This window comes from Pseudophryne corroboree, chromosome 11 (assembly GCF_028390025.1).
Source record: "Pseudophryne corroboree isolate aPseCor3 chromosome 11, aPseCor3.hap2, whole genome shotgun sequence".
Taxonomy (NCBI): Eukaryota; Metazoa; Chordata; class Amphibia; order Anura; family Myobatrachidae; genus Pseudophryne; species Pseudophryne corroboree.
The window spans coordinates 253,439,584-253,583,762 of NC_086454.1; positions in this window are offsets into that span (position 1 = coordinate 253,439,584).

Genomic DNA, 144,179 nt, shown 5'->3' on the forward strand with positions numbered 1-144,179 from the left:
GAGGCACCAGGGGATAGGGACAGAGGCACTAGGGGGTAGGGATAGAGAGGCAGGAGAGTGTGCAGCCAGAAACAACACCAAATAACTCCCTCCAGGGACCAGGCCCCCACCGCTTACCATGGACACTGTGAGCAGCAGCGCTGTCAGGCCGGGGGGTATAGTCTGACCCGTATGAGGCCACAACGCCGCCAGCATGGAGTCACAGGATGCGGCCAGGGGGGAGCGGAAAACACGGAGGGGGCGGCCGCATGGTTGAGGTGGAAGAAGAGGGGAATCAGAGGGGAGTGCGGCGGCATCCAGCCGGGGGACCAGGGACCGAACTGCCCCCACCTCAGGTACAGCAGCGGAGTTCATCGTAGGGGGGAAAGAGTGTGGAGCAGAGGAGGAGGGGAGGGCGGGAGATCACACTCTTCATGGTCTCCGCCTCTTCCAAGTTCCTCCCTCCGTTCCGTCCCTACCACCGGACTGATTGACAGGACAGGACAGCGCTGCGGCTCACAGTGCGTCCTGAGTGAGTCGGGACCCGGCTTTTTTTATGTTTTGTGTCCCCATATCAATTCCTGGGTAACGACAGGGGGGGCACGGGCCCGAGTACCCCCCCCCCCCCCTGGATCCGCCAATGCTGCAAACACATAGAAACACAAAATTTAAAATGATTATCTTATCACACAGGTTCTTCTTCGGCAAATCCTCCTACACTAAGGCGCCCATCACAGGGCTCGGTTACTGTGGCAACGAGGCCACCCAAGAGACGCCGTCTTGAGGCTCCAGCTCCAGCACCAGCATCACCACCCCAACGGCGCATCTCCGCAGTGTCGGCCGTGCCACCACTAGCTCTATTGGCCAGCCCCCAAAGTAAGGATCCACAATCTCCTCAGTTGTCTGGTGAGTAAACATAACAATTACGTGTAAATAAGTAAACAAACAGTGTTGTTGATTTATTAACCTGGAGAAGGCATAAGGAAGTGAAAAAACACTGATATGTGCAAGGTGATAAAGGCAGCAGTACAAAACAAACACAACTGTTAATGTACATATTGGATATGTTTGCCTTGTGCCTTTCTCACCTTGCACATATCACTGGTTTTTCACTTCCTTATGCCTTCTCCAGGTTTATACATCTGCCCCACTGTTAGTACATCGAAAATTATAATACACTAATGACCAGTCATCCTTGCAATAATCAACAACAACAAGCAGATGGTGTTAAGGTATTTTTAGATGGATAATTGTCAGATGGGATGTTGGCCATAGCAACACATTTTTGACACATAATTTTTGAAGAAAAAAAACAACAGAAATGTTAAGTCTCAGCCAACTGTTTGGCATGGCCAACAACACCACTTCTAAACATAGGGCACCTTAATACTTTTTCAGCCATTGTTAATGTGTACATTTTAGGCCACTATTTTTTTTTTTCGATTTTGGCAGACCACTGACTGCCTTGAACAATGTATGAGTGTATTGACCAACACATTTATTGTATTGTGTGTGTTGTTCCAAAGGAAGCTTCATACCCAATATGTAAATGTAGTACTTTGTATTTGTTAGAGTTCTTCGTGTTTAAAAAGTAATTATGGCTCAGAATCCTACTATTCCCCCCCAAAAAAAACAAATGAGTAGTGAACGTTAGAAGCCACATGTTTGTAAAAAAAAGGTGAGCAACATAGTTAAGTTTATACCACAATCTTTTCAGCAATTACAACATTAATATTAAGAAGTAATGCATGTTGAGGTAAAGCTATAGTTTGACCAATGCTACATATTTACTAAATAGTCGCTATCTTCAACCCCATACAGACCCAGGCATCCTCACCGAGGATGCCCAGCAGGAAAGTGACCAGGAGACCTTCACACTCCACCTGCAGCCCATCGATCAGACTCAGACAACCACGCCGCAGGACATACCCCAACCACCCCAAACATCCCACAGCTCCTAATTGAGCACAACACAAGTTGACACACAAATGGGCCCTGAGTTTTGGAGCCGTTGGTCGTCACATCAGGCGCAATACTGCGCAAGCCTCAACACCCACAGCCACTACCTGTCCAGTCTGCCCCATCATTTGCCTAGACTGAGTCGCAACTCAGGCAGACTTATAGTGCAGGTGGGCCGAATCGCTAACTCCATGGAACAGATGAGGGCAGACAACACCCAAATGCAGTCAAACCTCCAACGCATCTTGGATGATCAGCAGCGGCAGCAACAATCACTTATACAGATCATACAACACAACCAAATGATCAACGACAACCTCTCACGCATGTTAGCTAACAACACTGCCGCTAACACTCAGCTCACAGCAAGCTTGAACAATCTAAGCCAAAGCCTTAGTGTGTTGGCATCACACCTTGCCACATCTAGTTCTGGGACAACGACACCAAGCCACACCCCAGTTCATTCCCCAGTCCGACGCTCAAGTCGAACCCGCACCAACGAGCCAGCACAATCCTCGGCACCCAGCACACAAAAAAAAAACATTAATAATGTTCAGTCAGAATATATTGACCATTACAGTGTTTTTTCTTTAAGATTGGTCTCAAAAGTTGTGTGTTAAAATTAATAAATTGTGAACACGCAATATGTGTATTGTTTAATTAGCTCCACAAACCACATGCACATTAGTGTCTTGGGCCTGATGTGGATTGTTAGAAATATATTGCCTGCCCCTAGGTGTCCTCAACTCAACATGTGTGTAAGCTATGTCACCCAGCACATTGTCCATGGCCGCAAGATCAGATAAAGCTACCCTGACCGCATACCACTGCGACTCCTGGGTAGGGAAGCAGAGAGAGGCATCTATGTAGCCATCCAAGACATCCAAAACCTGAGTGGCCCTTCAAAAATTAAAGGTGAGTGTCATGACCTGTAATCAATACAATACTGTTTTCTACTACATTACAGAAGCACCACTTAGACATAGACATGTATGTATGTTTTAACTCACCTGAATTAAATATTTTGAAAAGGTGGCCTGTGAGATACTAATTACATTGCCAGTCACAGGCTGGAAGCTGCCGGTAGCCATAAAGTGCAACACAGGCAGGAGTTTGTGCAGGCCTGAGACAGAGCGAGAGCGTACTGTCTCAGGGTCTAGGGTCAGTTTGACAAGGTCATACAGAGGGCAAAAATTAATTACATTTAGTCTGAGCATCTGTATAACATGGTCATCAGCAATTTTGTTATCGTTTAAAGTCCCAATAAAAAAACAAGCCATGGCCAGCCTACGCGGAACATGTACAACCTGCTTACCCTGTTGATTTTCCTGGCCAGGGTTTATTGTAGCCTCATGGAGCAGTGTCAGGTATCCCCCAGCAAACAAGACAGCAGTACTACACACAGTAGCAGCCATTTCAGATTGAGAGTGGTGAAAAATGTGCTTGGGCCCCTTTTAAAGGTCCAAAAAGTCAGGTGTGACTAATGTATAATTGACAACACATGTAAACACGCTTCTCAAAAGCAGGTCTACTTTTTTTTAGGCTTTTTGTACGATTAGTAATTTTTTCCGGCCGCAAATCCATTTTCACGGTAGAGATTTCAAATACGAATGCTTAGTAAATGACCGAGTTCTAGATCTAAACAGCCGCGTTTGACCGATGGTGTATTCATTCGTATTTTTACTACACAGCCGTAATAAAAATACGAATGCCCTCATCACTGCCGTGATTTGAGTTTAGTAAATTCCCGAGATGACACTTTGAAGAAAAAACACCATCTCGGGCAAAATCGAGAGCTTAGTAAATTTCCCCCTTATTTTGTGAAAATCTTGTGGGTTTCTTTTTTTCCATTTTATAGTGTATTTTTAATTACATATTTTGTGGCGATTCCTTATTTTTGTTTTTCACAGCTCCCAGTTACACGTATTTGAGCATACCTGTGTGTCCCAGTTACACGCATGTGAGCATACCTGTGTGTCTTGTTTATTTTCTTCATATTTAATTTTTAAATAAAGCATACCTTTTGATGTTTTAGCAGCCCCTCCTGAGATCCTACAGCAGCCCCGGATGGGGAAAGATGAGTTTGGGTGGGTTTAGTACAGTGCTAAGCAGGACTGTGAAGTGAATTTTTGTTATTGAGCCCCTGCCCTAGTGGAGCTTATCACTCTAAAATCGAAACTCATTTCATACTATAAGTAGGACTGTGGAAGGGAGCAATGCTAACCTCTGTGCCCACAGCATGCCTCAGCCTGGCAAGCCAGACATCTTCCTGGCTGTAAGCCACCATGAGACTCCATACTGGGCCTTATGCAAGATCACTGAAACTGTTCTTCTAACACCGCGAGGTCTTGCGATAACCTTATGCAGCCCTTAGGAATGAACCCTGTACAACAAATGAGCATCTTCTAAATACATAATCCCAAAATGTGGAACATCAATAATAAATCAAAATTAAGGTTGACTAATTGGAGCCATTCATTTGAGTGAGTCCCTAACATTAAAAAATTGAGAAGAACCTCTTTCTAATGCTCCGGTAGAAAATGTCACTTTTACCTGTCTGGCAGTTGCACTGGATTATGATTCAGTATCTTCTGAGTCATGCTGACTTTGGCCACAAATGTGGTCTGTCCCCACTTTATTAAAAAACACTTAGTCAAAATAGCAATTTCCATTTCCACCTTTGCTGCTATGTTTTCACAAATCTGTTTGTGATGTGGAAGCTTGTTTCATATCTGCTCTAGGCTTTCATGTACACCTAGGATCAAGTACAGCAGCACTCCTGGAATTATACGGCAGCACCCCTGGACTTATACAGCATAGACTGCACCCCTGGAGAATTACACAGCACAGCAGACAGGCAACAGCACCCCTGGACTTAAACAGAAGTGGGGCAGCACCCTTAGACTGATAGGGCAGATGGGCAGCACCCCATATAGGGCAGCAACCCTGGAATGATGTGGCAAAGAAAAGACATGCAAGATGGAATTGTCCTCCCACTCACCCTTATTTTGTATAAACAGGACATGCACACTTTAACAAACCAATCATTTCAGCGGCAGGGTCTGCCACACGACTGTGGCTGAAATTATTCGTTTATTGGGCCCACACCAAAAAAGAAGCAATTCATTTTTCCTTGAACAAACTGGCTCTAAAGAGGCAAGATGTTGTCCTCATCCTCAGATTCCCACCCCCACTTCAGTGTTTACATCCTCATCCTCACAGAGAAATAATATTCAAACAAACCACATCATTTAGGTGTCAGTGGGCTGCTTACGATATTACCCAAATTTTCCAAACTTCACAATGACATGATGAATGCACTGCAGGTGACCTATAAGGGAGGATGTTCCTAGGTGGTTAACGTCCTTACCCCTACTTATTATGGATTGACAAAGGCAACGGGCTTTTTCATCCCATGGCCAACAACTGTCTCCACTGGTGCCTTCTTTAAACAAACCACATCACCATCAGGATCCTTATTGTCAACATCCTCCTCAGTGACAGCTACACCAATATCCTCCTCATCCTGTTGTACTTCTACAGTGACATCCTCAATCTCAATATCAGCAACTGGATTGGCGGTGCTCCTCCCAGCACTTGCAGAGGGTGTGAAAATGGGGGTAGGAGCGTCATCTTCCCCTACAGTGTTCTAAAGGTCAGGCCTACACATCGCAACCGTGGACAGTGCCAGCACCCCTGTATTTTCAAAACATCCCTGTAATTTTCCAGTATACAAGACAGGGCCAGTGTACATTTATTTCACAGCACCCCTGTATTTTTACAGCATACAGGACCAGTGTACTTTTATGTTAACAGCAGCACCCCTGTATTTTTACAGCAAACAGGACCAGTGTACTTTTATTTTAACAGCAGTACCCCTGTATTTTTACAGCATATAGGACCAGTGTACATTTAGTTTAACAGCAGCACCCCTGTATTTTTACAGCATTCAGGACCAGTGTACATTTATTTTAATAACAGCACACCTGTATTTTTACAGCAAATAAGATAGGACCAGTGTACTTTTATTTTAACAGGACCCCTATATTTTTACAGCATTCAGGACCAGTGTACATTTATTTTAATAACAGCACCCCTGTATTTTTACAGCATGCAAGACAGGGCCAGTGTACGTTTATTTTAACAAAAGCACCCCGGAATTTTTACAGCATACAAGACAGGGCCAGTGTGCATTAATTTTCACTGCACCCTAGATTTTTTACAGCATATAAAACATGGCCAGTGTACATTTTGTTTTGCTGCTCCCCAGATTTTTTACAGCATATAAAACATACATACAAGACAGGGCCAGTGTACATTGATTTTCACTGCTCACCAGATTTTTTTACAGCATAAAAGACAGGGCCAGTGTACATTTATTTTCACTGCTCCCCAGGTTTTTTACAGCATACAAGGCAGGGCCAGTGTACATTTATTTTCACTGCCCCCAGATTTTTTTTTACAGCCAGCACCAATGTATTTTCACAGCATGCAGGAGGACAGTGCCCCTGCAACAACACAGTGACTGCAACACCCATGTACAGCTGCAGAACCCCTAACAGCACATGAAACACCAGTGAAAGCCAGGACACCACCCCTATCAGCACAGGTACACCCCAGTGACAGGAACAGTACCCCTACAGAGCACACACTGACCCCACCCGACGCCACCACCCACAGAGAGACAGAGGTCTGTATCCCTCACTCTCCAAGTCTGGAGTGAAAATGGCGGTGACGTGCGGCTGTTTATATGGAATCCAAAACCCGCAAGATTCCGACAGTGGGATGATGATGTTTTGTATCATTCTGGTTTCCAAGTCTGGCGGGAAGTCCCAATCCGGACTCGGATCTGTGCTCGGAGCATGATGTTCGGGGGGTTTGGTTCTCTGAGAACTAAACCCTCTAATCTTTACCTATTACCAGTATAAATGATAGATTTCCCAGATCAAAGGGATATTATGGCAAGCATATATACAGTACTGCACTGTATATATATATATATATATATATATATATAATATAAAAAGATATAGATAGATAGAAAATATCTCTATCTATCTATCTATCTATCTATCTATCTATCTATCTATCTATCTATCTATCTATCTATCTATCTATATATATACAATAAATATATTTTTATTTATCCAGCAGACTGAATGCTGAAAGCAGCAAAACCTCTCCTGAATTGTATTTTGATGAACGAAGAGTAAACTTCACAATCAAAGAGAAAAATGATTAGTTTCCTTTCTTCTAATTGGGTATGTGATTCCACACTGGGAAACTGTATTATGTATATGCCACGTGGTGTAAACCTATTGACAACATGAAGGCAGAACAAGTGAACCCTGATGATCGTTACAATAATGTCACCAGCTGATCCCACATTAGGCAAGAGCCCGAGGTGTCTTCCATTCCTACTCTTTGCCCTGAAATGAGACTTACATGTCAATCAAGCATGATGTATAGCGAATGCCAATCTGACCCTTAATTTGTAGGCCTGCTCATCTGACAATAAGGCTGACATATCCTGGTTGTGACTCTTCTCTGTTGTGACATTTGTTGGAGTTTGCAATAAAAAACAGTCAAAGCTCCACTGGGCATACAAACTTTGTAGCCTTGATTAAGGTTTGGCATTTTCATCTATTGATCAATGGCTGAGTGAGTTACAAGGATAAAAATGTAGTGCAATATTTATTTGTCATAACAAAATATACATCTCATATATTTCAGAGTCATTGTTTTTTGACCTTACATCAAGGTGTACACATTTTTTCCATTTGTAAAGTTGAATAGAGCCAAGACAATTTAACTTCAAATTAATTTATGGGTGATTGATTTACACCAATTTGTAAAGATATTAATTTTATCCTTTCATCTGTGGCTGAATGGGTGCAGCTATGATACAACTTTATAGTGATATTAATGCTTTCTGCCAATTCATGCCTAGAAAATCATGGCAAAAGAGGTGAAACAATATGTTTCTTTAACATTGAGTACTGCTAGTCAGTGCCGTAATTAGACATTTTAGCGCTGTGTGCAAGAACCAGCATCGACGCCCCCCCATATTTAAAATAGGGCCAGTGCGCACCATAGACCTGCGTCAAAAATATAGGGGCATGGCTTCATGGGGAAGAGGCGTGGCCAGAAAATAATACCAATTCATATTTTGCTGCACAGTAGTCTCCATTATTCAAATTACGCCGCACAGTAGCGCCACTTACACACATTACACCAGGTAGAGCCCGTCACACATTACGCCATGTAGAGCCCCATTTTACACATTACGTCAGGCAGAGCTCCTTTTTACACATTACAGCAGGTAGAGTCTCCCTTTTTACTCATTACGGCAGCAGAGTCCCCCTTTTTACACATTATGGCAGCAGAGTCCCCCTTTTGACACATTATAGCAGCAGAGTCCCCCTTTTTACACATTACAGCAGTAAGAGACTCCTTTTTACACATTATGGCAGATATAAGTATTTTGGGAACAATATCACTTACAAGTGCCTCCAGGATGAGGACCAGGCAATGGACTGTAGTAATAGGATGCAGCAGCCAGTGGAGGGACTGTGGTAGTTGAAGGGTACAGCAGCTGCCAAGTGCCAAGACACACAGCACAAGTGCACAACTAGTGACTCGCGGTTCTCTGAATGGGGCAAAGCCAAATCCAGGATGGGTGGGGCTTAAATTGCGGACCGCTGCTCTGGCTTCTTTGAAGGGCAGTGCTGCAGCGGTGGGAGGTGGGAGGTAAGGAATGAGAATGGGCAGCGGCAGCACAGGTTCGGCGCACCATCTGGCAGCCCCAGTGCAGTTGCGCTGTGTGCAAGACACCACTGGCACACATCTAGTTACGGCCCTGCTGCTAGTAGCACTTTATTTAATGATCCAAGTCATCAACTAAGTGAGATTTTTTCTCATACATATGGTAATGTGAATCAAGCAACTTCTGAATTAGTTCCTGAATTAGAAAAGATCCATGCTTGCAATTTAAAAGCAAGCCCTTTACCGTCTAGAAAAATGGTACATTTTATAGGCCTCAATTGCGTTTGTACTAGTGCACGTCATCAACAAAGAGAAACTATCTTAACTATATTTGCCCGCTATTTGAAGAGCAGATTTGTTTTCATTATTTAACAGAGGACTTATGTAAATTTACTGTGTATCACTTAAAAATAAATTCTTCTGTCAAACCTGTAGCACATTATAGTGCTGTTTTATGTTCCTTTGTGTTTTACCTGACAGACTGAAGGACTGCTTTATGTTCTTCTTGTGTTGTACAGTACATAACAGATTCATCTGTTACTTAAGTGGATAGATAGATAGATAGATAGATAGATAGATAGATAGATAGATAGATAGATAGATAGATAGATAGATAGATAGCGAATAGCAGGCACTCTCCTTCCCAAATCACATTGCCGCAGTGCACATTGCAATAAATCAATACACACTGGCCCTCATTCCGAGTTGTTCGCTCGCAAGGCGAATGTAGCAGAGTTACACACGCTAAGCCGCCGCCTACTGGGAGTGAATCTTAGCTTCTTAAAATTGCGACCGACGTAGGCGCAATATTGCGATTACAAACGAGATAGCAGTTTCTGAGTAGCTTCAGACTTACTCTGCCTGTGCGATCAGTTCAGTGCTTTTCGTTCCTGGCTGACGTCATAAACACACCCAGCGTTCGCCCAGGCACTCCCACCGTTTCTCCGGCCACTCCTGCGTTTTTTCCGGAAACGGTAGCGTTTTCAGCCTCACGCCCATAAAACGCCTTGCTTCCGCCCAGTAACACCCATTTCCTGTCAATCACAATGCGAACGTCGGAGCGAAGAAAAAGCCGTGAGTAAAATTACTTTCTTCATAGTAAAGTTACTTGGCGCAGTCGCAGTGCGAACATTGCGCATGCGCACTAAGAGAATTCTCACTGCGATGCGATGAAAATCTCCGAGCGAACAACTCGGAATGAGGGCCACTGTCCAGTGTACGGCACTCAGTGGTCTCTTAAAATAATTCAAACACCTGGCTTCATTTGCAACATTTCGGGTTTAATCACCCTTTCTCAAACAGCACAAGTATCACTTGTGCTGCTTGAAAATTGTGATTGAACCCAAAACGCCGCAAATACAGCCAGCTGTTTGAATTATTTTAAAAGACCACTGAGTGCCGTACACTGGACAGTCTATATATATATATATATATATATACAGTATATATATATATATATTAGAGATGTGCGGCGGACACTTTTCGGGTTTTGTGCTTTAGTTTTGGATCTGTATCCCCGCTCGTGTTTTGGATCTGGATTGGTTTTGCCAAAACCACCCTCTCGGGTTTTGGTTTTGGATCTGGATGTTTTTTGAAAAAAAAACCCCATAAAAACAGCTAAAATCACAGAATTTGGGGGTAATTTTGATCCTACTGTATTGTTAACCTCAATAACATTAATTTCCACTCATTTCCAGACTATTCTGAACACCTCACACCTCACAATATTGCTTTTAGGCCAAAAGGTTGCACAGAGGTCGCTGGATGACTAAACTAAGCGACACAAGTGGGCGGCACAAACACCTGGCCCATCTAGGAGAGGCACTGCCGTGGCAGACAGGATGGCAGTTTTAAAAAATAGGCCCCAAAGAGCACTTAATGCACAGAAAAAAAGAGGTGCAAGATGGAATTGCCTCGGGTCCTCCCACCCACTCTTATGTTGTTTAAACAGGAAATGCACAGTTTAATAAACCAATCATTTCAGCGTCAGGTGGTCCCCCTGGAAAAAGCTCGCCAAGTTCTCAGAATCATAGCTAGCTACAAACATACCAACTCCTTCTTTGATGAATTTTCACATTATGAGAAGCGGCAAGAGGACAGTGTCAAGTAGGTAATTAAAAATTAGAAAGGCACACACAATCAGGTACATTTATTTTCACTGCATCCCAGAATTTTTACAGCATACAAGACAGGGCAAGTGTACATTTATTTACACTGCACCCCTGAAGTTTACAGCCAGCACCCCTGTATTTTCACTGCATACAGGAGGACAGATCCCCTGCCCCCTGTACAACACAGTGACAGCAAGGACAGCAACACCCCTGTACTGCTGCAGCACCCCTAACAGCTCTGAAACACCCCTGAAACACCAGTGACATCCAGGACAGCACCCCTACAGGGCACACACTGACCCCACCCAACACCACCACCCACAGAAAGAGACTGAGGTCTCTCCCCCTCACTTTCCAAGTCCAGAGTGAAAATGGCAGTGACGTGCCGCTGTTTATATGGAATCCAAAATCCGCAATAATCTGACAGTGGTTTCCGAGTCTTGCAGGAAGTCCTGAGCCGGACTCGGATCCGGGCTTGGAGCATGAAGTTTGGGGGGTTCGGTACAGTATATCTATTGGGTATACATTTAAAATACTGACTATTGGGATCCTGGCAGTCAAAATGCTGTCACCAGAATCTCATCATCCATCAGAACACCGACATCGGAATTCAGAACTGGTGATGATTCCGATGCCGGAATTCTTACAGCTGGTACTTCGAAGATAAGTATAGCCTGCAGTGTTAGATTTTGGTTGTAGGGGGGTTGTGGTAGGGTGATAGGGATAAGTGCCTCCCAGGAGGGGGGTTAAAGTTAGGCTGCGGGGAGGGGAGGTTTGGGAACAACCCAGCATGGGGGGGGGGTGTTAGGTTTAGAAAATAAGGGAGGGGTTTAGTGTTAGGGTGCGAAAATAGGGGGTTAGGCTTAGGCACTAAGTGGGGTTAGGCTGAGGTAGGAGGTAGGGGGTAACTTAAATACTTACCTCGCCCCTGTCGGGATCCTAACCATCAGAATGCCGGCATCAGTATTATCACCGTCGGCATCCCATCTGCCAGGCTCGCATATCGATCCCATCTATTGCACTATTTTAGTCATACCTCATTTTTCAAAAGAGCTTCTAAATAACTTATTTTTTTCAACACCAGTACTATACTGGAGGTTTGCAGAGTTCAACATAATAGGTGGTACCAATTGGACACAAACATAACCTGTGTCCGCATTGGGGGCCTAATTCAGACCTGATCGCTCGCTAGGTTTTTTTTGCAGTCCTGCGTTCGCATAGTTGCTGCCCATAGGGGAGTGTATTTTAACTTTGCAAGTGTGCTAACGCATGTGTAGCGGAGCTGTACAAACAGATCTTGTGCAGTCTCTGAGTAGCCCAGGACTTACTCAGCCGCTGCGAACACTTCAGCCTGTCCGGGACCGGAATTGACGTCAGACACCATCTCTGCAAACGCTTGGACACGCCTGCGTTTTTCCAACCACTCCCTGAAAGCGGTCAGTTGACACCCACAAATGGCTTCTTCCTGTCAATCTCCTTGCGAACGCCCGTGCGAATGGATTCTTCGCACAAACCCATTGCTGAGCGGTGATCCGCTTTGTGAGGCACCTGCGCATTGTGGTGCATATGCATGCGCAGTTTAGACCTGATCCCAGGCTGTACAAAAACGCAGCCTAACAATCAGGTTTGAATTAGGCCCTGAGGGGGTCATTCCGAGTTGATCGCTTGCTAGCTATTTTTTGCAGCGCTACGAACAGATAGTCACCGCCTATAGGGGAGTTTATGTTTGCTTTGCAAGTGTGCAAATGCATGTGCAGCCGAGCGGCACAAAGAAGTTTTGTGCAGTTTCTGAGTAGTTCAGAACTTACTCAGCCGCTGCGATCACTTCAGCCTGTTCTTGTCCGGAATTAACGTTAGACACCCGCCCCGCAAACGCTTGAACACACCTGCGTTTTTCCAAACACTCCCAGTTGACACCCAAAAATGCCTTCTTCCTGTCAATCTCCTTGCAATCGGCTGTGCGAATGGATTCTTCATTAAATTCTTCGCTCAGCAATGATACGCTTTGTACCCGTATGATGCACCTGCACATTGCGGTGCATACGCATGTTCAGTTGTGACCTGATCGCAGTGCAGCAAAAAATCATAGCGTGCGATCAGGTCGGAATGACTCCCTGAGATATAACCATTTTCAGTAAATCTACAATAAAGTATACGTGCACATTATTTTCTCATTGACTATTCACTTTGAATAGTATATAGCAGATATCAGCAGTGTGGCACATATTAAGACTGATTCTGAGTTAGGAGCAAAGCAAATTAAAGCAAGAAACTTTGCACTTGGACAAACCATGGTGCAATGTAATGGGAGCATATATATATATATATATATATATATATATATAGAGAGAGAGAGAGAGAGAAAGAGAGATACTGTAGATAGATAGATAGATAGATAGATAGATAGATAGATAGATAGATAGATAGATAGATAGATAGATAGATAGATAGATAGATAGATAGATAGAAAATAATAGTTTTCTTTTGGGGCGCCTGTTCTTATAATATTCTGTAGGTTAATTCCTTTTACGTTTTGCAAAACATAATTTTCCAATAAATTGTTGAGTACAACCAAAAAACTTAAAAATAGAAATACATATATACTACTTAAAAATATGTATAAACACAATGTGTAGTTTAAAAAACAGTTGTATCCTTTTGTTATTGGATCTGAGTGATGGATTGATCACTCAAATCCAATATTAAAAGGATAGGACCGTTTTCAGGGAGTGCTTAGAAAAACGCAGGCATGTCGGGGAAAATGCAGGCATGGCAGGGCGTTCGCTGGGCGGGTGTGTGACGTCAAAAGCCGTCCCTCCATTGTTAGAATCAACGCACAGGATAAGTAACTACAGTGCTGGTCTTGTTTTGCACAAAAAGATTTTGCAGGCGCTCTGCTGCACAGGCGTTCGCACTTCAGCAAAGCGAAAATACACTCCCCGATGGGTGGCAACAATGTGTTTTCACAGCTGCTAGCGAGCAATCAACTAGGAATGACCCCCTATATCACAATACAAACAATACCCAATATAAAGAATTATTTACATTAAATTTAAAGCGCAGTACTAGTCATTAAATACTTTCCAAATATAGATAGATAGATAGATAGATAGATAGATAGATAGATAGATAGATAGATAGATAGATAGAGAGAAATATGGATATATATAGATAGATATATAGATAGATAGATAGATAGATAGATAGATAGATAGATAGATAGATAGATAGATAGATACACAGTGGTCGAAGTGGAAATTTTGAAGTGGGGGTATGGAAAAGTGAAGGCTTTTATTAAGTGTACACCTCTGGAAAAGGGAGCGTGGTCACTCAAAAGGGTGCATGCATTTAAGTGTAGTGTACCACACCACATACCCCTTATACACATTATGCACCACAATAGTAGGACCCCTTATACTTTCTAGTACTCTAGTACTATCTAATGCTCCTTACATTATGCCACATGGAATGAGCCAAAGTTCACATGGAATGAACCAGAATTCACATTATGCCACATGGAATGAGCCAAAATTCACACAGAATGAGACAGAATTTACATTATGCCACATGAAATGTGCCAAAATTCACACACAATGAGCCAAAATCCACATTATGCCTCATGGAATGAGCCAAAATTCACACAGAATGACACGAAGTTCACATTTTTCCACACAGTATGAACCAAAATTCACATGGAATGAGCCAAAATTCACATTATGCTACATGGAATAAGCCAAAATTCACATTATGCCACACAGTATAGGCTACAATTCAGGGACAGGGAGAGTGACAGAAAGGACATAGGGACTGGGAGAGTGACAGCAGGGACATAGGGACAGGGAGAGTGACAGCAGGGACAGGGAGAGTGACAGTAGGGACATAGGGACAGGGAGGCTGACAGCAGGTATAGGGAGCATGACAGTGGGACAGGGAGAGTGACAGTAGGGACATAAGGACAGGGAGAATGACAGAAGGGACAGGGAGAGTGACAGCAGGGGCATAGGGACAGCGAGCGTGACAGCGGGAAATAGGGACAGGGACATTGACAGTAGGGACAGGGAGAGTGACAGCAGGAATATAGAGATAGGGAGAGTGACAGCAGGGACAGTGAGAGAGACAGCAGGAACATAGGGACAGGGAGAGTGACAGCAGGGCCATAGGAACAGGGAGAGTGACATTATGGATAGGGAGAATGACAGCATGGACATATAAACAGGGAGAGTGACAGTGGTACATAGGGACAGGGAGAGTGACAGCAGGAACATAGGTACAGGGAGAGTCACAGCAGGACATAGGGACAGGGAGAGAGACAGCAGGAACATAGACAGGGAGAGTGACAGCAGGAACATAGGAACAGGGAAAGTGACAGCAGGGACATAAGGACAGAGAGAGTGACAGCAAGGACTTAGGGACAGGGAGAGTGACAGCAGGGACATAGGTACATGGAGAGTGACAGAGAGAGGGACAGCAACAACATACAGAATGGAGAGAGAAAGGCAGCAGTGTAAAATTACCTAATCAGCAGCGGCGGTGTGGAGGAGGCTGTGATTGGCAGTGTGTAGGATGAGGAGGTTGTGGTCAGCAGCGGTGCAGAGCTGGCTGTGGTCGGTGGCAAATGAGGAGGCTGTGGTCAGTGGTGTGGAGGATGTGGGCGGCAATGCGGAGGAGGCAGTGGTGCAGAGCATGAGCTATGGGTGCAGGAGGCTGTGGGCGGCAGCTCATGGGAGGCGGTGCTGCGGTGCAGGAGCCTGTGGGTATGAAGTAAACAGAAGGCGGCGGTGCACTTTGGCGCGGCTCTGGTCTGCCTGTGACCGCCACTCCTGATTGGCTACTGGTTCAATAGCACTGAATTTGAATACTGCAGCAGCGGGGGTCTCAGTCTGTCCTCGAAGTGGCGGTATACCAGCCCACTTCAAGCACTGTATGTATAAATAAATATATATATATATATATATATATATATATATACATATCTCCATATAGGTCCTGCACTTGCATAGATCGCTTCATCAGCATTCAGGGTGCTCCCAATTGATCCATAAAGATGGTCCACCAAATATACACAGTTCCACCGTGGGGGAGGAGGGTGCACTCTCTCAGAGCCGGCCCTACCCAATATGATGCCCTAGGCAAGATTTTGGCTGGTGCCCCCTAGCACCAACGCTAGTTCCGCCTCTGACCCTGCACCCCTTTCCCAGCACCATCACCCCTCACCTATACCAGTCCTTATTTTGGTTTTCCTACCCCCTGAAATTTAAATAAGAACAGTGTGCACATTCGGCACACAGCCCAAAAAGGTATGTGTTCTTGCTGGGAAGGGGCATGGCCACACAATAGTACCCCCAATTCAAATTATGCCACACAGTACTGCAACATTGTTCACAATTTATCATGCGATAGTGTCCCTTAATCACATTACATCACACAGTAGTACCACTTTACCTTATATACACTACTAATCACAGTAGTTCCCCTCATTCACATAACATCATACTGAATTGCTCCTTATTCACATTACACCACACCATATTGCTCTTTATTCTCATTACACCACACCATATTGCTCCTTATTCACATTACACCATACCATATTGCTCTTTATTCACATTAGACCACACAGTAGTGCCCTTTCTATACACATTTGCTGCACATTATTAACGCATTATACACATGAAACGTATAATGACCCTTACACATATGCTGAACACTATTGCACAACCAACCCACTCACACACACAGCACTCACACAGCCGCTAACACTGGGACCTCTTCCTCTGCTTGGATACATAAATCTTACACCATGCAGCAGGATATGCCTGGCGCGAGTCAACTGGTAGCTCTGCTAACGTCGGGTGCCTGTGTTTGATGAAAATGCATCTTATTTGCATTGCTATGTGGCTAGGATGCACAAGCAGATTCTCCTGATTAAAATTATATGCGGCATGCCTATAGTCTGTGTGTGACTGCGGCTGTATCTGCATACGAAATGCTACACACACAATATAGGCATGCCGCATATCAATTTAATCAGCAGAAGCTGCTTGTGCCCCTAGGCATACCAGATGCCCTAGGCAATTGCCTAGTTTGCCTATACCTAAGGCTGGCTCTGCTCTCTCTAATAAAAATCGAATACAGTTTACTTAAGACGTCATCGGTTTATTCAAAGAAGCCTCACAATCTCGACATTTTAAATAAAAAACATGAATCTTCATCAGGAGAAGGCTTACACAATTTAGACATAATCAGATGTGCAGACTCAAATTATTCAAGTAGAATTCAATGTCTAAACAAAGAAAAAACACATAAACCAATAAGACAAAGCCTGCCAGGCCACCTCGGCGCATGTAATTTCAGTATACTGTAGCTATATTCCTTCACCGCTGAAGTGTTATTACATCACATATCATCACCACTATCCAGATTTTACCACATAATGGTGATGATATATGATGTAATAACACTTCAACGGTGGAGGAATATAGCTATACTGAAATTACATGCACTGAGGTGGCCTGGCAGGCTTAGTCTTATCTGGCCATTCCAAGTGACAGCATTATCTGGCAAGTGACACGTAAGGGAGCCAGCCTTTGGACCTGAGCATTGCCAGATCACTCTGTGGGATACCTTGTGGCCACTGAAAGCTTTGGGAAGCTCCAGCTACAGCACATGTGGACAAACAATAAAGAGAGATCCACTATCCTTCTTGCGTAGGACCTACGTTTTTTTGATCCCTCGCTAAGTTGAATACCCAGCTGCAAACACAAGAAATTGGCAACTATTTACCTAAAGACTGGATGCTGTATTCCTATTGCCCAAAGGATCTCAAATGACAGATTTGAACTGTTTACCTATAATACTGGAGGATCTATGTGCCCTAACAAGTGACTGATTGTGATCTAGAGACTGGCATTAAGGCTATTTTAGAATTTCATATTTGTGAACTTATGTTATACACATTTACAATTTTAGACATTATTTGTTTTTATTAAATTATGTGATTTTTCATTTAAGCACCTGTTTCTATTTTTGAACGCTGTTTATTTGTTTTTGTGTACTATATTTATCTTGTGTTCGGGTGATTGACTATCTCCTGATTAACAGCAGCTTAGAGAACCAGTCAAAGCATCTGCATTTATATTAAGCGATTAGTATTTGCTTCAACAGAGAGAGACAGTGTAAGGGGGAGTGAGAGGGAGAAAGACAGTGCAAAGGAGAGAGAGAGAGAGAGAGAGAGAGAGACACAGTGTCAGGGAGAGAGAGAGAGACAGTGTCAGGGAGAGAGACAGTGTCAGAGGGAGGGAGGGAGGGAGGGAGAGAGAGAGAGATAGATATAATTTCAGGGAAAGAGAGAAAGAGAGTAAGGGAGACAGTCAGGGAGAGATAGAGAGAGGAAGAGAGAGACAGTTACAGGGAGAGAGAGATAGGGAGAAAGACAGTGTCAGAGAGAGGGTGAGAGACAGTGTCAGGGAGAGAAGGAGAGTAACAGTGTCAGGAACAGAGAAAGATAGCAAGATAGACAGTGTCAGGGAGTGAAAATGGGAGAGACAGTGTCAGAGATATAGTGTGTCTGGAAGAGAGAGAGAGAGGGACAGTGTCAGGGAGAGAGACACTGTCAAAGAGTAAGAGAGAGACAGTGTAAGGGAGATAGTGAGGGTGAGACAGTGATAGAGAAAGGGAGATACAGTGTCAGAGAGAGAGAGACAGTGTCAGGGAGAGAGATGGAGTGTGAAAGGAAGAGAGTGAGGGATAGAGACAATGTCATCAGGGAGAGAGAGACAGTGTCAGGGAAAGAGAAAATAATAGAGAGAAGCAAGAGGGATAGGGCGAGAGAGAGGGAGGGGGAGCAAGCACTACTTGACTCCAACAGGGGTCTCTGATAGGGGCGGGATCTACCCAGCATTAGGCCCTGCTCCCTAAATACGCATGAATCTCATCTCTTGGAGCCAGCCAGGTAGCCCCCCGATGCATCCTACATAAAACCAAAGGTTTGCAAGTACAAGTAATGCAGAGGCAAACTCATTTCAGAGGCATCTCCACTTGCATCTGAGTCAGTGTAACTTGGCTGTAATGGTTTGTTCTCATGCAGGCATTGATCAGTGAGGGTGTGTTAGTGGAACAGCAAGCTACGCATCGATGGACGAAAGCATACAGTAAATACCTGTTTCCAGATGATCTTTGAAATCAAAGCTACAAATGATATATTACCCCAGTGACATAACAGAGGAAAATGACCGTTTATACAGCACAAGAAACATCTCCATTCAAAAAAAGAAATCCTCATCTTAGTTCAGGGCTGGCTAAATCGTTCCTCAAGATCTACTAACTGTTCCTGTTTTCCAGGCCTCCTGGAGCTCTGTAGAATTGTCAGTTAGGAATGAATGCAGCACATCTTAATTAGTAATGACTACACCTGTGCACCAGCTAGGTGGTCTGAAAAATATGAACTGTTGGTAGATCTCAAGGACTTGTTTGGCCAGCTCTGTCTTAAGGTGTGTACACACGGTAAGATATTTTCTTCCGATTCTGACTATATAGTCAGAATCGGAAGAAAATATAGTGCAGATCGCAAGGTGACAGTCACCTTGCGATCCCGATCCGATGCCGATGCGTGGCCCCGCGCGGTCGGCATCGGAAGAAAAAATAGGCTGTGCAGGCAAGTCAATCCTGACTATCTCTATAGAAGAGATAGTCAGGATTGAAATCGCACATAGCCAGCATCGCAAGCACAGTTATTATGTGCTTGCGATACTGGCTAAGTGCCGACCCGGCCCCCTGTCGCACGGTGAGAATCGGATAAGTCCGAATCTCACCGTGTGTATGCACCCTTAGTTTGTGTTCCCATCTACTAACTTTTATTGACAAAAATGTAATCCATTCATACAATGGTCATGTAGACAATAGATTTAGATCTGCTACTAGTTACAACATTGTAATAATAAAATTGCCATTCTAGTTTTAAATTCTGTACAAACTGTACAATACAAGGACTACGCCATTGCCAGATTAAGGGGGTGTGGGGGGGCATGGGAACTCTGTAACCCAGGCCCCTTTCTCAGAGGACCCCCCAGTCAAAGCGCAGCTCACTGCTGCACTATAGTCCTGACTCCCGAGTACGTGTGCCTTAATTGTCTCCACCAATCTCTGGCCCTGTAAGCCTCCCAGACTTGTCTCCTGCAATGCACACTGAGCTCTTTTCTTTTTCACCTTTCATTAGCTGTCATCTCCCAGAACTCCAATTCCCAGGATCTCCCGAATCTGGCTTCCTTATCTTGACTGTGATTGGCTGCTAGTTGCAGAATGAATGTCAGCAGCACCATGAATACAGCCCTGCACAGCACATCTCTGCTGAAACCATACTGTACATGTTTGTCACAACTAGTCTCAACGCCATTTAATGCGTATGTGAGAACACGTGTGCAGGCCTGACTTTAATTTGTGCATTCAGTTGTATGTATGTGTGTCTGTGTGTATGTATGCACAGTCAGTAATGTCACAACTAGTCTCAACCCCATTTAATGCGTATGTGAGTGCATGTCACCTGGTTTTAGTTAGCCACTGAAACTGTTTAATCCATGAGAGTCCTGGTTTAAAGGGATGGCATGGTAAGCCTAAGTATTCTGAAAGTGTATTTTTCCTCTCATATATATGCACACATGTATAACATATAGACACTTGACTTCTATTAAGCAGCAGTTCTCTGTGTCTGTTTATCTGCATACACTGCATTATTTTTATTTTATTGTTTTCTATTGAAAGGTCACAGCAGTCTATGTGCAGACATGAGCTATCACTGCCTCTTCTGTATATTCTGCAGTCACCTGACTGTATAGGAATGTGGGATATCTGTATGTATTGTGAGCACATACTGTACTTTCATTAATTCCTTCTGTACATGTGGAGAGACTGAACCACGTTACTTACTGTTGTGCGCCTCTTTTCTGCTGTACTGCATGCCATTCACTCAGTGTGGCTGTGAACGGATTAATCCTTGTAACATTTCACTCTATATTCTGTCATATTATTAGTATTGTATGTATGATATAACGGGATGCAGTTAAGATGCCAGCTGTCGAGATTCCAGCTGTCAGAATTCTGATGCCGGAATCGCGACACCAGTCAAAATGCCAACACCGGAATCCCAACTGGTTCACGAGAATCCCAACAACCAGAACCCCTTTGATTAGACTGTAAGTATAGCAGGCTGGTTACGGCCAGGGGAAGTTAGGTTTAGGCACCAATGGGGGGGAGGTGGGGGATAGGCATAGGCTGCAAAGGGGGGGAGGTTAGGGTTAGGAACCACAAGGGGGAAGTTAGGTTTAGGCACTAAGGAGGAAGGTTAGCATTAGGCTGTGTTGCAGGGGGGGTTAGCTTTATCCACCACCACCAAGGGGACGTTAGGGTTAGGCACTAAGGGGGAGGTTAGGGTTAGGCTGCGGGAGGGAAGGGTTAGGGGACAGAGGGGAACATATTTACCTCCTCCCTGTCAGGATTTCAAATATTGGAATTCCAGCATCAGTATTGTGACCGCCGACATCCCTTCCACCGAGAAATCATACTGAACCCAATATAACATGGACCCACATACACAGCTCTATGAAGCACGTCAGTTTAACAGTCGACTGACTGAGTCCATGAGATGTGCTGCACATTCCATCATCCATGTGTGCTTCCTGCTCCTTGTATTGTTTCTTATTAATATTAGTATTACTATATTTCTTCTAACATATTTTAGCACCCTTTATAGAGGAGGGACCGGAGTGTGGGCGAAGGATCAAGGTATTTAAAGAGTAGATGAGACTGGTATGTGAGAGAAGGAGCAGGGAGATGGAGAAGAGGATGTGGCTAGGATGTGAGGGAAGGAGAATGGTGATGGAATAAAGGTCAAAGTGTGAAGGAAGGAGCAGGATAATGGAGGAGAGAAGGGGCTGGAGTGTGACCTCTGTCATGTGCTTTTTGCAAATGAGTGGCATCCTTTCACATCCTCCTCCATCTGGCATATTCGGACATGCAAATGACTAGTCCCATTAATGAGACACCAATACCCAAAAAGCATGACTGAATAAGGCGGTGCTGACAAGAGAGGGGCGGGCCAGAGGTGTGGGAGCGGGCCTTCTGTCTTAAGTGCACCGGACCCCCGAAAGCTAAATCCAGCCCTGCACTACACAATTCTTATAACTGCATAAACAGACACTACATGATTTTCCAGTGCTAGTATGGGATGAATATCTTCCCATCTTCATATATAGGGGCTGCAGGTATTACATGGGTGAAGTTCAGTAAGGGTGTGTTTATACAAATGCAGACCAGCACGAAAACATATGATTGAAAACAAAAAAGGATGTCTCACAACCCAGTGACCACCAAAATGATGAAGGCATGGAGGGTGGGAAGCTAAAGAGATCTCAAACAGAATGCAGTACCTCTCTATTAATCAGAGGCCTCAATGCCTCCCCCTATGATTAGATTAGAAGACATTAGTCAATACTAATTAAAAAAATGCTGTGGGAATGACCTGGAAACAAACCCCTCAGAGTTTAAACTCCTTCCAATCTTATAGGGCCTTATGTCATCTGCCTTTTCAACCAATTACTGTACTGTCAAAAAATTGTCATGAAATGCTATGAAAATGTGCTGATACATTTTCTTTTACAATCCATTGTCTTTGCAGTACATTATTTTGGATACATGTAACACCCAGGGGTTGACAGGTGTGTATGTGGTTGGAAGATGTATCACAGGTGTTCGATGGCTATGTGATGGACCCTTTCCCTAAGATGTTTTCCCTGTACCTTATTCGCTGTATGTGGTTCAGAGAGGTACAGTAGGACAGATTGATACACAAGCAGAGAGTTAAAGGACAGCAATAAATCTAATCACAGAGACTTGTATATTCTGAAAGATAATGTTTCAAAAAAGACAGTGAAGAAGGTGATTAAGAATATAATTTGCACAAAGAATAATTATAATCTCTCTAAATGCCCCGCAATGAATAGTTCCAATCTTCACCGGCATTATATATGTTGGAGCTCAAAGATTCTACAGCGCAACAGTATTGCAATGGGGGTCTGTGGTTTGCACTGTACTTGTTGCACAAGGGGTTATACCAGGGGTAGCCAACCCTTATCCTCGAGAGCTACCAACAGTTAATGTTTTTTAGGTCTCCTCACAGAATCACAGAAGCTCCACCTGTGAATCTCTTACAATGTGTCAGTGAATAATGAATACACCTGTGCACCAGCTAGGTGGTCTGGAAAATGTGAACTGTTGGTAGCTCACTGGGTTAGACAATTGCCTAAAGAACTGTAAATCCTGGGCCTAAACACCTGACCTGCTGTGTCAGGATGGACAGTGACTCTGTATTCCAACTTCTGAACAGAGATTTATCTGGCAAATGTGTACTTAGTTTCCAAACAACTAGACTGTCTCTGAAGCAACTAACTCAAAGAACAAATGTTTCTGTGTCTCTTATTCCAGGCAATAAATGTATATTGTCCAAGGCAATAAATGTCTCTGTATTGATCATCAAATGGTATTATTAGTCTTTGTACTGATCATCAAAAGAATAAGGGTCACTCTATATAATTATTGGTATTAGGCTGGAAGCCTTCCCTCTTCATATGATTGTGAGGCATTGTGTACGTGAAAAATAAAGTAGGGCTCAGCTCTCACCCTCATGCAGTTTATCATAAACACAGTCTATGTAACTCACTCAGGTTCTCCCGGTTACTCTGTGCTGACACTTGTCACCAAGTGTGCCCGTGACTAAGACATGCATGTGTGTCTAAGTATGCGTGCCCATAGGAATAAATGGGTGGAGTACTAAGGTGCAGCTTGGCGTACTAAGGTACAGGTGCGCCTTGACGCAGCTCGTGTGTAGGTGTGGCCATGCTGGATGATACATCTGTATATCTAATATATCTAATAGTCCAATGGTACAGGGTCTCACCAAATACTTATTAAAGCCATAAGTTAGGCAATGGCCAGGTTCTCAAAAATCTGGGTGATAGAGTAGGAATTGCAGAGAAATGGGGTCCCTTGATGTTGGGCTGCATTCTTAAATGCATTGATCAATCCATGAACCAAAAACCCCATTATTTATGTATTGAGGTGAATGAGTTTACCATGCTAAGTGCTAAGCTTTCTGTTTTTAATGTATTTAAGCAATGTGGTCACAGGCCACTGCACTCCAACCTGGGAATGGTGAGTGCAAGTGTGCACCCCATTCCTAGGAATCGCGAGTTTGGTGGATTTCTGTATGTGTATATATGGGATAATTTACAATTATCCTTATTGTGATCACAGCTTTCTCATGCACCCGTGTAAACTCATTTATTTTAAACCTATGTCAGCTGTTTCCTTAGTGGTAATTGAGAAGTTATGTCGGTAGCTGTCTAACCTTTAAAAGCCATAACTTAGTTGTCAGGTGAGTTTTAAACCAGGTTGCATATATTCAGTTTGACTCTGATGTGATAGCAGTTGCTAGGTTCCCAAAAATCTGTGTAACACAATAGGACTTGCAGTAAAATTGGGTCCATTGACATTGGGCTACAAGCTTAAATAAATTGATCAATCCATGAACCAAAACCCCATTTTTCATATATAAGGAGAGCGAAATGACTGCATAGGAATGGAGAGAGTTAAACATCCTGTGAGGGGTTGACCTAGCTGTGAGGAAAGTACAGCCCATGGAAAAAGGGGAGGGTTAATATATATAGGGAATGCTAGGCCAGCTCGGTCTCTCTTGCTGCTGAATTGCCTTTGGTGAGTGCTGCATAGCAGAGTTTCCACATTGGTAGCCTTGTTTGCTAGAGCTTATTTTTACCACTTCCCCTCAAAGTTATTCTGTCTGTGATGGCCGCATCTCGACCTCGCCGTACCACAGGGGCCCCAGCCCATTACCGCTCATCTGGCGGTGGGTCTGGGCCCGAGGACAGGCTGGCTGGCGTTGCTGACAGCTTCCCGGCTTCTGGGGCCTACGCGAGCGCGGGTGCGGGCGGGGCATGGCTGACCCAGTCCTCATTGCTGCTGGATGCCGGGCCGGTCTTGCCGGCCGGGCGCGGGCGGCAGGGAGGGCTGGGGGCACAAGCAGGACGCCCGGTGGTAGTCGGGCATTGGCCCTCACCTCCGGGTGCAGTGTTGGCGGCTTTGGTGCTGTGTTCGGAGGCTGCAGTTGCGGTCCCCTTCTCGAGAGGCGGTGCCGGGCGAGGGGGGCAGAGCGGGCGGGCGGCGGTCGCGAGGCGGACAAGGCCTGTAGCGGGGTCTCGTCCGGCTGTTATCCGGGCGCAGGCTGTCAACGGTAGTGGCGGCATTAGGTCCGCTGGCCGCTGCCGCATGCCCGGGGGGGGCAAGGAGTTCCGGCACGCACGCAGTAGCAGCGCGGCCAGGGTCAGCGGCGCAGTGTGTTGCTCGCACTTTCCGCGAGCTGGGGGCGGCCGCGGCGCAGCTAGGTCGTCGTTGCATGCGGGACGAGCAAGGGCGCGTGGTGGAGACGCCTTCGCCCCGGGGTGCTAGGCATGCGCCTCGTTTGGTTGCTGGGTCCTCTGCTCCGTTTTCTACTTCAGGTGACCGCGGCGAAGTTGAGATGGTGGGGAGCGAGGACGGCAGGGAGGGCTGGGGGCACAAGCAGGACGCCCGGAGGTAGTCGGGCATTGGCCCTCACCTCCGGGTGCAGTGTTGGCGGCTTTGGTGCTGTGTTCGGAGGCTGCAGTTGCGGTCCCCTTCTCGAGAGGCGGTGCCGGGCGAGGGGGGCAGAGCGGGCGGGCGGCGGTCGCGAGGCGGACAAGGCCTGTAGCGGGGTCTCGTCCGGCTGTTATCCGGGCGCAGGCTGTCAACGGTAGTGGCGGCATTAGGTCCGCTGGCCGCTGCCGCATGCCCGGGGGGGGCAAGGAGTTCCGGCACGCACGCAGTAGCAGCGCGGCCAGGGTCGGCGGCACAGTGTGTTGCTCGCACTTTCCGCGAGCTGGGGGCGGCCGCGGCGCAGCTAGGTCGTCGTTGCATGCGGGACGAGCAAGGGCGCGTGGTGGAGACGCCTTCGCCCCGGGGTGCTAGGCATGCGCCTCGTTTGGTTGCTGGGTCCTCTGCTCCGTTTTCTACTTCAGGTGACCGCGGCGAAGTTGAGATGGTGGGGAGCGAGGACGAGGATGTTGCAGTGGCCACACCGGAAGATTCCCGGTCCGAGCAGTCGACAGCATCAGGTGAGGTTGAGCAGTCGGTGTCGGGCTCCATCACGCGCTCTAGTTCTCGCAGCTCTTCCTCTTCTTCTCTGTCGTCACCAGCGTCCGAAGTTAGTAGCACGACTAGGGTGAAAAAGCGCGCGACGAAATACGCCAAGAGGGCGGCGGGTCAGCAGGAGAGGCGGAAGAGACGTAAGCGGCTTAGCGAGGACGCTCGCAGGGCCAAGAAGCGCCGCGATTTGCCTGGAGTAGTCCACTGCGATTACACTGCAGTGATGCGGGGACTGCGGGATAGCTGACGTAGGAAAATCTGAAGGGGCGATTACGTTGATATGTTCGTCTTGACGAAGGATACAAAGAAGGACTATAAGTCGGCGTCAGCAAAGAAGGGCATCGGGGCCGAGGCTTTCCGTACCTTCGACAACTGGCTGGCCGGTTTTTGTGTCTTCGCGGCTTGTTACCTCGAAGATAGGCCTGACGAACATATGAACGTCATTATATACCTGCATTTAATACACGATATGCAGCGCACATCGTCGGGCATCGAATGGCGGATGTATGACGAGAAATTCCGGGAAAAACAGGACTGCTTGCAGGTGATTGACTTTGGTTGCAAGGACGTGGAAGTCTGGCTCCAAGTCACCTGGGCTTCTCAACCTGCTAGGGAGCCCCCGGAATCCGGGGGCAGACGGGCACCGCGCAGGGTCGTCCGCCCAAGGGACCGGCGCGGACGGCGGATCGGGCAAGACAGGTAGGTTGGCCGTCCGTGGGGGGGGGGGCAGGCCGCCGCAAAAGGGAAGTGCTTCGCATTTAACAATGCGTCCTGTTCCTTCGGCAAGCAGTGTCGGTTTCGACATTTGTGCTTGCAATGTGGCGGCTCCCACCCAGCCTCTACCTGTTTTAAAGGCAGTCGCCAGGGCGCCCGGAATAAGCAAAGTTACCCAAGACCTGGCGCGAGCGGGAGCGCTCCGCAGGGCACCAACGCCAATTAATTTGGATACAATGGCCAAGTGGTTGGATTGGTATCCAAATAAGGCGGACGCTCAGTTTTCGTTTTACGGTTTTCAGTTTTGTTTTCGCTTGCCTGTTGCAAGCAAGGTTTCGGTCCAGGCCCAACGGAATCTCCAGTCTGCTCGTGCCTTGCCGTCGGTTCTGCGGGAGAAAGTGGATAAGGAGATAAGGCTGGGTAGGATGGAGGGACCGTTTATCTCACCCCCGGTGGATGACTTGGTCATCTCCCCAGTGGGGGTAGTTCCCAAGAAGACTCCAGGTGCTTTTAGGCTCATTCAGCATCTTTCTTACCCGTCGGGGTCGTCGGTCAACGACGCGATACCGCCGGCTCATTGCTCGGTGGTGTATCAGTCGTTTGACGAGGCACTAGAGTTGGTCCGTAGTTACGGCCGTGGGGCCCTGATGGCTAAGATAGATGTGGAATCCGCGTTTCGGTTGCTGCCGTTGCATCTGGACTCATTCCGTTTTATGGGTTTTCGGATTGGAGTGGAGTATTTCATCGACAAATGTTTGCCGATGGGATGTTCCGTTTCCTGCTCGTTTTTCGAACGGTTTAGCACATTCCTACATTGGTGCGTGGAGTCTTCATCAGGGGGTCACGGAGTCGCCCATTACCTTGATGACTTCCTGTGTGTGGGTCCGGCGGATTCGCCACGCTGCGGCGACTTGCTGTTCAGCATCCGAGCTCTGTTTTTTCACTTTGGCGTTCCTGTGGCCGAGGATAAAACGGAGGGGCCGGTCTCCTATTTGTCATTTTTGGGGATATAAATCGACACGGTGGCGGGATCGTGTCGACTGCCTCCGGACAAGGTTGCGAAGCTCCGCGAGGCTATCTACCGGTTCGTAAGGTCAGGCGCAGTCCTTGCTGGGCCTTTTGAACTTTGCTTGTCGGGTAATCCCGGAAGCTGGAGAGGGCGACTGCGGGGTGTGCCAGACCGCATCATTTCGTACGCTTGTCCTCCGAGATTAAGAGGGATTTGGCCGTATGGGCCTCGTTCCTGGAGGACTTCAACGGGGTGTGTATATGGCAGGCCCCAACAGTCGACAGTGCTGGGCTGCAGCTGTTTACCGACGCGGTGGGTTCCTCTGGGTTTGGTTGCTATCTGGAGGGATCTTGGTGCGCGGCCTCGTGGCCGGCAGAATGGCATCGCGAGGGTTTAACTAAGGACTTGCTGCTGGAGCTTTTCCCCATTATGGTGGCGCTGAAGGTTTGGGGCGCTCGTCTGGCGCATCGCAGCATCTTGTTTAGATGTGACAATCTGGGCGTGGTGCATGCGATAAATAACCAGAGGGCGAAATCGCTGGTGGTCCTGAGGGTGCTGGGGCAGTTGCTGTTGACATGCTTGCATAAGAATGTGTGGTTCCGCGCGCAGCATGTGCCTGGTCTGGAGAACGGAATTGCCGACGCGTTGTCAGTGGGAGAGGTTTTGTTTGTTGGCACCCGAGGCCGATGAGCAAGGGTTTCAATGTCCCGGTTATGTCTGGCAGGTGATCGGGCCGGACTGTAGGGTCTAGCGATGCGGTCAGTCGCTCCAAACACGCTCAAGGCTTACGGACAAGCTTGGAGTGAGTGGGAGGAGTTTGTCCGAGGACGAAGTCAACAAGGTAAGAGCGGGCATCGGATGATGCTTTCTTTTATTTGGCAGCTGTTTGTTATGGGTAGGTCCAGAGCGGTGGTATCCCGGTACTTAGCTGGTATTTCGTTTTTTAACAAAATCAAGGGTGTCCCTGACGTGACAAAGAGCGGGATTCTGCTTAAAGCGATGAAGGGGTGGGCGCACGTGGCGCCGACGCCGCCTGATAGGAGGCGGCCCATTGATGTGGCCTTGCTTCCGGCTGTCATCATGGCGGTTGGCAGTATCGCGTCGTCTATTTTTGAGTCGCTGCTGTTCCGTTTGGCGTTCTCAATGGCTTATCACGGTGCCTTTCGGGTTTCGGAGCTGGTGGCGCCATCTAAGCGAGCAGATTCGCGCATGCTTCTCGAGGACGTGGTGGTGGGTGAGAGGTCCTTGCTGTGCAGATTGCGTCGCTCTAAGATGGACCAAGTAGGTAGAGGTCGATGGGTCACCTTGGTTTCGGCGCTGGAGGAGAGCATTTGCCCAGTGAGGTTGGCAGTACAATATGCGGCAGTACGGCCCGATGGTCGGGGGTCGTGGTTGCTGCATTATGACGGTCTGCCAGTGACGAAATATCAGTTTTGTTGGATGCTGGGTCGCTGTCTGGCGAGCTTGGGCCTTCCACCCGCTGCTTTCGGGATGCATTCCTTCCGCATCGGGGCTGCGACGTCGGCTGCGTCGGCAGGGTTTTCCGTGGCTGAAATCCAGGCGGTGGGGCGATGGAAGTCGTCGAGTTACAGACGATATATTCGCCCCGTTGCATGATATGTTTGCTTGAATATGGTTTTGTTTATTTGTAGTTGTATAAGTCCTGTTGTAAAGTTCGGTACGTCCTTGTGTGGTGTATCTGTTTGTCTGCCCTGTTTATCCTACTCAGGGATTAGCCACTCGCTGCTGCTGGCAGCAGGGGTCTGGAGTTCTTTTGCGATTTTTTGCCTGACTTGACGGACTGATTTCTAATCTACAATTCTGCTGATCAGTTCTAATCAAAGTCCCTCAGCAGGTTTTTACACTTTCACCTCCAGCTGAGTTCTTACATGTTTTTCCCATTTTATACCCCCCTTCCCACCCCACCCCCCCTGTTTATTTTCTTATTTTAATTTTGATTTTCCCATTGTGTGTTTATGTTCTGTTCAAATTGGCTGGAAGCTTGTGCAGATCGGCTAGGCCGTTACTTCTGCAAGACACGAAAATCCATTTTTTCTTTTGGCAGATCCTTCAGGTTAATGCATTTAATAAACTCTGCTTTAGATTCTTATTAACCGAATTTTTACCCCTTTCCTTCTCTTCAGGTTGGGTAGATGATGATTTGGCAGTCTGCGTAGTTGGCCACTCTTATGTGTACTGGGCAGCCAGGTTTTTTGCCTCGGAGGGGGTGCAGATGTTTCCTAGGGCTCATGGCGTTCGTTGGCTTGGTTGGCGGGGGATGATGTGGAAAGATCTGAAGAGTAGATTAGTCAGTCAGGCCAGCGAGCATGGAGTCCCTAGGGTACTGGTTGTCCATTTAGGTGGCAACGACCTGGGGAAGAGGACATCTTTGGAGCTGCGGTGGGCCATGATGAAGGATCTGGCCTGTGTGGCCGCAGCATGGACCAATTGTGTCTTGGTGTTCTCAATGATGGTGCCAAGGTTGAGTTGGCGAGGTGTGGCGGATGGTCGCCTGATTGATGAGGCCAGGCAGAAGGTGAATGGGGCGGTGGTGAAGTGGGTGTTGTCCCACGGAGGCAAAGTGGTTCGCCTACCCTAGGATTCGGTTTCAAGACAGTCACCTTTTTCGGCCTGATGGTGTGCATCTGTCCAATGAGGGGATGATGCTTTTCCTGGAGGATCTGTTTCTTGTGTTGCAGGAGTTAGGTTGAGGTTATGGTGGCGGTGCGAAGACTCTGGGGAGGAGTCTTTCGCTGTTGGCGGAAAAGAACGGCAGGTTATAGTTTGTCTTGTTAGCTGTAGTGATTTACAGTTTGGTGTGGTTTAGGTGCACTCACCTCCATTGACTTTTATGGCCGCCCGACCACCCGTCCGGGGGCAGCGGCATCACCCATCAGGGTGGGTAGTCACCGTGGGGGTATGAGTTGGGCACCTATTACCGATTTTATAGTTTGTATTTAAATTAGGATAGTTTTGAATTTTAACGTTTTAAGGTTAGCGTCAGTTTAATAGAGCCATTCTTATTTCTGCCACCATATGCCGGCTGAATCGGCATGTTAAATACATTTTTCAATTTACAGGTTTACTAATGGTTAGGGTACAATAAAAAGCTATCAATTTTCTGCCAAATTCAAGTCTCCGTGTCATTATTTCTTAGTATTAAAGGTAATGAATGCTTTACTTTTGAATAAGGGGTCCACAAATTATCATTAGGAGGTTTAAGCGGAGTGAGTTTATTATGGTGAGTGTTTAGCTGTTTAATGCATTCCGTCTAGACAACCTTTTATTATATTTGTGCTGTCATACAATTGTTCTTGAATGTCTAGCACTTTAAAATAAATAATTATGAACTCTATTTAACCATGAAGCTAAATTATTTATTTGGACACAAACAAAATTTTAATAACAAAGTTAAACAAATGTAAAGCTGACTGCTATGAACAAAACAGAATGTAGCAGTTTAAAATGAGATGCTGACAAAATACCGGTAGTCAGGATCCTGACAGTCAGAAGACAAACAGTGGGATCCTGATGGCCAGAATCCGGACACATCCCAGAGGTAAGTACAAGGGGTTGAAGATAGGGTTGGGTACTAAGGGGAGGGTTAGGGTTAGTCTGTGGGGTTTTGGGAGTTTAGGGTTTGGCTGTGGGAGTGGGGATGTTAGGATTAGGCTGCTGATGGGGGAGGTTCAGGTGAGGCTGTGGGAAGGGGGGGTCTGTTATAATTAGGCTGCGGATAGGGAGGTTAGGGTTAGGCTGCGGGAGGGGTGGATAAAGCTGGGTACACACTGAGCAATATATCGCTCCAATCGGGCAGATTAGAGGGCATATTGCTCAGAATGGAGCATTTTTGGGCAGTGTGTGTTAGTGATATCGCTAGGTTTGATGTGCAGCACGTCAAACCCAGCGATATCGCTAGCGTCCTTAATTATGCTAATGAAGAGATGGAACATTGTCCTTTTGTCCTTCATTAACATCGCTGCATTGTGAACGGGCAATCTGGGCTGACTGGCAATCAGTCCGATGTTGGAACGAATGCCCCTGGTCCCAATGTGTACCAAGCTTTAGTGTTAGGAGCAGGGTAAAATATTAACTGGGACATGTCAGCATTCTGTCCATTGTGATCCCGTTGTCGGTATTCTGATTGTCTTGATCCCAACTGCAAGTATTTTGCACCCAACATGTTTAAAACATTCTGTTAGCAAACTAAGTAATTTTATTTTACTGAATTTATTATTTTCTAACAAATAGACAGGATATGTATACTTTCCTGTGCTGAAGGAATACATATGCCTAATTTTGTTTCTGAATAGTATTCACAATACCCTACATCAGGGGCGGATTTGCCCACCGGGACACCATGACAGGTTCCGAGTGGCCGATGCCGCAGGTCCCATATCCCCCCTCAGCCTGGCTGTTTCACACTCTGGCTGGGCTGGCTCATACTGCTGTGCTGGCCAGAAGCTGTGCTCAGGACCGGCCTGACACATATGTGAGGTACGCAGATGCATAGAGCGCCAGACAGAAGAAGGCACTATGTCCGTGCAGAGCTGCAGCTGTCATTGACTGATCAGCGAGTAGAGTGCAGACACGTTCTGCATACACTGTTCCCACTGTGCTGGTCCCTGGATGCAGAGGTAATCGGACTGCAGCCACCGCTAGCATGACACCGTACACAGGCTGGGGGAGCTGTATTGGAAGAGAACTGTGAGGACACCATGGTGAGGGCTGAGAGGAGCGGGGATGGAGCAGTGGCCATGGAGAAGGTAAACAGTGGAGGAGGTGCATCAATGAAGCACAGGACTGGGCTTGGGGCAGGGTAAGAAGGAAAGATGGGGGTCCAGTGGTACTTCAGTCGACACTGGTGAGTGTAGAAAGTGTGTACCTGCAGTGTGGCCGGCTGCTGAAGCACAGAGGGCGGGGGAGGAGGCATCACAGAGTGTAGTGAGCATAACCGCAGCATAAATGATTAGTGAGATGGGAGCAAGTACCTGGGGGGAGTGTGAAGGAAGCAGAGGCCACAGCGTGGGGTGTGTAGGGACAGCAGGGAGGGTATATGCAGGGAGTAAGGAACAACGATTGGGGGGGAGTGTGTAGGAAACAGGCACTTCAGGGTGGGGTCCGTGTGTGTGTAGTGAGCAGGGACAGTAAGGGTGGGGTGTAGAGAGCAGGGACCGCAGGGTTGGTATATACAGTATGTATATATATATATATATATATATATATAACTGTGGTATCCTTCCCCACCTATGGCTCAGGTGTTAGCGGCGAAGGAATGGAGGCGGCACTCCAAGGACTTGTGGAAATAGTTGTATTCAAATCATAGTGATGGTAAACAAAGGTGCTCAAAAGAACAACAAATTGCAGGCATCTTACGACGTTTCAAGGCATGGCAGCCTTTTCATCAGGTGAGGTAACCCAGTGCTGTGTGTGAAAAAGAAGAACCATGTATCCATTGCTATATATACAGTATATATATATATATATATATATATATATATACTGTGTATATATATATATATACACAGAATATGGTAAATTAAAAATATAGTTGTAAATAACATACTAATATGGTGCAGTCTCCATACACAAGAGCTTTAGTAAAGACTGACTTCAAATAGTATTACAGAAAGAAAAGAGCTAATCGAGATGCCTGTGAGGTAACAGAATCTAGGGTGAAACATTAATTAGTGAATAAAACTAGCTATAAGTGACTTTGAGCAAGCCTGTGAGAAAAACTAAAAGGTCAACTGCTTCAGTTTGGAGCATTCTCTGCATTAACCAAATAACAAATGTCATGCAGTGTATGTTGGCTCAGCTAGCTGATAGCTACGGAAGACAAAATGAATATTCTTTGGCTTCTACGTCCTCTCCATAAATGTGCTTCCTTCTCTTCGACCCAAATTTGCCCTACATTAGGCAGCTTAGAATAATTATTTGCAGGTGCATCATAATAAGCTCCTGGGACATCAAGCTACTGTTCCTCACATTTTTTTTCTCTCTATCAATTTTAATATTTTGCTGCAAGGTCAAGTACACGAATCAGATGCACATAAAGAAGAAAGAGTGGCCCCATGGTGGGGTTAATGTTTTTGTGATGCAGCAAACCTTTTTTATATGCTGTGACCCTTGTCACATCATCTCTATGTGCATCATACATCAAAATTAAGTGATAAGCTCTTTGGGGAATATTGGTGATTGCAAAGTCCTAAGTTGAAAGCAACATTGCTGTATTGTAAAAAAAAAAATTGGTTCGGTGTATATTTTCAGTAAATAGCTGAATCAAGTACAGTTTAAGCAAAAAAAAAAAAAATATTCAAAATGCACGCGAGCTTAAAAATACTGCATTAATTTATTTCATTTTGACACCAGCAATGCTCAGTAAAACTAGCCTGCATTGTTATCTAGAAAAAAAAAATGAATTACTTAATGCTTGCACTCTGTCATGGGATGTATTAAAATAGAATATCACACACACTATCTGCATAGGTGACCACAATTAAATGGTATGAAATGTTTTGAAATGCAAACAAGCAAAAGTGGAAAGGTATCATAAGAAAATATTTTCAGAATGTAGTTTCCTTAAGAAACGAACACCAATTATGGGGCTACTCCTGTTAGGCAACTAATACAATTATACAAAATTAAACATTGGGAGCTATGAGGTCCTTAAGATATAAGCTTTTATGCATATAACTTACTGTACGATACTGCTGCAGCAGATGCAAATACTGTATTTCAGGACTTGAACATACATTATCTACGAGGTTGCAATTATCTTAGACCAGAGTTTTCCAAACTTTGCCATTATAGTCCAGGTATTAAGAAAAATCCATGCTTGAGTCCAGAAGTTACATCAACAATTGACAGAGATACTTATTAAGCCACCTGTGCTCAATCATGTATTTCCTTAAAACCTGGGCTGGAGACTGCAGTTTCCTGAAATTGTTTATGCCTCCCAAAAATGCAGATTTCAAGGGACTGTTCTGCCAACACATGAGATGGATGATGGTCACAATATGTGTCAGGTTGGAAGTTATTATGATTAAACTCCATAATAATATTGTATTATTTGAAGAATACTTTCTGGAGGACTCTGTTCCAAATGACCATCAGCCAGTGTTGGAAAATATGTTCTAGAAGTCATAATTTAAAAAAAAAATCAAAATAGACTAGCATGAATTGAACAAGATGAAAATCATGGAATATGAAGATACCCCCACCCCTGGTGATTACCATCAGGAGTATATCAGGACATACAGTATGTGCTGGGCGGAGCAGACTAATGCACACACTTAAGACATTGGCCACTAGCATCCGACGTCACAACAGAGTCCACCTTTGAATCTGGACCTAGGTCACCACACAAGTTGAGAGAAGCAGTGAAAAAGGGAGACTCTGCAAGTAGTGATGAGCACCGGAAATTTTTCGGGTTTTGTGTTTTGGTTCTGGGTTCGGTTCCGCGGCCGTGTTTTGGGTTCGAACGCGTTTTGGCAAAACCTCACCGAATTTTTTTTTGTCGGATTCGGGTGTGTTTTGGATTCGGGTGTTTTTTTCAAAAAACCCTAAAAAACAGCTTAAATCATAGAATTTGGGGGTCATTTTGATCCCAAAGTATTATTAACCTCAATAACCATAATTTCCACTCATTTTCAGTCTATTCTAAACACCTCACACCTCACAATATTATTTTTAGTCCTAAAATTTGCACCGAGGTCGCTGGATGACTAAGCTCAGCGACCCAAGTGGCCGACACAAACACCTGGCCCATCTAGGAGTGGCACTGCAGTGTCACGCAGGATGGCCCTTCCAAAAAACACCCCCCAAACAGCACATGACGCAAAGAAAAAAAGAGGCACAATGAGGTAGCTGTGTGACTAAGATAAGCGACCCAAGTGGCCGACACAAACACCTGGCCCATCTAGGAGTGGCACTGCAGTGTCACGCAGGATGGCCCTTCCAAAAAACACCCCCCAAACAGCACATGACGCAAAGAAAAAAAGAGGCGCAATGAGGTAGCTGTGTGACTAAGATAAGCGACCCAAGTGGCCGACACAAACACCTGGCCCATCTAGGAGTGGCACTGCAGTGTCACGCAGGATGGCCCTTCCAAAAAACACCCCCCAAACAGCATATGACGCAAAGAAAAAAAGAGGCGCAATGAGGTAGCTGTGTGACTAAGATAAGCGACCCAAGTGGCCGACACAAACACCTGGCCCATCTAGGAGTGGCACTGCAGTGTCACGCAGGATGGCCCTTCCAAAAAACACTCCCCAAACAGCACATGACGCAAAGAAGAAAAAAAAGAGGCGCAATGAGGTAGCTGTGTGAGTAAGCTAAGCGACCCAAGTGGCCGACACAAACACCTGGCCCATCTAGGAGTGGCACTGCAGTGTCACGCAGGATGGCCCTTCCAAAAAACATCCCCCAAACAGCACATGACGCAAAGAAAAAAAGAGGCGCAATGAGGTAGCTGTGTGACTAAGATAAGCGACCCAAGTGGCCGACACAAACACCTGGCCCATCTAGGAGTGGCACTGCAGTGTCACGCAGGATGGCCCTTCCAAAAAACACCCCCAAACAGCACATGACGCAAAGAAAAAAAGAGGCGCAATGAGGTAGCTGTGTGACTAAGATAAGCGACCCAAGTGGCCGACACAAACACCTGGCCCATCTAGGAGTGGCACTGCAGTGTCACGCAGGCTGGCCCTTCAAAAAACTACTCCCCAAACAGCACATGACGCAAAGAAAAATGAAAGAAAAAAGAGGTGCAAGATGGAATTGTCCTTGGGCCCTCCCACCCACCCTTATGTTGTATAAACAGGACATGCACACTTTAACCAACTTATCATTTCAGTGACAGGGTCTGCCACACGACTGTGACTGAAATGACGGGTTGGTTTGGACCCCCACCAAAAAAGAAGCAATTAATCTCTCCTTGCACAAACTGGCTCTACAGAGGCAAGATGTCCACCTCATCATCATCCTCCGATATATCACCGTGTACATCCCCCTCCTCACAGATTATCAATTCGTCCCCACTGGAATCCACCATCTCAGCTCCCTGTGTACTTTGTGGAAGCAATTGCTGCTGGTGAATGTCTCCACGGAGGAATTGATTATAATTCATTTTAATGAACATCATCTTCTCCACATTTTCTGGATGTAACCTCGTACGCCGATTGCTGACAGGGTGAGCGGCGGCACTAAACACTCTTTCGGAGTACACACTTGTGGGAGGGCAACTTAGTTAGAATAAAGCCAGTTTGTGCAAGGGCCTCCAAATTGCCTCTTTTTCCTGCCAGTATAAGTACGGACTGTCTGACGTGCCTACTTGGATGCGGTCACTCATATAATCCTCCACCATTCTTTCAATGGGGAGAGAATCATATGCAGTGACAGTAGACGACATGTCCGTAATCGTTGTCAGGTCCTTCAGTCTGGACCAGATGTCAGCATCAGCAGTCGCTCCAGACTGCCCTGCATCACCGCCAGCGGGTGGGCTCGGAATTCTGAGCCTTTTCCTCGCACCCCCAGTTGCGGGAGAATGTGAAGGAGGAGATGTTGACAGGTCGCGTTCCGCTTGACTTGACAATTTTCTCCCCAGCAGTTCTTTGAACCCCTGCAGACTTGTGTCTGCCGGAAAGAGAGATCCAAGGTAGGTTTTAAATCTAGGATCGAGCACGGTGGCCAAAATGTAGTGCTCTGATTTCAACAGATTGACCACCCGTGAATCCTTGTTAAGCGAATTAAGGGCTCCATCCACAAGTCCCACATGCCTAGCGGAATCGCTCTGTGTTAGCTCCTCCTGCAATGTCTCCAGCTTCTTCTGCAAAAGCCTGATGAGGGGAATGACCTGACTCAGGCTGGCAGTGTCTGAACTGACTTCACGTGTGGCAAGTTCAAAAGGTTGCAGAACCTTGCACAACGTTGAAATCATTCTCCACTGCGCTTGAGACAGGTGCATTCCACCTCCTATATCGTGCTCAGTTGTATAGGCTTGAATGGCCTTTTGCTGCTCCTCCAACCTCTGAAGCATATAGAGGGTTGAATTCCACCTCGTTACCACTTCTTGCTTCAGATGATGGCAGGGCAGGTTCAGGCGTTTTTGGTGGTGCTCCAGTCTTCTGTACATGGTGCCTGTACGCCGAAAGTGTGCCACAATTCTTCTGGCCACCGACAGCATCTCTTGCACGCCCCTGTCATTTTTTAAATAATTCTGCACCACCAAATTCAAGGTATGTGCAAAACATGGGACGTGCTGGAATTTGCCCAGATTTAATGCACACACAATATTGCTGGCATTGTCCGATGCCACAAATCGACAGGAGAGTCCAATTGGGGTAAGCCATTCTGCGATGATCTTCCTCAGTTGCCGTAAGAGGTTTTCAGCTGTGTGCGTATTCTGGAAAGCGGTGATACAAAGCGTAGCCTGCCTAGGAAAGAGTTGGCGTTTGCGAGATGCTGCTACTGGTGCCACCGCTGCTGTTCTTGCGGCGGGAGTCCATACATCTGCCCAGTGGGCTGTCACAGTCATATAGTCCTGAGTCTGCCCTGCTCCACTTGTCCACATGTCCGTGGTTAAGTGGACATTGGGTACAACTGCATTTTTTAGGACACTGGTGAGTCTTTTTCTGAGGTCTGTGTACATTTTCGGTATCGCCTGCCTAGAGAAATGGAACCTAGATGGTATTTGGTACCGGGGACACAGTACCTCCAACAAGTCTATAGTTGGCTCTGCAGTAATGATGGATACCGGAACCACGTTTCTCACCGCCCAGGATGCCAAGGCCTCAGTTATCCGCTTTGCAGCAGGATGACTGCTGTGATATTTCATCTTCCTCGCAAAGGACTGTTGGACAGTCAATTGCTTGGTGGAAGTAGTAAAAGTGGTCTTACGACTTCCCCTCTGGGATGACCATCGACTCCCAGCAGCAACAACAGCAGCGCCAGCAGCAGTAGGCGTTACACGCAAGGATGCATCGGAGGAATCCCAGGCAGGAGATGACTCGTCAGAATTGCCAGTGACATGGCCTGCAGGACTATTGGCATTCCTGGGGAAGGAGGAAATTGACACTGAGGGAGTTGGTGGGGTGGTTTGCGTGAGCTTGGTTACAAGAGGAAGGGATTTACTGGTCAGTGGACTGCTTCCGCTGTCGCCCAAAGTTTTTGAACTTGTCACTGACTTATGATGAATGCGCTGCAGGTGACGTATAAGGGAGGATGTTCCGAGGTGGTAAACGTCCTTACCCCTACTTATTACAGCTTGACAAAGGCAACACACGGCTTGACAAATGTTGTCCGCATTTCTGTTGAAATACTTCCACACTGAAGAGCTGATTTTTTTGGTATTTTCACCAGGCATGTCAATGGCCATATTCCTCACACGGACAACAGGTGTCTCCCCGGGTGCCTGACTTAAACAAACCACCTCACCATCAGAATCCTCCTGGTCAATTTCCTCCCCAGCGCCAGCAACACCCATATCCTCCTCATCCTGGTGTACTTCAACACTGACATCTTCAATCTGATTATCAGGAACTGGACTGCGGGTGCTCCTTCCAGCACTTGCAGGGGGCGTGCAAATGGTGGAAGGCGCATGCTCTTCACGTCCAGTGTTTGGAAGGTCAGGCATCGCAAACGACACAATTGGACTCTCCTTGTGGATTTGTGATTTCGAAGAACGCACAGTTCTTTGCTGTGCTTTTGCCAGCTTGAGTATTTTCATTTTTCTAGCGAGAGGCTGAGTGCTTCCATCCTCATGTACCTCATGAACCACTAGCCATGAACATAGGCCAGGGCCTCAGCCGTTCCTTGCCACTCCGTGTGGTAAATGGCATATTGGCAAGTTTACGCTTCTCCTCCGACGATTTTATTTTAGATTTTTGAGTCCTTTTTTTACTGATATTTGGTGTTTTGGATTTTACATGCTCTGTACTATGACATTGGGCATCGGCCTTGGCAGACGACGTTGATGGCATTTCATCGTCTCGGCCATGACTAGTGGCAGCAGCTTCAGCACGAGGTGGAAGTGGATCTTGATCTTTCCCTATTTTTGGAACCTCAACATTTTTGTTCTCCATATTTTAATAGGCACAACTAAAAGGCACCTCAGGTAAACAATGGAGATGGATGGATACTAGTATACTTATGGATGACGAGTGACTGCCGACACAGAGGTAGCTACAGCCGTGGACTACCGTACTGCGTCTGCTAGTATAGACTGGATGATAATGATATAAAAATATATATATATATCACTACTGCAGGACAGGTATATATTATATAATGACGGACCTGCTGGACACTGTCAGCACTGCTGACTCCTAAACTACTAGTATGAAGAAGATAGAAAAACAAAAACCCACCACAGGTAGGTATACAATTATGGACGAGCGACTGCCGACACAGAGGTAGCTACAGCCGTGGACTACCGTACTGCGTCTGCTAGTATAGACTGGATGATAATGATATAAAAAATATATATATATCACTACTGCAGGACAGGTATATATTATATAATGACGGACCTGCTGGACACTGTCAGCACTGCAGACTCCTAAACTACTAGTATGAAGAAGATAGAAAAAAAAAACCCACCACAGGTAGGTATACAATTATGGACGAGCGACTGCCGACACAGAGGTAGCTACAGCCGTGGACTACCGTACTGCATCTGCTAGTATAGACTGGATGATAATGATATAAAAAATATATATCACTACTGCAGGACAGGTATATATTATATAATGACGGACCTGCTGGACACTGTCAGCACTGCAGACTCCTAAACTACTAGTATGAAGAAGATAGAAAAAAAAAAAAACCACCACAGGTAGGTATACAATTATGGACGAGCGACTGCCGACACAGAGGTAGCTACAGCCGTGGACTACCGTACTGCGTCTGCTAGTATAGACTGGATGATAATGATATAAAAAATATATATATATCACTACTGCAGGACAGGTATATATTATATAATGACGGACCTGCTGGACACTGTCAGCACTGCAGACTCCTAAACTACTAGTATGAAGAAGATAGAAAAAAAAAAACCACCACAGGTAGGTATACAATTATGGACGAGCGACTGCCGACACAGAGGTAGCTACAGCCGTGGACTACCGTACTGCGTCTGCTAGTATAGACTGGATGATAATGATATAAAAAATATATATATATCACTACTTCAGGTATATATTATAATATAATGAATGACGGACCTGCTGGACACTGTCAGCAGAATGCGTTTATAGAATAAATAAAAAAACACCACACGAGTGTTTAACTTTTTCAGGCAGACAATATACTGGTGGTCACTGGTCAGTCACACTGGCAGCAAAAGTGTGCACTGTTAAATATGTACTCCTGCTATAACTGCTCCCCAGTCTCCCCCACAATTAAGCTGTGTGAGCAGTGAGCACTCAGCACAGTCAGATATACATAGATGATATTATCATGCAGCACACTGAGGCTGAGCACAGATATGGTATGTGACTGTGTATCGGTTTTTTTCAGGCAGAGAACGGATTATATTAAATAATAAATAAAACTGGTGGTCACTAGTATAACTATCAGCAAAACTCTGCACTCTCTGAGTACTCCTAATGCTCCAGTAAATCAAGTGTCTCACTCTCTATCTAAACGGAGAGGACGCCAGCCACGTCCTCTCCCTATCAATCTCAATGCACGTGTGAAAATGGCGGCGACGCGCGGCTCCTTATATAGAATCCGAGTCTTGCGATAGAATCCGAGCCTCGCGAGAATCCGACAGCGGGATGATGACGTTCGGGCGCGCTCGGGTTAACCGAGCAAGGCGGGAAAATCCGAGTCTGCCTCGGACCCGTGTAAAAAGGCTGAAGTTCGGGGGGGTTCGGTTTCCGAGAAACCGAACCCGCTCATCCCTATCTGCAAGGCTAGGTTTTATTTTATCCCTTTTGTTGTTTTTCTTTTTTGTCTAATAAAACTTGCTGTAACTATTTGCAGCATATTACTGGACTTTTGTACTAATATCTACTCCAGGATTTTATGTGACAGTACCTTAAAATCTTCTGAGAAAATCAAATTAATATTTTCATATTAAGCCTTATAATACTTAAAAAATTGTCTCTCTAGTTACATCATATTCCTGCTTATCTCCTCATAATCACTCAAATGAGCTCCTGAAAAGGGTGAGGGAGAAATAAATGCCGAAAGAATTTGTTAAATGCAGTAACATGCAGATATACAACTTTTACCAGCCTTGGTATATGTTCAGAAGGATGTCATAATTTTTTAACAGTTAGGTTTGGCTCAGTATTGAGTCACTGTCTGCACATGATACAGAATAAGGAAGGCAATGCCTATAAAATACTATCTTACTACTGGTATAAAATGGTATATCATTCATCTGTTCCAAATCTAAAGGGCCCTATACACTAAGTGATAACATTGAAAGATATCGTTCATATCTTTCAGTGTGTAGGCACCACCGATGAACGATGCACAGCCCCACGTTCATTCATCTTTTATTACCGTGTTGTTTATACATGCATGCCATTATGGACAATGTCGTACATATTAGCATGCAGGACTATGGGGCCGGGTGACAGGGGGAGTGAAGAAACTTCACTCCTCCCATCACCCCCCCCCCCACCCATTCCCTCAATGGGACGTCTGTCGGCCATATCAGCCATCAGACACCTTGACAGCATATCCGCCAGTGTGTGCGGCCTATAAGTCTCAAGTCAAAAGAGGTGCAGCAATATTGGAAAAGCATGACATCACCCAGAATGGGTGTGACAGAGTCTGGGAATGAGTAAGGCCTCATATGGCAAATTTGGGCAATGTACAAGTTGAAGATTTTTAATAAGTTATAGTAAATATATAAAGGGTCCAATATACAACATTATGAAGCCTAATTATGAAGCTTGAAATCACTATTAAAGTTTATTCTGTAGCTGTGTGATGGCACTCATAGGGCTGTCTTAGTTATTGTACTAATAGTTCAGTATAAACACTCTGCTATCATATATGAATACAGTACATTTATTACCATATTTCACCTATATTTTTATTTAGTTACCAGATAAAAGTAGTCTGAACTTATAATTTGTATTGGTGCAGAGGGGATGAGGGCTTTAAGAAGAGTAAGTAATGCTCTTTTTAGATGCAAATCCCTTAGTACATTAGTACTAATTTAACTCCCTTAGAACTCAAAGTCCTAAGTGAGTTAATGTGGCGATCTCCAGCTCCGAAGTTATAGCTCAGAGCGCCATTCAGCGAGCCGTGTTGCAGCATGCTGCATGGCAGCAAAGATGAGCTGGCTACATCTGTATATGAATCCATGAGTTCATCCTATATCAGTAAAGCTGGGCATACACTATACAATTATGTGGCAGATCATCTGCCAGATCTGTCTGGTTGGAGTGAAAATCTGATAATGAAATCAACCATTAACTCCCAAACACTGGAAAACAGACACAAACTGTCATTGATACTGTACGAATCTGTGATTTAACTAATTTGTCTGAATGACAGGTTTTGTCCATTTTCCAGTATTTTGAAGAATATGGTCGATTGTCATTTGCTGTCCTCCATTTCCATATTTTTATTACAACCAGCCAGATCTGGTAGATGACCTAAATGGATAATTTTATAGTGTATGCCCAGTTTAAGTGATATTTTCCTTCTGACCAAATCTGAGTTTACATAAATTTGGACCATTGGGGGTTTTGCATGACCTTTGACCATAATCTCATCATTTACCTACAGGAGATTTCAAAGATCTGGTCACAGAAAAGACATTAAGCCTGAGATACCACAACATCGGTTCTTGTTTTTTCTTCAGCTTAATTCCAGTTATGTGTTTGCTTGAATGCAGTGGAAGACAAATTCATTATGTTTCAGTGAGTGTACTGTTGACATTTCTTTGACGTGTAAATTAGCCTCAGGATTGGATTCATAATATTTTGCAAGCTTCTGCGGACTTGCAAGAGTTAATATATTATAAGCGATCCGGCAGTTGACAAATATCTGGCAGTATCTTCTGCGTTAAGAAAAGTTCATTGTAATGATATATCTTCAGCATTATAGATTGCACACAGCACTAATACATTTGTTTTGACACAGCTGACAAGCAACTTAGATGATTTTTTATTGTATCATCCTAAAGAACATTTCGGATCAAAGCAAATATGTGGCTAGTTCTTTTCTCTGCAAACATTTATTTGTAAACAACTGATATCACATATAAAGCTTTTTTTCTTTCCCGAATATGAAATAAATATTTAAAGAAGTATCTCCCTGTATCAGACCCACAAACATCAACTACCCCTCAATTATTTCTCAACTGAGGGTGATGTTTCTTTAATAATATCATCTAGACATCCAACCTTCCCCTATCAACTTGTCTGCTGCCACTCACCCAATTTTTCCTCCATTCTAACTCACTTCCTCAAGCTCTCTAACTATTAGCATATACATTTGCATACGCCGTCATACATGTACTGAAACCAACTCTCTATCCCTCTTTCACCAATCCTTTTCTCAAACTCCCACCCCATGTCTCTTCTTCCCTTTGTCTCAGATCTACATGACCGGATTGCTTGGCAGTTTTACCCTATTTCTCTACTCCCACTCCCTCCTCAACCATCAGCAACTTAGATTCCTCCCACAAGTATTTCACCAAGACAGCCCTTACACAAATGACAAACTATTTAATAATTTCAAATTCTATGAATCATCTCTGCTTACCCATCCTCCTGGACTTCACACCCTTTACTCCAGTGCTCTCCATGACATAGTTCTTTACTAACTTGTATGCTGCCTACTTTTTCAGCATCTCCACCTCTGCCATTTGCACTTTTTCTTGTCCCACAATAATCTTCTCTTTGCATTCTGCACATTTATTGCTATACCTTTTTCTCTGAGGAAACTTGTGCAGAATGGTATCTATGCAGTTTACACCCAAATATACCACTCCTCTTCTTTACCTCTCTCCTGTCTTGTGTGTGTGGCCAACTGGATCTCTATATTTAGCACATTTAGTGGCGCATAGAAGTATGTGCCACCTGAAGCTAAGTGTCCATAAAGGAACTCATCAACTTCTCTTTTCCCAATTCTCTCTCACTGTCAATATCATCACAATTCCTCAATTTTCCCACCTCACTACTAAGTGTAAATCTCAACTATGCCATCTTATGTGATCCTCATATACAGGGCCGTATGTCATGATGCCCTAGATCACTGGAGGTGTGAGATGCCATCCACTCTCTGATGTTTTTTTAAAGGCAATCACTTAGAATGCATGGTTGTGCCTTGTAATTTCTCCTTTAAAAAAAGTCCAAACTCAGCCGGCATCTCGCTTTCCGGCGATCTTGGTCGTTACATCCGGCCCACAGTCTCCTTCAAAATCCTGGTGAGTGTGCCTATGTGAAACATCACCAGAATATAAAATGTTCTTACTTTAACTAAACAAATAAATCTTCCTTTCTTGCTGCTCCCACATGTGCTTTTCCAAATCCATACAATGGCTCCCAATATATGTGAGGGGAATTTAGACTGATAAATCTTTGCTGCATTAGAAAAATGGTTAATTGCTCTAAGTTTTGTCAAAGTGGCTTAGTTTCTTCCTGAATGACGCATTCAAAAGATAAGTTAAAAAGTTCAGGACAATAGTGGTTATCTATAGTATGTTGTTATCTATTAGGTGTCCCTCCTGAGGTAACTGTCAGTCTTATAAATGCCTGGCTTCTAATGTGACTAACCATTCACTAAAAAACAGCTTCAAGTTGCTTCTAGTTACTACAGATGCTTCTTTGAAGGCCAGGGCCAGTACTAGGGTGGTGCGATCGGTGTCACTGCACATAACGCAGATGTTATGTGAGCAAAACTAGATGTTGCCATGATCTTTTAAGTGCTGCAATGTGCATTAGTAGCAGTGGCCCCGGTGTGCAAAGCTGTCTACCTGTCCTGTGTGCTCCATGCAGGGAGAGATGTCATAACATAATTTTTCTCTACGTTCCAGTCCCACGTTGCCCTGGCAAGAAGTCATTCCATCAGCACTGGGTGCAAAATGTGACAGTGAGATATGGGGACACTGACAGCCTGAGATAGGGGTCAGACAGTACAGCAGTATTAGTGTACCCATGTGCTGCGGTCAGCAACAGATGAGTTGACTGTTGCAGCAGTCTGCAACTGGTACTAATGAATCACATTATGATTTACTGGTATTTTAATGATTGGCAGCCAGTGATCTGTCAGGGAATTGGTGAAATTAAGTGTTAGAAATGCCCAATTCCCTAATCCCAACTGAAAACAGTTGGGATCGGGGGATTAGGATTTTTAAGCATGTTTAATATTACAGATTTCCCATACTGACCGTCAGGGGATTGTGGCCATTGTCCCAATACATTTCAGTTGTATGTGAGCCATGGGGTGGGGATTATTAATTGCCAAGCTATAAATGTATTTTAACAGAGAGAGAGAGGCATAGGGAGGGTATTTGTGCGCAGGGGTTTAGTTATTAATGGCCCATATTTTAAATGGATTATAAATGAAAGAGAATCATAGGGTGGGGATTTGGGGGTGGATATAATTAATTGGCCACTAAAAATGAGAGAGAGGCATAGGGATTGGATTTGGGGGGCCAGTGATGCTATTTATTGCACAAGGCACACAATTGTCTAGTTATGTCATTGATGAAGGCATGCAGTTAATAGTTGGGAATATAGAGACACTGGAGTAAGGAAGGCTAGACATGCACTGCGGTTACAGCTATCCTGCCACATCAAAGCCAGTCACTAGTCCTTAGCTGAAGCTATCAACTGGAGTGTAGTGAAGAGGTGTAGGACTGTGCAGGGTGTGTCATTACAGACCTCTCTGTCACTTTCAGTGGGTCTCTTTAAATGGGAGTCTCTCTGTGGTGAATCACCTCTCAAACTCTCTCTCTCTGGCGGATCACTTAAGGCCCCCAGAGGGGAAGAGATTACCTTTTACTTCACAGCATCTGCCAGAGGAACCTGAATCTGCCAGAAGCCTTCATTGCTGAAGACATGTGAGACAGTGCTGATGCTTTGTTGTTTGCCTTCCAATCTCCTCACACAGGCCCACATGTATTAAGTTTTAAAAAGTTATAAAGTGGAACATTTGAAGAGTGATAAAGTACCAACAAATCAGCTCCTAACTGTCATTTTTAAACATAGCCTATAACATGGCAGTTAGGAAACTGATTGACTGGTACTTTATCACTCTATGGGCGAGATTCAATTGTTATACCTCCGGCAGCCACTAGATGGAGCCAAATTGGAACAATTCAATTGTAATTCCCTTTGGGTATGATGGCTGCCGGCATCTGCATTTCAGCTCAAACCCCCCCAGGGGTGGCGAGCTGAAATGCACAAAAATTTACCCTTTTTGAGCACCCAAACAGCAGTTTTTTCGATTGCATCCAGCACTGTGGTTGGGTGTAGCTGCTGTATGTGGCTAAACCCTACCTTTGTGGTGCAATCAGAACTAAAAAAAAATGATGGGAGATCTGGGGCGCAAAACAATTTAATATCACCCTTTAAATGCTCCACTTTATCACTTTTTAAGGCTTAAAACATTTGGGCCAGAATCAGGTTACCACCTCAGTGCTGCTCCACTCTCTCAAGGCATGCTCAACTACAGACCAGTGAGTCTTACATCAGTAGTAGGGAAATTGATGGAAACACTCTTAAAAGAAAGAGTTGTAGATTATCTAAAATCCGGCAATTTACAGGATCCCAAACAGCATGGATTTACTGTGGGTAGATCATGTCAAACAAATCTAATTGACTTTTTTGACTGTGTGACTAAACTGATGGATAAAGGTGGAGCCATGGATATAGCTTATCTAGACTTTAGTAAGGCTTTTGACACTGTTCCACATCGCAGACTGCTAAATAAACTTTAAAGTTTGGGATTGGATATTAGGATTATTGGATGGATAAGATCTTGGTTGAAGGATAGAAAACAGAGAGTTGTGGTAAATGGAGTGCATTCACAGGAGGGAAATGTTACCAGTGGAGTACCCCAGGGATCTGTACTTGGACCAGTGCTTTTTAATATCTTCATTGGTGACATTGCAAATGGCATTAAAGGGAAAGTATGCCTTTTTGCAGATGACACAAAGGTATGCAACAGGGTAGACACACCAGGTGGGGTAAAACAAATGATTGAGGATCTAGGTAGACTAGAGGACTGATCAAGAGTGTGGCAATTACAGTTTAATGCCAAAAAATGCAAAATCATGCACTAGGGTCTCAAAAATCCAAAGGCTAAATATAGTATTAATGGGACTATACTGGAAACTATTGAGGAGGAAAGGGTTCTAGGAGTCACTATTTCAGGTGACTTAAAGGCAGGTAAGCAATGTAACAAAGCAATGAGGAAGGCTAGTCAGATGCTTGGCTGCATTGGGAGATGAATCAGCAGCAGAAAGAAAGAAGTAATAATGCCACTGTATAGGTCATTGGTACGGCCTCATCTAGAATACTGTATTCAGTTCTGGAGGCCATATCTTCAAAAGGATATTAATACATTAGAAACTGTACAAAGAAGAGCAACTAAAATGGTGCATGGCCTACATCACAAAACATACCCGGAAAGACTAAGAAATCTCAATGTGTATAGTTTGGAGCAGAGAAGGGAAAGGGGAGACATGATAGAAACTTTCAAATATCTCAAGGGTTTTAACAAAGTCCAGGAGGGAAACATTCTCTAAATGAAGAGAAGCAATATAACACGAGGACATGCACTGAGACTGGAGGAGGGGAGGTTCAGGGGAAATTTGAGGAAAAATTACTTCACAGAAAGGGTAGTGGACAAATGGAATAGTCTCCCATCAGGGGTGGTAGAGGCTAAGACAGTGGAGCAATTTAAACATGCATGGGATAGACATAAGAATATCCTTACAAAGAAATAAGGATCAAACAAGGTTAGAGAAAAAAATAATGTAAAAAAGAAAAAGAAAAAAAGGGGCAGACTAGATGGGCCAAGTGGTTCTTATCTGCTGTCAAATTCTATGTTTCTATGTTTCTATGCTCCCTCACAGCACTGCCATGGTCTGGGAAAGCAGCTATTTATTGACTCTAAATGATGTAATTGTCAATCTCAAACACTTGCTGCTGGTTCCAGCAGCTTCTAAGTAGGGATGAGCGGATTCGGTCACCTGAGAACTGAACCCCCCCGAACTACGTCCCGAGCCCGGCTCGGGACTTCCCGCCAGACTCGGTAACCAGAACGAGGCAAAACATCATCATCCCGCTGCTGGATTCTCGCGGGCTTTGGATCCCATATAAATAGCCACGCATCAGACTTGGAGAGTGAGGGAGAAAGACCTCTGTCTCTCTGTGGGCGGTGGCATGGGGTTAGTGTGTGCTCTGTTGGGGTGCTGCTGCAGTCACTGTGGTTTATCTGTGCTTTGTTAGTGGTGCTGTCCTGGCTGTCACTGGTGTTACTGCCAGGTGCTGCAGCTGTACATGTGTGTTGCTGTCCTGGCTGTCATTGTGTTTTACAGGGCGCAGGGGCACTCTGAAATATATGGGTGCTGTTGTCTTAATAACAGTACACTGGCCCTGTCTGCTATATAAGTTTGGGTGCAGTTAAAAATGTAAAGCACACTGCTCCTGTATGCTGTGAAATATAGGGGTGCTGATGTCTTAATAACAGTACACTGGCACTGTCTTCTATAAAAGTTTGGGTGCAGTTAAAAATTAAAAGCACACTGTTCCTGTATGCTGTGAAATATAGGGGTGCTGATGTGTTAATAACATTACACTGGCCCTGTATGTTGTATATATTAAGGGGTACTGCTGCTGTTAACATAACATTACATTGGTGCTGTATGCTGTAAGACTACAGGGGCGCTGTGAAAATAAAGGGGCACTGTTCTGTGTGCTGTAATAATAAAGGGGTGCTGTCCTGTGAAATGGAAAACAACAATTTGGAGTAAAAAATAGTGGAATTTCAGGAACCACTTCCAGTTTTAGTACCAGTGCTGAAGCTGCTGCTGCCACCAGTCATGACATTGACGATGCAATTCCATCAACGTCGTTCGCTAAGGCTGATGCCCAATGTCATAGAGCAGAGGTTCTCAAACTCGGTCCTCAGGACCCCACACAGTGCATGTTTTGCAGATCTCCTCACAGAATCGCAAGTTAAATAATTAGCTCCTCCTGTGGACCTTTCAAAATGTGTCAGTGAGCAATTAATACACCTGTGCACCTGCTGGGTTACCTGCAAAACATGCACTGTGTGGGGTCCTGAGGACCGAGTTTGAGAACCTCTGTCATAGAGCGTGTGTAAAATCCTAGAAGCAAACATTAATAATCAGAAAAAAAAAGAAATTATCTGATGAGAAACATAAAATTAGCAATATGCAATTCACTACACAAAGTGGCAAGGAAAGGCTAAGGCCTTGGCCTATGTTCATGACTGGTGGCTCAGCTTCTCATGCTTAGCTTAGCCATCCAGCAACCTCGGTGAGCCTTTTTTTTCTTTGCATCATGTGCTGTTTGGGGCCTTTTTTTAAAATCTGCCATCCTGTTTAACACTGCAGTGCCACTCCTAGATGGGCCAGGTGTTTGTGCCGCACACTTGTGTCACTTAGTTTAGCCATCCAGCTACCTCATTTCACATCTTTTTCTTCTTTACATGATGTGCTGTTTGGGGCCTAGTTTTTAAAACTGCCATCCTGCCTGCCACTGCAGTGCCACTCCTAGATGGGCCAGGTGTTTGTGCCGCACACTTCTGTTGCTTAGCTTAGTCATCCAGCTACCTCATTGCAACTCTTTTTCTTCTTTGCATAATGTGCTCTTTGGGGCCTAGTTTTTAAAAGTGCCATCCTGTCTGACACTGCAGTGCCACTCTTAGATGGGCCAGGATTTTGTGCTGCACACTTGTGTCGCTTAGCTTAGTCATCCAGCTACCTCATTGCACATCTTTTTCTTCTTTGCATTATGTGCTCTTTGGGGCCTAGTTTTTAAAAGTGCCATCCTGTCTGACACTGCAGTGCCACTCCTAGATGGGCCAGGTGTTTGTGCCGCCCACTTGGGTTGCTTAGCTTAGTCATCCAGTGACCTTGGTGCAACCTTTTGGCCTAAAAACAATATTGTGAGGTGTGATGTGTTCAGAATAGACTGGCAATGAGTGAAAATTAATGTTATTGAGGTTAATAATACCGTAGGATCCAAATTACCCCCAAATGCTGTGATTTTAGCTGTTTTTATGTTTTTTTTTCAAAAATCATCCAGATCCCAAACCAAAACACGAAAGGGTGGTTTTGGCAAAACCAATCCAGATCCAAAACACGAGCAAGGATCCAGATCCAAAATACGAAAAAGTGCCCGCCGCACATCTCTACTTCTAAGTCATGTGACCTGTCACTGGCTCACCTTTCCATTACTCACTCCTCTCTTCCCCTTGTTGGCTCTGGGTTACTCTTGTGAGTGCCAGCACGGCAACACAATAAATCATTATTATTCTCCTTGACCTCTTTGCTGCTTTTGACTCTGTGGACCACCCTCTCCTCTGGCAAATCCTTCTACCTCTCTGACTGTTCTTTCTGTATCTCCTATCATGACCACTGCCCACACACACACACACACACACACACACACACACACACACACACACACACACACACAAACACTTATACTAACAGTAGATGTCCTCCAAGGTTCTGTTCTTGGACCTCTCCTATTCTTCCACTATATGGGGTTTATTGACAGTTGTTAGCAGACCAAAAATCTAACTCTCTCTGCACATGTTACATCTGCCCACCTGCAGTGCAAAATGGTTTTGCCCAATTTTTTGTTTGCTAACAACTCTGAATAACCCCCAATGTCCTGTTTAGGTAAGCTCATTATCTCTTTTGACCTCCAATATCCCCTCTATGCTGACAATTCTCAAATCTACCTTTCTCCTCTAACCTCTTTCTCACTCTTCTAACTCATATCTCCAACTATCTCTCTGCTATCTTTTCATGGATAACCCAGTGCTTTCACGTCATATACTGTAAAAAAGCAAAGAAAATTAACTGAATGTGCGCTGATCACTTAATAAAATGGTATATTCATCCAACCATATAAATCGTTAATAAAATAATCTATCCAGTTCAGCAGCAATTCCTAAAGAGCATCTCCTGCTCGATAAAACATTATAAAATAGAAAGTAAAGAATGGTATTTCGCTCCACTGGTGGGATTCCTCACAAATGAGTAACAATACTAATTCCTGAGCAAGTAAATTAATAACATTAAGTTATTAACACAACAAAAACAATTAAATAGTATTAGCATACTTATTATAAAATCACTTTAGAATGGGTACCAGTGATTGCAAAATATGGAAACACAGCAAGTTCATAAAATATACATGCTATATTTTGTCAGCCCCTCTTGTGGATGCCAGTTCATACAATCAGTTTTTCACAATAAGCACATAGGCAAATGTGGGGAAGGGGTTCATCCGTTTGCCCAACCCCCTCCAATTGGCAACTGGCTCACATTATGACAATGATAGCAATGTCATATAACACAATTACTAGAGCTGCCACCACATCATGCAGTTTAAGGGACAGAGCTGAGCTGCTGCACATGTCAAGTAGTAGCAGCTTCTTCTACCAAGTTTGCTGTTTGCTGCAATCAGTGCACTGGACCAGAGAGTAGTTATCAGGAAGAAGAAACAGGAGCCTTACAATGAGGTGGGAGAATGTGTGCTTAGAAAGTGCAGTACTGGTTCTGTTATGTTTGTGTATTTATTTATTTATTATAGTCTGTTTAACCTTTTCCTGACCACTTATTTATATTCAGTAGACCATCTATAGTGTTAAATATTAATACTGTATTTCATGTTCCGCAGAGTGGGAGATTGTGAATTCCATTTGTAAACCCCCTCTAGAAATCCTATGTTTGCCACTGCATATATTACATAACAAGCAATTAGGCAAAATACAGATATCACATACTGAAGTACAAATAGAAAGTTTTAAGTTCTGCATGACGATGTACATCAAGGAATTTGTAAAGCAATTTAAGCTTGTATAAAAATGAATAATAAACTACTAATATGAGTTTAAAATACAGTATTTTGGTATGGTGCTGTTAAATAGCTATATTGTAATACAGTTCTGCAGAGCACATTTATTGCACATAACCAGGCTGATAAATGATTCATGCTTCCCTTACATTTGGTTACTGTTAAATGTTTTCTATATATGAACATACGACATCCTACCGTGTATGAAATAACATGCTGAAAAGCATATCTTCAAATAATGAATTTTAAATCTGATGTCATAACAAATCCTCTGGGACAAGGACACTGATGGGAATTATAGAAGTGTATGAATAATTTGCCATTCAAGGTTAAGGGGAAATGTTTAAACATTTTATAAATAATTTAAAATCAGAATAACATTTATTTTCACTGCACAGCTGAGAATTGTAGGATGAAAATCAATCTCTCTCAAGGGCAGGTTTCCAAAACACCAGTTAAATATGTGATTTTATTGGCAGTGGGTTTTTTTTTGGGATATATTAGGTGGTCTACAGCCAGTCTGTTAGAATGTATATGTTTTAACATGAATAACATTTAGATGAAAAATATGTTTTCTTGGCAAACCAAAATTTTATCGCAAATGGGATCACAAGATTCTAATTAAATACAGATGTAGCCATGCTCATCTTATCTCTGAATGGAGTGTAGTGGGAAAAACAAGTGCATTACATATGCCTGTACCTGGCCGCAGGGCGGTGTTTTCGATGCAGGGTTGCATATGCAGTCGCAGTATACAGAATTGAGTTTCTAGTGAGTGCAATACTCGTGTTCATCCACCAGGTGTCGCTTTTGAAAATCACCTTTGCGCATACATGAAGTATTTCAATGAAATAATGCTTGCAGTTTAGGAAATACTTTTTTTTTTAGATTTTTTTTTATTTCCACTGCATGCCTTGCAAATGTGCCATGCTCATGGACATTGCAATTTCCGCAGTCATTTGTGGAAGAGACGCAATGATATTGTAGCATGCCTTACATATAAATGTGAACTCCAGGGGTGCTGTATGATATACTGTAATCACTTTAAGTCATGACTTAAGAAGTACTGCTTCTATGAAGATCTGAGTGTGTCTATTAATGCAAGCAAACAAGCAGGTACAGTACAGTATATGGCTGGTGTGCTTGTGTCACATACAGTGACTACTGGTATCACCACGTAGAAAAAGGAATTTTTGCATTGAGCTGACTGTGCGTCTGTGTATCTAATAAAAAATATTTTTATGCCAAATGCCTGGACTCGTCTCTACAATAACAAATAGCCTATTAGACCTTTGCAAAGTTCATCAGACAGGTGTAAGTAAAACACAATTACAACATGTATATAGATATATAAGATGCATGCTGTGTTATATGCCTGTCTTATGACCTTGACAAAGATCCAATATGGAGACCATGATTTTATTATGTGGGTTAATCAAAGTTATTTATTCTCTTTCTGTACAATAGTGCATATAAACTAGAAATATGCTCCGGAAATTTTTCGGGTTTTGTTTTGGTTTTGGATTCCGTTCCGCGGCCGTGTTTTGGATTTGGACGCGTTTTGGCTAAACCTCCCTAAAAAATTTTTGTCGGATTCGGGTGTGTTTTGGATTCAGGTGTTTTTTTCCAAAAACCCCTCAAAAACAGCTTAAATCACAGGGGTAAATTTACTAAGATGGGAGTTCTATTTCAGATGGGATGTTGCCCATAGCAACCAATCAGATCCTACTTATCATTTATCATTAAAATCACAGCATTTGGGGGTAATTTGGATCCTACGGTATTATTAACCTCAATAACCATAATTTACACTCATTTCCAGTCTATTCTGAACACCTCACACCTCACAATATTATTTTTAGTCCTAAAATTTGCACCGAGGTCGCTGGATGACTAAGCTAAGCGACCCAAGTGGGCGGCACAAACACCTGGCCCATCTAGGAGTGGCACTGCAGTGTCAGACAGGATGGCACTTAAAATACTTAGCACCAAACATCACATGATGCAGAGATAAATAAAAAAAAAGAGGTGCAAGATGGAATTGTCCTTGGGCCCTTCCACCCACCCTTATGTTGTATAAACAGGACATGCACACTTTAACAGACCCATCATTTCAGCCACAGGGTCTGCCACACGACTGTGGCTGAAATCACTGGTTGGTTTGGGCCCCCACCTAAAAAGAAGCAATCAATCTCTCCTTGCACAAACTGGCTCTACAGAGCCAAGATGTCCACTTACTCCTCATCGTCCGATTCATCACCCCTTTCACTGTGTACATACCCCTCCTCACACAGTATTAATTCGTCCCCACTGGAATCCACCATCTCAGGTCCCTGTGTACTTTCTGGAGGCAATTGCTGGTGAATGTCTCCACGGAGGAATTGATTATAATTCATTTTGATGAACATCATCTTCTCCACATTTTCTGGAAGTAACCTTGTACGCCGCTTGCTGACAAAGTGACCGGCTGCACTAAACACTCTTTCGGACTGTCTGACGTGCCTACTTGGATGCGGTCACTCATATAATCCTCCACCATTCTTTCAATGGTGCCAGAATCATATGCAGTGACAGTAGACAACATATCAGTAATCGTTGGCAGGTCCTTCAGTCCGGACCAGATGTCAGCACTCGCTCCAGACTGCCCTGCATCACCGCCAGCAGGTGGGCTCGGAATTCTTAGCCTTTTCCCGCAGCCCTAGTTGCGGGAGAATGTGAAGGAGGAGTTGTTGACTGGTCACGTTCCGCTTGACTTGACAAGTGTCTCACCAACAGGTCTTTGAACATGTGCAGACTCGGAAAGAGAGATACAACGTACGCTTTAAACCTAGGATCGAGCACGGTGGCCAAAATGTAGTACTCTGATTTCAACAGATTGACCACCCATGAATCCTGGTTAAGTGAATGAAGGGCTCCATCCACAAGTCCCACAAGCCTAGCGGAATCACTCCATTTTAGCTCCTCCTTCAATCTCTCCAGCTGCTTCTGCAAAAGCCTGATGAGGGGAATGACCTGACTCAGGCTGGCAGTGTCTGAACTGACTTCACATGTGGCAAGTTCAAAGGGTTGCAGAACCTTGCACAACGTTGAAATCATTCTCCACTGTGCTTGAGTCAGGTGCATTCCCCCTCCTTTGCCTATATCGTAGGCAGATGTATAGGCTTGAATGGCCTTTTGCTGCTCCTCCATCCTCTGAAGCATATAGAGGGTTGAATTCCATCTCGTTACCGTCTCTTGCTTCAGATGATGGCGGGGCAGGTTCAGAAGTGTTTGCTGGTGCTCCAGTCTTCGGCACGCGGTGGCTGAATGCCGAAAGTGGCCCGCAATTCTTCGGGCCACCGACAGCATCTCTTGCATGCCCCTGTCATTTTTAAAAAAATTCTGCACCACCAAATTCAATGTATGTGTAAAACATGGGACGTGCTGGAATTTGCCCACATGTAATGCACGCACAAATTTGGTGGCGTTGTCCGATGTCACAAATCCCCAGGAGAGTCCAATTGGGGTAAGCCATTCTGCGATGATGTTCCTCAGTTTCCGTAAGAGGTTGTCAGCTGTGTGCCTCTTATGGAAAGCGGTGATACAAAGCGTAGCCTGCCTAGAAATTAGTTGGCATTTGCGAGATGCTGCTACTGTTCTTACTGCGGTAGGCAATACATCTACCCGGTGGGCTGTCACAGTCATATAGTCCTGAGTCTGCCCTGTTCCACTTGTCCACATGTCCATGGTTAAGCGGACATTGGGTACCACTGCATTTTTTAGGACACTGGTGACTCTTTTTCTGACGTCTGTGTACATTCTCAGTATTGGCTGCCTAGAGAAATGGAACCTTGATGGTATTTGGTACCGGGGACACAGTATCTCAAGCAATTCTCTAATTCCCTGTGATTTAACGGTGGATATCGGACACACGTTTAACACCAACACAGCTGCCAAGACCTGAGTTATCCGCTTTGCAGCAGGATGACTGCTGTGATATTCATCTTCCTCGCAAAGGACTGTTGGACAGTCAATTGCTTACTGGAAGTAGTACAAGTGGTCTTCCGACTTCCCCTCTGGGATGACAATTGACTCCCAGCAGCAACAACAGCAGTGCCAGCAGCAGTAGGCGTTACACTCAAGGATCCATCGGAGGAATCCCAGTTAGGAGAGGACTCGTCAGACTTGCCAGTGGCATGGCCTGCAGGACTATTGGTGTTCCTGTGTAAAGAGGAAATTGACACTGAGGGAGTTGGTGGTGTGGTTTGCAGGAGCTTGGGTACAAGCGGAAGGGATTTAGTTTGCTGTGGACTGCTTCCACTGTCACCCAAAGTTTTTGAACTTGTCAATGACTTCTGATGAATGCGCTCCAGGTGACGTATAAGGGAGGATGTTCCTAGGTGGTTAACGTCCTTACCCCTACTTAATACAGCTTGACAAAGGCAACACACGGCTTGACACCTGTTGTCCGCATTTCTGTTAAAATAATTCCACACCGAAGAGGTGATTTTTTTTTTTTGTAATTTGACCAGGCATGTCAATGGCCATATTCATCCCACGGACAACAGGTGTCTCCCCGGGTGCATGACTTAAACAAACAACCTCACCATCAGAATCCTCCTTGTCAATTTCCTCCTCAGCGCCAGCAACACCCATATCCTCATCCTGGTGTACTTCAACAGTGACATCTTCAATTTGACTATCAGGAACTGGACTGTGGGTGCTCCTTCCAGCACTTGCAGGGGGCGTGCAAATGGTGGAAGGTACCACCTCTTCCCATCCAGTGTTGGGAAGGTCAGTCACGGCAACCTACACAATTGGACTCTCCTTGGGGATTTGTGATTTAGAAGAATGCACAGTTCTTTGCTGTGCTTTTGCCAGGTTAAGTCTTTTAATTTTTCTAGTGGGAGGATGAGTGCTTCCATCCTCATGTGAAGCTGAACCACTAGCCATGAACATAGGCCAGGGCCTCAGCCGTTCCTTGCCACTCCGTGTCGTAAATGGCATATTGGCAAGTTTACGCTTCTCCTCAGACGCTTTTAATTTAGATTTTTGGTTCATTTTTTCTGAACTTTAGTTTTTTGGATTTTACATGCTCTGTACTATGACATTGGGCACTGGCCTTGGCAGACGACGTTGATGGCATTTCATCGTCTCGGCCATTACTAGTGGCAGCAGCTTCAGCACGAGGTGGCAGTGGATCTTGATCTTTCCCTATTTTACCCTCCACATTTTTGTTCTCCATTTTTTAATGTGTGGAATTATATGCCAGTATCAATAGCAATGGCCTACTGTACTGTACTATATATGTATACTGTTGGTCACCAAAATGCTGCACTGTACTACTTTATATACTGCTCACAAAAATGCAGCACAAATATGGAATGGATACTTGCAGTGACACAGAGCTGCAAGATACAGCAATGGCCTACTGTACAACTATATACTGTTGGTCACCAAAATGCTGCACTGTGATACTATATATGCTGCTCACAAAAATGCAGCACATATATGGAATGGATACTTGCAGTGACACAGAGCTGCAAGATACAGCAATGGCCTACTGTACAACTATATACTGTTGGTCACCAAAATGCTGCACTGTAATACTATATATACTGCTCACAAAAATGCAGCACATATATGGAATGGATACTTGCAGTGACACAGAGCTGCAAGATACAGCAATGGCCTACTGTACAACTATATACTGTTGGTCACCAAAATGCTGCACTGTAATACTATATATAGTGCTCACAAAAATGCAGCATAGATATGGAATGGATACTTGCATTGACACAGAGCTGCAAGATACAGCAATGGCCTACTGTACAACTATATACTGTTGGTCACCTAAATGCTGCACTGTAATACTATATATACTGCTCACAAAAATGCAGCACAGATATGGAATGGATACTTGCAGTGACACAGAGCTACAAGATACAGCAATGGCCTGCTGTACAACTATATACTGTTGGTCACCAAAATGCTGCACTGTAATACTATATATACTGCTCACAAAAATGCAGCATAGATGTGGAATGGGTACTTGCAGTGACACAGAGCTGCAAGATACAGCAATTGCCTACTGTACAACTATATACTGTTGGCCACCAAAATGCTGCACTGTAATACTATATATACTGCTCACAAAAATGCAGCACAAATATGGAATTGATACTTTCAGTGACACAGAGCTGCATGATACAGTAATGGCCTACTGTACAACTATATACTGTTGGTCACCAAAATGCTGCACTGTGATACTATATATACTGCTCACAAAAATGCAGCACATAAATGGAATGGATACTTGCAGTGACACAGAGCTGCAAGATACAGCAATGGCCTACTGTACAACTATATACTGTTGGTCACCAAAATGCTGCACTGTAATACTATATATACTGCTCACAAAAATGCGGCACAGATATGGAATGGATACTTGCAGTGACACAGAGCTGCAAGATACAGCATTGGCCTACTGTACAACTATATACTGTTGGTCACCAAAATGCTGCACTGTAATACTATATATACTGCTCACAAAAATGCAGCACAGATATGGAATGGATACTTGCAGTGACACAGAGCTGCAAGATACAGCAATGGCCTACTGTACTGTACTACTATAATTATATACTAGTGGTCCCCAGTCCCCACAATAAAGCACACTGAGCACAGACATTTGCATGACACTGAGCACTGATATGGAGTGTTTTCAGGCAGAGAACGTAGATATTTTCAGCACACTGAGCACAGATACAGTATTTGCAGCACACTGAGCACAGATATTTGCAGCACACTGAGCACAGATTACGGAGCTTTTCAGGGAGAGAACGCAGCCACGTCCTCTCCGTTCAATCTCCAATGCACGAGTGAAAATGGCGGCGACACGCGGCTCTTTATATAGAATACGAAATCTCGCGAGATGATGACGTTCGGGCGCATTCAGGTTAACCGAGCAAGGCGGAAAGATCCGAGGCTGCCTCGGAACCGTGTAAAATAGGTGAAGTTCGGGGGGGGGTTCTCGGAGAACCGAAACCGCTCATCTCTAATATAAACCTCAAGAATAGATAATATAATATGCAATCCAAGCAGCCATAATTAAGGTTGGCTGCTTCCGCTTGTCCTAAATTTGAACCAGCACAAACACCACAAGAGAATGCTCCCCAATAATATACATACACTGAGCAACTGTAATCTGGCTTTTTTCAAAATACTTAAGTGCTGTATAGGAAGAACTCACTCAATTCCACTAAAGGTTCTCAGTTGTTATCTATTAGTATCCTAAAGTATGTTGAGTGCCAGACATTTTATTACAGTCTTTCAGACACAACATTCTATATAACAATATTCATAGAAAGAATCTCTATGTGCAACACATAATTATGTATTTATGGCTGGCTGAGAAGAAAGACTGTTGCAGAGGAGTTGGGTTTGAACAGTAGGTTTATAGCTTTCAGGGCATTATTCTAACAATATAAATTGATTTCCTGTTTACCATTTAATATCGCTCTCCGCAGTTTGAGCCTGTTTTAAATATCCTGTGTGCAATTAATGAGAGATAAGTGTATGTTCTATGTAGTTACCTTCTAAAAGCTAGCAAAGTACTGTGTTAATAAACTTTTGCCTTCACGGTGTGTGTGTTTTGTCTTTTTTGGGGTATTTCTTTTGTTGTGGAAGTACAGGCATTAGCGGGCCCCTTGATTCTCTGAATGCTGGTACTTGTGGTTCTCCAAGTACCGGCATGCAGGGGAGGCTTGCTGGGACTTGTAGTTCCACAGCAAAAGACAATATTCATTTTTTAAACACAATTTTGGCTATCAGCCCGGCACCCACCGCTCACGGGTGCTGGGGACAGCCTCGGGCTTCACCCCTGGCCCTTGGGTGCCTGGAGGGGGGACCCCTTTATTTAAAGGGTCCCCACCCCCCCAGGGAACCCCGGCCAGGGATGACTAGGGGTGTGTGATGCTGCAGCCGCAGGGACCTGTATAAAAGTGTCCCCTGGCTGCGGCATCACCTCCCTGGCTAGTGGAGCCCGGTGCTGGTTTCAGAAATATGGGGAACACTTTTTTTTTTGTTCCCCGTATTTTCGGAACCAGGAACGGTCCAAGAGCCCGGTGTTGCTTGCCTAAATATGGGGGACCCCTACTCCATTTTTCCCTCATATTTTTGCAACCAGGACCGGCTCAAAGAGCCCAAGGCTGGTTATGCTGAATGGGTGGACCTGCACATCTTTTTTTTTTTTTTTTTACTTTTACACTTTACCATTTTCACACAGAAGAATGCACGGATCTGACCTGATTGCTTGCTCCAGTTCATCACAGCGATCAGGTCAGAAGTGAGCCGGTGCCGCAGTGTGACAGCTGTTGTTGCCTTGCGAGCCCCTCTGCCTGATTGACAGGAAAAGGCGGGAGAGGGTGGCACGGCGGCATTTGGGCGCTGTTTTGTGGGTGCGGTCCGGCCAACGCAGGCGTGGCCAGACCGTGGGGGGGGGCAGGCCGAAGCAGCTGCATGACATCACACGGAGCCGCTGCGACCCGGGCAGCGACGAGTAGCTCCCGGCCAGCACGCTAAAGCTGCGCTGGCTGGGAGTTACTACTGAAGTGCAACAGCATTGCAGTTGTGTGATGCTTTTGCACTTCTGTGGGGGGTGGATGGGGGGGGCGACATAAGGGGGCATCCCCCCGCATGTCGGTGTGCCTGATCGTAGCCCTACAAAATTATGCAGGGCTACGATCAGGTCTGAATTAGGCTCTAATAAAACATGACTCAAAAAAGGCACTTAAAAAATGTTGGGTTTTCGCCAGTATCCCCCCCACCTCCATCACAGCAACACCCGGCTCCCATTTCTCCCCCCAAAATCCACCACCCCCCACCTAAAAATTCTATAGGGCATTTTTACTAACTACCAACAGCTCAATATAAATCACTTTACATTTTATAAAAAATACACAACACATTTTTTTTTTACTTTATAAAAATAATCAACTGACCGCCAACTCTGGCCAGGATTCATACGCTGTACCATGAGAATGAGTGCCTTTTGACAGGGACTATGCCAACAAAACAGGAATCGGGCATATCCGATTACAGTAGAGGCAAACACAGTGCGATTTTGCCTTGGGTGAAGAACAACAGCAAATTTCCAAACAGTCTTGAAGGAAAACAAGAAGTGCAGTCATCACAACGATCCGTAGTCCGGGACAGTGAGGTCACAAAACCGACGCTGCAGTACTAATGACCTCATAAAGTTCACTTGAAGCAAGAGCGTGGGATAAGGTCACCAGCAGATTTTTCCAACAAAACTAAAAAACCGGGTACAAAAAACTAATTATAAATTAAAAAAGCATGGGTCGCCCAGCACAGAGGACCCTGTACTCGGCATGTCAGAGTACATGCCACTGGACGAGGTACTAGATTGGGGGGAGGGGTTGGGCTGTGTAGCTCCCGCCAGAAAAAAAAACGGTTGTGGAGGAGGGTATAAGGTGCATGCTCCATTGTGGGGTGGTATGGGAAGGGGGGAGGGGGCAAATTTGGGTTATACCAACGGTCAGGTGGCACTATCTTACACGCCGGCACCAGTGCTTGGCACCTGACGCATGAGGCTGCCTCAAAGATTAACCGTTGGATGATCAATTTTTGTTCCTCCGTTATCAGGCGCATTTCTGCAGCAATATAATTGCCAAATTATTGTTCCACATCCGGGGGCCTATGGAGAACCTCCTCGGCGCGTTGGAAAAACTGCTGGGAGCCAGAGGGGGTGCTATAGAGGGGAAAAGTGGTCCTCTTCGCCGTTCGCCTCGGTCTTGCTGGACGCGGCTGTGGGTTTGCCACCGGCTACACTACCGGCTCCTCCACTTCTGCCCCTTGGCATGTGGTAGGCTCCTCCTCCAGCTACGGGGTAGGTCCTGCAATATAAGAAAAACTAAAATTAGGTCTATGTCAAAATTTGTGGGGGGCATACCAAACAAATGTGTGTGTACGTACCAGATCCAGAGTCTCCTGGGCCTCCTCTTCTACAGAGCGTCCCGTGACCTTACCCGCGGCTCTTGCTCTATAATGATCTGAATTTGGTCATAGTACCACAGCATCGGTTTATAGATCTCATCAGTCCCGGCTCCGGATCGCTGTGAATCCTGCACCTTCTTTTGTTCCTTAACGAAGACTGTTCGGGAATTTGCAATTTTTTTCTTCACCCAAGTCACATCGACATCAGAGTTTCTGCCTCTACTGTACTCAATAAGCTGCTGATATTCCTGATTCTGCTTGATTCTGATGGCATAGTCTGGGCTTCTGACACGCCACAGGTACTCGTTCTGATGGTACAGATCAATGAATCCTTACCAGAATTGGCGGTACTCCTCAGATGACATTGCTGGTTGAAAATAAAATATCACAATTAGCCAACAAAATACAACCGTCACATACAAAAAGCCTAAAAATACAATTTTATATATATATATATATATATATATATATGTACATGGTGGAGTCAGAACAAGCAAATGTTCAAGACGGACACGGCACTCCAGGACTCAGTATTGATGAATTTTAATGTATCAACTTAGTCAACGACCCGCATCACTCTCGGTACGGGCTATAAACGTCCACAGGTACCAGTGGTGCAGTGTAAAACATAACGTCACGGCACAAGCATGTAAGCATGATACATTAAAATTCATCAATACTGAGTCCTGGAGTGCCGTGTCCGTCTTGAACATTTGCTTGTTCTGACTCCACCATGTATTTATGCTTGGACAAGGGCACACAGGCGGTTGGACATTACTAGGAGTGCCGGATTATTTGGATATTGTATATACTGTGTATATATATATATATATATATATATATATATCACATTTAAATACGCAGCACCCCAAAAATGCATCCCTTAATGTGTCGCCAGCATCCCCCCGGCAAGGGGGCGTGCCCTCATTATTTAAATGGGCCTGGCCTCATTTTAATGGGCGTGCCCTCGTCTGAAAAGACTACCTCATACCCCAGTATTTGACCATGTACTGACAGATCATGCCCACCATAGGGAAATAAAAATTCTACCATCTTAAGCCCCACACAGTAATGTCACCTGCACAATATTATGCCACACACTGCAATGCCCTTGATACATTAAATCCCCACATTACGGCAGGCAAGAGTCCCCATTTTATTCATTACGGCAGGCACGTGTCCCCATTTTATACATCAGGGCAGAATCCCCATTTTATACATTACTGCAGGCAATTATCCCCATTTTATACATCATGGCAGACAGAGTCCCCATTTTATACATTACGGCAAGCAAGTGTCCCCCTTTTTACACATTATGGCAGGCACATGTCCCCATTGTATACATCAGGGCAGAATCCCCATTTTATACATTACTGCAGGCAATTGTCCCCATTTTATACATTACGGCAGGCAAGAGTCCGCTTTTTACCAGTGGCGTGCGGTGAGGTCAGTGGCTGGTGAGGCACTACAGTCATAATGTCCGCCGAATCCTGCCGATGACCCATACCACTGCCGAGACAATGCACGCTACTGCCTATGAGCCGGTGCCTGCAGCCACCACCAATGGCTTACAAACTCGCCCACCATCAACTGACCCAGCCCTCCACCACTAATTTGCATCTCAGTCCGATGCCGCCAATGCCTGCTGCCTGCCTGCTCATCATACTTGTGATATATTGTACATTTTTATAGAAAAAATAATAATTAGTGTTTGGGAAGGGAGTGGGAGGAGGACATACAATTTTGTTGTCCAGGGCTTCCATTAACTTAATGGAGAAGGGTCTGAATGGGTTAAAAAAGTAAAAAAATGTGTGGGGTCCCCCCTCCTAAGTATAACCAGCCTTGGGCTCTTTGAGCTGGTCCTGGTTGTTTAAATACTGGGGAAAAATTGGACAGTGGTTCCCCGTATTTAGACAACCAGCATCGGGCTCTTAGTCCGGTCCTGGTTCCAAAAATATGGGGGACAAAAGATGTAGGGGTCCCCCATATTTTTAAAACCAGCACCGGGCTCCACTAGCCAGGGACATAATGCCACAGCCAGGGGATACATTTTTGGAGGTCCCTGCGGCCGTGGCATTACCCCCCATCTAGTCACCCCTGGCCGGGGTTTCCTGGAGGAGTGAGGACCCCTTAAATCAAGGGGTCACCCACCCATCCAGGCACCCAAGGACCAGGGATGAAGCCCGAGGCTGTCCCCCCCATCCGTGGGTGGTGGATGGGAGGCTGATAGCCATGTGTGTAAAGAAAAGAATATTGTCTTTTGTTGTGGTACTACAAGGCCCAGCAAGCCTCCCCCACTTGCTGGTACTTGGAGAACCTCAAGTACCAGCATGCGGGGAAATAACGGGGCCGCTGGTACCTGTAGTTCTACAACAACAAAAAATACCCAAATAAAAACAAAACTCACACACCGTGACAGCAAAAGTTTATTAAAACACACTTACACACTCACACATACTTACCTACATCCCACGCCGATCACGTCCACTTGTCCAGTAGAATCCAATAGGGTAGGGGTACCTGTAAAAATGAAAATTATACTTACACATCCACAGGAGAGAGAGAGAGAAAGAGAGAGACTAACCTGCTACTGCTGGGGAGAGCCGCACACACTGCAGGGCCATGCCGCTGCTCCTGTCAGCGGGAGGATGGAGCCGGCAAAGGAGGGGGAGAGCCGCATGGGGGAGAGCCCCCCAGTGCCAGATACATTGCCCCCCAGTGCCAGATACATTGCCCCACAGTGCCAGATACATTGCCCCCCTGCTGCCAGATACATTGCCCCACAGTGCCAGATACATTGCCCCACAGTGCCAGATACATTGCCCCACAGTGCCAGATACGGTGACCCCCTAGTGCCAGATACATTGCCCCACAGTGCCAGATACATTGCCCCACAGTGCCAGATATGGTGCCCCCCTAGTGACAGATAAATTGCCCCACAGTACCAGATACATTGCCCCCAGTGCCAGATACGTTGCCCCACAGTGCCAGATACATTGCCTCCCTACTGCCAGATACATTGCCCCACAGTGCCAGATACATTGCCCCACAGTGCCAGATACATTGCCCCACAGTGCCAGATACATTGCCCCTAGTGCCAGATAAATTGACACACAGTGCCAGATACATTGCCCCCCCAGTGCAAGATACATTGCCCCACAGTGCCAGATACATTGCCCCCCTACTGCCAGATACATTGCCCCACAGTGCCAGATACATTGCCCCACAGTGCCAGATACGGTGACCCCTAGTGCCAGATTCATTTCCCCACAGTGCCAGATACATTGCCCACAGTGCCAGATATGGTGCCCCCCTAGTGCCAGATACATTGCCCCACAGTGCCAGAAACATTGCCCCCCTAGTGCCAGATACATTGCCCCCCAGTGCCATATACATTGCCCCACAGTGCCATATATGGTGCCACCCAGTGCCAGATATGGTGCCCCCCGGTGCCAGATACGGTGCCCCCCTATTGCCAGATACATTGCCCCACAGTGCCATATACATTGCCCCCTGTGCCAGATACAGTGCCCACAGTGTGCCCCACAGTGCCAGATACATTGCCCCACAGTGCCAGATACATTGCCCCACAGTGCCATATACATTGCCACCCTGTGCCAGATACGGTGCCCCCCAGTGCCAGATACATTGCCCCACAGTGCCAGATACATTGCCCCCCTGTGCCAGATACATTGCCCCCCTAGTGCCAGATACATTGCCCCACAGTGCCAGATACGGTGCCCCCCTAGTGCCAGATACATTGCCCCACAGTGCCAGATACATTGCCCCACAGTGCCATATACATTGCCACCCTGTGCCAGATACGGTGCCCCCCAGTGCCAGATACATTGCCCCACAGTGCCAGATACATTGTCCCACAGTGCCAGATACATTGCCACCCTAGTGCCAGATACATTGCCCCACAGTGCCATATATGGTGCCCCCAGTTCCAGATATGGTGCCCCCCAGTGTCAGATACGGTGTCCCCCTAGTGCCAGATACATTGCCCCACAGTGCCAGATACATTGCCCCCTAGTGCCAGATACATTGCCCCACAGTGCCATATACATTGCCCCCCTGTGCCAGATACATTGCCCCACAATGCCAGATACATTGCCCCACAGTGCCAGATACATTGTCCCCCTAGTGCCAGATACATTGCCCCACAGTGACCGATACATTGCCCGACAGTGCCCCCAGTGCCAGATATGGTGCCCCCCAGTGCCAGATACAGAGCCCCCCTATTGCCAGATACATTGCACCGCAGTGCCAGATACATTGCCCCCTAGTGACAGATACATTTCCCCACAGTGCCATATACATTGCCCACCTGTGCCAGATACTGTGCCCCCCGGTGCTAGATACATTGCCCCACAGTGCCAGATACATTGCCCCACAGTGCCAGATACATTGCCCCCTATTGCTAGATATATTGCCCCACAGTGCCATATACATTGCCCCCCTGTGCCAGATACGGTGCCCCCCAGTGCCAGATACATTGCCCCCCAGTGCCAGATACATTGCCTCACAGTGCCAGATACATTGCCCCCCTAGTGCCAGATACATTGCCCCACAGTGCCAGATACATAGCCTCACAGTGCCAGATACGGTGCCCCCCTAGTGCCAGATAGATTGCCCCACAGTGCCAGATACATTGCCCTCCCAGTGCTAGATACATTGCCCCACAGTGCCATATATGGTGCCCCCCATTGCAAGATACGGTGCCCCCCTAGTGCCAGATACATTGCCCCACAGTGCCAGATACTTTTACCCCCTGTGCCAGATACATTGCCCCCCAGTGCCATATACATTGCCCCACAGTGCCATATATGGTGCCACCCAGTGCCAGATATGGTGCCCCCCGGTGCCAGATACGGTGCCCCCCTAGTGCCAGATACATTGCCCCACAGTGCCATATACATTACCCCCCTGTGCCAGATACGGTGCCCCCAGTGTGCCCCACAGTGCCAGATACATTGCCCCACAGTGCCAGATACATTGCCCCAGAGTGCCATATACATTGCCACCCTGTGCCAGATACATTGCCCCTCAGTGCCAGATACATTGCCCCACAGTGCCAGATACATTGCCCCACAGTGCCAGATACATTGCCCCCCTAGTGCCAGATACATTGCCCCACAGTGCCAGATACGGTGCCCCCCTAGTGCCAGATACATTGTCCCACAGTGCCAGATACATTGCCCCACAGTGCCATATACATTGCCACCCTGTGCCAGATACGGTGCCCCCCAGTGCCAGATACATTTCCCCACAGTGCCAGATACATTGTCCCACAGTGCCAGATACATTGCCCCCCTAGTGCCAGAAACATTGCCCCACAGTGCCATATATGGTGCCCCCAGTTCCAGATATGGTGTCCCCCAGTGTCAGATACGGTGTCCCCCTAGTGCCAGATACATTGCCCCACAGTGCCAGATACATTGCCTCCTAGTGCCAGATACATTGCCCCACAGTGCCATATACATTGCCCCCCTGTGCCAGATACATTGCCCCACAATGCCAGATACATTGCCCCACAGTGCCAGATACATTGTCCCCCTAGTGCCAGATACATTGCCCCACAGTGACAGATACATTGCCCGACAGTGCCCCCAGTGCCAAATATGGTGCCCCCCAGTGCCAGATACAGAGCCCCCCTATTGCCAGATACATTGCACCACAGTGCCAGATACATTGCCCCCTAGTGACAGATACATTTCCCCACAGTGCCATATACATTGCCCACCTGTGCCAGATACTGTGTCCCCCGGTGCTAGATACATTGCCCCACAGTGCCAGATACATTGCCCCACAGTGCAAGATACATTGCCCCCTATTGCTAGATATATTGCCCCACAGTGCCATATACATTGCCCCCCTGTGCCAGATACGGTGCCCCCCAACGCCAGATACATTGCCCCCCAGTGCCAGATACATTGCCTCACCGTGCCAGATACATTGCCCCCCTAGTGCCAGATACATTGCCCCACCGTGCCAGATACATAGCCCCACAGTGCCAGATACGGTGCCCCCCTAGTGCCAGATACATTGCCCCACAGTGCCAGATACATTGCCCTCCTAGTGCTAGATACATTGCCCCACAGTGCCATATATGGTGCCCCCCATTGCAAGATACGGTGCCTCCCTAGTGCCAGATACATTGCCCCACAGTGCCAGATACTTTGCCCCCTAGTGCCAGATACATTGCCCCACAGTGCCATGTACATTGCCCCCCTGTGCCCAATACGGTGCCACCCAGTGCCGGATACATTGCCCCACAGTGCCAGATACATTGCCCCCCTGTGCCAGATACGGTGCCCCCCAGTGCCAGATACATTGCCCCACAGTGCCAGATATGGAGCCCCCCTAGTGCCAGATATGTTGCCCCACAGTGCTGCCCCCCACCCCGCTGCTGATACCATTTTCCACAAAGTTTTCTGGGGCCCACTGCTCCACGTGTTCTCGCTTCAGCCTCCGCGCAGTGAATGAAGAAAATGGATGCGGCGGGGAGTGGCTGGGATGACGCAGATCGGCATCGCAAGCTACTGGAAACTAGTGATGAGCACCGGAAATTTTTCGGGTTTTGTGTTTTGGTTTTGGGTTCGGTTCCGCGGCCGTGTTTTGGGTTCGAACGCGTTTTGGCAAAACCTCACCGAATTTTTTTTGTCGGATTCGGGTGTGTTTTGGATTCAGGTGTTTTTTTCAAAAAACCCTAAAAAACAGCTTAAATCATAGAATTTGGGGGTCATTTTGATCCCAAAGTATTATGAACCTCAATAACCATAATTTCCACACATTTTCAGTCTATTCTGAACACCTCACACCTCACAATATTATTTTTAGTCCTAAAATTTGCACCGAGGTCGCTGGATGGCTAAGCTAAGCGACCCTAGTGGCCGACACAAACACCTGGCCCATCTAGGAGTGGCACTGCAGTGTCACGCAGGATGGCCCTTCCAAAAAACACTCCCCAAACAGCACATGACGCAAAGAAAAAAAGAGGCGCAATGAGGTAGCTGTGTGAGTAAGCTAAGCGACCCTAGTGGCCGACACAAACACCTGGCCCATCTAGGAGTGGCACTGCAGTGTCACGCAGGATGGCCCTTCCAAAAAACACTCCCCAAACAGCACATGACGCAAAGAAAAAAAGAGGCGCAATGAGGTAGCTGTGTAAGTAAGCTAAGCGACCCTAGTGGCCGACACAAACACCTGGCCCATCTAGGAGTGGCACTGCAGTGTCACGCAGGATGGCCCTTCCAAAAAACACCCCCCAAACAGCACATGACGCAAAGAAAAATGAAAGAAAAAAGAGGTGCAAGATGGAATTGTCCTTGGGCCCTCCCACCCACCCTTATGTTGTATAAACAGGACATGCACACTTTAACCAACCCATCATTTCAGTGACAGGGTCTGCCACACGACTGTGACTGAAATGACGGGTTGGTTTGGACCCCCACCAAAAAAGAAGCAATCAATCTCTCCTTGCACAAACTGGCTCTACAGAGGCAAGATGTCCACCTCATCATCATCCTCCGATATATCACCGTGTACATCCTCCTCCTCACAGATTATCAATTCGTCCCCACTGGAATCCACCATCTCAGCTCCCTGTGTACTACTTTGTGGAGGCAATTGCTGCTGGTCAATGTCTCCACGGAGGAATTGATTATAATTCATTTTAATAAACATCATCTTCTCCACATTTTCTGGAAGTAACCTCGTACGCCGATTGCTGACAAGGTGAGCGGCGGCACTAAACACTCTTTCGGAGTACGCACTTGTGGGAGGGCAACTTAGGTAGAATAAAGCCAGTTTGTGCAAGGGCCTCCAAATTGCCTCTTTTTCCTGCCAGTATAAGTACGGACTGTCTGACGTGCCTACTTGGATGCGGTCACTCATATAATCCTCCACCATTCTTTCAATGGGGAGAGAATCATATGCAGTGACAGTAGACGACATGTCCATAATCGTTGTCAGGTCCTTCAGTCCGGACCAGATGTCAGCATCAGCAGTCGCTCCAGACTGCCCTGCATCACCGCCAGCGGGTGGGCTCGGAATTCTGAGCCTTTTCCTCGCACCCCCAGTTGCGGGAGAATGTGAAGGAGGAGATGTTGACAGGTCACGTTCCGCTTGACTTGACAATTTTGTCACCAGCAGTTCTTTGAACCCCAGCAGACTTGTGTCTGCCGGAAAGAGAGATCCAAGGTAGGTTTTAAATCTAGGATCGAGCACGGTGGCCAAAATGTAGTGCTCTGATTTCAACAGATTGACCACCCGTGAATCCTTGTTAAGCGAATTAAGGGCTCCATCCACAAGTCCCACATGCCTAGCGGAATCGCTCTGTGTTAGCTCCTCCTTCAATGTCTCCAGCTTCTTCTGCAAAAGCCTGATGAGGGGAATGACCTGACTCAGGCTGGCAGTGTCTGAACTGACTTCACGTGTGGCAAGTTCAAAAGGTTGCAGAACCTTGCACAACGTTGAAATCATTCTCCACTGCGCTTGAGACAGGTGCATTCCACCTCCTATATCGTGCTCAGTTGTATAGGCTTGAATGGCCTTTTGCTGCTCCTCCAACCTCTGAAGCATATAGAGGGTTGAATTCCACCTCGTTACCACTTCTTGCTTCAGATGATGGCAGGGCAGGTTCAGGCGTTTTTGGTGGTGCTCCAGTCTTCTGTACGTGGTGCCTGTACGCCGAAAGTGTCCCGCAATTCTTCTGGCCACCGACAGCATCTCTTGCACGCCCCTCTCGTTTTTTAAATAATTCTGCACCACCAAATTAAAGGTATGTGCAAAACATGGGACGTGCTGGAATTTGCCCATATTTAATGCACACACAATATTGCTGGCGTTGTCTGATGCCACAAATCCACAGGAGAGTCCAATTGGGGTAAGCCATTCTGCGATGATCTTCCTCAGTTGCCGTAAGAGGTTTTTAGCTGTGTGCGTATTCTGGAAAGCGGTGAAACAAAGCGTAGCCTGCCTAGGAAAGAGTTGGCGTTTGCGAGATGCTGCTACTGGTGCCGCTGCTGCTGTTCTTGCGGCGGGAGTCCATACATCTACCCAGTGGGCTGTCACAGTCATATAGTCCTGAGCCTTCCCTGCTCCACTTGTCCACATGTCCGTGGTTAAGTGGACATTGGGTACAACTGCATTTTTTAGGACACTGGTGAGTCTTTTTCTGAGGTCTGTGTACATTTTCGGTATCGCCTGCCTAGAGAAATGGAACCTAGATGGTATTTGGTACCGGGGACACAGTACCTCCAACAAGTCTCTAATTGCCTCTGCAGTAATGATGGATACCGGAACCACGTTTCTCACCGCCCAGGATGCCAAGGCCTCAGTTATCCGCTTTGCAGCAGGATGACTGCTGTGATATTTCATCTTCCTCGCAAAGGACTGTTGGACAGTCAATTGCTTGGTGGAAGTAGTAAAAGTGGGCTTACGAGTACGACTTCCCCTCTGGGATGACCATTGACTCCCAGCAGCAACAACAGCAGCGCCAGCAGCAGTAGGCGTTACACGCAAGGATGCATCGGAGGAATCCCAGGCAGGAGAGGACTCGTCATAATTGCCAGTGACATGGCCTGCAGGACTATTGGCATTCCTGGGGAAGGAGGAAATTGACACTGAGGGAGTTGGTGGGGTGGTTTGCGTGAGCTTGGTTACAAGAGGAAGGGATTTACTGGTCAGTGGACTGCTTCCGCTGTCGCCCAAAGTTTTTGAACTTGTCACTGACTTATGATGAATGCGCTGCAGGTGACGTATAAGGGAGGATGTTCCGAGGTGGTTAACGTCCTTACCCCTACTTATTACAGCTTGACAAAGGCAACACACGGCTTGACAAATGTTGTCCGCATTTCTGTTGAAATACTTCCACACCGAAGAGCTGATTTTTTTGGTATTTTCACCAGGCATGTCAATGGCCCTATTCCTCCCACGGACAACAGGTGTCTCCCCGGGTGCCTGACTTAAACAAACCACCTCACCATCAGAATCCTCCTGGTCAATTTCCTCCCCAGCGCCAGCAACACCCATATCCTCCTCATCCTGGTGTACTTCAACACTGACATCTTCAATCTGACTATCAGGAACTGGACTGCGGGTGCTCCTTCCAGCACTTGCAGGGGGCGTGCAAATGGTGGAAGGCGCATGCTCTTCACGTCCAGTGTTGGGAAGGTCAGGCATCGCAAACGACACAATTGGACTCTCCTTGTGGATTTGTGATTTCGAAGAACGCACAGTTCTTTGCTGTGCTTTTGCCAGCTTGAGTCTTTTCATTTTTCTAGCGAGAGGCTGAGTGCTTCCATCCTCATGTGAAGCTGAACCACTAGCCATGAACATAGGCCAGGGCCTCAGCCGTTCCTTGCCACTCCGTGTGGTAAATGGCATATTGGCAAGTTTACGCTTCTCCTCCGACAATTTTATTTTAGATTTTTGAGTCCTTTTTTTACTGATATTTGGTGTTTTGGATTTTACATGCTCTGTACTATGACATTGGGCATCGGCCTTGGCAGACGACGTTGCTGGCATTTCATCGTCTCGGCCATGACTAGTGGCAGCAGCTTCAGCACGAGGTGGAAGTCGATCTTGATCTTTCCCTATTTTTGGAACCTCAACATTTTTGTTCTCCATATTTTAATAGGCACAACTAAAAGGCACCTCAGGTAAACAATGGAGATGGATGGATACTAGTATACTTATGGATTGACGAGCGACTGCCGACACAGAGGTAGCTACAGCCGTGGACTACCGTACTGCGTCTGCTGCTAATATAGACTGGATGATAATGATATAAAAAAAATATATATATATCACAACTGCAGCCGGACAGGTATATATTATATAATGACGGACCTGCTGGACACTGTCAGCTCAGCACTGCAGACTCCTAAAGTAAGCTACTAGTAGTATCAAGAAGATAGAAAAAAAAAAAAAACACCACGGGTAGGTGGTATACAATTATGGATGGACGAGCGACTGCCGACACAGAGGTAGCTACAGCCGTGGACTACCGTACTGCGTCTGCTGCTAATATAGACTGGATGATAATGATATAAAAAATATATATATATATCACTACTGCAGCAGGACAGGTATATATAATATAATGACGGACCTGCTGGACACTGTCAGCTCAGCACTGCAGACTCCTAAAGTAAGCTACTAGTAGTATCAAGAAGATAGAAAAAAAAAAAAAACACCACAGGTAGGTGGTATACAATTATGGATGGACTAGCGACTGCCGACACAGAGGTAGCTACAGCCGTGGACTACCGTACTGCATCTGCTGCTAATATAGACTGGATGATAATGATATAAAAAATATATATATATATCACTACTGCAGCCGGACAGGTATATATTATATAATGACGGACCTGCTGGACACTGTCAGCTCAGCATTGCAGACTCCTAAAGTTAGCTACTAGTATCAAGAAGATAGAAAAAAAAAAACACCACGGGTAGGTGGTATACAATTATGGATGGACGAGCGACTGCCGACACAGAGGTAGCTACAGCCGTGGACTACCGTACTGCGTCTGCTGCTAATATAGACTGGATGATAATGATATAAAAAATATATATATATCACTACTGCAGCCGGACAGGTATATATTATATAATGACGGACCTGCTGGACACTGTCAGCAGAATGCGTTTATAGAATAAAAACACCACACGACGAGTGTTTAACTTTTTCAGGCAGACAATCACAATATACTGGTGGTCAGTGGTCACTGGTCAGTCACACTGGCACTGGCAGTGGCACTCTGGCAGCAAAAGTGTGCACTGTTAAAATATGTACTCCTGCTATAACTGCTCCCCAGTCTCCCCCACAATTAAGCTGTGTGAGCAGTGAGCACTCAGCACAGTCAGATATACAGTATTACATAGATGATGCAGCACACTGAGGGCACACTGAGGCTGAGCACAGATATGGTATGTGACTGTGTCACACTGTGTATCGTTTTTTTTTCAGGCAGAGAACGGATTAATTAAACTGGTGGTCACTGGTCACACTATCAGCAAGTAGTAGTGGTCACTGGTCAGTCACACTGGCACTGGCAGTGGCACTCTGGCAGCAAAAGTGTGCACTGTTAAAATATGTACTCCTGCTATAACTGCTCTCCAGTCTTCCCCACAATTAAGCTGTGTGAGCAGTGAGCACTCAGCACAGTCAGATATACAGTATTACATAGATGATGCAGCACACTGAGGGCACACTGAGGCTGAGCACAGATATGGTATGTGACTGTGTCACACTGTGTATCGTTTTTTTTCAGGCAGAGAACGGATTAATTAAACTGGTGGTCACTGGTCACACTATCAGCAAGTAGTACTCCGTCCTAATATGCTCCCCAAAATTAGTAAATCAAGTGTCTCTACTCTCTACTCTCTAGTCTACAGTCTAAACGGAGAGGATGCCAGCCACGTCCTCTCCCTATCAATCTCAATGCACGTGTGAAAATGGCGGCGACGCGCGGCTCCTTATATAGAATCCGAGTCTCGCGATAGAATACGAGCCTCGCGAGAATCCGACAGCGGGATGATGACGTTCGGGCACGCTCGGGTTAGCCGAGCAATGCGGGAAGATCCGAGTCTGCCTCGGACCCGTGTAAAAAGGCTGAAGTTTCGGGGGGGTTCGGTTTCCGAGAAACCGAACCCGCTCATCTCTACTGGAAACACTTGCGATATGAACTAGATAGTACACCGATCTAGCAAGAATTGACTTGCCTGCACAGTCTATCTTTTCTTGCGATGCCGACCTGGCGGGGCCGCGCATCGGGATCGAATCAGGATTGCAAGGTGACTTTCACCTTGCGATCTCCACTAACTTTTCTTGCGATTTTGACTATATAATCAAAATCTCAAGAAAATATCTCACCGTGTGTGTGTACACACCCTAACGGTTGATGTTGTGATGGTGAAAATTAATGAATTTGCTTGTCAAACATAAAAATTCATACAGATTATTTAGTAACACCAGCATTAAATAGATGTCATTGATGTGGTGTAGGATAATGTTAGCAGGCTTCTGAAGTTTATACATTGGGCTGGAACTCAACTAGATAGTGGTGAAGGCATGGATGGAATAATAAAGGAAAAAGCAGTGTGTTGCCAATCTAGAGTACATGCTAAGGCAACGCGATTCATTGCGTACTTCAGGCAATGTGTTGGTTTGTAATAAATGTCTATAGATATGTTATTATGTATGGGAATGTTTGCTTGAGGTGTGTGTTTTGATGGCGTGTAGTGTGGTTGGGATATGATGTCTATATACTAAGCGTTGTGCAGCATAGTGTAGTCTACATACTAATCCCAATCAATGAGCAATTTACAAAGGAGTTATTCCCATGAAACCTTTTTATTTTGTGCAAACATATACTGTATTTATAATAGATACCTCAACAGGGGGTCACGTTACAATTTTCCTGGTTCTATGTAATGATCAGTAAAAATTAAAATACGTTATCCATTAAACAGAACTTTAAAACATCTTTAGAACTATTTTCAATTTAAAATATGTTTGCAGGTTTTATAATAGGTCTTCAATTATCTGAATTTCATATTCAGTTTTTGTACATAATAACCATTGAAGAGCAAATCAATTAACATAAAAATATTTAAATTGCAGTTAGATATTGTAGCTAGAGATGTGTGCTGGACGATTTTGCTGGTTTTGGTTCTAATTCAATGTCTGGTTTTGATTTTGGATTCGGTTTTGGATATTAACCATGACTGGTTTTGGTTTTGGATTTTTTCCAAAGATTGACAAAAACAGCTTTAATCATATAATTTGGAAATGTTTTTGTTCCTAGAATATTATTATCCTCAATAACATTCATTTCCAGTCATTTCCACTCAATTTTGACCATCTCACAGCTCACAATATTTTTCCCCAACATAGGCCAAAGGTTAGCACAAATACTAAGCAACAGAGCAGCAGCACAAATACATGGCAGTTATTTCTAGTGATGTGCACCGGACATTTTTCGGGTTTTGTGTTTTGGTTTTGGATTCGGTTCCGCGGCCGTGTTTTGGATTCGGACGCGTTTTATCAAAACCTCCCTGAAAATTTTTGTCGGATTCGGGTGTGTTTTGGATTCGGGTGTTTTTTTACAAAAAACCCTCAAAAACAGCTTAAATCATTGAATTTGGGGGTCATTTTGATCCCATGGTATTATTAACCTCAATAACCATAATTTCCACTCATTTTTAGTCTATTCTGAACACCTTACACCTCACAATATTATTTTTAGTCCTAAAATTTGCACCGAGGTTGCTGGATGACTAAGATAAGCGACCCAAGTGTCCGACACAAACACCTGGCCCATCTAGGAGTGGCACTGCAGTGTTAGACAGGATGGCACTTCAAAAAATAGTCCCCAAACAGCACATGATGCAAAGAAAAAAAGAGGCGCAATGAGGTAGCTGTGTGACTAAGCTAAGCGACCCAAGTGGCCGACACAAACACCTGGCACATCTAGGAGTGGCACTGCAGTGTCAGACAGGATGGCACTTCAAAAAAATAGTCCCCAAACAGCACATGATGCAAAGAAAAAAAGAGGTGCACCAAGGTCGCTGGATAGCTAAGCTAAGCGACACAAGTGGCCGACACAAACACCTGGCCCATCTAGGAGTGGCACTGCAATGTCAGGCAGGATGGCACTTCAAAAAAATACGCCCCAAACAGCACATGATGCAAAGAAAAATGAAAGAAAATAGAGGTGCAAGATGGAATTGTCCTTAGGCCCTCCCACCCACCCTTATGTTGTATAAACAGGACATGCACACTTTAACAAACCCATCATTTCAGCGACAGGGTCTGCCACACAACTGTGACTGAAATGACTGGTTGGTTTGGGCCCCCACCAAAAAAGAAGCAATCAATCTCTCCTTGCACAAACTGGCTCTACAGAGGCAAGATGTCCACCTCCTCCTCATCGTCCGATTCCTCACCCCTTTCACTGTGTACATCCCCCTCCTCACAGATTATTAATTTGTCCCCACTGGAATCCACCATCTCAGGTCCCTGTGTACTTTCTGGAGGCAATTGCTGGTGAATGTCTCCATGGAGTAATTGATTATAATTAATTTTGATGAACATCATCTTCTCCACATTTTCTGGAAGTAACCTCGTTTGCCGATTGCTGACAAGGTGAGCGGCTGCACTAAACACTCTTTCGGAGTACACACTGGAGGGTGGGCAACTTTGGTAAAATAAAGCCAGTTTCTGCAAGGGCATCCAAACTGCCTCTTTTTCCTGCCAGTATACGTACGGACTGTCTGACGTGCCTACTTGGATACGGTCACTCATATAATCCTCCACCATTCTTTCAATGGGGACAGAATCATATGCATTGACAGTAGACGACATGTCAGTAATCGTTGGCAGGTCCTTCAGTCCGGACCAGATGTCAGCACTCGCTCCAGACTGCCCTGCATCACCGCCAGCGGGTGGGCTCGGAATTCTTAGCCTTTTCCTCGCACCCCCAGTTGCGGGAGAATGTGAAGGAGGAGCTGTTGACGGGTCACGTTCCGCTTGACTTGACAATTTTCTCACCAGCAGGTCTTTGAACCTCTGAAGACTTGTGTCTGCCAGAAAGAGAGATACAACGTAGGTTTTAAATCTAGGATCGAGCACGGTGGCCAAAATGTAGTGCTCTGATTTCAACAGATTGACCACCCGTGAATCCTGGTTAAGCGAATTAAGGGCTCCATCCACAAGTCCCACATGCCTAGCGGAATCGCTCTGTTTTAGCTACTCCTTCAATGTCTCCAGCTTCTTCTACAAAAGCCTGATGAGGGGAATGACCTGACTCAGGCTGGCAGTGTCTGAACTGACTTCACGCGTGGCAAGTTCAAAGGGTTGCAGAACCTTGCACAACGTTGAAATCATTCTCCACTGCGCTTGAGTCAGGTGCATTCCCCCTCCTTTGCCTATATCGTAGGCAGATGTATAGGCTTGAATGGCCTTTTGCTGCTCCTCCATCCTCTGAAGCATATAGAGGGTTGAATTCCACCTCGTTACCACCTCTTGCTTCAGATGATGGCAGGGCAGGTTCAGGACTATTTGCTGGTGCTCCAGTCTTTGGCACACGGTGGCTGAATGCCGAAAGTGGCCCGCAATTCTTCGGGCCACCGACAGCATCTCTTGTACGCCCCTGTCGTTTTTTAAATAATTCTGCACCACCAAATTCAATGTATGTGCAAAACATGGGACGTGCTGGAATTTGCCCAGATGTAATGCACGCACAATATTGCTGGCGTTGTCCGATGTCACAAATCCCCAGGAGAGTCCATTTGGGGTAAGCCATTCTGCAATGATGTTCCTCAGTTTCCGTAAGAGATTGTCAGCTTTGTGCCTCTTCTGGAAAGCGGTAATACAAAGCGTAGCCTGCCTAGGAATGAGTTGGCGTTTGCGAGATGCTGCTACTGGTGCCGCCGCTGCTGTTCTTGCTGCGGGAGGCAATACATCTACCCAGTGGGCTGTCACAGTCATATAGTCCTGAGTCTGCCCTGCTCCACTTGTCCACATGTCCGTGGTTAAGTGGACATTGGGTACAACTGCATTTTTTAGGACACTGGTGACTCTTTTTCTGAGGTCTGTGTACATTTTCGGTATCGCCTGCCTAGAGAAATGGAACCTAGATGGTATTTGGTACCGGGGACACAGTACCTTAATCAAGTCTGTAGTTGCCTTTGAATTAACGGTGGATAATGGAAACACGTTTCTCACCGCCCAGGCTGCCAAGGCCTGAGTTATCCGCTTTGCAGCAGGATGACTGCTGTGATATTTCATCTTCCTCGCAAAGGACTGTTGGACAGTCAATTGCTTACTGGAAGTAGTACAAGTGATCTTCCGACTTCCCCTCTGGGATGACGATCGACTCCCAGCAGCAACAACAGCAGCGCCAGCAGCAGTAGGCGGTACACTCAAGGATGCATCGGAGGAATCCCAGGCAGGAGAGAACTCGTCAGACTTGACAGTGACATGGCCCGCAGGACTATTGGCTTTTATGTGTAAGGAGGAAATTGACACTGAGGGAGTTGGTGGTGTGGTTTGCAGGAGCTTGGTTACAAGTGGAAGGGATTTAGTGGTCAGTGGACTGCTTCCACTGTCATCCAAAGTTTTTGAACTTGTCACTGACTTATGATGAATGCGCTGCAGGTGACGTATAAAGGAGGATGTTCCGAGGTGGTTAACGTCCATACGCCTACTTATTACAGCTTGACAAAGGCAACACACGGCTTGACACCTGTTGTCCGCATTTGTGTTAAAATAATTCCACACCGAAGAGGTGATTTTTTTTTGTAATTTGACCAGGCATGTCAATGGCCATATTCGTCCCACGGACAACAGGTGTCTCCCCGGGTGCCTGACTTAAACAAACCACCTCACCATCAGAATCCTCCTTGTCAATTTCCTCCTCAGCGCCAGCAACACCCATATACTCATCCTGGTGTTCTTCAACAGTGACATCTTCAATTTGACTATCAGGAACTGGACTGCGGGTGCTCTTTCCAGCACTTGCAGGGGGCGTGGAAATGGTGGAAGGCGCCCCCTCTTCCCGTCCAGTGTTGGGAAGGTCAGGCATCGCAGCCGACACAATTGGACTCTCCTTGGGGATTTGTGATTTCGAAGAACGCACAGTTCTTTGCTGTGCTTTTGCCAGCTTAAGTCTTTTCATTTTTCTAGCGAGAGGATGAGTGCTTCCATCATCATGTGAAGCTGAACAACTAGCCATGAACATAGGCCAGGGCCTCAGCCGTTCCTTGCCACTCCGTGTCGTAAATGGCATATTGGCAAGTTTAAGCTTCTCCTCAGACGCTTTTAATTTTGATTTTTGGGTCATTTTACTGAACTTTTGTGTTTTGGATTTTACATGCTCTCTACTATGACATTGGGCATCGGCCTTGGCAGACGATGTTGATGGCATTTCATCGTCTCGGCCATGACTAGTGGCAGCAGCTTCAGCACGAGGTGGAAGTGGATCTTGATCTTTCCCTATTTTACCCTCCACATTTTTGTTTTCCATTTTTTCATGTGTGGAATTATATGCCAGTATCAATAGCAATGGCCTACTACTATATATACTGCGCACAACTGAAATGCACCACAGGTATGGATGGATAGTATACTTGACGACACAGAGGTAGGTAGAGCAGTGGCCTACTGTACCGTACTGCTATATATTATATACTGGTGGTCAGCAAAATTATGCACTGTACTCCTACTATATACTACAATGCAGCACAGATATGGAGCGTTTTTCAGGCAGAGAACGTATAATACTGGTGGTCACTGGTCAGCAAAACTTTGCACTGTACTCCTCCTATATAATACTGCTGGTCCCCAGTCCCCACAATAAAGCAGTGTGAGCACAGATATATGCAGCACACTGAGCACAGATATGGAGCGTTTTTTAGGCAGAGAACGTATAATACTGGTGGTCACTGGTCAGCAAAACTCTGCACTGTACTCCTCCTATATAATACTGCTGGTCCCTAGTCCCCACAATAAAGCAGTGTGAGCACAGATATATGCAGCACACTGAACACAGATATGGAGCGTTTTTCAGGCAGAGAACGTGTAATACTGGTGGTCACTGGTCAGCAAAACTCTGCACTGTACTCCTCCTATATAATACTGCTGGTCCCCAGTCCCCACAATAAAGCAGTGTGAGCACAGATATATGCAGCACACTGAGCACAGATATGGAGCGTTTTTCAGGCAGAGAACGTATAATACTGGTGGTCACTGGTCAGCAAAACTCCTCCTATATAATACTGCTGGTCCCCAGAATAAAGATATTTGCAGCCCCCTGAAAGTTCTGAAACAAAGTGAGAGGACGCCAGCCACGTCCTCTCACTATCAGTTCCAATGCACGAGTGAAAAATGGCGGCGACGCGCGGCTCCTTATATAGAATCCGAATCTCACGAGAATCCGACAGCGGGATGATGACGTTCGGGCGCGCTCGGGTTAACCGAGCAATACTGGAGTATCCGAGTATGCCTCGGACCCGTGTAAAATGGGTGAAGTTCAGGGGTGTTCGGATTCCGAGGAACCGAACCCGCTCATCACTAGTTATTTCTGTTTAAAAATGTTTTGAAAATTAGTAATGTATCAGCAATAACCAGCAGAACCAACTCGGAAGCACTTTCAATAGAAAACAATTTAGCACAGATATTTAGTAAGAATTGTGTGTGGAATATCATTGCTCTAAAGTAGTAGTAGTAGTAATAGTAGTAGTAGTAGTAGTAGTAGTAGTAGTAGTAGTAGTAGTAGTAGTAGTAGTTAACAAACAGCACAGGAAAAATAAACTGTAAGCCATGTGTAAAATAGCAACAGCAGATGTGGATGCTCCCTACACTAGTGCATATGCCCCCAGGCCATGCCTATTCGCAATGCCCAATCTGTACCTCCCTCCTGGAGGCTCTGGGCCACTAATGACTGGCACTCTGTGCCCATGTAAATTTCCGAACCATCTGCCTTTTTGTTGAGCAGATCCACAAAATCTCCCCAATCACAAAAACAGTATTCTGTTCCTATGGGTCGGATACAGTGCAGGTTACTGTGTGGGTCGCATTCAGTGTGGGTCAGATACAATGTGGGTCGGATACAGTGTGGGTTGTATACAGTGCAAGGCAAATACAGCATGGGTCAGATACAGCACGGGTCAGATACAGTTTGGGTTATATACAGTGTGGCTTCTATACAGTTTGGGTTGGAAACAGTGCAGCTGAGATACAGTGTGTTAGACACAGTGCAGGTCAGATACTGTGCAAGTTGGATACAGTGCAGGTTGCATACAGTGTACGTTGTATACAGTGTGGGTTGCATACAGTGTGGGTCGGCTACAGCATGGATCAATACATCTCAGGTAAGATACAGTGCAGGTTACAGTGCAGATCAGATACAGTGTGGGTCAGATACAGAGCGGGTTGGATACAGCATGGGTCAGATACAGTGCAGGTTGTATACAGTGCGGGTTACAGTGCAGATAAAATACAGTGCGGACAGATATAGCACAGGTTAGATACACCAATAGTGTACTTACTGTAACAGAGGGTGCCGGCATTGTCCTCGGTGAGGGATTTCCAAGTATTGTCCTCAATCCAGGGGTGCCAATGGTGTCCTCAGTGTGGGGGTGCTGGCATCATCGGCAGTGCATGAGTGCTGGCAGTGCTCTCAGTGTGGGGGTGCCAACAGTGTCAGCAGTGCTCTGGTGCCAGTGTGGGAGTGCATGCAGTGCAGGAGTGTCTGCATTGTTGGCAGTGCAGGGATGCCAGTAGTGTCAGCAGTGTGGGGGTGACAGTGGTGTCCTCAGTGGGGGAGTGCTGGCGGTGTCAGCAGTGCAGCGGTGCAGGTAGTGTCTTCAGTGTGGGGGTGCCAACACTGTAGGGGTGCCAGCAGTGCCAGCACTGCAGGGGTGGTAGTCACCATTTTATGTGAACTCTGCTCTTTGTTCCCATTGAAGTCAATGGAAAAGTGCTGATTGGTTGAGAACTGAGAGAGACAGACCATTAATTTCAATCAATTTTCATTAATTAACAAAAAATTGTCACATTGCACTAGAATAAAAACACAGGTATATCTTTATTTTAAACACAGATCAACAATAAATTTATACACCTTTTAAAAATATATAGAAATAATTCTCAAAATTTTCATTAATTGGTGGATGAAAAGTCAGGTAACATAACAATACACTTCGGTAGATAACATAATGCAGTACCTTATTATTATATAGATGCAAAGATGTAACATACTGTATATCATTATCAATTACTTCCCCAAATTTTTTGTAAATTACTTTGAATTGACCTGGATCAGCCATTGCTGCTAAGCCAACAACCTGTGGCCAGTGTGGGGAAACCATTTGTAATTGACAGATAGGTGAAAGCTCATTTAGCAACTGAACTCCATATGCCACATTTGTATTCTTGTACAATGGATTTTTATTTTTTTCCCTTTGGATGGATAAATAATCCATTTGGACTGCTTAACCACTTGCCTGGCATGGTCGCATCAGATGCGACCATGCCTGCAAGTGCTTTATCTGACCTGGTTGCACAGGATGCGACCAGTCAGATAAACAGTGTTTGCAGTGACAAGGAAGGGAAACTTCCCTCCGCCGCTGCTGTCAGAGGGACTGCTGGTAAGTGTAAATCATCGCCCCCAAGCTACCACTGTATGTATCTGGCAGCTGTCCGGGCTCTAAAAACTAAAGTCATGATGGTCGCTGTGTTCCCGATCGATGTTCCGATGTTTGGGAAAAAAATATTTACTAAAAAATAAAAAAATATATATTTATTATTATTTTTTTAACTAAAATCATTTTGGATAAGGTTAAATTCATGTTCTTCACCAAATTCACTCATAAAAAAAACCCAACAATTTCTGAGCATTTTTTTGGGGGAAAAATTGTCAGTTAAGTGGTTAATGAGAAAATTCCTTTTGAAATAGTAGTTTGATTAAATGGTTTGGGCTGTCTTTATATTTTACTAAGAGATGTATTTTAAAATGTGTGTTATTATTCTATTCTGTCCTATTATTGTGGAACTACATGTTCTATATGTTCTCTCTAACTATCAATCAAACAGTAATCGCAACATTTTATTTCCACGTTTCTTTATCAAGTCCCTGACATTTTTATTTTCAATTTTGGTGGATATATACTAAGCAGAGATCACGGAGGACAAAGTAAGCTGTCCAACTATTCATTGAACAGAGTAAACAAAAGTATCCATGGTTACTAGAATAGTACGTGCTGTTTTACCTTATTATTATATAGATGCCAAGATGAAACATACTGTATATCATTATCAATTACTTCCCCAAATTTTTTGAAAATTACTTTGAATTGACCTGGATCAGCCATTGCTGCTAAGCCAACAACCTGTGGCCAGTGTGGGGAAACCATTTGTAATTGACAGATAGGTGAAAGCTCATTTAGCAACTGAACTCCATATGCCACATTTGTATTCTTGTACAATGGATTTTTATTTTTTTCCCTTTGGATGGATAAATAATCCATTTGGACTGCTTAACCACTTGCCTGGCATGGTCGCATCAGATGCGACCATGCCTGCAAGTGCTTTATCTGACCTGGTTGCACAGGATGCGACCAGTCAGATAAACAGTGTTTGCAGTGACAGGGAAGGGAAACTTCCCTCCGCCGCTGCTGTCAGAGGGACTGCTGGTAAGTGTAAATCATCGCCCCCAAGCTACCCCTGTATGTATCTGGCAGCTGTCCGGGCTCTAAAAACTAAAGTCATGATGGTCGCTGTGTTCCCGATCGATGTTCCGATGTTTGGGAAAAAAATATTTACTAAAAAATAAAAAAATATATATTTATTATTATTTTTTTAACTAAAATCATTTTGGATAAGGTTATATTCATGTTCTTCACCAAATTCACTCATAAAAAAACCCAACAATTTCTGAGCATTTTTTTGGGGGAAAAATTGTCAGTTAAGTGGTTAATGAGAAAATTCCTTTTGGATTAGCAGTTTGATTAAATGGTTTGGGCTGTCTTTATATTTTACTAAGAGATGTATTTTAAAATGTGTGTTATTATTCTATTCTGTCCTATTATTGTGGAACTACATGTTCTATATGTTCTCTCTAACTATCAATCAAACAGTAATCGCAACATTTTATTTCCACGTTTCTTTATCAAGTCCCTGACATTTTTATTTTCAATTTTGGTGGATATATACTAAGCAGAGATCACGGAGGACAAAGTAAGCTGTCCAACTATTCATTGAACAGAGTAAACAAAAGTATCCATGGTTACTAGAATAGTACGTGCTGTTTTACCTTGAGTCCTAATACAGGTAAACATATTTGGAGTGATGTAACCTAGAGTGCAACAAAAACAATTCTACGTTTAAAAATAAACCTTTTAGACCATGCTTGACCTAACAAGTACAGAACGTTTGCATATTGTTTTATAGTGTGAGTCAGATAACATTCAACTAAATAAATGACAAGAGGCTAGTGTGGGAGAAAAGGTGGTATGTTTGTTAAAGGTTTGTATACATCTTGGCCCTCATTCCGAGTTGATCGGTCGCAAGGCGAATTTAGCAGAGTTACACACGCTAAGCCGCCGCCTACTGGGAGTGTATCTTAGCATCTTAAAATTGCGACCGATGTATTCGCAATATTGCGATCACAAACTACTTAGCAGTTTTAGAGTAGCTTCAGACTTACTCTGCCTGTGCGATCAGTTCACTGCTTGTCGTTCCTGGTTTGACGTCACAAACACACCCAGCGTTCGCCCAACCACTCCCCCGTTTCTCCGGCCACTCCTGCGTTTTTTCCGGAAACGGTAGCGTTTTCAGCCACACACCCATAAAACGCCGCGTTTCCGCCCAGTAACACCCATTTCCTGTCAATCACATTACGATCGCCGGAGCGATGAAAAAGCCGTGAGTAAAAATACTTTCTTCATAGCAAAGATACTTGGCGCAGTCGCAGTGCGAATATTGCGCATGCGCACTAAGCGGAATTTCACTGCGATGCGATGAAAAATACCGAGCGAACGACTCGGAATGAGGGCCCTTGTTCACAAGCATAGTATCATGTATGAAAACAGTCAATCATCATGTTGAAGTGTGTACAAATCAGAAACAGGATTTTGCTTGCTTTAATTATGTTTATTGCAGACATGGAGGTCAAATTTATAATTTTGTAAACAACTTTGATGTTGTCAAATTAGCTAGTTTATACTATTGGATGAGACTAGGGGGCAAATGTAAAAGGCGTCGAGAAGCTGGAGGGGTGGGAGTTTATTGGAGAATGCCCATATTTTTAAAGCTGCAATCATTTACAAGGCAAAACCAACCTGGTTTTGCCTTGTAAAAGATAGGCGCTTTAAAAATATGGATATTTTAACACAAACTCCCACACCTCCAGCTCCTTGCAGCCTGTCACATCTACCCCTTAATCCTGCATTTGCACAAATTTTTTTTGAATAATGTCTCCCTGCAGTAGTTGATGGTGAATCATATCATCCACAATATGTATATTTGAGCACCTTACACAGGCATTCACATATGGTGGGTGTTGAGTCTGGTTCTGCAGCTGCTGCGTCAGCCATGATTGGTTAGCAGTCACTTGCTTGTCTAGGTGATAGTTTAGTTTGGTTGGTATTTTGGGGACTAGGTGTACCTTAGTTTTGAGGGATGTGTTGTGGGCTGGGGATAGTTTTTTATTTTTTTTATGTTGTGCTTTGTTTGTACATTTTTCTCCATGTCGTTGTTATTTGCTTATTGCTGAGATTATGCTAACTGTGTTAGACTAGGTTTCATTTTTCTGTGGTACTTTTGCTTTTATTTCTTTTATTCCAGTTGATTTTTACCCTGCATTTGTTTCCTTGCCATCCATGTTTGAATTTTTGTTATGTCTTAAGGTGATAATTTTGGGGAGCTCCATCTGTTCACTTTGAGGCCTTAATGAAAATGTTTAAAGGGCACTTGTGTTGTTTCAGGTCAAGAAACATGGCTTTGAAGATGCTTGTTTCCAGGAGCCCGGCTGTATCTTTATGGTAGCCGTATTATAGCTTTGCAGAAATGAAGGGTGGGGTAGATGTTTTATCTGCCTTCTCTTCCAACTCTAGAGGCGTTTCTATCCTGGTTTTTAAATGCCTTAATTTTAGACTTGACTCTGTTCAAATTGACCCTTTAGGCAGCTATGTTTTGCTTATAGCATTTATTAATTATTTGCTTGTTCATATACTGGAGGTTTATATTTCTCCTCTCTACTCTAATGATGTTTTAATGATAACTGTCACTTTAGTTACACTTTCTCCCTACACCCTGATTATATACCAGGGTGATTTTAATAATGAGATAGATAACTCAGTGGACCGTTGGAGAGATTACCTTTCTTTAATTTACCAGTCTCCCACTCCCTTTTCTAACTTGATTCCTGAGTTAGGCTGGATGAATGTCTGATGAGTCAGCTATCATGTAGCATTTCGTTTCTCCAGTCAGTCTTCCACTCATCTCAGATTCTCCCTTATAAACGTGTTTTTTCTCTCTCCAATCTTGGCCACTAAGATTTCCACAATTGATTGTCTAGAGGTGCTTCCGATCACTCTCCGCTATGTGTAAAAATTGCAACTTCCCGTTGTCTTCAAGGATAATTTGGCCTGGGAAATGATACTTTGTGCCCAGCCTTACTGGTGAAAAAGGATGATGCTTCTAGAGTGGTTTTAGCTATTTTGGACTCATATCAGGTTTTGAACTCCTCCATGAGGAGTATTGCTGCATTTTTTTTGTGATAATATTCATTTCTCTATGCAACGAATGTGTCTTTTTCTCCTTCTCAACTTTTACCTATTTGGATTCTGTTTGTTTAGCTTATTTGGCAGATGAGGCTGTAGAATATTTAGATGCCCCTTTTACAGAGGAGGAGCTAGAAAATGCCAGCTCCTCTTTCATGCATTCTAAGGCCCCTGGGGTTGACAAGATACCTGTAGAGGTCAATCAAAAATTAAAATGTTTCTTTAGCCTTGTCTCCACAAAACTTACAATTTTCTTTTGAATGCTGGCGTCCTTCCTCATTTTATGTCAGAGGTCCTAATTGTAGTGTTACCAAAGCCTGACAAGAATCTCCTTTACCCAGAGTCTTATAGTCCTACTGTATTTTCCTACTTACTACTGATGCAAAGATTTTTGGAGAAATTAAGCCATCTTAATTCTATGATTTTTAATTTAGTACATCCCAATCAAAATGGCTTTATGCCAGATAATTCTTTTACTCAAATTCTTTGACGTCTCTTTTACCATATGCAAATGTCACATTCAGATGTCCCGGAATCAGTGATGGTCTCCCTTGATGCTGCCAAAGCTCTTGATTCTGTTGAATAGGAATATCTTTGAAAAGTCCATGCAAGGTTTGTTTTTGCCCCCATTTTATTGCTTGGGTCCATCTCCTTTATTGCTGCCCAGGTGTCTGTCAACGGTTATATTACCTCCCCTTTTAAGTTAAGATGTGGTACTTGCCAAGGCTACCCTCTCTCCCCAGTGTTGTTTGAATTAGCTATTGAACCTCTGGTGTGTCTTATCCATATGTATCCTTGTATACTGGGTCTTTGGGCGGGTACTGTTGTTGACACCAAAGCCCTATATGTGGATAATATGCTGTTGTTCTTGGGTGATGCTTGCAAATCATTGGATTATCTAATTTGGGTTATTGAAGATTTTAATTTAAATTCAGGTCTCTTGATTAATAGGTCCAATTGTCATATATTCACTCTTTGTGGTTCTTTGCATTCCTACAATATCTTTCCTTGCTACTTACAATAGTTTTTCTCCTTTCAGTATCTGGGTATCTCCATCTCTCCTAAATTGTCTGATCTTGTGTATTGTAATGTGCTGCCCATTATGAGTCATTTAAAATAAAAAATGAATGTACAGTATGGAAAAAAAAGTTTACTGTTATGGGTCATATCTATTAGTTTAAGATGGTTATCGAGTCTAAATACGCACTTTTTTCAACATTCCCTTTTTATATTGGAGGCTAAAAGGCCTTGGATTGCACTTTGTACTCTGACAGGGTTCCTTGGTGAGCAGATGGGATCTCCTTTATCCCCATTGCAGGTCCTTCTTTCTACACAGTTGCCTGGTGGTCAAACTCCTTTACTATGCCAAGCCTTTTTGGTCAGGATTTTTGCACGTGATTTTTTTTTTTTTTTTGGAATGGGGAGGGGAAGGTGTTGACCTTGATGTTCACTGGCTTCACTAAGAAGTTTGCCCAGGATTTTTTTTTGGGGGAAGGGTGTTGACCTTGATGTTACTGACTCCACTAAAAAGCATCCTGTGTCAATCTGTTGGAAAAACTTAGAGATGTAATAGCAAAATGGCTTACCCTGCTAAGACTCTACTCAGGATTTGTCATTTCTGATCATGAAAGTAAAATTGTCTGAGCATTATGGTTGGGTTACTTTTAGCACATGCCATGATTTGTGCACACAATAAAGTAGAATTTCTTAAAAATGGACAGGTCCATGCAAGAGAAGCTGGCTACAGCCTGCTAAATTTCTGAGTATTTTCCACATTCTTCAATCACATGTTGAACATTGCAGCAGCTTCAAAAAAAGTTAATTTTGCCAAGTTACCAATTGAAGAGGTATTAACCAGGTGGAATTCTTCTGTGACTGGAGGAACAGCAACAAGCCATCCAAACATACATATCAGAGCATGAGATAGGGAAAGAAGGAACATGTTACCTTACAGCAGCACACTAAAGGAAACTCTCGGATTTACACAAGTTATTGAAAACATTTGACATTTTAACCTATGAAGTGAGTTCAGACACTTTCATCCTGAGTCAAGTCATACCTTTAATTAAACAACTGGAAAAGCAACTAGAGAATCTAAAGGAGATGAAACTAAGTACTTACACTAAGTATGTTGGACATTCAGTTCTTTATTTGTTACACCAGGACCAAAGGCTTTGCAACCATGCTTGCTTTTAGGTTAAAGTTCTGTGCAATGTCTTTCTATTCATCTGAAACAGATCTAAAGAGATGCAAAGAGCTCCTTGCAAGCAAGTTGTCAGCTCAAGTGGCACATCACACATCTCCTGCTTAATTTTCTCCTGCAAGTATTACTTCCAGGAATAAATGGGCCAAGAGACTCACTGATGAATATGAATCAATTAAGTGTATGAGAGTGAAGCATTATGAAATCTGTCAAGGCTTAATAGAAATGACGACACCTCTACCATGACTCAGTCCTCAATAGAATGGTGAGGAATTACTTTAATGATAATGTACAAATTAGAGTCACAATTCCCTTTGAATACTGTTAAGAAAAAAAGGTAATTTGGAGCACCTTGTACAAACTAACTTTGGTGTACTTAAGCTACACACCCTCCATTTAATACTTGAAAAGAGTGTTTGCACAACCAGAAACCTTGTTAGCAATTGGAGTAGGAAGCTACAAATTCTAAGAGGTATACCTTTACCATTTATTACAAACAATGAATGTATTGGTAGATTCCTGTGAGGCTAAGCTTATATTGTGTGATGATATTAACAACAGTGTGATGATATTAACAACAGATATGACATATTCAATGCTGAGGATTATTAACACTGTTAGCCTTAAGCCCATTGGTAGCTCATTTTAGCCAAACCACAAAAATATTTGCTTTTGTGGGGACCCATACAAACCAAGCACTTCAGACAATTTTTTTTGGCAGTGCCTGTTGCTGAAGTGCTTAGTTTGTTCAACTAGGCATGTCCTTTTTAAAAGAATAATATCTTATTATTGCTGTGCTCATAAAAATATATTTGGCATGGCTGAAAAAACCTCAAAGCACAATATTATTTCATTTTTAATTCGTGTGTGTGTGTGTGTGTGTGTGTGTGTGTGTGTGTGTGTGTGTATATATATATAGAGAGAGAGAGAACAGAAGCAATCAATTGCAAACTAATCAAAGAATAAAAAATACACAAAAATATTGTATCCTTGGTCAATATGCATAGAAACAATAAAATTGTGTTAATATAGCATTATGTGGATGTACATAAAACCTGGTTTTATGTCTAGCATTAAATTGACCTCTGTTAATTTTAATAATAACACAGGTTTTTGAAATTTAAGGTATTGAAAACTTTTTTAATAATACTTTAATTTTCTTAATTATACTCCTGTGTACATCAAGAAATAGTATATAAAATAAATTAGCACATCACTTTTACCTATAAGGGGGTTACATACATTTTTATGAAAAAACAAGAAGTTTAATTGTTCTTGACATTTTTATTGTGAAATACGAAGAAGTGTAAATGATATCACTGTGTTTTTGTCTTACTGACATAATAATCAACAATAAAATCAAACAAAATTAGAAACATAACCATAATTATTGAAAAAATTGTTAATACCTTGTTTTTTGTCTTCAAACTTCGTTTTGTTGCTTTTCGCTTGCAAGTTTTTTATGTGTCGTCTCTCTGTATCATCCAGCAATAGTCAGCCATCATGCTGACGTCCCAGTGACCCAGGTATCTTCTTTCTACAACTTTAATGTCTTGGTGGAACCGGTTACCCTATTCTTCACTGTAGTCACTGAGATTATTTGGGAAATGCTCAATATGGGAAATTCAAAAAATGTAGCTTTAACTAATATTGCAGCCAAGGTTTCCGTAACTATTAAGCATTTCCATGACAATTTGTTTGTAGTTTGGATCCATGACATTGCCTAAAAATTATGAAATCACTTGTTTGAACGAAGTACATGCTGAAAGTTCTATGATGGCTACTTTATGAGTAGCATCAATTAGTGTGTATACTGTACTGTATGAGTGGTGTGTAGTGTGTGTGTGTAGTGTGTACTGTGTGTTTGTACAATACATTAAAAAATATATGTGCAAACAGGCGCCTTTATAACAAAGATGTATATTTAAAATACTGGATAGGAATTTCAGGATAAAAAACACACTTTTAATCCACAATATACAGCAGAAATGTTAACAAAAGACTGGATATAATTGCACTAATCCCAGATATAAATCTTTCACCCTCCAATGGAATTGCGGAGGGCAATTGCTTAGTGAAACAATAATGGTCCCAGTCAAGCAACACAGCACCACCATACAGGCTTGTTCTTTGGAAGAGAGAAAATGGTTTTCAGCAGCAAAAATCCAGATATAAAATATCCATGTCATCCAAACGACGCATTTCGGAGATAGTCTCCTTTATCAAGCTTGGATAACATGGATCCCTCCTGACCTAATACCCCTCTTAAATAGAACAAATTGGGACAAATTGATTCAAAAAAGCCGACCATCGACTTCCAGATTCAACAACCAGAAGTGACGTTTGCATTCCACTACTGATTTATGGTTGCATTCCACACACCACCCGTCCACTTCTGGATTCATCAACCGGAAGTGACGTCTGCGTTCCACCGCTGACTTCGGTTGCGTTCCACACAGCGGCCATCTTACAGGAATGTAGCTTGCATTCCACATAAAACTTCTGGTCAGCGATCATCTTTAATTCATGTGTGGTATAATGTGCTATTGAGGGCATTACTGCTGTGTGGCATACTATGAATAAGGGGCTCTACCATGTGATATAACGTGTGGCAGAATTTTTTTAATTTTATTTATCATTATGTTTTATTTTTATTTATTTTTTTATTTATGTATTTTTTATTTATTTCTTTTGTAAACCCCATACCTGGTGACGAAAATCCTAGTTCCGGCCCTGGTATGGGGTTTCGGCCCTTTGTAAATTTCTGCTCCGGGCCAATGTGGACCTTAATCTGGCACTGGGCGGGGTGAAATTGTATGACAAGTGCTGAATTACAATGTTCTATACTACCGACTGAATTAATTTAAGACAATGTTTTAGAATAAATGTAGGCAGAATACATTTATTACTTTAATGAATATGAAAAAAAAAATTACATACATAAATACACATTTTGCAGAAAAACAAAATGTGATATGCAAAATCGGGAGTCATTTTCATGTTCAGAAGCCAAAAATCTATACATATCCCAGAAATTTGTTAAAAAATCTTTTTCATCAAAGACCTGTGTAATTATTAATATGTCTTATTATAGATACCATATAGCTGTGCTATAGCCTGATAAGGAGTTATTTTACCAGAATGTATGGAGCCAATTTGATCACAACTTGGTTAAGTGGATCCCCATGGTTGCACTTAGGTCCCAGCAAACTATTTTATAGATGTGAATCTGCTGGTTTAAATCCTATGGATTCAGAGCCAACATAAGCATGACGACTTCTTTTACAATCTGTACTGCAATAGAGATAAACCAAAAAGCTTGCTGACTGCTTGCTTGCTTGCTGTGTCTGTCCTTTTTTATATAACATAAGTCTGGATGGGAGGGCCCAAGAACAATTCAATTGTGCACCACTTTTCATTATGGGCTGTATTTTGTAAAGACTACTATTCGGTTAATCCATCTCCATTACTTGTATTGTCTTAAAGCCTGTTATTTGCTGGTTGGAGAAGTTTGTATTTGAAAACTCACATATGTAAGCTTGGTTTTTAAAAGTTTGTTTTATATTTCCCATATAATAATAATAATAATAATAATAATAATAATACTACTACTACTACTACTAATAATAATAATAATAATAATAATAATAATAATGATGATGATAATGTTAATTATATAGCACTTTTCTCCTAATAGGACTCAAGGTGCTTTACATTTGTCTTTACAGCACACAATACAAAAGAAGCAGTAAAATGTAATGAAATGCTTGAGTCAATACGTAAGTCTTGAGTCTGTTTTTGAAGAATTCTAGAGTGGAGGCTTCTCAGACTGTGCAGGGAAAAGCGTTCCATAGAGTCGGAGCCACAAAGTTGAAAGCTTGACCCCCAGATAAATTCAGTGAGATAATAGGTACTGTAATAGTCCTATATTATAGTAACCAATGCTTTAGCTGTCACTAAGTACTCCTCGTTCAATTACCTGTACTGGTCATGGGCCTGTGATTTGCTGATTGGAGTATGTTTGATGGTGATCTACTTTTCTACTAGACTTTACTCCGGCAGAAATCACCTCTACTGGCTTGAGGCCTATGATTTGCTGTTTCAATTCCGTTTGCAATTAAAAACTCACATCTGGAAGTTTGGTTTTTAATAAGATGTTCCATGTTTGTTATTTACTTTTTCTAATAGTAATCAATGCTTTACCTTCCACTAAATACTCCATCTCCAATCACCTCTACTGGCCTCAGGACTGTGATTTGCTTTTTTGGAGTAAGTTTGATGGTGCATTAATTCAGCATCAACGACATCTACTGGCCTGAGGACTGTAACTTTCTGCTTGGAGAAGTTTGTTGGTAATATATTACAGGTTGAGTATCCCTTATCCAAAATGCTTGGGACCAGAGGTATTTTGGATATGGGATTTTTCCGTATTTTGGAATAATTGCATACTATAATGAGATATCATGGTGATGGGACCTAAATATAAGCACAGAATGCATTTATGTTACATATACACCTAATACACACAGCCTGAAGGTAATTTTAGCCAATATTGTTCTTTAACTTTGTGCATTAAACAAAGTGTGTGTACATTCACACAATTCAGGTTGTGTACATTGAGCCATCAAAACACAAAGGTTTCACTATCTCACTCTCACTCAAAAAAGTCCGTATTTCGGAATATTCCGTATTTCGGAATATTTGGATATAGGATACTCAACCTGTATATGTTTTAACAAACTGCTAATATTAGTCTATTTGTGCTTGATTAATAAAATCCTTCTATAGGATCATATAATTTATTAAACTACCATCCTGCCTGCCACTGCTGTGCCACTATGATTCACAGATGTGATATATTCCTTTAAACTGCCATGTGTTTGTTATGCAGCTCGGTCGCTTTGTTTAGCCAGTCAACTGGGTGCATCCTTTGGCTAATATTGGTGAAAACAATATTGTAAGCTCTGAGGTTTTCAAAATTGACTGGAAATGACTAGAAATTAATGTAATTGATGCTATTTTTACTGTAAGAACAAAGCATGTTCATGTTACATAATTTTACCTGTTTTTATTATTTTTAAAGAAATCTAAAACCAAAACCAAAATAATTGAAGGTAATTTTGCCAAAACCAAAACACAGGGGTCTGTGCTCCTTTCTAATTATCATAGTTACCAATGTTTTGGAATAGTTTCTAAGGACACCTTGTTGGTGGGTAGTTACCTCTATTCCAGCAGTACTGTCTTGAATGACGTTGCAAAAGTACACTCCCCATCAAGTCATGTTTTATATGTTTTAATTATAAAGTACTTTTTGCATTTTAAATATGATTTACAAAGCCCAAAGGTTAAGATAATATGGTATGAATAGCATTTACGATGTAGAAAATGAGGAATGTTTTCGTATGGTTCATAAATGTTGAAAAAAAATACAATGCAAGTAAAAAAAAAATGACCTTGGGGCAAATCATTGAACCCATATATAGTCCCTGGCAACTGAGGATGGTTGGTAAATCTGTATTACTTGAAAATATTTACTTTACATAGAAAAGGGCACTGACGTGACTTTTTTTATTGAAAGTCAAACATAACTTAAATGCAGACTACATCTAAAAATATTTGTCTGACATATGAGACATGTCTCAATATTAAATTATATTAATTATATTAACTTTAGGGGTTATGTAAATGTTGATGACGACTCCCACTATAACAATGAACATTGTTCTACACTTTTCCTTTTTCATGTGGGAATAGCATTATTTACCTAATCAGATGCCTGGGACACTGAGAACTAATTTAGAAAACAGTTAATCCCATATTTCATGTTTAGCTGCCAAAGCTAGTCTTCACGTCTCCCTTTGGTGACATTGATCAGGAACATGTAATTCTAAAATACCTAGTACACGGAATATGTACTTAGCTGCAGATGTTGCACAAATGCAATTCCCATCTTACGCTTTGTCTTATAGATCTCATCTCCTTGGCTTGACACTGTTAGAATAATTAAGGAAGAGCCTCTGAGGAGCATCAGAGAAATAAAACTAAATTACTACATGTAAAAATGTATATGTGATATAATTTAAAAATAGCAAGTGCAGATAAGCAAATTAACACTCTTTGGAGTATCTATGTAAGTAAATAACACAATTAGTTTTCTTAAAAAAATATAGACTCACTAATTTTCTTATAAAATGCAAATATTGTAATTAAAAAAATGTGTGAATTGATTTACAATGTGCCCTCTTGATTATTTTAAACATTACTAACAGACAGTTAATAGATTATGCCTTGACATGGAAATGTTTTGGTTTTAAAGTTATTTATACTGTTTGTGATGCAACAGTCACTGACTATTGTTGGACAGGTGCAGTGATCCATTTAGAGTAAAATAATTATTTAAATAGGAGGCATTCACATGCTTCTTTTATAATACAGAAATGACTCATAAAACCCTGAAAATATATTTTCATTAGCTATTTCATTATCAGTTAAGAGTGTACATGTTCAAATATTGCTTATATGACCCTTCTGGCCAAATATGCACCCTAGTTAATAGGTATAAATAGACTAGTACACAGATATGAAGACTCATGGGGGTTTACCACAAGACCACACCCACTTCCCATGAGGCCAAGCCTTCGGCAATCAAAGAGTCCTGAATTTGAACTACAGTACAAAATTTTGGGAAGTATGCTGAAGACAGAGTGGACCTAATTCTAAACAATGACAGTTACTATATAGTAGTATATAACATATTTATGTGTTAATAGATTTAGAGCTAATTTACCCCAATATATCCCTTAAGATTCCAAAATAGCAATAGCAGCACTATCCCTCACCAGTGTCAGACTGGGTCATGAAGAGCCCACTGAGGGAATGCAGTGATAGGGGCTCATGTGTAGGAGTGTGGTCACTCTCTAGACCACCACAGAGGTTTGGCTAACCATTGGTTTTGGACTCAATAAATATATTTAGTAAACACTGCTAGTACATGTAGTATAATGTATAATTGAACTGCAGAGTCTGTAAACTGATTCCTAGAGGAGGAGGTGGGTAGACATGCAGTGGGGCCCACCGGGGTTGACCCCGGTGGGCTAGTCCAACCCTGACTCTCACTGTCTGCTACTGATTCCATACTGTACATATGTGCATGCATCACAAATAACAACGCCGGAGTGGAAGTTAATCAATGTACAGTATACCTGTAGGTTTAAATCTGATGCTACAAAGGGATTGTATTATAATCAAGCCCTTTTTAGTACCTGCTTTAAACATGTACCGTAGTGTTGGTTATGCATGCAATTGATCAGTAGGGGACAGGAAGTGCTAGTTCTTGTCCGAGTATACTTACTCATTATTTGGCAATCAATTAAAAATCCATGAATATATGACCTAATATAGGTACTTTCATTGTTTAGAGGTAGCTCTTTAATGTGGGGACTGGCTTATGGTATCCTATATTTGCAATTGAGACTCTTTCCCTTAATATACAAACAGAATAGCTGTTTGCAACGTGCTGGGTTTTTTTGCGTATATTTTAAATCTAGATTATCTTTCCCTCTCTAGCAACTGCTTTGATAAATTGCTAATTCAATTTAGAAATTCAATCTGGTTTGTAGTTACCATTAGTGCAAAGACAGTGTACCAATCCTATGTAAAGCAAGGCTATGAAGAAATGGAACCAATATGTCTTAATGTACTGTGGATTTTTTTGTCTTTTTAGCCCATCTCACCACAACCTTGATATTTCCTTTGTGCATAGCTTTTAAAATTTAATAGAGCCTAGAATCACTGTGCAGTGAAAATAAAAAAAAGTGAATTAATGAAATGGAAATGTAAAATTGTATTTCTCCTTCATCCACTAGGGGACACTGGAGTGCTCTTTACAGTGGGGATATAGGAGGTTGCAACAAGGAGCTGGCACTTTAGATTTCTAGAAGTGTGATTAGCTTCTAACCTTCAACAACCCCCCTACAAGCCAGTCTTTTCAGTGTGTGCTGTATCTGTACACCTTTGTATACTTCTTGTTGGAAAGATGGTGGCAGTCTTGGAGGCCATTCTGTACGGCTATTTTTATTCAAGGCCTCTTTAGCTGTGTCTGCTAAGTCAGTGGTCCGGATCACATCTGTTTCTCCATCAAAAGGTGACTCTATCACTGAAGGCTCGAATCTCGCTTCTCTGGTGGCTGAAATCAACACACCTGTTGGAAGGCAGTAGGTTTGGAATTTAGGAGTGGGACTCTCCTCACCACAGACACAAGTCTGCGAGGATGGGGGGCAGTGACCAAAGAATCTCCACTGGCCATAAACATTCACAAAATAAGGGCAGTATTCTACGCTCTGCAACAGGCAGATCATCTGCTTCGGTGTACATCAACCAACAGGGTGGCACTTGCAGCCACACAGCAATGAAAGAGCTAAGCCGCATTCTGCTCTGGGCAGAGAAATATGCACAGGCCATGTTGGCGATCTTCATTCCAGCCATAGAAAATTGGGAGGCCAGTTATCTCAGCCACCAGGATGTTCAACATGGGGAGTGGGCTCTCCATCCCCAGGTATTCCAACAGCTCATCCATCGGTGGGGTCTTCCACAGATTGAGCTCATGGCATCTCTGCACAATCAGCAGCTGCCGCTATACTGCTCTCAGATGGGAGACCCATCGGCAATGGCAGTGGATACCTTTGACACCTTGGCAATTCCAATTTGTCTGTTTCCACCATTTCCTCTATTGCTACTGTATATCTACTGCAGTGCATAAAGAGAGAAGATGCCATGGTGCTACTGATAGCTCTGGACTGATCTTGCAAAGCCTGGTACTCCAGCCTATGCTTTCTGCTGATAGATGACCCATGGCCTCTACCACTGTGAGAGGATCTCATACAGCAGGGTCCTTTCATCTATTCGGATTTAAGGTGACTATGTTTGATGGTGTGGCTATTGCCTTATAAACAGACAAAAGACCGGCAGTTTCCGGAGAAAGAAAGGGATTGCCTTTTTGGAGCACTCTTTAAAATTAATCTATATTGTATTGATATGGTTAATAATTTAAAACGTAACTTTTAATATTTTCTTTAAAATAAAGGGGGGGTGAATTTATTTACAATTATCATACACATATACTCATGTGTAGAATAAATATCTTTATCAAGTCCCCCAAAATTTATTAGACATATAGCTGTCTTTATGGTGAATATTATTATTAAGTGTGATTGTGTTATTAAATTCTAATAAAAAAAATAAAAAAAAATATTATAAATATTTTCAAGAGTCACACGGCTTTATTGTCTTATTAATTTCTCAGTAAATATGATGTAATTTTCCTCAGTGCTTATGAAAAATTGTATAAAGCACACTACCACCCTCTATTTATTACACTCAATATGTCCAAATTGGCTGGATTGCCATGTTCTAAAGTCCTCAGAAGATTCTGGTGATATAGATGTTACCGGCGCCTGCTATCTGTGAATACCGCATGAAGCACTATTGTTTTAGATAATGGTCAACTTTGTCTGGATTGTTAAACTCAACAATGCTAAAACAGCGTTAATGCATCGGACTGCGTGACATGTATGGAAAAAATGCAGTCACTTTAATCGTAAACACAACGTGTACACTGCAATCAGTATAAGTAAGATTGGGTCCTCAATAACAGAGTTTGTAACTTGTTATTAACAATATATCATTCCAAAGCTTATTCAAAACCTCTTAAGGAGTTTCACCAGTGCATATGTTGTTAATGTTTTTTAAGATAATGCATATAACAGAGTTATTACAATCATCATCATAGTCATATACTAAAAATAATAATTAAATAAAATCCAATATAAAGCCCGCTGCCACCATCTGTTTTTAAATAATCAACGTGTCTGGGCTTGCTAAGGTAGCCTGTCTCAGAATCCTCAGAGTTGAAATGATACAATTGTTACCAATGCCTACTTTCTGTGAGTACAGCAGGAAACACTGTTGCTTTTGTCAATTATCCCAGTCATTGCGGACTGAAGAATGTAAACAAATGATACAAATGTTGCCCGTGCCCACTGCCTGTGAGAACAGCATGAAACGTTACTCTTATTAGTTATCTCAGTTATATTAGGCTGAAAAATGTGTGTAGAAAAATCACAGACACTTTCACTGCAAACGCTGCGCAGACACATGAATCAACATCTCTGAGATTAGATCTTTAAACAGCAGAAAATATCCTGCCCGCTACTGCTGTCTGTTGTGCTCAGCTTTTCAGGTTCTGTGCAGGGTACATTAACATGACTATAAAGTAATGGTGTGGCTATTGAAAAGGCCATCTTAAGACAGAAGGCTATTCCTCCAGTGGTGATCCCTTCCATGCTTCAAGCCCAGAAGGAAGTCACTTCTAGACATTACAACCATATCCGGAAGGCCTATGTGGCCTGGTGTGAATGGCACGGGGCTCCTCCTACAGTTTTCCAGTTGGCTAAAGTCTTACTTTTCCTTCATAAAGGGCTTTTATGTGGGCCTGCATCTCAGATCTTTGAAAGTTAAGGTATGTGCAGGTATGTGCACTTCCATTTTCTTCCAGAAGCGGATGGTTTTACTTCCAGAGGTACACACATTTTTCCAGGGGGTTATCAGACTACAAACACCCTTTGTACATCCCAAGCCTGCATGGGACTTGGACCTGGTTCTCTCCTTCGTACAATCTCCTTTGTTCGAGCCTTTGGAGATAGTGGAGATGAAGTATTTACTTGAAAGGTGGTAATTCTCCTTGCCTTAGCTTCAGCCAGAAGGGTATTGGAGTTTGGAGCTATGTCCTGCCATCTTCCTTACCTGGTGTTCCACGAGGAAAGGGCAGAGCTTTGTGTGACAATGCCTTTCCTTCCTAAGGTGGTCTCGGCTTTCCACATTAACAAGCCAATTGTGGTGCCGGCTATCCCAGCGGATTCTCTGATGGCAAGATCCCTAGACGTCATCAGGGCACTCAAGATCTACATGAACAGGACTCCTTCTATCCGGAAATATGATTCCTTGTTCATCCTGTATGATGCTGCTCGTCCAGAATGGCCAGCTTCTACACAGACCCTGGCCCGCTGGATCCGTCTGACCATCAGGCAGTCCTATGTAGCGGCTACTTAGAAACCTCCAGTTTCCATTTCTGTACACTCTGTGGGTCCTTCATGGGTGGCTTCCATCAGAGTTTTTATGTCCAAACTTGGTCAGGCATCCACTTGGCCATGCTGACATACTTTTGTCCAGTTCTACAGGTTCAATACTTTTGCGGCCACTGCCTCGAAGTATGGCCGTGCTGTTTTGCAAGGTTCTTTTCACTCTCTCGTCCATGATGGGAGCTCTGGGACATCCCCACTGTAAAGAGCACTCCAGTGTCCCCTAGTGCATGAAGGAGAAAACAGGATTTTGGTACAGTACATACCGATAAATCCCTTTCTCCGATTGCACAGGGGACACTGGATGCCCACTCGGCGCTGTTTCTTCCTGTCATGGTTGTATGTCATTACATATTTCTGACTGTGTTCCTTTTTTCTTGTTACTAGTTATTATCCTAAGTTTTTTACAAGTTTCTTGTGTAACGTTATGGTGTGTATTTGTTTAACCTCCTCCTTTGAAGTATGTTTCTTATAGCTCTACTCGGGCACAGTTTACTTAGAACAGAGGGGGGACATAGAAGGGGAGGAGCTAGTCACACTTCTAGAAATTGAAAGTGCCAGATCCCGGTTGCAACCTCCTATATCCCCCCTTGTAAAGAGCACTCTACTGTCCCCTGTGGAATCAGAGAAAGGGATTTATTGGTAAGTACCAAAATCCTGTTTTATACAAAACTTTACTGAGCACATTAAGAAGATAGTTACATATTTTAATGGCCACAATTAATATACATGTTAAAAATACAGATTATATGCCCACTGATACCCTTCTTGCAATTTTCTACTGTCTCCCCAAATAAAACTCTAGCCTAGCATTTAGCTGATTATAGTAAATAGCATACGATGCATAATTATAACTGATTGGACAGATGATGCTGCTCAATACACACAAGCAGAATAATAACAGTACAGCATATACCCTTTTTCACTAGATCATTATTATTAGCATTATTATTAGTGCCATAAGTAATAAGAAGGCAGGGAGAAGTACAATCAGATTGAACAAGGGTTAAACACTGAAGAAGAGCCTAGGTCTGTAGGCTAGAATAAAACTCTTTGTTATGACTAGTTTGGCTAGCCAATGAGGTCAGTCAGGGGGAGTTGGAGCTGGGCCTTTGGAGTCTATATGTGTGTGATGTGCAGGCACTCAGGCCTCTGTTTGCTGGCGACCCTCCCTCACATTTTTTATTTTTTATTTACAGTGTCCTGGGAAAGGAGTCTTGCAGATCAAATTATTTGTTGTGCACAGCAGGTACACTCTCCTTAATGGTGGCATGTCAGCTGTTAGCCTCCATTCCAGAGGCCAACGAAACCATCTCACCAGATAGTTATCACCTTATTGGTGTGCATATGGAGGAGATGTCGCCTTCTAGTCTTGCACCTTAGGGCTGGATGATTGCACCCCTTTTTGTCATCTTAAGGATAGGGACTGGTTGATTACTCCCCATTTGACAAACAGGCTACTGTGGTTGCAGAGCCTCTTTAACCTGATTATATGCGGTTGGATGATTACACCCAATTTTACTTATTACTACTGCAGGCCTGGCCAACCAGGGGCTCTCCAGCTGTTGTGAAACTACAAGTTCCGGCATGCCCTGACATAGTTTTGCTATTAGGGAATGCTAAAAATGTGGCAGGGCATGCTGGAATATATACCAGCTGGAGAGCCACAGGTTGACATGGCCTGGTCTACTGTGACTGCAGAGCCTTTTATATTACATGACTATATATTGACCTTTTTCCTTGACACCACTTTCTACTCTTAATGTTCTCAATAAATGTTGTTAACCATAAAAGATGTACATATAAATATAAGAAAATGAGTACTGCCTGTTCAAGCAATAGAAAAGTGTTTACTCACCTCAACATACTGTATATAAGGGAGCAACCTTGATAAATATATAGCAATATTTCAGTCCATGGGGGGAGAGTGACCTTGGACTGCACACCCTAATTATAAATATAATGAGAGGTGGCATCATGCTGAAACTTGTAGTTCAACAAATAAAGAGAAAATATAATGACATTGCACACTACCAAGCACTGCTAATCAGAATAACTAATAAATTCTGAAATTTCTCATTGAGCAAAATCAAGGTTCTTGGCATACTTTTTGGCCATACCTTGGATTTTTCTTTTCAAGCCCAAAAACAGAATACCAGACATTTTGGCCATTATATAGACAGGAGCACATGTGGCAGGACTCTCCTCCTTGGCTGTAGCCAAGAACCATCCCAAACTTCCAAAAATCTCATCCACCAATGTTTTCTTATTGGCACCAGCCATAATAATTTTCTACATTATTTTAAATCCACTTTCTTGTTATCACAATTATAAATAAATTATAAATTATGCAATAACTTTACCTCTGGGTTTGGACTGAGCCACAAAACTGTCGATGCATGGCCATCAGGCTTCACATGCATAATGCAAAAAACTAGTTATGGTCATCAAAGCCACTCCAACCTACTGGAAAAGGATCGCAAAGTCCTGCTCTGGCCAAGCATACTCTATAGGGAACAGCAGATAAACACCATCTAAGATGGTGTTAGCCATGGTAGGTGAGTTTCAAAAAAACAATGTTTTTCAGAGCTTCTTATATAGCTGTTCCCATAATTTTTCATGAAAACAGCTGCTACATGCTTTACATACTATTAATTTATTGTTGTTACAGTTAACATTGTTTCAATTGAACTTCAATTTACCTACAATCAAAATCCCGACTGTCAAAACACCGATATTTATAATACCAACAAGGTCAAAATACAGACATTTAAAATATTGACAGGTCAAAAAGTCGACATGAGTTTTTCATTGAAACTGACTTGTTCATATTTTACCATCCCAGTGGACCTGGAGGGGGAATATAATAGCGTGCTGAGTGCAGCAAGGCACCATGCCTGAAGCATGGTGAGTGAGCGAGCCATGCGAGGGTACTCGGTACACTTATACGGTGTCCATGTCGACCTACGCCAACATACACACCAATAAAACTATTAAAAACTTGTGTCGACTTTTTGACCGGTCATCATTTTATATGTTGTGGTTTGACCTTGATGGTATTTTAAATGTCGGTATTTTGACCTTGTCGGGATTTTGACCATCGGTCAATTGTTGATGGTATTATGACCATTGGGATTTTGATTGTAGGTATTTTATACTAAACCCAATATTCTCATACTATTAACGTGTCATATTTTTCTGTTGGTATAGCTGTACAGATACCTCTCTCCATATCTTTAACAACCACCTTGAATGTAGTAGGTATTAAAACCAAATAGTGCAACCTTACAGAAGTACTATGCCTGTATAACTACAAATATTCCACTGTCCCAGATGTTAATGTTCTTATTTCTAGTATTTGCTCTACACTTACGGTAAATAATATAAGCTTGGCTAATAATCCAATTAATCACAAATCTTTAAGGAAGGCACTACCACTAATTGGAAGCACAAAAGAACAAATACATTTATAAATGTGTTACACAAAGACAAGGATTTTAAATTTAAATAATCATTTTAATAAAATAAATACAATTTTTGTTCTTCAATTAAAGAATTTTTACTGTACTTAATTAAGACTTCAATTATAATTACCATGTCACCATTCCTAAGTAAGACACTGTTCAATTTTAGACAGGTTTTTCTTATTGCAATACACATGTTAAATAAACAGACATACTGTACACTCCAAATGAAATTAATTGTGTCCAACAACATCATCTTTAGTTACTATGTTCATTGTCATCAACTAAAACATTTGCTGTTTTGTTCAAATATTTACACATTCTTTTCCTCAATTCCAGACCCCAGTTGATCAAATGCTTAAACTCCAAGCTCTCTTATTGTATTTACTACATAGGACCCCTACAAAAGTGCCAAGTCAAAATTCATTTCCATCTGCTAAAGTAAAACGCTGCACAGTCATTGTCAAAAGTTTAGTGGATGTTCTACGAACTCTACTTAAATGGTAGCTATGACATGTCTCATTGTAAATGATCTGTGATAGCAGGAATAAGATATAGGTCATACTATTGATTTTCAATACTTTTTTTCCACACACTGTGATATTTAGTATACATATACGGTATAAAGTTCTAGGTTCAAAACATTTGAACTTGCAACGGATCTTATATTTTTTTAACTAAAGTAAGTGACCAAAACATAATTTATTTTGCAAATGTGCACATTATTCAATAACTAGCATTTACAAATATGTCAGCCTGTCAGAGAGTTATTGAAGTACAGCCACCACTGTGTTTTGGTTTTAAATTTGTATTAACTTTATGTTTTGGTTTAGGTTTTGCCAAAACTGCCTTCACATTTGTTGATTTTGGATCTGTACTTTTTTTTTCAAAAAATTTATAAAAATAGCTAAAATCACATCAATAACATTAATTTCCAGTCCTTTCCAGTCAATTTTGACCACTTTACATCTCAAAACCAAAAGGCCTTAATTAAAATTTTGAGCTAAAATGGATTTTAAATTAATATTTATTCCCACTGTTTAAAACCTGTATCCATGTTTTTTTTTAACCTATATGTTTTATACATGAGTTAACCATTAATTCTCTTCTATTTTCATGTTGCTTGGAACTTAGATTAAGCACTGACACCTTATGGTATATCCCACCTTCGGACAGGTAGGGTTGGACTTTTAAGGAATATGCAGTATGGCACTAAATGTTAAGAAAGATGGTATGAAAGTAAGAATATTATCAGTAAATGTGAAATTGTTGTTTATTCACCTGCAACAACACGTCTTCTTTAATATGGCCTCCCGTGAGTCACACAGCCTAAATTGCTTCATTAACCAACTACAGTACTTCCCGAATTTGGAATGCAGAGGTGGAATGCAAATACAACTTTCAGGGTTTGGTGCTGGGAAGCAAATTTCTGGAACTTCCGGTTTTAATCAATGGGCTACTTCCAGTGGGCAGCTTTAAATAGAAGGGCTTTTGAACAGCATGGTACCTGTATTCAAAAAGGATCATTAAATCCGAAGTGCATCATGTACACGCCATGCTATGCTGTCTTGGACCCCTCTGATGGACTTTTTTTATCTAAGCAAAGCTGTGTGGTGTGTTGCAGAACCTGCCTATAATCCTGATATTGGTCATCACACACAGTTTACACATACAATCAGACATGGTATGAGCCAGGGAAATCATTTTAAGCATATAATGTACTTATACTTTTATGCTTTTTCATGTTTTATATTGTTTATTTAAATTGTGTTACCGACACTGTAATTAGAAGTTATTTACATGTGTAATAAATATGTTATACCCTTTTTAAGTCTAATCATATGTCCCAGGTATTGGGTAATATTAAACCTAAGGGCAATAGACAATTTCGAATCAACACCATAATTGGTATATTTGATTGAGCTGGTAATCATTTATCAGAGAATTGTGATAAACAATCCACATATTTTATGATTTATAGTGCATTATACAGTGATTGGTGTTTTACTTGATTTCTGGGAGTGTTTGCTGCAGATTCAAAGTAAAATGCGCTTGAAAAGATTATTCCTAAACATTTGAAATATGCTTGGGTTTTCAGTCACTGCCTGCATTGCAGCATTAACCCTTGATTGGTGCACACTTCTGCCCTCTAAAAGTTTTTGATGTGTAACACCATTACTATAATATAAGTGTAATGATTCAAAGCAGTGTGTAAAAAAAAGTAACAAAAAATAAAAAAAACTTGTGTGCGTTCAGGGCCAGGCTGTGCCACCATGTTAATAATTTAAGTGCTGAGTTGCAGTGGGACGTTGTCATTTGTTAAAAAGATACATGTAAATAAAACAAACAAAAAATTGTGTGTGTTCATGGTCAGGCAGTGGCACAGTTACAATAATGCTCAGTAGGTGCCGTTCCACCCACCTCATTAATAATACAAGTGCTGCTGATTGGGTTATGATCAGTCAATGGAAGAGCAGGAGCAGCAACCAAGTACTGGTGCTGTGGCTGCTGACAGTCATGAGAGTACTAAAACATCTACTAAAAATGGTCCAGGGGACAGAAAGTTTTAGGAAAGGGAACCTGAGATGAAATCTTTTACAATGTTAAAAAAGGTAGACGTGTTACCTTAAACACAAACAAACCATTGGTTCCCCCCCCAAAAAAAAAAAAAAAAAATAAACACTAAGGCTGAAGAACAAACTGTATGTTCACAAATCCCTGAGCAGAGTATAGGGGGTGTTCACATTAGCTATATTTGGGTCTGACATTGCTGATACTATATTTGTAGAGAAGCTTCCTTTCACCATTCTCCCCACTCTGCAATTGATGATGCTAGTGTGGAAGTGCAACAGGATGCTGAGGATTTTTGTGTACTACAGTATCTGATGCTTATAAGGATTTTGATGATGATAAGGAAGTTGTTTGTGTAAGTCAGCCACCAGTGGCCGCATGTCTTTTCCTGTGATAAATAGAAAATCATAAGAACAAAATAAGCTTCCTCAAATCCTGTTTGTGAAGACATATGCTCCATTTGTGAGGCCAACATTAGTAGAGGTAGACGTGTTGCCCACCTAAGCACTTCCTCCATGTTACGACATTTGGGGTGAGTTCATGAAATTGATATTACAAAATTATAATAATTTATAAAATAATAAGCAGTTCAGTATCAGCTACCATCAGTTTGGATCAGCCCATGCAATCTCTATTTCCAACATCCTTATCATCAACCTCCTCATTAATCATTAGAGGTAGTTCTTCCAAAAAAATTGGTTTGTGGGGGCCTGAAATGTTTGGTTTGTTAAACTGTGGATGTCTTTTTTTGATATATATGTACAATATAAAGATGGTTTAGTTATTGCTCTAGAATCTTTACTAATTTGCAACACATTTCTAACCAGAAATTATGTGGTGTCTCACATGTGGTGTCTCTTTGTAAGGGCTTGTATTTTAAAGTGCTGCTTGGATTTGTAAGTGTGAGTTGTAAACAGCAAAAGCAGGAGCTGGAAGCCGAGTGAAAAGGAGGTGCAGTGAGCTGGAACAACTGCAACTGCTAAGTGGAGTATAGGTGCCGCAGGAGAGAGTACTACGGCTGCATAAAAGTGAAGGACCAAGAACCGCACAAAGATAGATAAGTATAAGCCAGCTTAATTATTGTATAAGTGAGATTGTTTGTCTTCTACTTTTTATTTTTGCTGCTTTTTCTTTGAGAGTAACAGGGAGTTAGACCTTTCAAACAATATGGGAGGGGCTATGATTGGGGACCTCACTCAGTGCGTGTCGTGCAAGATGTATGCACACCTGGAGCTACCGGCCCAGTGTGATTACATCTGCACGAGGTGTGTGCGAACGTTTGCCCTGGAAGCCCAGGTAACTGATCTAGAGCAAACAGTTACGCGACTGAGGGAGATTCACAATCTCGAGCGTAGTTTAGACAGAACTGTGGAGGAGTTGCGGGTGGGGTCACTGGTAGAAGAGGATGATGATCAGGTAGCCAGCTGGGTCACAGTTAGAAGGAAGAAAAAGAGGGGGAGGCTTGACATCTCCGAACTATCAAACCCCAACAAATTTGCCCGACTGGACGAGGAATCGGAGGATGATAGTGAAGAAATTACGGTGCCGGAGGAGACTGCTCCCTCTAGCATCCAGTGGAGCGGTCCCTCTGGCGCGGTTGGGATAAAAGATAGTGAGCTACCTAGTCAGATGGTGGTGGTAGGGGATTCTATCATCAGGAAGGCAGAAAGGGCAATCTGCTACCGGGACCGTGATCGCCGTACAGTCTGTTGTCTCCCGGGTGCTCCGGTATGGCACATCACGGACCGGGTAGATAGATTGTTGGGAGGGGCTGGGAAAGACCCGGCGGTCTTGGTGCACGTTGGCACCAATGACAAAGTTAGCAGAAGGTGGGATGTCCTTAAGAAAGACTATAGGGACTTAGGAAAGAAACTGAAGGCAAGGACATCTAAGGTAATATTCTCGGAATTATTACCCATGCCACGAGCTAGTCCAGGGAGGCAGAGGGAGATTAGGGAGGTAAATGTGTGGCTTAGGGATTGGTGCAGGAAAGAGGGGTTTGTGTTCCTGGAACACTGGGCGGACTTCTCAGTCAGGCGCCATCTCTTTTGTCGTGACGGATTGCACCTGACTGAGGAGGGGGCAGTGGTGCTGGGGGGAAGGATGGTTAGAAGGTTGGAGGAGATTTTAAACTAGGAGCCTGGGGGGAGGGTTTAGCTAGAAACTACGGGTCATGCAGTGAGAATAGTGGGGATGGCGGTAGTAAACGAAATGGGGGAGAAGTTGGGGGGAGGGTAAGAGCAGGCGGTAAGGTTACTAACATGGGTACTAAAAGAGATTTTACCAAAGCACTAACCAATGACGATTACAGGTCATCATTGCTACATAAGGTGAAAGATATCCCTAACGCAAGTGAAAATACTTATCTTAGTTGTATGTATGTAAATGCCAGAAGCATTACTGGTAAAAAGGGTGAACTAGAAATACTTGCAGCAAGCAAACAGTATGATATTATAGGCATTACTGAAACTTGGTGGGACGAATCTCATGATTGGACAGTCAAGCTAGAGGGCTATACACTGTTTAGGAGAGACAGAATAAATAAAAAGGTTGGAGGGGTGTGTCTTTACGTAAAGCTGTTTTTAAAACCTAATATACGGGAAGATATTCAGGAGGGGACTGTAGACACTGTCGAGACATTATGGGTAGAAATTGCATGCGGGGAAAAAGGAATAAAAAAGTTAGTATTGGGTGTATGATATAGGCCGACTTGGTATCAACGCATCTGATGAGGAATTGTTACTAAAGCAAATTGAAAGAGCAGCAGGAGTAGGAGACATAGTAGTGATGGGAGATTTTAACTATCCAGAGATAAACTGGAAAACGATTCATGTGATACTGCTAAGAGCAATATGTTTTTAAACACACTTAATGATAACTACTTAGTCCAACTAATTGAGGAACCAACTAGGTACAATGCAATCTTAGACCTGGTATTAACAAACAATGGGGATTTGGTATCAGGTATTATAGTAGGGGAACCCATAGGAAACAGCGACCATAATATGGTCACATTCAATATCAGTTTCCATATAAAGCCCTATACTGGCTCAACTAGGACTCTAAACTTTAGCAAAGCACATTTTGAAAAGATGAGGGTATTTTTCAGGGATATTGAATGGGAAGGTTTGTTTTTAGGAAAAAATACTATGGAGAAATGGGAGGTACTAAAATTCCTGCTAGCTAAAAATACACTCAAATTTATTCCTATGAGCAGCAAAAAAAGGAATAAAAATCATAAACCGATGTGGCTTAACAAAAAGATTAAGGAATTTATGGGCAAGAAAAGGCGAGCATTTAAAAAATACAAATCTGACGGGGAAGCAGAGTCATTTCAGCACTATAAGGAATGTAACAAAATTTGCAAAAAGGAAATAAGAGCGGCTAAAGTAGAAACTGAAAAACTAGTAGCAAAGGAAAGCAAAGCGAATCCCAAAAAATTCTTTAAATACATTAATAGCAAGAGATTAAAGAAGGAGAGTATAGGCCCTTTAAAAGACAAGTTGGGAGTCTTAAGCAAAAATGATAATGACATAGCGGACACACTAAATGAGTTTTTTTCAACAGTATTTACAAGAGAGGACCCAATTCAGGGACTGACGCACAATCTCAATAATGAGAATATCCCACTGATAGGTACTTATTTAAGCGAGGAAGTAGTCTGTGACCGATTAAAACATTTGAAGATTAATAAATCACCAGGGCCCGATGGTATTCACCCAAGGGTTCTAATGGAGCTTCACTCTGAACTGGCAAAACCGCTATTTTTGATCTGTAAGGATTCAGTTATATCAGGTATGGTTCCCAAAGACTGGCGTATAGCGGAAGTAGTGCCTATATTCAAAAAGGGAAGTAAAGCTGAACCAGGTAATTATAGACCAGTTAGTCTTACATCTATAGTGGGGAAAGTATTGGAAGGTATTCTAAGAGATAGTATTCAGAAGTTCCTTGAAGTCAATAAGGTCATTAAAAGGAATCAACATTGGTTTATGACGGACAGATCCTGTCAAACCAACTTACTTGGCTTTTATGAAACAGTAAGCGCAAACCTCGATCAGGGTAAAGACGTGGATGTAATCTTTTTAGACTTTGCCAAAGCGTTCGATACTGTACCACACATGAGACTTATCTACAAGCTACAAGAATCAGGGCTAGGAAGCACAATATGCACTTGGGTCAAAAACTGGTTAGATAATAGGGAGCAGCGCGTTGTGGTTAATGGATCTTTTTCAACTTGGACTGAAGTGCTAAGTGGTGTGCCGCAAGGCTCAGTATTAGGACCACTATTGTTCAATATTTTCATTAATGACCTAACAGAAGGTCTAGAGAGCATGGTGTCAATTTTTGCAGATGATACCAAATTGTGTAAGGCTATAATACAGAGGAGGATGCCGAGTCTCTTCAGAACGACTTAGTTAAATTAGAAGCATTGGCAGCCAAATGGAGAATGCGCTTCAACACAGACAAGTGTAAGGTAATGCACTGTGGTAACAAGAACAAAAAATTACACCTACCTACTAAATGGGGTAAAATTAGGGGATTCTATACTGGAAAAGGACTTAGGTGTCCTTATAGATAGCAAAATTAGCAGTAGTACCCAAAGTAGGACTGCAGCAAAGAAAGGCTAATAAGATATTAGCATGCATAAAACGGGGTATTGATGCTAGGGACGAGAGTATTATACTCCCGTTATATAAATCACTAGTGAGGCCACACCTTGAATACTGTGTACAATTCTGGGCACCGTACTACAAAAAGGATATCCTGGAGCTAGAAAAGGTTCAGAGGATGGCGACCAAACTAATTAAGGGCATGGAGATGATGGAATATAAGGAAAGGCTTGAAAGACTAGGCATGTTTACATTGGAAAAGCGGAGACTAAGAGGGGATATGATCAACATCTACAAATATATAAGGGGACAATACACATAGCTTGCGCGGGACCTGTTTTTGGTTAGATCAACACAGAGGACTCGTGGACACTCGCTCAGGTTAGAGGAGAGGAGATTCCGCACAATACGGCGTAAAGGCTTTTTCACGGTAAGGACAATACGTGTTTGGAATTCCCTGCCTGAGGGAGTTGTAATGGCGGAATCTGTCAACACCTTTAAGAATGGGTTAGATAAATTCCTAATGGATAAGGATACCCAGGGGTATGATGCATAGTCATGCATTATAGTTACTATAAATAGGGATAAAATGCAACGGCTGACATCAGCATCAGTCAGAAATTTTAGTCAAATCATCATGCATAGGAAACCACAAATAAGTTGAACTCGATGGACAATTGTCTTTTTTCAACCTCAGATACTATGTTACTATGTTACTATGTTACTATATGTTAATTTCAATCAATCAATCAATCAATCAATCAATGTATAATTCTTGTACTTTATGGCCTTTTTTCTCTTCTACTTTGGTGCAGAACAGGTACAGCTCTTGCTCTAGGCCTCACACATGTTATTTTTAAATAATCAATATATTATTTTGTACTCTTCTTTTATGGCCTTTTCACTACTGATTTGCTGCAGAATACGAACAGCTCTTCTCTCCTGATTTGCTACAGAACATGAACAGCACATGTTAATTTTAATGAATTAACTAATCGATAATAATGATCTGTGATAGCAGGAATAAGATATAGGTCATACTATTGATTTTCAATACTTTTTTTCCACACACTGTGATATTTAGTATACATATACGGTATAAAGTTCTAGGTTCAAAACATTTGAACTTGCAACTGATCTTATATTTTTTTAACTAAAGTAAGTGACCAAAACATAATTTATTTTGCAAATGTGCACATTATTCAATAACTAGCATTTACAAATATGTCAGCCTGTCAGAGAGTTATTGAAGTACAGCCACCACTGTGTTTTGGTTTTGAATTTGTATTAACTTTATGTTTTGGTTTAGGTTTTACCAAAACTGCCTTCACATTTGTTGATTTTGGATCTGTACTTTTTTTTTTCAAAAAATTTATAAAAACAGCTAAAATCACATCAATAACATTAATTTCCAGTCCTTTCCAGTCAATTTTGACCACTTTACATCTCAAAACCAAAAGGCCTTAATTCAAATTTTGAGCTAAAATGGATTTTAAATTAATATTTATTCCCACTGTTTAAAACCTGTATCCATGTTTTTTTTTAACCTATATGTTTTATACATGAGTTAACCATTAATTCTCTTCTATTTTCATGTTGCTTGGAACTTGGATTAAGCACTGACACCTTATGGTATATCCCACCTTCGGACAGGTAGGGTTGGACTTTTAAGGAATATGCAGTATGGCACTAAATGTTAAGAAAGATGGTATGAAAGTAAGAATATTATCAGTAAATGTGAAATTGTTGTTTATTCACCTGCAACAACACGTCTTCTTTAATATGGCCTCCCGTGAGTCACACAGCCTAAATTGCTTCATTAACCAACTACAGTACTTCCCGAATTTGGAATGCAGAGGTGGAATGCAAATACAACTTTCAGGGTTTGGTGCTGGGAAGCAAATTTCTGGAACTTCCGGTTTTAATCAGTGGGCTACTTCCAGTGGGCAGCTTTAAATAGAAGGGCTTTTGAACAGCATGGTACCTGCATTCAAAAAGGATCATTAAATCCGAAGTGCATCATGTACACGCCATGCTATGCTGTCTTGGACCCCTCTGATGGACTTTTTTTTATCTAAGCAAAGCTGTGTGGTGTGTTGCAGAACCTGCCTATAATCCTGATATTGGTCATCACACACAGTTTACACATACAATCAGACATGGTATGAGCCAGGGAAATCATTTTAAGCATATAATGTACTTATATTTTTATGCTTTTTCATGTTTTATATTGTTTATTTAAATTGTGTTACCGACACTGTAATTAGAAGTTATTTACATGTGTAATAAATATGTTATACCCTTTTTAAGTCTAATCATATGTCCCAGGTATTGGGTAATATTAAACCTAAGGGCAATAGACAATTTCGAATCAACACCATAATTGATATATTTGATTGAGCTGGTAATCATTTATCAGAGAATTGTGATAAACAATCCACATATTTTATGATTTATAGTGCATTATACAGTGATTGGTGTTTTACTTGATTTCTTGGAGTGTTTGCTGCAGATTCAAAGTAAAATGCGCTTGAAAAGATTATTCCTAAACATTTGAAATATGCTTGGGTTTTCAGTCACTGCCTGCATTGCAGCATTAACCCTTGATTGGTGCACACTTCTGCCCTCTAAAAGTTTTTGATGTGTAACACCATTACTATAATATAAGTGTAATGATTCAAAGCAGTGTGTAAAAAAAAGTAACAAAAAATAAAAAAAACTTGTGTGCGTTCAGGGCCAGGCTGTGCCACCATGTTAATAATTTAAGTGCTGAGTTGCAGTGGGACGTTGTAATTTGTTAAAAAGATACATGTAAATAAAACAAACAAAAAATTGTGTGTGTTCATGGTCAGGCAGTGGCACAGTTACAATAATGCTCAGTAGGTGCCGTTCCACCCACCTCATTAATAATACAAGTGCTGCTGATTGGGTTATGATCAGTCAATGGAAGAGCAGGAGCAGCAACCAAGTACTGGTGCTGTGGCTGCTGACAGTCATGAGAGTACTAAAACATCTACTAAAAATGGTCCAGGGGACAGAAAGTTTTAGGAAAGGGAACCTGAGATGAAATCTTTTACAATGTTAAAAAAGGTAGACGTGTTACCTTAAAAACAAACAAACCATTGGTTCCCCCCCCAAAAAAAATAAAAATAAACACTAAGGCTGAAGAACAAACTGTATGTTCACAAATCCCTGAGCAGAGTATAGGGGGTGTTCACATTAGCTATATTTGGGTCTGACATTGCTGATACTATATTTGTAGAGAAGCTTCCTTTCACCATTCTCCCCACTCTGCAATTGATGATGCTAGTGTGGAAGTGCAACAGGATGCTGAGGATATTTGTGTACTACAGTATCTGATGCTTATAAGGATTTTGATGATGATAAGGAAGTTGTTTGTGTAAGTCAGCCACCAGTGGCCGCATGTCTTTTCCTGTGATAAATAGAAAATCATAAGAACAAAATAAGCTTCCTCAAATCCTGTTTGTGAAGACATATGCTCCATTTGTGAGGCCAACATTAGTAGAGGTAGACGTGTTGCCCACCTAAGCACTTCCTCCATGTTACGACATTTGGGGTGAGTTCATGAAATTGATATTACAAAATTATAATAATTTATAAAATAATAAGCAGTTCAGTATCAGCTACCATCAGTTTGGATCAGCCCATGCAATCTCTATTTCCAACATCCTTATCATCAACCTCCTCATTAATCATTAGAGGTAGTTCTTCCAAAAAATTGGTTTGTGGGGGCCTGAAATGTTTGGTTTGTTAAACTGTGGATGTCTTTTTTTGATATATATGTACAATATAAAGATGGTTTAGTTATTGCTCTAAAATCTTTACTAATTTGCAACACATTTCTAACCAGAAATGATGTGGTGTCTCACATGTGGTGTCTCTTTGTAAGGGCTTGTATTTTAAAGTGCTGCTTGGATTTGTAAGTGTGAGTTGTAAACAGCAAAAGCAGGAGCTGGAAGCCGAGTGAAAAGGAGGTGCAGTGAGCTGGAACAACTGCAACTGCTAAGTGGAGTATAGGTGCCGCAGGAGAGAGTACTACGGCTGCATAAAAGTGAAGGACCAAGAACCGCACAAAGATAGATAAGTATAAGCCAGCTTAATTATTGTATAAGTGAGATTGTTTGTCTTCTACTTTTTATTTTTGCTGCTTTTTCTTTGAGAGTAACAGGGAGTTAGACCTTACAAACAATATGGGAGGGGCTGTGATTGGGGACCACACTCAGTGCGTGTCGTGCAAGATGTATGCACACCTGGAGCTACCGGCCCAGTGTGATTACATCTGCACGAGGTGTGTGCGAACGTTTGCCCTGGAAGCCCAGGTAACTGATCTAGAGCAAACAGTTACGCGACTGAGGGAGATTCACAATCTCAAGCGTAGTTTAGACAGAACTGTGGAGGAGTTGCGGGAAGGGGTCACTGGTAGAAGAGGATGATGATCAGGTAGCCAGCTGGGTCACAGTTAGAAGGAAGAAAAAGAGGGGGAGGCTTGACATCTCCGAACTATTAAACCCCAACAAATTTGCCCGACTGGACGAGGAATCGGAGGATGATAGTGAAGAAATGACGGTGCCGGAGGAGACTGCTCCCTCTAGCATCCAGTGGAGCGGTCCCTCTGGCGCGGTTGGGATAAAAGATAGTGAGCTACCTAGTCAGATGGTGGTGGTAGGGGATTCTATCATCAGGAAGGCAGAAAGGGCAATCTGCTACCGGGACCGTGATCGCCGTACAGTCTGTTGTCTTCCGGGTGCTCCGGTACGGCACATCGCGGACCGGGTAGATAGATTGTTGGGAGGGGCTGGGAAAGACCCGGCGGTCTTGGTGCACGTTGGCACCATTGACAAAGTTAGCAGAAGGTGGGATGTCCTTAAGAAAGACTATAGGGACTTAGGAAAGAAACTGAAGGCAAGGACATCTAAGGTAATATTCTCGGAATTATTACCCATGCCACGAGCTAGTCCAGGGAGGCAGAGGGAGATTAGGGAGGTAAATGTGTGGCTTAGGGATTGGTGCAGGAAAGAGGGGTTTGTGTTCCTGGAACACTTGGCGGACTTCTCAGTCAGGCGCCATCTCTTTTGTCGTGACGGATTGCACCTGACTGAGGAGGGGGCAGTGGTGCTGGGGGGAAGGATGGTTAGAAGGTTGGAGGAGATTTTAAACTAGGAGCCTGGGGGGAGGGTTTAGCTAGAAACTACGGGTCATGCAGTGAGAATAGTGGGGATGGCGGTAGTAAACGAAATGGGGGAGAAGTTGGGGGGAGGGTAAGAGCAGGCGGTAAGGTTACTAACATGGGTACTAAAAGAGATTTTACCAAAGCACTAACCAGTGACGATTACAGGTCATCATTGCTACATAAGGTGAAAGATGTCCCTAACGCAAGTGAAAATACTTATCTTAGTTGTATGTATGTAAATGCCAGAAGCATTACTGGTAAAAAGGGTGAACTAGAAATACTTGCAGCAAGCAAACAGTATGATATTATAGGCATTACTGAAACTTGGTGGGACGAATCTCATGATTGGACAGTCAATCTAGAGGGCTATACACTGTTTAGGAGAGACAGACTAAATAAAAAGGTTGGAGGGGTGTGTCTTTACGTAAAGCCGTTTTTAAAACCTAATATACGGGAAGATATTCAGGAGGGGACTGTAGACACTGTCGAGACATTATGGGTAGAAATTGCATGCGGGGAAAAAGGAATAAAAAAGTTAGTATTGGGTGTATGATATAGGCCGACTTGGTATCAACGCATCTGATGAGGAATTGTTACTAAAGCAAATTGAAAGAGCAGCAGGAGTAGGAGACATAGTAGTGATGGGAGATTTTAACTATCCAGAGATAAACTGGAAATCGATTCATGTGATACTGCTAAGAGCAATATGTTTTTAAACACACTTAATGATAACTACTTAGTCCAACTAATTGAGGAACCAACTAGGCACAATGCAATCTTAGACCTGGTATTAACAAACAATGGGGATTTGGTATCAGGTATTATAGTAGGGGAACCCATAGGAAACAGCGACCATAATATGGTCACATTCAATATCAGTTTCCATATACAGCCCTATACTGGCTCAACTAGGACTCTAAACTTTAGCAAAGCACATTTTGAAAAGATGAGGGTATTTTTCAGGGATATTGAATGGGAAGGTTTGTTTTTAGGAAAAAATACTATGGAGAAATGGGAGGTACTAAAATTCCTGCTAGCTAAAAATACACTCAAATTTATTCCTATGAGCAGCAAAAAAAGGAATAAAAATCATAAACCGATGTGGCTTAACAAAAAGATTAAGGAACTTATGGGCAAGAAAAGTCGAGCATTTAAAAAATACAAATCTGACGGGGAAGCAGAGTCATTTCAGCACTATAAGGAATGTAACAAAATTTGCAAAAAGGAAATAAGAGCGGCTAAAGTAGAAACTGAAAAACTAGTAGCAAAGGAAAGCAAAGCGAATCCCAAAAAATTCTTTAAATACATTAATAGCAAGAGATTAAAGAAGGAGAGTATAGGCCCTTTAAAAGACAAGTTGGGAGTCTTAAGCAAAAATGATAATGACATAGCGGACACACTAAATGAGTTTTTTTCAACAGTATTTACAAGAGAGGACCCAATTCAGGGACTGACGCACAATCTCAATAATGAGAATATCCCACTGATAGGTACTTATTTAAGCGAGGAAGTAGTCTGTGACCGATTAAAACATTTGAAGATTAATAAATCACCAGGGCCCGATGGTATTCACCCAAGGGTTCTAATGGAGCTTCACTCTGAACTGGCAAAACCGCTATTTTTGATCTGTAAGGATTCAGTTATATCAGGTATGGTTCCCAAAGACTGGCGTATAGCGGAAGTAGTGCCTATATTCAAAAAGGGAAGTAAAGCTGAACCAGGTAATTATAGACCAGTTAGTCTTACATCTATAGTGGGGAAAGTATTGGAAGGTATTCTAAGAGATAGTATTCAGAAGTTCCTTGAAGTCAATAAGGTCATTAAAAGGAATCAACATGGGTTTATGACGGACAGATCCTATCAAACCAACTTACTTGGCTTTTATGAAACAGTAAGCGCAAACCTCGATCAGGGTAAAGACGTTGATGTAATCTTTTTAGACTTTGCCAAAGCATTCGATACTGTACCACACATGAGACTTATCTACAAGCTACAAGAATCAGGGCTAGGAAGCACAATATGCACTTGGGTCAAAAACTGGTTAGATAATAGGGAGCAGCGCGTTGTGGTTAATGGATCTTTTTCAACTTGGACTGAAGTGCTAAGTGGTGTGCCGCAAGGCTCAGTATTAGGACCACTATTGTTCAATATTTTCATTAACGACCTAACAGAAGGTCTAGAGAGCATGGTGTCAATTTTTGCAGATGATACCAAATTGTGTAAGGCTATAAATACAGAGGAGGATGCCGAGTCTCTTCAGAATGACTTAGTTAAATTAGAAGCATTGGCAGCCAAATGGAGAATGCGCTTCAACACAGACAAGTGTAAGGTAATGCACTGTGGTAACAAGAACAAAAATTACACCTACCTACTAAATGGGGTAAAATTAGGGGATTCTATACTGGAAAAGGACTTAGGTGTCCTTATAGATAGCAAAATTAGCAGTAGTACCCAAAGTAGGACTGCAGCAAAGAAAGGCTAATAAGATATTAGCATGCATAAAACGGGGTATTGATGCTAGGGACGAGAGTATTATATTCCCGTTATATAAATCACTAGTGAGGCCACACCTTGAATACTGTGTACAATTCTGGGCACCGTACTACAAAAAGGATATCCTGGAGCTAGAAAAGGTTCAGAGGATGGCGACCAAACTAATTAAGGGCATGGAGATGATGGAATATAAGGAAAGGCTTGAAAGACTAGGCATGTTTACATTGGAAAAGCGGAGACTAAGAGGGGATATGATCAACATCTACAAATATATAAGGGGACAATACACATAGCTTGCGCGGGACCTGTTTTTGGTTAGATCAACACAGAGGACTCGTGGACACTCGCTCAGGTTAGAGGAGAGGAGATTCCGCACAATACGGCGTAAAGGCTTTTTCACGGTAAGGACAATACGTGTTTGGAATTCCCTGCCTGAGGGAGTTGTAATGGCGGAATCTGTCAACACCTTTAAGAATGGGTTAGATAAATTCCTAATGGATAAGGATACCCAGGGGTATGATGCATAGTCATGCATTATAGTTACTATAAATAGGGATAAAATGCAACGGCTGACATCAGCATCAGTCAGAAATTTTAGTCAAATCATCATGCATAGGAAACCACAAATAAGTTGAACTCGATGGACAATTGTCTTTTTTCAACCTCAGATACTATGTTACTATGTTACTATGTTACTATATGTTAATTTCAATCAATCAATCAATCAATCAATCAATGTATAATTCTTGTACTTTATGGCCTTTTTTCTCTTCTACTTTGGTGCAGAACAGGTACAGCTCTTGCTCTAGGCCTCACACATGTTATTTTTAAATAATCAATATATTATTTTGTACTCTTCTTTTATGGCCTTTTCACTACTGATTTGCTGCAGAATACGAACAGCTCTTCTCTCCTGATTTGCTACAGAACATGAACAGCACATGTTAATTTTAATGAATTAACTAATCGATAATAATGATCTGTGATAGCAGGAATAAGATATAGGTCATACTATTGATTTTCAATACTTTTTTTCCACACACTGTGATATTTAGTATACATATACGGTATAAAGTTCTAGGTTCAAAACATTTGAACTTGCAACTGATCTTATATTTTTTTAACTAAAGTAAGTGACCAAACCATAATTTATTTTGCAAATGTGCACATTATTCAATAACTAGCATTTACAAATATGTCAGCCTGTCAGAGAGTTATTGAAGTACAGCCACCACTGTGTTTTGGTTTTGAATTTGTATTAACTTTATGTTTTGGTTTAGGTTTTACCAAAACTGCCTTCACATTTGTTGATTTTGGATCTGTACTTTTTTTTTCAAAAAATTTATAAAAACAGCTAAAATCACATCAATAACATTAATTTCCAGTCCTTTCCAGTCAATTTTGACCACTTTACATCTCAAAACCAAAAGGCCTTAATTCAAATTTTGAGCTAAAATGGATTTTAAATTAATATTTATTCCCACTGTTTAAAACCTGTATCCATGTTTTTTTTTAACCTATATGTTTTATACATGAGTTAACCATTAATTCTCTTCTATTTTCATGTTGCTTGGAACTTGGATTAAGCACTGACACCTTATGGTATATCCCACCTTCGGACAGGTAGGGTTGGACTTTTAAGGAATATGCAGTATGGCACTAAATGTTAAGAAAGATGGTATGAAAGTAAGAATATTATCAGTAAATGTGAAATTGTTGTTTATTCACCTGCAACAACACGTCTTCTTTAATATGGCCTCCCGTGAGTCACACAGCCTAAATTGCTTCATTAACCAACTACAGTACTTCCCGAATTTGGAATGCAGAGGTGGAATGCAAATACAACTTTCAGGGTTTGGTGCTGGGAAGCAAATTTCTGGAACTTCCGGTTTTAATCAGTGGGCTACTTCCAGTGGGCAGCTTTAAATAGAAGGGCTTTTGAACAGCATGGTACCTGCATTCAAAAAGGATCATTAAATCCGAAGTGCATCATGTACACGCCATGCTATGCTGTCTTGGACCCCTCTGATGGACTTTTTTTTATCTAAGCAAAGCTGTGTGGTGTGTTGCAGAACCTGCCTATAATCCTGATATTGGTCATCACACACAGTTTACACATACAATCAGACATGGTATGAGCCAGGGAAATCATTTTAAGCATATAATGTACTTATATTTTTATGCTTTTTCATGTTTTATATTGTTTATTTAAATTGTGTTACCGACACTGTAATTAGAAGTTATTTACATGTGTAATAAATATGTTATACCCTTTTTAAGTCTAATCATATGTCCCAGGTATTGGGTAATATTAAACCTAAGGGCAATAGACAATTTCGAATCAACACCATAATTGATATATTTGATTGAGCTGGTAATCATTTATCAGAGAATTGTGATAAACAATCCACATATTTTATGATTTATAGTGCATTATACAGTGATTGGTGTTTTACTTGATTTCTGGGAGTGTTTGCTGCAGATTCAAAGTAAAATGCGCTTGAAAAGATTATTCCTAAACATTTGAAATATGCTTGGGTTTTCAGTCACTGCCTGCATTGCAGCATTAACCCTTGATTGGTGCACACTTCTGCCCTCTAAAAGTTTTTGATGTGTAACACCATTACTATAATATAAGTGTAATGATTCAAAGCAGTGTGTAAAAAAAAAGTAACAAAAAATAAAAAAAACTTGTGTGCGTTCAGGGCCAGGCTGTGCCACCATGTTAATAATTTAAGTGCTGAGTTGCAGTGGGACGTTGTAATTTGTTAAAAAGATACATGTAAATAAAACAAACAAAAAATTGTGTGTGTTCATGGTCAGGCAGTGGCACAGTTACAATAATGCTCAGTAGGTGCCGTTCCACCCACCTCATTAATAATACAAGTGCTGCTGATTGGGTTATGATCAGTCAATGGAAGAGCAGGAGCAGCAACCAAGTACTGGTGCTGTGGCTGCTGACAGTCATGAGAGTACTAAAACATCTACTAAAAATGGTCCAGGGGACAGAAAGTTTTAGGAAAGGGAACCTGAGATGAAATCTTTTACAATGTTAAAAAAGGTAGACGTGTTACCTTAAAAACAAACAAACCATTGGTTCCCCCCCAAAAAAATAAATAAATAAACACTAAGGCTGAAGAACAAACTGTATGTTCACAAATCCCTGAGCAGAGTATAGGGGGTGTTCACATTAGCTATATTTGGGTCTGACATTGCTGATACTATATTTGTAGAGAAGCTTCCTTTCACCATTCTCCCCACTCTGCAATTGATGATGCTAGTGTGGAAGTGCAACAGGATGCTGAGGATATTTGTGTACTACAGTATCTGATGCTTATAAGGATTTTGATGATGATAAGGAAGTTGTTTGTGTAAGTCAGCCACCAGTGGCCGCATGTCTTTTCCTGTGATAAATAGAAAATCATAAGAACAAAATAAGCTTCCTCAAATCCTGTTTGTGAAGACATATGCTCCATTTGTGAGGCCAACATTAGTAGAGGTTGACGTGTTGCCCACCTAAGCACTTCCTCCATGTTACGACATTTGGGGTGAGTTCATGAAATTGATATTACAAAATTATAATAATTTATAAAATAATAAGCAGTTCAGTATCAGCTACCATCAGTTTGGATCAGCCCATGCAATCTCTATTTCCAACATCCTTATCATCAACCTCCTCATTAATCATTAGAGGTAGTTCTTCCAAAAAATTGGTTTGTGGGGGCCTGAAATGTTTGGTTTGTTAAACTGTGGATGTCTTTTTTTTATATATATGTACAATATAAAGATGGTTTAGTTATTGCTCTAAAATCTTTACTAATTTGCAACACATTTCTAACCAGAAATGATGTGGTGTCTCACATACCATACACATACCATATACATACACATACATGGTGTCTCTTTGTAAGGGCTTGTATTTTAAAGTGCTGCTTGGATTTGTAAGTGTGAGTTGTAAACAGCAAAAGCAGGAGCTGGAAGCCGAGTGAAAAGGAGGTGCAGTGAGCTGGAACAACTGCAACTGCTAAGTGGAGTATAGGTGCCGCAGGAGAGAATACTACGGCTGCATAAAAGTGAAGGACCAAGAACCGCACAAAGATAGATAAGTATAAGCCAGCTTAATTATTGTATAAGTGAGATTGTTTGTCTTCTACTTTTTATTTTTGCTGCTTTTTCTTTGAGAGTAACAGGGAGTTAGACCTTACAAACAATATGGGAGGGGCTGTGATTGGGGACCACACTCAGTGCGTGTCGTGCAAGATGTATGCACACCTTGAGCTACCGGCCCAGTGTGATTACATCTGCACGAGGTGTGTGCGAACGTTTGCCCTGGAAGCCCAGGTAACTGATCTAGAGCAAACAGTTACGCGACTGAGGGAGATTCACAATCTCAAGCGTAGTTTAGACAGAACTGTGGAGGAGTTGCGGGAGGGGTCACTGGTAGAAGAGGATGATGATCAGGTAGCCAGCTGGGTCACAGTTAGAAGGAAGAAAAAGAGGGGGAGGCTTGACATCTCCGAACTATTAAACCCCAACAAATTTGCCCGACTGGACGAGGAATCGGAGGATGATAGTGAAGAAATGACGGTGCCGGAGGAGACTGCTCCCTCTAGCATCCAGTGGAGCGGTCCCTCTGGCGCGGTTGGGATAAAAGATAGTGAGCTACCTAGTCAGATGGTGGTGGTAGGGGATTCTATCATCAGGAAGGTAGAAAGGGCAATCTGCTACCGGGACCGTGATCGCCGTACAGTCTGTTGTCTCCCGGGTGCTCCGGTACGGCACATCGCGGACCGGGTAGATAGATTGTTGGGAGGGGCTGGGAAAGACCCGGCGGTCTTGGTGCACGTTGGCACCAATGACAAAGTTAGCAGAAGGTGGGATGTCCTTAAGAAAGACTATAGGGACTTAGGAAAGAAACTGAAGGCAAGGACATCTAAGGTAATATTCTCGGAATTATTACCCATGCCACGAGCTAGTCCAGGGAGGCAGAGGGAGATTAGGGAGGTAAATGTGTGGCTTAGGGATTGGTGCAGGAAAGAGGGGTTTGTGTTCCTGGAACACTTGGCGGACTTCTCAGTCAGGCGCCATCTCTTTTGTCGTGACGGATTGCACCTGACTGAGGAGGGGGCAGTGGTGCTGGGGGGAAGGATGGTTAGAAGGTTGGAGGAGATTTTAAACTAGGAGCCTGGGGGGAGGGTTTAGCTAGAAACTACGGGTCATGCAGTGAGAATAGTGGGGATGGCGGTAGTAAACGAAATGGGGGAGAAGTTGGGGGGAGGGTAAGAGCAGGCGGTAAGGTTACTAACATGGGTACTAAAAGAGATTTTACCAAAGCACTAACCAATGACGATTACAGGTCATCATTGCTACATAAGGTGGAAGATGTCCCTAACGCAAGTGAAAATACTTATCTTAGTTGTATGTATGTAAATGCCAGAAGCATTACTGGTAAAAAGGGTGAACTAGAAATACTTGCAGCAAGCAAACAGTATGATATTATAGGCATTACTGAAACTTGCTGGGACGAATCTCATGATTGGACAGTCAATCTAGAGGGCTATACACTGTTTAGGAGAGACAGACTAAATAAAAAGGTTGGAGGGGTGTGTCTTTACGTAAAGCCGTTTTTAAAACCTAATATACGGGAAGATATTCAGGAGGGGACTGTAGACACTGTCGAGACATTATGGGTAGAAATTGCATGCGGGGAAAAAGGAATAAAAAAGTTAGTATTGGGTGTATGATATAGGCCGACTTGGTATCAACGCATCTGATGAGGAATTGTTACTAAAGCAAATTGAAAGAGCAGCAGGAGTAGGAGACATAGTAGTGATGGGAGATTTTAACTATCCAGAGATAAACTGGAAATCGATTCATGTGATACTGCTAAGAGCAATATGTTTTTAAACACACTTAATGATAACTACTTAGTCCAACTAATTGAGGAACCAACTAGGCACAATGCAATCTTAGACCTGGTATTAACAAACAATGGGGATTTGGTATCAGGTATTATAGTAGGGGAACCCATAGGAAACAGCGACCATAATATGGTCACATTCAATATCAGTTTCCATATACAGCCCTATACTGGCTCAACTAGGACTCTAAACTTTAGCAAAGCACATTTTGAAAAGATGAGGGTATTTTTCAGGGATATTGAATGGGAAGGTTTGTTTTTAGGAAAAAATACTATGGAGAAATGGGAGGTACTAAAATTCCTGCTAGCTAAAAATACACTCAAATTTATTCCTATGAGCAGCAAAAAAAGGAATAAAAATCATAAACCGATGTGGCTTAACAAAAAGATTAAGGAACTTATGGGCAAGAAAAGGCGAGCATTTAAAAAATACAAATCTGACGGGGAAGCAGAGTCATTTCAGCACTATAAGGAATGTAACAACATTTGCAAAAAGGAAATAAGAGCGGCTAAAGTAGAAACTGAAAAACTAGTAGCAAAGGAAAGCAAAGCGAATCCCAAAAAATTCTTTAAATACATTAATAGCAAGAGATTAAAGAAGGAGAGTATAGGCCCTTTAAAAGACAAGTTGGGAGTCTTAAGCAAAAATGATAATGACATAGCGGACACACTAAATGAGTTTTTTTCAACAGTATTTACAAGAGAGGACCCAATTCAGGGACTGACGCACAATCTCAATAATGAGAATATCCCACTGATAGGTACTTATTTAAGCGAGGAAGTAGTCTGTGACCGATTAAAACATTTGAAGATTAATAAATCACCAGGGCCCGATGGTATTCACCCAAGGGTTCTAATGGAGCTTCACTCTGAACTGGCAAAACCGCTATTTTTGATCTGTAAGGATTCAGTTATATCAGGTATGGTTCCCAAAGACTGGCGTATAGCGGAAGTAGTGCCTATATTCAAAAAGGGAAGTAAAGCTGAACCAGGTAATTATAGACCAGTTAGTCTTACATCTATAGTGGGGAAAGTATTGGAAGGTATTCTAAGAGATAGTATTCAGAAGTTCCTTGAAGTCAATAAGGTCATTAAAAGGAATCAACATTGGTTTATGACGGACAGATCCTGTCAAACCAACTTACTTGGCTTTTATGAAACAGTAAGCGCAAACCTCGATCAGGGTAAAGACGTGGATGTAATCTTTTTAGACTTTGCCAAAGCGTTCGATACTGTACCACACATGAGACTTATCTACAAGCTACAAGAATCAGGGCTAGGAAGCACAATATGCACTTGGGTCAAAAACTGGTTAGATAATAGGGAGCAGCGCGTTGTGGTTAATGGATCTTTTTCAACTTGGACTGAAGTGCTAAGTGGTGTGCCGCAAGGCTCAGTATTAGGACCACTATTGTTCAATATTTTCATTAACGACCTAACAGAAGGTCTAGAGAGCATGGTGTCAATTTTTGCAGATGATACCAAATTGTGTAAGGCTATAAATACAGAGGAGGATGCCGAGTCTCTTCAGAACGACTTAGTTAAATTAGAAGCATTGGCAGCCAAATGGAGAATGCGCTTCAACACAGACAAGTGTAAGGTAATGCACTGTGGTAACAAGAACAAAAATTACACCTACCTACTAAATGGGGTAAAATTAGGGGATTCTATACTGGAAAAGGACTTAGGTGTCCTTATAGATAGCAAAATTAGCCGTAGTACCCAAAGTAGGACTGCAGCAAAGAAGGCTAATAAGATATTAGCATGCATAAAACGGGGTATTGATGCTAGGGACGAGAGTATTATACTCCCGTTATATAAATCACTAGTGAGGCCACACCTTGAATACTGTGTACAATTCTGGGCACCGTACTACAAAAAGGATATCCTGGAGCTAGAAAAGGTTCAGAGGATGGCGACCAAACTAATTAAGGGCATGGAGATGATGGAATATAAGGAAAGGCTTGAAAGACTAGGCATGTTTACATTGGAAAAGCGGAGACTAAGAGGGGATATGATCAACATCTACAAATATATAAGGGGACAATACACATAGCTTGCGCGGGACCTGTTTTTGGTTAGATCAACACAGAGGACTCGTGGACACTCGCTCAGGTTAGAGGAGAGGAGATTCCGCACAATACGGCGTAAAGGCTTTTTCACGGTAAGGACAATACGTGTTTGGAATTCCCTGCCTGAGGGAGTTGTAATGGCGGAATCTGTCAACACCTTTAAGAATGGGTTAGATAAATTCCTAATGGATAAGGATACCCAGGGGTATGATGCATAGTCATGCATTATAGTTACTATAAATAGGGATAAAATGCAACGGCTGACATCAGCATCAGTCAGAAATTTTAGTCAAATCATCATGCATAGGAAACCACAAATAAGTTGAACTCGATGGAAAATTGTCTTTTTTCAACCTCAGATACTATGTTACTATGTTACTATGTTACTATATGTTAATTTCAATCAATCAATCAATCAATGTATAATTCTTGTACTTTATGGCCTTTTTTCTCTTCTACTTTGGTGCAGAACAGGTACAGCTCTTGCTCTAGGCCTCACACATGTTATTTTTAAATAATCAATATATTATTTTGTACTCTTCTTTTATGGCCTTTTCACTACTGATTTGCTGCAGAATACGAACAGCTCTTCTCTCCTGATTTGCTACAGAACATGAACAACACATGTTAATTTTAATGAATTAACTAATCGATAATAATGATCTGTGATAGCAGGAATAAGATATAGGTCATACTATTGATTTTCAATACTTTTTTTCCACACACTGTGATATTTAGTATACATATACGGTATAAAGTTCTAGGTTCAAAACATTTGAACTTGCAACTGATCTTATATTTTTTTAACTAAAGTAAGTGACCAAAACATAATTTATTTTGCAAATGTGCACATTATTCAATAACTAGCATTTACAAATATGTCAGCCTGTCAGAGAGTTATTGAAGTACAGCCACCACTGTGTTTTGGTTTTGAATTTGTATTAACTTTATGTTTTGGTTTAGGTTTTGCCAAAACTGCCTTCACATTTGTTGATTTTGGATCTGTACTTTTTTTTTCAAAAAATTTATAAAAACAGCTAAAATCACATCAATAACATTAATTTCCAGTCCTTTCCAGTCAATTTTGACCACTTTACATCTCAAAACCAAAAGGCCTTAATTCAAATTTTGAGCTAAAATGGATTTTAAATTAATATTTATTCCCACTGTTTAAAACCTGTATCCATGTTTTTTTTTTAACCTATATGTTTTATAGGGATGTGCACTTGAAATTTTTCGGGTTTTGTGTTTTGGTTTTGGGTTCGGTTCCACGGCCGTGTTTTGGGTTCGACCGCGTTTTGGCAAAACCTCACCGAATTTTTTTTGTCGGATTCGGGTGTGTTTTGGATTCGGGTGTTTTTTTCAAAAAACCCTAAAAAACAGCTTAAATCATAGAATTTGGGGGTCATTTTGATCCCAAAGTATTATTAACCTCAAAAACCATAATTTCCACTCATTTTCAGTCTATTCTGAATACCTCACACCTCACAATATTATTTTTAGTCCTAAAATTTGCACCGAGGTCGCTGGATGACTAAGCTAAGCGACCCTAGTGGCCGACACAAACACCTGGCCCATCTAGGAGTGGCACTGCAGTGTCACGCAGGATGGCCCTTCCAAAAAACACTCCCCAAACAGCACATGACGCAAAGAAGAAAAAAAGAGGCGCAATGAGGTAGCTGTGTGAGTAAGCTAAGCGACCCTAGTGGCCGACACAAACACCTGGCCCATCTAGGAGTGGCACTGCAGTGTCACGCAGGATGGCCCTTCCAAAAAACACTCCCCAAACAGCACATGACGCAAAGAAGAAAAAAAGAGGCGCAATGAGGTAGCTGTGTGAGTAAGCTAAGCGACCCTAGTGGCCGACACAAACACCTGGCCCATCTAGGAGTGGCACTGCAGTGTCACGCAGGATGGCCCTTCCAAAAAAAACTCCCCAAACAGCACATGACGCAAAGAAGAAAAAAAGAGGCGCAATGAGGTAGCTGTGTGAGTAAGCTAAGCGACCCTAGTGGCCGACACAAACACCTGGCCCATCTAGGAGTGGCACTGCAGTGTCACGCAGGATGGCCCTTCCAAAAAACACTCCCCAAACAGCACATGACGCAAAGAAGAAAAAAAGAGGCGCAATGAGCTAGCTGTGTGAGTAAGCTAAGCGACCCTAGTGGCCGACACAAACACCTGGCCCATCTAGGAGTGGCACTGCAGTGTCACGCAGGATGGCCCTTCCAAAAAACACTCCCCAAACAGCACATGACGCAAATAAAAATGAAAGAAAAAAGAGGTGCAAGATGGAATTGTCCTTGGGCCCTCCCACCCACCCTTATGTTGTATAAACAGGACATGCACACTTTAACCAACCCATCATTTCAGTGACAGGGTCTGCCACACGACTGTGACTGAAATGACGGGTTGGTTTGGACCCCCACCGAAAAAGAAGCAATTAATCTCTCCTTGCACAAACTGGCTCTACAGAGGCAAGATGTCCACCTCATCATCATCCTCCGATATATCACCGTGTACATCCCGCTCCTCACAGATTATCAATTCGTCCCCACTGGAATCCACCATCTCAGCTCCCTGTGTACTTTGTGGAGGCAATTGCTGCTGGTCAATGTCTCCACGGAGGAATTGATTATAATTCATTTTAATGAACATAATCTTCTCCACATTTTCTGGAAGTAACCTCGTACGCAGATTGCTGACAAGGTGAGCGGCGGCACTAAACACTCTTTCGGAGTACACACTTGTGGGAGGGCAACTTAGGTAGAATAAAGCCAGTTTGTGCAAGGGCCTCCAAATTGCCTCTTTTTCCTGCCAGTATAAGTACGGACTGTCTGACGTGCCTACTTGGATGCGGTCACTCATATAATCCTCCACCATTCTTTCAATGGTGAGAGAATCATATGCAGTGACAGTAGACGACATGTCCGTAATCGTTGTCAGGTCCTTCAGTCCGGACCAGATGTCAGCATCAGCAGTCGCTCCAGACTGCCCTGCATCACCGCCAGCGGGTGGGCTAGGAATTCTGAGCCTTTTCCTCGCACCCCCAGTTGCGGGAGAATGTGAAGGAGGAGATGTTGACAGGTCGCGTTCCGCTTGACTTGACAATTTTGTCACCAGCAGGTCTTTGAACCCCAGCAGACTTGTGTCTGCCGGAAAGAGAGATCCAAGGTAGGTTTTAAATCTAGGATCGAGCACGGTGGCCAAAATGTAGTGCTCTGATTTCAACAGATTGACCACCCGTGAATCCTTGTTAAGCGAATTAAGGGCTCCATCCACAAGTCCCACATGCCTAGCGGAATCGCTCCCTTTTAGCTCCCCCTTCAATGCCTCCAGCTTCTTCTGCAAAAGCCTGATGAGGGGAATGACCTGACTCAGGCTGGCAGTGTCTGAACTGACTTCACGTGTGGCACGTTCAAAAGGTTGCAGAACCTTGCACAACGTTGAAATCATTCTCCACTGCGCTTGAGACAGGTACATTCCACCTCCTATATCGTGCTCAATTGTATAGGCTTGAATGGCCTTTTGCTGCTCCTCCAACCTCTGAAGCATATAGAGGGTTGAATTCCACCTCGTTACCACTTCTTGCTTCAGATGATGGCAGGGCAGGTTCAGGCGTTTTTGGTGGTGCTCCAGTCTTCTGTACGTGGTGCCTGTACGCCGAAAGTGTCCCGCAATTCTTCTGGCCACCGACAGCATCTCTTGCACGCCCCTGTCGTTTTTAAAAAAATTCTGCACCACCAAATTCAAGGTATGTGCAAAACATGGGACGTGCTGGAATTTGCCCATATTTAATGCACACACAATATTGCTGGCGTTGTCCGATGCCACAAATCCACAGGAGAGTCCAATTGGGGTAAGCCATTCCGCGATGATCTTCCTCAGTTGCCGTAAGAGGTTTTCAGCTGTGTGCGTATTCTGGAAACCGGTGATACAAAGCGTAGCCTGCCTAGGAAAGAGTTGGCGTTTGCGAGATGCTGCTACTGGTGCCGCCGCTGCTGTTCTTGCGGCAGGAGTCCATACATCTACCCAGTGGGCTGTCACAGTCATATAGTCCTGACCCTGCCCTGCTCCACTTGTCCACATGTCCGTGGTTAAGTGGACATTGGGTACAACTGCATTTTTTAGGACACTGGTGAGTCTTTTTCTGACGTCCGTGTACATTCTCGGTATCGCCTGCCTAGAGAAGTGGAACCTAGATGGTATTTGGTAACGGGGGCACACTGCCTCAAGAAATTGTCTAGTTCCCTGTGAACTAACGGCGGATACCGGACGCACGTCTAACACCAACATAGTTGTCAAGGCCTCAGTTATCCGCTTTGCAACAGGATGACTGCTGTGATATTTCATCTTCCTCGCAAAGGACTGTTGGACAGTCAATTGCTTGGTGGAAGTAGTAAAAGTGGGCTTACGACTTCCCCTCTGGGATGACCATCGACTCCCAGCAGCAACAACAGCAGCGCCAGCAGCAGTAGGCGTTACACGCAAGGATGCATCGGAGGAATCCCAGGCAGGAGAGGACTCGTCAGAATTGCCAGTGACATGGCATGCAGGACTATTGGCATTCCTGGGGAAGGAGGAAATTGACACTGAGGGAGTTGGTGGGGTGGTTTGCATGAGCTTGGTTACAAGAGGAAGGGATTTACTGGTCAGTGGACTGCTTCCGCTGTCGCCCAAAGTTTTTGAACTTGTCACTGACTTATTATGAATGCGCTGCAGGTGACGTATAAGGGAGGATGTTCCGAGGTGGTTAACGTCCTTACCCCTACTTATTACAGCTTGACAAAGGCAACACACGGCTTGACAAATGTTGTCCGCATTTCTGGTGAAATACTTCCACACCGAAGAGCTGATTTTTTGGGTATTTTCACCAGGCATGTCAACAGCCCTATTCCTCCCACGGACAACAGGTGTCTCCCCGGGTGCCTGACTTAAACAAACCACCTCACCATCAGAATCCTCCTTGTCAATTTCCTCCCCAGCGCCAGCAACACCCATATCCTCCTCATCCTGGTGTACTTCAACACTGACATCTTCAATCTGACTATCAGGAACTGGACTGTGGGTGCTACTTCCAGCACTTGCAGGGGGCGTGCAAATGGTGGAAGGCGCATGCTCTTCACGTCCAGTGTTGGGAAGGTCAGGCATCGCAACCGACACAATTGGACTCTCCTTGTGGATTTGGGATTTCGAAGAACGCACAGTTCTTTGCGGTGCTTTTGCCAGCTTAAATCTTTTCAGTTTTCTAGCGAGAGGCTGAGTGCTTCCATCCTCATGTGAAGCTGAACCACTAGCCATGAACATAGGCCAGGGCCTCAGCCGTTCCTTGCCACTCCGTGTGGTAAATGGCATATTGGCAAGTTTACACTTCTCCTCCGACAATTTTATTTTAGATTTTGGAGTCCTTTTTTTACTGATATTTGGTGTTTTGGATTTTACATGCTCTGTACTATGACATTGGGCATCGGCCTTGGCAGACGACGTTGCTGGCATTTCATCGTCTCGGCCATGACTAGTGGCAGCAGCTTCAGCACGAGGTGGAAGTGGATCTTGATCTTTCCCTAATTTTGGAACCTCAACATTTTTGTTCTCCATATTTTAATAGGCACAACTAAAAGGCACCTCAGGTAAACAATGGAGATGGATGGATACTAGTATACTTATGGATGGACGAGCGACTGCCGACACAGAGGTAGCTACAGCCGTGGACTACCGTACTGTGTCTGCTGCTAATATAGACTGGATGATAAGGAGATGAAATTAATATATATATATATATATATATATATATATATATATAATATCACTAGTACTGCAGCCGGACAGGTATATATATTTATTATGTAATGACTGATGACGGACCTGCTGGACACTGTCAGCTCAGCAGCACCGCAGACTGCTACAGTAAGCTACTATAGTAGTATGTATAAAGAAGAAAGAAAAAAAAAAAACACGGGTAGGTGGTATACAATTATGGATGGACGAGCGACTGCCGACACAGAGGTAGCTACAGCCGTGGACTACCGTACTGTGTCTGCTGCTAATATAGACTGGATGATAAGGAGATGAAATTAATATATATATATATATATATATAATATCACTAGTACTGCAGCCGGACAGGTATATATATTTATTATGTAATGACTGATGACGGACCTGCTGGACACTGTCAGCTCAGCAGCTCCGCAGACTGCTACAGTAAGCTACTATAGTAGTATGTATAAAGAAGAAAGAAAAAAAAAAACACGGGTAGGTGGTATACAATTATGGATGGACGAGCGACTGCCGACACAGAGGTAGCTACAGCCGTGGACTACCGTACTGTGTCTGCTGCTAATATAGACTGGATGATAAGGAGATGAAATTAATATATATATATATATATATATATATATAATATCACTAGTACTGCAGCCGGACAGGTATATATATTTATTATGTAATGACTGATGATGGACCTGCTGGACACTGTCAGCTCTGCAGCACCGCAGACTGCTACAGTAAGCTACTATAGTAGTATGTATAAAGAAGAAAGAAAAGAAAAAACCACGGGTAGGTGGTATACAATTATGGATGGACGAGCGACTGCCGACACAGAGGTAGCTACAGCCGTGGACAACTGTACTGTGTCTGCTGCTAATATAGACTGGATGATAATGAGATGAAATCAATATATATATATATATATATATATATATATATAATATCACTAGTACTGCAGCCGGACAGGTATATATATTTATTATGTAATGACTGATGACGGACCTGCTGGACACTGTCAGCTCAGCAGCACCGCAGACTGCTACAGTAAGCTACTATAGTAGTATGTATAAAGAAGAAAGAAAAAAAAAAAAACCACGGGTAGGTGGTATACAATTATGGATGGACGAGCGACTGCCGACACAGAGGTAGCTACAGCCGTGGACTACCGTACTGTGTCTGCTGCTAATATAGACTGGATGATAATGAGATGAAATCAATATATATATATATAATATCACTAGTACTGCAGCCGGACAGGTATATATATTTATTATGTAATGACTGATGACGGACCTGCTGGACACAGTCAGCTCAGCAGCACCGCAGACTGCTACAGTAAGCTACTATAGTAGTATGTATAAAGAAGAAAGAAAAAAAAAAACCACGGGTAGGTGGTATACAATTATGGATGGACGAGCGACTGCCGACACAGAGGTAGCTACAGCCGTGGACTACCGTACTGTGTCTGCTGCTAATATAGACTGGATGATAATGAGATGAAATCAATATATATATATATAATATCACTAGTACTGCAGCCGGACAGGTATATATATTTATTATGTAATGACTGATGACGGACCTGCTGGACACTGTCAGCTCAGCAGCACCGCAGACTGCTACAGTGAGCTACTATAGTAGTATGTATAAAGAAGAAAGAAAAAAAAAAAACACGGGTAGGTGGTATACAATTATGGATGGACGAGCGACTGCCGACACAGAGGTAGCTACAGCCGTGGACTACCGTACTGTGTCTGCTGCTAATATAGACTGGATGATAATGAGATGAAATCAATATATATATATATATATAATATCACTAGTACTGCAGCCGGACAGGTATATATATTTATTATGTAATGACTGATGACGGACCTGCTGGACACAGTCAGCTCAGCAGCACCGCAGACTGCTACAGTAAGCTACTATAGTAGTATGTATAAAGAAGAAAGAAAAAGAAAAAAACCACGGGTAGGTGGTATACAATATTATATATATATTATATACAATTTTATATATATATATATATATATATATATATTAAACTGGTGGTGACTGGTGGTCAGGTCACTGGTCACACTATCAGCAACTTGCAAGTAGTACTCCTAAGCAGACAATCACAATATATATTATACTGGTGGTCAGTGTGGTCACAATGGCAGTGTGGCACTCTGGCAGCAAAAGTGTGCACTGTACGTTATATGTACTCCTGAGTCCTGCTCTCAGACTCTAACTGCTCCCCACTGTCAGTGTCTCCCCCACAAGTCAGATAATACACTTACAGTCACACTATCTATCACTTCAGCAAGTAACTAGTACTCCTCCTAATGCTCCCCAAAATTACTACTGTGTCTCTCTCTACTGTCTCACTCTCTTCTCTATAAACGGAGAGGACGCCAGCCACGTCCTCTCCCTATGAATCTCAATGCACGTGTGAAAATGGCGGCGACGCGCGGCTCCTTATATAGAATCCGAGTCTCGCGATAGAATCCGAGCCTCGCGAGAATCCGACAGCGGGATGATGACGTTCGGGCGCGCTCGGGTTAACCGAGCAAGGCGGGAAGATCCGAGTCGCTCGGCCCCGTGTAAAAAAACATGAAGTTCGGGCGGGTTCGGATTCCGAGGAACCGAACCCGCTCATCTCTAATGTTTTATACATGAGTTAACCATTAATTCTCTTCTATTTTCATGTTGCTTGGAACTTGGATTAAGCACTGACACCTTATGGTATATCCCACCTTCGGACAGGTAGGGTTGGACTTTTAAGGAATATGCAGTATGGCACTAAATGTTAAGAAAGATGGTATGAAAGTAAGAATATTATCAGTAAATGTGAAATTGTTGTTTATTCACCTGCAACAACACGTCTTCTTTAATATGGCCTCCCGTGAGTCACACAGCCTAAATTGCTTCATTAACCAACTACAGTACTTCCCGAATTTGGAATGCAGAGGTGGAATGCAAATACAACTTTCAGGGTTTGGTGCTGGGAAGCAAATTTCTGGAACTTCCGGTTTTAATCAATGGGCTACTTCCAGTGGGCAGCTTTAAATAGAAGGGCTTTTGAACAGCATGGTACCTGCATTCAAAAAGGATCATTAAATCCGAAGTGCATCATGTACACGCCATGCTATGCTGTCTTGGACCCCTCTGATGGACTTTTTTTTATCTAAGCAAAGCTGTGTGGTGTGTTGCAGAACCTGCCTATAATCCTGATATTGGTCATCACACACAGTTTACACATACAATCAGACATGGTATGAGCCAGGGAAATCATTTTAAGCATATAATGTACTTATACTTATTCATGTTTTATATTGTTTATTTAAATTGTGTTACCGACACTGTAATTAGAAGTTATTTACATGTGTAATAAATATGTTATACCCTTTTTAAGTCTAATCATATGTCCCAGGTATTGGGTAATATTAAACCTAAGGGCAATAGACAATTTCGAATCAACACCATAATTGGTATATTTGATTGAGCTGGTAATCATTTATCAGAGAATTGTGATAAACAATCCACATATTTTATGATTTATACTGCATTATACAGTGATTGGTGTTTTACTTGATTTCTGGGAGTGTTTGCTGCAGATTCAAAGTAAAATGCGCTTGAAAAGATTATTCCTAAACATTTGAAATATGCTTGGGTTTTCAGTCACTGCCTGCATTGCAGCATTAACCCTTGATTGGTGCACACTTCTGCCCTCTAAAAGTTTTTGATGTGTAACACCATTACTATAATATAAGTGTAATGATTCAAAGCAGTGTGTAAAAAAAAGTAACAAAAAATAAAAAAAACTTGTGTGCGTTCAGGGCCAGGCTGTGCCACCATGTTAATAATTTAAGTGCTGAGTTGCAGTGGGACGTTGTAATTTGTTAAAAAGATACATGTAAATAAAACAAACAAAAAATTGTGTGTGTTCATGGTCAGGCAGTGGCACAGTTACAATAATGCTCAGTATGTGCCGTTCCACCCACCTCATTAATAATACAAGTGCTGCTGATTGGGTTATGATCAGTCAATGGAAGAGCAGGAGCAGCAACCAAGTACTGGTGCTGTGGCTGCTGACAGTCATGAGAGTACTAAAACATCTACTAAAAATGGTCCAGGGGACAGAAAGTTTTAGGAAAGGGAACCTGAGATGAAATCTTTTACAATGTTAAAAAAGGTAGACGTGTTACCTTAAAAACAAACAAACCATTGGTCCCCCCCCAAAAAAATAAATAAATAAACACTAAGGCTGAAGAACAAACTGTATGTTCACAAATCCCTGAGCAGAGTATAGGGGGTGTTCACATTAGCTATATTTGGGTCTGACATTGCTGATACTTTATTTGTAGAGAAGCTTCCTTTCACCATTCTCCCCACTCTGCAATTGATGATGCTAGTGTGGAAGTGCAACAGGATGCTGAGGATATTTGTGTACTACAGTATCTGATGCTTATAAGGATTTTGATGATGATAAGGAAGTTGTTTGTGTAAGTCAGCCACCAGTGGCCGCATGTCTTTTCCTGTGATAAATAGAAAATCATAAGAACAAAATAAGCTTCCTCAAATCCTGTTTGTGAAGACATATGCTCCATTTGTGAGGCCAACATTAGTAGAGGTAGACGTGTTGCCCACCTAAGCACTTCCTCCATGTTACGACATTTGGGGTGAGTTCATGAAATTGATATTACAAAATTATAATAATTTATAAAATAATAAGCAGTTCAGTATCAGCTGCCATCAGTTTGGATCAGCCCATGCAATCTCTATTTCCAACATCCTTATCATCAACCTCCTCATTAATCATTAGAGGTAGTTCTTCCAAAAAATTGGTTTGTGGGGGCCTGAAATGTTTGGTTTGTTAAACTGTGGATGTCTTTTTTTGATATATATGTACAATAAAAAGATGGTTTAGTTATTGCTCTAAAATCTTTACTAATTTGCAACACATTTCTAACCAGAAATGATGTGGTGTCTCACATGTGGTGTCTCTTTGTAAGGGCTTGTATTTTAAAGTGCTGCTTGGATTTGTAAGTGTGAGTTGTAAACAGCAAAAGCAGGAGCTGGAAGCCGAGTGAAAAGGAGGTGCAGTGAGCTGGAACAACTGCAACTGCTAAGTGGAGTATAGGTGCCGCAGGAGAGAGTACTACGGCTGCATAAAAGTGAAGGACCAAGAACCGCACAAAGATAGATAAGTATAAGCCAGCTTAATTATTGTATAAGTGAGATTGTTTGTCTTCTACTTTTTATTTTTGCTGCTTTTTCTTTGAGAGTAACAGGGAGTTAGACCTTACAAACAATATGGGAGGGGCTGTGATTGGGGACCTCACTCAGTGCGTGTCGTGCAAGATGTATGCACACCTGGAGCTACCGGCCCAGTGTGATTACATCTGCACGAGGTGTGTGCGAACGTTTGCCCTGGAAGCCCAGGTAACTGATCTAGAGCAAACAGTTACGCGACTGAGGGAGATTCACAATCTCGAGCGTAGTTTAGACAGAACTGTGGAGGAGTTGCGGGAGGGGTCACTGGTAGAAGAGGATGATGATCAGGTAGCCAGCTGGGTCACAGTTAGAAGGAAGAAAAAGAGGGGGAGGCTTGACATCTCCGAACTATCAAACCCCAACAAATTTGCCCGACTGGACGAGGAATCGGAGGATGATAGTGAAGAAATGACGGTGCCGGAGGAGACTGCTCCCTCTAGCATCCAGTGGAGCGGTCCCTCTGGCGCGGTTGGGATAAAAGATAGTGAGCTACCTAGTCAGATGGTGGTGGTAGGGGATTCTATCATCAGGAAGGCAGAAAGGGCAATCTGCTACCGGGACCGTGATCGACATACAGTCTGTTGTCTCCCGGGTGCTCCGGTACGGCACATCGCGGACCGGGTAGATAGATTGTTGGGAGGGGCTGGGAAAGACCCGGCGGTCTTGGTGCATGTTGGCACCAATGACAAAGTTAGCAGAAGGTGGGATGTCCTTACGAAAGACTATAGGGACTTAGGAAAGAAACTGAAGGCAAGGACATCTAAGGTAATATTCTCGGAATTATTACCCATGCCACGAGCTAGTCCAGGGAGGCAGAGGGAGATTAGGGAGGTAAATGTGTGGCTTAGGGATTGGTGCAGGAAAGAGGGGTTTGTGTTCCTGGAACACTGGGCGGACTTCTCAGTCAGGCGCCATCTCTTTTGTCGTGACGGATTGCACCTGACTGAGGAGGGGGCAGTGGTGCTGGGGGGAAGGATGGTTAGAAGGTTGGAGGAGATTTTAAACTAGGAGCCTGGGGGGAGGGTTTAGCTAGAAACTACGGGTCATGCAGTGAGAATAGTGGGGATGGCGGTAGTAAACGAAATGGGGGAGAAGTTGGGGGGAGGGTAAGAGCAGGCGGTAAGGTTACTAACATGGGTACTAAAAGAGATTTTACCAAAGCACTAACCAATGACGATTACAGGTCATCATTGCTACATAAGGTGAAAGATGTCCCTAATGCAAGTGAAAATACTTATCTTAGTTGTATGTATGTAAATGCCAGAAGCATTACTGGTAAAAAGGGTGAACTAGAAATACTTGCAGCAAGCAAACAGTATGATATTATAGGCATTACTGAAACTTGCTGGGACGAATCTCATGATTGGACAGTCAATCTAGAGGGCTATACACTGTTTAGGAGAGACAGACTAAATAAAAAGGTTGGAGGGGTGTGTCTTTACGTAAAGCCGTTTTTAAAACCTAATATACGGGAAGATATTCAGGAGGGGACTGTAGACACTGTCGAGACATTATGGGTAGAAATTGCATGCGGGGAAAAAGGAATAAAAAAGTTAGTATTGGGTGTATGCTATAGGCCGCCTGGTATCAACGCATCTGATGAGGAATTGTTACTAAAGCAAATTGAAAGAGCAGCAGGAGTAGGAGACATAGTAGTGATGGGAGATTTTAACTATCCAGAGATAAACTGGAAAACGATTCATGTGATACTGCTAAGAGTAATATGTTTTTAAACACACTTAATGATAACTACTTAGTACAACTAATTGAGGAACCAACTAGGTACAATGCAATCTTAGACCTGGTATTAACAAACAATGGGGATTTGGTATCAGGTATTATAGTAGGGGAACCCATAGGAAACAGCGACCATAATATGGTCACATTCAATATCAGTTTCCATATACAGCCCTATACTGGCTCAACTAGGACTCTAAACTTTAGCAAAGCACATTTTGAAAAGATGAGGGTATTTTTCAGGGATATTGAATGGGAAGGTTTGTTTTTAGGAAAAAATACTATGGAGAAATGGGAGGTACTAAAATTCCTGCTAGCTAAAAATACACTCAAATTTATTCCTATGAGCAGCAAAAAAAGGAATAAAAATCATAAACCGATGTGGCTTAACAAAAAGATTAAGGAACTTATGGGCAAGAAAAGGCGAGCATTTAAAAAATACAAATCTGACGGGGAAGCAGAGTCATTTCAGCACTATAAGGAATGTAACAACATTTGCAAAAAGGAAATAAGAGCGGCTAAAGTAGAAACTGAAAAACTAGTAGCAAAGGAAAGCAAAGCGAATCCCAAAAAATTCTTTAAATACATTAATAGCAAGAGATTAAAGAAGGAGAGTATAGGCCCTTTAAAAGACAAGTTGGGAGTCTTAAGCAAAAATGATAATGACATAGCGGACACACTAAATGAGTTTTTTTCAACAGTATTTACAAGAGAGGACCCAATTCAGGGACTGACGCACAATCTCAATAATGAGAATATCCCACTGATAGGTACTTATTTAAGCGAGGAAGTAGTCTGTGACCGATTAAAACATTTGAAGATTAATAAATCACCAGGGCCCGATGGTATTCACCCAAGGGTTCTAATGGAGCTTCACTCTGAACTGGCAAAACCGCTATTTTTGATCTGTAAGGATTCAGTTATATCAGGTATGGTTCCCAAAGACTGGCGTATAGCGGAAGTAGTGCCTATATTCAAAAAGGGAAGTAAAGCTGAACCAGGTAATTATAGACCAGTTAGTCTTACATCTATAGTGGGGAAAGTATTGGAAGGTATTCTAAGAGATAGTATTCAGAAGTTCCTTGAAGTCAATAAGGTCATTAAAAGGAATCAACATGGGTTTATGACGGACAGATCCTGTCAAACCAACTTACTTGGCTTTTATGAAACAGTAAGCGCAAACCTCGATCAGGGTAAAGACGTGGATGTAATCTTTTTAGACTTTGCCAAAGCGTTCGATACTGTACCACACATGAGACTTATCTACAAGCTACAAGAATCAGGGCTAGGAAGCACAATATGCACTTTGGTCAAAAACTGGTTAGATAATAAGGAGCAGCGCGTTGTGGTTAATGGATCTTTTTCAACTTGGACTGAAGTGCTAAGTGGTGTGCCGCAAGGCTCAGTATTAGGACCACTATTGTTCAATATTTTCATTAACGACCTAACAGAGGGTCTAGAGAGCATGGTGTCAATTTTTGCAGATGATACCAAATTGTGTAAGGCTATAAATACAGAGGAGGATGCCGAGTCTCTTCAGAATGACTTAGTTAAATTAGAAGCATTGGCAGCCAAATGGAGAATGCGCTTCAACACAGACAAGTGTAAGGTAATGCACTGTGGTAACAAGAACAAAAATTACACCTACCTACTAAATGTGGTAAAATTAGGGGATTCTATACTGGAAAAGGACTTAGGTATCCTTATAGATAGCAAAATTAGCAGTAGTACCCAAAGTAGGACTGCAGCAAAGAAGGCTAATAAGATATTAGCATGCATAAAACGGGGTATTGATGCTAGGGACGAGAGTATTATACTCCCGTTATATAAATCACTAGTGAGGCCACACCTTGAATACTGTGTACAATTCTGGGCACCGTACTACAAAAAGGATATCCTGGAGCTAGAAAAGGTTCAGAGGATGGCGACCAAACTAATTAAGGGCATGGAGATGATGGAATATAAGGAAAGGCTTGAAAGACTAGGCATGTTTACATTGGAAAAGCGGAGACTAAGAGGGGATATGATCAACATCTACAAATATATAAGGGGACAATACACATAGCTTGCGCGGGACCTGTTTTTGGTTAGATCAACACAGAGGACTCGTGGACACTCGCTCAGGTTAGAGGAGAGGAGATTCCGCACAATACGGCGTAAAGGCTTTTTCACGGTAAGGACAATACGTGTTTGGAATTCCCTGCCTGAGGGAGTTGTAATGGCGGAATCTGTCAACACCTTTAAGAATGGGTTAGATAAATTCCTAATGGATAAGGATACCCAGGGGTATGATGCATAGTCATGCATTATAGTTACTATAAATAGGGATAAAATGCAACGGCTGACATCAGCATCAGTCAGAAATTTTAGTCAAATCATCATGCATAGGAAACCACAAATAAGTTGAACTCGATTGACAATTGTCTTTTTTCAACCTCAGATACTATGTTACTATGTTACTATATGTTAATTTCAATCAATCAATCAATCAATCAATGTATAATTCTTGTACTTTATGGCCTTTTTTCTCTTCTACTTTGGTGCAGAACAGGTACAGCTCTTGCTCTAGGCCTCACACATGTTATTTTTAAATAATCAATATATTATTTTGTACTCTTCTTTTATGGCCTTTTCACTACTGATTTGCTGCAGAATACGAACAGCTCTTCTCTCCTGATTTGCTACAGAACATGAACAACACATGTTAATTTTAATGAATTAACTAATCGATAATAATGATATGTGATAGCAGGAATAAGATATAGGTCATACTATTGATTTTCAATACTTTTTTTCCACACACTGTGATATTTAGTATACATATACGGTATAAAGTTCTAGGTTCAAAACATTTGAACTTGCAACTGATCTTATATGTTAATTTTAATGAATTAACTAATCGATAATAATTTTTATATTCTTGTTTTATGGCCTTTTCTCTCCTAATTTGCTGCAAAACAGGTGCAGCTCTTGATCTAGGCCTCTCTCATGTTAATTCCATTAATTAAGTGATTATTTTTATATTGTTGTATGGTCTTTTTTCTCCTGATTTGCTGCAGAACAGGTACAGTTATTGATCTAGGCCTCACACATGTTAATCTGAATTAATTGGTCAATGGATAATTTTAGTATTTTATGGCCTCTTTAATTCACTCCTAATCTGCAAAATGAATGTTGATATAGTCCATGTCTCATTTATTTTATTTTTTTATAATCTATTTATTCAATCTATCTTTCACCTGCCTTCTACTATATACTACACCTCCTTGTCACTGTACTACCCTTGGGTCACTAAAGTAGTACTGTACTTGATTATTGAAAACTTTCTTGGTACTTTCTATGGGGTCATATAGTTTATTAAACTTCCATCATCCTATCTGCCACTGCTGTGTGGCAATGTTTCATAGGGGGTCATTCAGAGCTGATCACATGCAAGGTTTTTTCGCTGCACTGCAATCAGGTCAGATTGACAGGAAGAAGGCATTTGTGGGTGTCAACTGACCGTTTTCTGAGAGTGTTTGGAAAAATGCAGGCGTGTCAAAGCATTTGCAGGGCGGGTGTCTGACGTCAATTCCAGCCCCGGACAGGCTGAAGTGATCGCAGTGGCTGAGTAAGTTCTGGGCTACTCAGAAACTGCACAAAACTTTTTTAT